The 144179-nt window shown below is 50.7% G+C and overlaps 1 protein-coding gene across 1 annotated transcript; it reads left to right on the top strand.

Annotated features, from left to right (window-relative positions):
• Positions 1-39472: 39472 nt before the first annotated feature.
• Positions 39473-138167, top strand: LOC133341454 (homeobox protein Meis1). Its single transcript, XM_061550101.1, has 13 exons — positions 39473-39624; positions 40098-40324; positions 42027-42168; positions 44004-44054; positions 47190-47240; positions 50611-50760; positions 70026-70140; positions 83155-83300; positions 106047-106123; positions 127598-127656; positions 129700-129789; positions 131297-131390; positions 134952-138167. The coding sequence occupies exons 1-12, from the start codon at positions 39613-39615 to the stop codon at positions 131353-131355; spliced, it is 1179 nt and encodes a 392-aa protein (XP_061406085.1). The 5' UTR covers positions 39473-39612; the 3' UTR covers positions 131356-131390; positions 134952-138167.
• Positions 138168-144179: the final 6012 nt, after the last annotated feature.

The raw sequence follows: 144179 nt of genomic DNA, 5'->3' as shown, positions 1-144179 counted from the left end.
CAAAACATAACAACCGCTGCAATGTAAACATAATTTTTCTAATTTTTTTTTAGCCCGAACCGATTATAATTATTTTTATATTTAGCTGCGGCTGATCGCGCTCCGCTTCCCGGAGGGCCGTCCGCACCCCCCCCCCCCTCGCTCCCCCCGGCACAGAGAGATCGTCGGGGAGCGGCGATGTCAGTCGAGAGCAACGTCAAACTGTTGTTGGGGGAACGAAGTCAAAGAGAGGGAGCCCGCCGCCCCTCGAGCGCACGTCCTCCGGCGTCGGGACTGGTATAATTCCACCCCGAGCGGCGATGGGCCCTGATGTCCTGGTCCTTTGAGTTCCCGGCTCCGCACCCCCCCCCCCCCACCACGGCCCCCCCACCCCCTCCTGCAGTTTGGCAACTCAACTTGACTTTTTTCGTTCGTCTCCTCTTACGTTTTCTTTGCCGGCATTTTTTTTGTATTACATACAAAAAAATGCATTTAACGTATCCCTTGTCGTTTTAAGGGGCCCGTTCTCCGCTTGCGGGATTTTTCGAGTGCTGTCCAAAAAAAAGAAAACGTGGCGGTTTCTTTCGGGGGTGAATTTCGCAACACGTGGAACAAATTGCTAATGCTCTCCCTGGCAAGGGGCCGAACGTTGACGAGCGCTGCTCATATAACGCACCGCGGTGTAGTTCCCCCCTTATCTCGCCGTTCTTAATGCATGTTGAAAATTGTCAGGTTCAATTACGCCTCTCATAGATACAGCTTTCACCGGTTTTTAAACATGATTGAGACTTCAATAGCGCATTGTTGCCTTTTATTTCTTTCGAGCGTTTACTTAAAAAGTTCCACGGTCAGCACTTTCCGCCAATCCACTGCTGGATGAGGGCCTCCCCTGCGCCGACTGGGGTCGTCGTCGGCGGGGGGAGGGGGTGGGGGGCAGGTTCGTTCAACCAGCAATTCAACACACCGCTCAGTGTGGGTTGGTGAAGGTGGGGGAGCATAGAAGTACCCTACAGCAAGATATTCCCCCCCCCCCCCCGCGCTCTCCTTTTGTTGCCCATCGCGTACGCACAGCCCCGCAGCCACCAATGACAACCTTGGAGTGCAAGACGGTCGGCCGAATCACCGCTATATCCAGGCTCAACTTCCAAACATCGGGCATATTCCGGGTCATTTTGCCATTGCGTGTGCACAGCGTACCCACACATTTGTACAGAGCAAAGGAACCCACACGTACACGAGTGCGCGCTCAGACTCTTCAAACATTTTTGGTTTCAAACTCCCAGCTTTTCTTTTTGGTTTGCTGCCAGCGGGGCACGGTTGCCCGCACTGCATTCTCGTCCGCGCGCGGTCGTACGTGAGCACGCGTGTGCGTGTGTGTGAGCGCATGCGTGTGTGAGCGCATGTGCGTGTGTGTGTGCGCATGTATGTGTGGGTGAACGCATGTTGGTGTATGTGTGTGTGTGCGCGCATGTGCTCGCGCGTGTGTGCCCATCTCGCCAGAACGGTGCCGCGCTTAATATTCAAAGGGCCACCTCGCTCCAGCGCCGCTAATGAGCTGGCACGGGAAGGCGGCGCCGCGCCCGGCGATGACACCTGTCCATCTCGGTAGGGCGGCTCTCGGCGAGGAGAGGAGCGGAGCGGAGCCGCGCGCGAGGGGAGAGGCGGCCTTCTTGCCACGGCGCACGGGGTGGCGGAAGGCTCGGTGGGATTTGTGGCGGGGGAGGGCCGGAGCGAGACTCTGAGCTGGCTCGGGGAGACTGGCCGGGGTCAGGGTGAAGGTGCGTCGTGCCCACCCACCCCCCCCACTCTCTCTCAGTCAGTCCAGCTGGCAGGATACGAACGGGGAGAGAAAAAAAAACATCCACAAGCTAAGACAAAACAAAAAATCTAAACAAACCTCAGCGGAACTGAAGTGCGTACGCGCGCGTGCGTGTCGAGTGAGAATACTCCTTTGGCGACAGTTGAAACGCTCGCGTTGGCTTCCGAGTCCAAAAAGCTCCACCTCGGTAATCTGTCATATTTTACGGCGGTGTCACATTCGCACTTAAGCGTGATTTATTTGCGGCAGACGTTGTGTTGCGCGCTCTCGCAGCCGCCGCCACAGTTTGGGCGCGGTCACCTTACGTCCGCGCGCTCTCCATGCGTCGCGTCCGATGCCGACGGAGCGATTTTTGGGGCGTTGTCGTCGTGCTCCCTGACGTTAAGCGGCGGCAGCGCTCGGTATTCGATTCGCGGAGGGGTCGTTCATGCGCCGCGGCGTCCCAGCCACATTGCGACGTTGCTCCCAGACTTAACGGAGCGCTCGCATTGCCGACAGATCTACTACGTAAGCATCGCTCGGTTTGGAACGCGACGGCAAAACACCGGCGTCGTCAATGATGCCGGCCTCTCCTCTCCTCTCGGTCTTCCGCAGGAAGGGGTCTCTGAAGGCCTTCGATACACTCTAGCATTCCTGTAGAAACTGTTCGCTGGCAATCTTCACGATCTGTCCGTCCGGCCAGGTGGCTCAGTGGCAGAGCGAGGGAGCGGCTCGCAATCGCGCTCAAATCCCCGTTGGCGGTTGGCTCGGCTCACGTTCCTGCTGGGGTCGATAAAATTCATACCCACTTTGTGGGGAAGTCAACCGTCGTCGAATGGATATACTCAGCCCCGCCGTATGAATGTGGAATTCCCACCACTGACTCAGAGCTGTAAAGAGAACATCAGTGGGGGGGGTGGGGGGGTGTGGCTCGGGAGGATCTTCACTGCCTCCATCAGAGGAGATTTTCTCTTGCTCAGGGCCGACTAGGAGGTTCAGTCACCGACGATGGCGGTGGTGCGGGCAACGATCGGCTGTGAAGATTGCTGGCGACCGGCGGCTTGCTTCCGATGTATCTTGCCCATTGAGCCTCCTCTGTTTTGCAACGCAGGTTAGCGAGACGGCGCTGAGATGAAGCCCACACTACGAGCAGCTATATCATGGGACCTTTTTTGCCACTATCAAAGTATGAAAAATAATAAAAGGTTTTGCCCTCTCCGGCAATAAAACAGGTGCATTGTGTGTGTACTGTTCGCCTTTAGGCGTTGTTCGCTGGTCTGACACTGGTGAGACTAGGCCATAAAGAAGGCTGTCTCTGGTGTAAGCTAATCGGTTTCAAAGACAATGCATATATTATAATCGGAGGATGTTTGCGTGTTCGCCACTAGCACGTGTGGTTAATGCAGACTTCATTCCTTGAATAAGGTACGTATTTGGTGTTTGAACATCTTAGCAGTTGTATTGCCACAACAGCTCTTGGCTATGTAAGTATGTACGTTGAACTTCAGTTCGCACCGTACGTAGCCAACGGTGCTAATCGGAGGTGTGCAGAAGGACAACAAACTGAACACAAAAAGCAGTTTTAGAGAAATTAGTTTTCAATTTAGATTTAAAAGCGCGCGGCTCCAGTGACTTCCTAATGTCGCAAGCGCATCTGAAAGCGCGCGATGCGGAGACCGTCTTTGTCCGATGGCTAGCCACGAGCCTCTGCAGGAGTTCGCGTGATGTTTTACGTGGACGTTAACAACAACAACCTATCACACAGGACAGTGTCTGCAAGTTGGAAACAAATAACAGCAATAATATTGTGTAGACAACAAAATGTTACGGCCATCAGATCGGTCTTCCCATCATGCTTTACATCAGAACAATAATTGTTATTTATACCGGAGGAATCTGATGAGCTATAAAGCTCTTTTTCACAGATGTCCAGTAGGAGCAGGTCAGAGAGTTACAACAACAAACAGTACACAAACACGACAGGAGTGAAACGTATAGGAAAGATAAGAAAAAACATTTTGAAATATACTTTTATTTTATTTTACTAGGTAAAGCCCATTGAGCTATTAGTTTCCTTTTAAGAAGCATCCTGGCCACAAATCATAGCTCAACGAAGTGGTTTGTCACGTGGAAATGAATAGCGAAATTATCTGAATAATATTCACGCATATTTCAAATGTGGAAGGAAAAACTGGAGGACCTGGATTACAAAATAATAATCCACATGATCATGGGGAGAGAGACATGCAAACTCCAAATATACAAGCGTCAGGGTCGGGATCAACCCCCCCCCCCCCCCACCTGTATACCAGGCGAAGTAGTTAACATCTCGCCACCGTGACATCACCGTGCCGCGGGTATGGTGGTGATGGCGATGCACGTCTCTAATCCAGCACTGTGCAGGCCGCGAGGGTTGGTGGAGTGCACGGTTGTTGTGTAACTCCCCGTGGCTGTCGAGGTGCCATACCCTGGGGGGCTCGCCAGGAGAAGGTGACACAGAAAAATGTTGACCTATGCCATAGAGCGGTGCCCCCTCGCACGCGTGGGGTTTGTTTTGTTGGTCTGGGTGCTCCAGTTCCCTCCCGAATGTAAGCACTCATTGACAGGCTGTTACCACCTTCATATATCGAGGATTGCAGAGCTTGAGGAGGATGCTTGCCTCTCCTGCGCCTCTTTGAGGGGTCACCTCTCCCTTCGTGAGCGAGCGAACACCGTGGGGCAGTGGCGCATTCCAAGTTGAAATTAATACAATTACAACGCGCACCGCCTTGTTTTAGACCCCCCCAGATGCCAAATGGTCATCGTGTTATAAGAAATGGTTTTATCCTTTATGGCAATAAAACAGGTGCTACCCCGAGCTCTCAATGCTCCTGATAGTGGCATTGTCTTTGTGCTGTTCGTCTTTTGGGGTCCTCTGGTCTGACACTGTTTGAGACTCGACTCTAAAGAAAGCTGTCTCTGGTGTGGACCAGTCAGTTTCAAAGACAATGCAATATGTACTACCAGAGCATGTTTTGTTTGCATGTTAACCACAGGTATATATGTGGTTAATGCAGACATGAATCATTGCGAAAGGTTTCTGTTTGGTGTTTAAACATTTTAACACCTCCTGTTTTATTGCCAGAAACAATAAAACATATTCTTATATTTGATACTGGCAAGGGAGGTCCCATGATGGTGATCGAATTATTTCAGGCAACGGTATGACAATGAGTCAAGGTGTCCAACCAGTTTCATCCTGGCTAGGAGTCATCGGTATGCCACGTGTGGTGTCTGGCTGCGAATCGCGATCACGAATCATAACGATTCGTCAAATCACTGCAGAGAGAGACACAGCAATGCTGTGTGAATGTCCAACGAATGCATACATATCAGGGTTAAATCTCAATCACAAATTCCTACCTTTGTCACAACTGGGTTTACATTAAGTGTGCTTAAATCCAGCGTCAACTGCACCACAGGCTATCGTGGACTGTCGATTAATATCTTGATATATTTCGGAACACCGCGAGGCTGGCTTGAAGTAGGGATTATAATCGGTGTAAGGCACTGCCACTGGGATACACAGTACGTCTATCCATGACGATGTCGTTGTCTTGCAGCACGTGTCCCTGTGAGTCCTACGAGCAGGTTTAGACAATCTAGATTTGGAATTTTCATGACTGCAGGGATCCATACTCTTTGGTTCTTTCGGTAAAGTCACGTAGGTATAAAATAAATTAAATCACGACATCAGGTGGGATAACCACAGAAATTGTTTTCTTGCTTTGGTTGTCCCACCTGATGATGGACGCTTGTGTTGCGCCCGAAACGTCGTGATTTTATTCATTTTATTTTATACCTACGTGACTTTACCGAAAGAACCAAAGAGTATAGGTTTAGACAAATTACAAGGACACAATAACCCGAGATGGATGCCGCCGAGAGCCAAAATAATTGCCCCGAAACAGCCGCTGCGGATTGTTCCGACCGAAATTAAGCACCGCTCCGAGCGATGGTGTGTTCTGCCCTTTGCCCATTGCGTCACCCAGTTACCTATCAGAGACAATTACAGCTGCGTGCACAACAGCTGTCTCCTCCTACCCCTCCACCCCCCCCCCCCATGCCCTCCCCTCTCCCACCACACCCCCACTCTGACATGTTTTGCCAACACTGAGTTGCTTTCTCTCCACCTGGGAGGAACGATTCGGCAATTTTCCTGCTTCTATGAGTCACCCCCCACCACCGTCGCCGCACCCCCCCCCCCACTACCTCCACCGCCCCCACATCCCTTTAAAGCTTTCGTATTAAAGTCGTGCTTGAGCATGCACTTGCAGACTGCTGTTAGAGGCCACATCTGCATTTTTAGCAGCGAGAGCTCGAGACGACGGTAATCCCCATTAACGGAGGGGGGGGGGGGTTAAAAATAAATAGACGAAATAATGAAATGAGGACGATGTTCATTTTGTCACTGCTCATGAAATTTACGAGGACATAGAGACGTCTCCTGAGCCCCCCTGTCCGGGCGTGTTTCAGGGGGCGGATAAACCGTGCACCGAGGACATACCGATTTCTATCGGAGGTCAATGGCAATTGTTGGCAGGTACGTCCCTCAACTCTCGTGTGAATGCCGCCCCCACCCCCCCCCTGTCCCGCCATGGGAATGTGGAATGTACACCTCTGACTCATAAGGTTGTGGAATGCAAGAGGCCAAGCAAGGTCAAGAGGTCATCGTGGCCAATGCTGTTGGTGCCAACACACCGGCTTGCCACCAATAGCAGAGCCAGGATTTTCCGGTAGAGGGGGGGCAACCCCTCCAGCAATGAAAAATGATAGAGGAGTTGTTCGTAAGTAAGGACTTGTCCCTTGCTTCTCATTCGACGCGTGTGCGGCGATGGCGCAGCCATCGATCGAGGGTCGAATTCGAACCGCGTTGTGTGATCGGCATCGCGCTCGCTGAAGGTGAATGCCTTCAGGGAAGTCGTGTACTGTATACGCAACTGCGCACAATTTTGTGAGTTACTTATAACTGCGTTGCCATTACTTATTGCCAATTGTGGACTCAGACTATTGTCCTATCATCTCATAGAGTCCCTGGTACGTAATAATATGCTACACAGTGGCGGTGGGGGTCGCAAAATGCCGATTTATTACTAATAAACCCCAATGATCCGATCGAAATTAGGGATTTCGATCGGATCATTGGGGGGCACGTGCCACACCCCCATTTGCTCCGCCAGTGCTTGCCTTCTTTCTCTCCGCTCGCTCCTGTTGTCTGTTGCAAGGCTGCAGCTCAACGTACGTTTGAGTCACGTACAACAAGTTCCCTGATGCAGTTTAAGATGCAACCTTCTCCTGGCCACGTTCTCTTTCGAACTTCAAAGTGGCCTCAACCACTCGTCTATATGTTGCAGCGGGCGTATCCCACCCATCACAACTCCTCCACTTCCCGATATTGCGTCTGCAAATCGTCCGTGTCACGGTCTATTCTGAACTTCAAAGTCGTTCACCCTCTCCTCCCACAAAATTCCTAGCAAGGCCAGCCACTCCGCTCTATCCGTAGTCCGCGAGAGACGAGCACCCTATCATCGCCATCATCGCTCGTTCCAGCAGCGGAGATGCCGAATTTTAAATATAAACGTAACTGTGTGTATGTTCAACCTCTTTCGCACCGTACGTAGCCAACCGTGCTAATCAGAGGTGCGGGAACTGGAATTGGCTGCGTGGCTCAGAGGGCAGAGCCAGAGCTTTCGAGCTGGCAACGCTCAGATGCTGGGTTCAAATCCAGGTGAAGCTGCGTGTGGATAAACCGGGTTCTCAGATGGCAGTGAGTTGATGGTCGCAGCCCTGGTCACCAAGTTACCGCACACATTTCAATTTGGTTCCGCACTCAATTCGGATACATTCCGGATTTTTCAAATGACAGAGATATGCGACGAACATTGCACTCTGTGAGCAGGTCGCGTGCAACAGTGCTCTGACCTCTACGATGAGGTCACGTAAAGGGATCTCGGAGGCAGCTCTGCAATATCCACTTCCGTGGGCCGTTCTCTCACGCCGAATTGTTGCTTGCACTGCTCTGCGAGAGATCCGAATGGATTCTCCGTCTGGTGACGCGACCCACGATGGCGCCATGGGGGATAGAACCGGACGGAAAATGACGAAGACTTTAAGAAAACAAAGCGACTGAAGGGCGGGGTGAGTGAAGGGTCGCTCGCCTTGGGAGTGGAAACCGGCGTATCCCGTCTACTGCACCGCCACCACTGCTGTCTCAAAGTCTCACAGCCGCTGTGGCGACACCGCAGGTTCGGCGACACGGAGATTCCACCACTCACCAACCTCCACGAACTGGGGCTCACAGTTACTCCCCGTGTGTAGGATTACCCACGGTTTGACCGTACATCCCCACGCTTGACCGTACATCCCCACGCGGGTCAGAGTTGGGGAGGATCGGGAATGGTTTTAGATATCACGTGGCTGGCGATCGAACCTAAGGTAGGTCGAGATCATAGCGCGGCGCGCTAACCACTGCACCACCGCTCCCCCACTCTGCATTTACATATCAATACTGCAACAGATCATGGGATCTCCTTTGCCAGTACCAAAATATACTAATAGGGTTTTTCCCCTTTTTTCTGGCAACAAAACTGACACCTTTTGCAAGGAATCATGCTTACATTAACCACAATACCTGCAGTCAAATGCAAACAAAAAACAATACTCTGATAATTTATGCATTGTCTTTGAAACTGATTGGTCCGCACCAGAGACAGCTTTCTTTGGAGCCTAGTCTCATATGGTGTTCGACCAGATGACGCCAAAAGGCGCACAGTTCAAAGACAACGCAATACCAGAGTAATGAGAGCTCGGGGTGAGCAGCTACATCATGGGATCTCCTTTGCCAGTACCAAAATATACTAATAGGGTTTTTCCCCTTTTTTCTGGCAACAAAACTGACACCTTTTGCAAGGAATCATGCTTACATTAACCACAATACCTGCAGTCAAATGCAAACAAAAAACAATACTCTGATAATTTATGCATTGTCTTTGAAACTGATTGGTCCGCACCAGAGACAGCTTTCTTTGGAGCCTAGTCTCATATGGTGTTCGACCAGATGACGCCAAAAGACGCACAGTTCAAAGACAACGCAATACCAGAGTAATGAGAGCTCGGGGTGAGCAGCTACATCATGGGATCTCCTTTGCCAGTACCAAAATATACTAATAGGGTTTTTCCCCTTTTTTCTGGCAACAAAACTGACACCTTTTGCAAGGAATCATGCTTACATTAACCACAATACCTGCAGTCAAATGCAAACAAAAAACAATACTCTGATAATTTATGCATTGTCTTTGAAACTGATTGGTCCGCACCAGAGACAGCTTTCTTTGGAGCCTAGTCTCATATGGTGTTCGACCAGATGACGCCAAAAGGCGCACAGTTCAAAGACAACGCAATACCAGAGTAATGAGAGCTCGGGGTGAGCAGCTACATCATGGGATCTCCTTTGCTTATATATTTTGGTACTGGCAAAGGAGATCCCATGATGTAGCTGCTCACCCCGAGCTCTCATTACTCTGGTATTGCGTTGTCTTTGAACTGTGCGCCTTTTGGCGTCATCTGGTCGAACACCATATGAGACTAGGCTCCAAAGAAAGCTGTCTCTGGTGCGGACCAATCAGTTTCAAAGACAATGCATAAATTATCAGAGTATTGTTTTTTGTTTGCATTTGACTGCAGGTATTGTGGTTAATGTAAGCATGATTCCTTGCAAAAGGTGTCAGTTTTGTTGCCAGAAAAAAGGGGAAAAACCCTATTAGTATATTTTGGTACTGGCAAAGGAGATCCCATGATGTAGCTGCTCACCCCGAGCTATCATTACTCTGGTATTGCGTTGTCTTTGAACTGTGCGCCTTTTGGCGTCATCTGGTCGAACACCATATGAGACTAGGCTCCAAAGAAAGCTGTCTCTGGTGCGGACCAATCAGTTTCAAAGACAATGCATAAATTATCAGAGTATTGTTTTTTGTTTGCATTTGACTGCAGGTATTGTGGTTAATGTAAGCATGATTCCTTGCAAAAGGTGTCAGTTTTGTTGCCAGAAAAAAGGGGAAAAACCCTATTAGTATATTTTGGTACTGGCAAAGGAGATCCCATGATGTAGCTGCTCACCCCGAGCTCTCATTACTCTGGTATTGCGTTGTCTTTGAACTGTGCGCCTTTTGGCGTCATCTGGTCGAACACCATATGAGACTAGGCTCCAAAGAAAGCTGTCTCTGGTGCGGACCAATCAGTTTCAAAGACAATGCATAAATTATCAGAGTATTGTTTTTTGTTTGCATTTGACTGCAGGTATTGTGGTTAATGTAAGCATGATTCCTTGCAAAAGGTGTCAGTTTTGTTGCCAGAAAAAAGGGGAAAAACCCTATTAGTATATTTTGGTACTGGCAAAGGAGATCCCATGATGTAGCTGCTCACCCCGAGCTCTCATTACTCTGGTATTGCGTTGTCTTTGAACTGTGCGCCTTTTGGCGTCATCTGGTCGAACACCATATGAGACTAGGCTCCAAAGAAAGCTGTCTCTGGTGCGGACCAATCAGTTTCAAAGACAATGCATAAATTATCAGAGTATTGTTTTTTGTTTGCATTTGACTGCAGGTATTGTGGTTAATGTAAGCATGATTCCTTGCAAAAGGTGTCAGTTTTGTTGCCAGAAAAAAGGGGAAAACCCCTATTAGTACTGCAACAGATATTTGTCAATCCGCTGCTGGATGAAAGCCTCTGCACACGGCACGTCGACCATGTGGTTTGACCATACTTCACCACGCTTGCAAAAGGTGTCAGTTTTGTTGCCAGAAAAAAGGGGAAAAACCCTATTAGTATATTTTGGTACTGGCAAAGGAGATCCCATGATGTAGCTGCTCACCCCGAGCTCTCATTACTCTGGTATTGCGTTGTCTTTGAACTGTGCGCCTTTTGGCGTCATCTGGTCGAACACCATATGAGACTAGGCTCCAAAGAAAGCTGTCTCTGGTGCGGACCAATCAGTTTCAAAGACAATGCATAAATTATCAGAGTATTGTTTTTTGTTTGCATTTGACTGCAGGTATTGTGGTTAATGTAAGCATGATTCCTTGCAAAAGGTGTCAGTTTTGTTGCCAGAAAAAAGGGGAAAAACCCTATTAGTATATTTTGGTACTGTCAAAGGAGATCCCATGATGTAGCTGCTCACCCCGAGCTCTCATTACTCTGGTATTGCGTTGTCTTTGAACTGTGCGCCTTTTGGCGTCATCTGGTCGAACACCATATGAGACTAGGCTCCAAAGAAAGCTGTCTCTGGTGCGGACCAATCAGTTTCAAAGACAATGCATAAATTATCAGAGTATTGTTTTTTTTTGCATTTGACTGCAGGTATTGTGGTTAATGTAAGCATGATTCCTTGCAAAAGGTGTCAGTTTTGTTGCCAGAAAAAAGGGGAAAAACCCTATTAGTATATTTTGGTACTGGCAAAGGAGATCCCATGATGTAGCTGCTCACCCCGAGCTCTCATTACTCTGGTATTGCGTTGTCTTTGAACTGTGCGCCTTTTGGCGTCATCTGGTCGAACACCATATGAGACTAGGCTCCAAAGAAAGCTGTCTCTGGTGCGGACCAATCAGTTTCAAAGACAATGCATAAATTATCAGAGTATTGTTTTTTGTTTGCATTTGACTGCAGGTATTGTGGTTAATGTAAGCATGATTCCTTGCAAAAGGTGTCAGTTTTGTTGCCAGAAAAAAGGGGAAAAACCCTATTAGTACTGCAACAGATATTTGTCAATCCGCTGCTGGATGAAAGCCTCTGCACACGGCACGTCGACCATGTGGTTTGACCATACTTCACCACGCTGGTTAGTGCGGATTGGTGAAGTGGATGGGGGTGGTGAGGGGTGGGCGTCAGATTTCAGGGCGGTGCTGGAAATCGAACTGAGGATGGCGGACCTCAAGAGCGCAGCGCGCTAACGCCAAGCGCTGCGCCACCGCTCTTCATGAAATTACGAACGAGTTGTCAGTGAAACAAAGGGGGTCTAATGGATCCCGTGGGCCGCGATGTCAGCATCGACACCTCAGAAGGGCGCGAGCACGTGCGCGCCACAGCGAGCGGTGTGTGCGGTGCGTGCGGCGCGCACGGCAGCTGTGGCCACCGTGGCGAGAGGGAAGGCCGTCGCGACACTTCTCCCCCCCCCCCCTGTCCGGCTGCTGGAGGAAGGGCACCTCCGACACTTGCGCGAAGACCCTCGCAGCGCTTGAGGTGCGCCGCTCGCCACTGGAAGGACTTTTGAAGATGAAGAAGAAGTGCGGCGTCGTCTCTCCGATGAGCAAGGTTGGCTATGTACGGTGCGAAAGAAGTTTAACAACAACTGCCATTCGCCACTAAGTGGCGGTGGCTGACATCGCCACGGTGCTTGTGCCGGGCTATACGCACTTTAAGGCCACGTGTATGTTGAACTTCTTGAAAGAACCTCTTTGAAGAAGTTCCACATACAGTGCGGGATTTGGTGTTACAGCCCTTTTGCTGGATGAGGACAAGTCGTGGGCAGTGCCGGATTATCCGAGTAGCAAAAGTAGCTACATATGCTGCGGACCCCTCACTTTCAAGGGCCCCGTGCTAAATGCTTTCAAGCTATCAATTCCGGTTCAGCGATTCTGCACTTGCTCTATTACTATAGTACTATACCGCCTTCAACTTTTATGAACGACTGGGTGTTTACGGTTAGCGATTTGTCATATTATCTGGCTGTATAGCAAATGAAAAAATACAATTCCTTTACTATGCAAGTAAAACAATTATGTGTTTTAATATTTATGTGTTTATTTATTTATTTAGCGCCCCTTTATAACATATGCTACAGGCCCGCGCACTAGCTTAATCCGGCACTGGTCGTGGGCGGAGGAGCGGTGGGTCATCTTCATCCTGCACTCCTTATTCCTGCGTACGACTCATGTGGGGTGGCAGAGCAGCGACGACAACGGCACAATCAGGGTGGTTCCTGCACTTGGAGAGAGCTGTCGTCCCCTCCCGCTCGAGGTGAGGTTTGAACCCCGGCTCCAACTGCCTTTGCTGCCAACGCCGCGGCGTCGTCATTGTAACTGGAGACTGCCCGGTGACAGGGCCCGGTGACACGGCCCGGTGACAGGGCCCGGTGAAACGGCCCGGTGACACGGCCCAGTGGTGGTGGCGCTGTAGTTAGAGCAGCGGTCAAATTCGTACACCTCACAAAATCACCGATCACAGATTTGCCCTCCCCTGTCCATTTTTGGAAGAGAGTGAGCGTGGCTTTGACTGAAGGGGCTTGTCTTTGTCCATATGTGGTTACGTGCATTGTGTTTTTTAACGATTGTAAATGTTGTGCATTTACTCTCCAACACACCGGTGTGCTGTACTAGTAACGAATTGGCACCGTCTGTTTACGTGACAAACCTCACTAATTGGCTGTGTTGGGTGGTGGCGGGTTTAACGACGCATTTATATTCACGTAATCTAACCCAACTAAAACCTGTATAATGGGTGAATTTTTTTCTTTCTCATTATTTATGTATTCATCTTTTTAGTTTTTGATTTGCTAAGCAGTGAATGTTTTGTTTTTATATATCAGTGTAAGGGACCGGCTAATTGATGTGCAGCGTTGTGGGATGGCAATGACATGAATGACGCTCTATAACAAGAAAGTATTATTGCTGTGGATTGTTAATCGAGATTAATTGTGTCGATCTCGCTCAGTCGATCCATGATACAAACAAACATCAAAAACACCGGGTTAATCGTAATTCTGCGGGTTAATCTCTGTGTCGATTAATCGCCTTTCGATCCGTGTGGATCCAGCAATGATGTGACAAGCACCTCCTCTCATTTGATTGGCTAATATCCCCAGCGAGATCGGTGGTTGCGTGGCAGTCCGCTTTTGTTTTTACCACAGCGCCCTTCGCCGCTCGTTGCAGAGCTTCACGGTTCCAATCGAGCGGTGGCCCCCGATCAATACCGCCACGTGTTTTAACTGTAGTCGTAGCAGTACTAATCATCATCATGATACTACTGCTACTGCTACTTAGGGCTGTCTGCTTCACAGTGGACGTTAGAGATTCCGTGGCGTCACTCGCAAGAGTGGGTCGCTGTGTGCCAGCGGGGTCGACGGTTCAACTTATTTTTTTCAAATTCGAAAATTACAGCGTAAATGACTCGATTGGGATTATCCACAAAAAGACAAAGGATCGCCCCGTATAAGCCTTTAACACACTGTTGGGGCAATGCTGTTAGCGAGCACCTCTTAAGGCCGGCACGGCACACGAGGGGTTCGGTGGCCAGGACCACGTCTGATCGCCTTTGTCTCCCCAGTGGCGATGTTTACACACCGCACCAGGTACTCATTTGAGGCTGAATCGACCTAGGGGAGGCCAAGGATCGGTTCAGGTATTCATCACTGGTGTTGGCCGTGACCGGGAATCGGATTCGGGTGGCCGGGTCGCCGGGTTTGTAGCGCAGCGAGCGAACCGTTACACCACCGCTCCCCATGCACACAGCGGTAACCATCGCCCGCCGCTGACAGACTGATTCCCCGGGTCATCACTCTTGCAAATGCGACTCATCCTGGCCTCTTGAATGCTCACCAAGCAAAATAAACTTGAAACTAGAGCACACACGATACGTGTGCGCTCATGGCAAACTTACCACCGTGCAATAATAATAACACAGCGTGTATCAGAATCACAATGTTTATTTATTCTGGAGGAATCCGATGACCTACGAAGAGTTCCAGACACGTGATCAAGAGAAGCTTGCAAGTTTCAAAATGTTTAGTGGACGGGATAGTCACTCTGCTCACAGATTCACCGTAAAAATATGTTAAAACAAAAATAAAACGTACTCAAATTCAACAAAAACATTAAAGTACTCATTCCAGTGCATTAATACTGGGGTGCGACGGCGGTGAGTGGGTTCATACGCACAAATAAAACACTCCGATTACATTCCTGGTGTAAAGCACGCGTACACGTACACACAACGTGCGTGAGTGCCACAATTAGCTTCGTGTCAACAAAGGATATAGCAAATGTGAATCCTTCTGCGTAGCAAGTCCTAGAGGATCTACAAACTATTTTTTTTACCAGGAAAGGCCCACTGAGCCGTATAGCTTTATTTGCACAAGCGACCTGGTCACAAGTGATAGCTCAACGAAGTGGCATATCTTCTTGGTTCTTTCGGTAAAGTCACGTAGAAGGGAAGTAATAAAATAATAAAAATAAAACATAATAAAACAATTCTCACGACAGCACACGTGCTTTTTCATTCAGACGCTGTCGCCTCGAAAGACCTGGTTTTCACCTGAGGACGGCTGCTTGCGTTGTGGCCGAAACGTCGTGAAAATTGTTTTATTATGTTTTATTTTTATTATTTTATTACTTCCCTTCTACGTGACTTTACCGAAAGAACCAATAAGATGAATCCCTGCAGTCACGAAAGCTTTAAATCGAAATAGAAGTTGCGTATTATAATCACGTGAAAATGTATTGCAGCCAAATGTTCGAGACGCGTGATGTTGATTCCAAATGTGGAGGTGAAACCCGGAGGATCCGGAGAAAAATCCACGCGGCCACGGGGAGAACGTGCAAAGTCAAAACATACAGCAGCAGGCGTTAGGGTCCAGATCGAACCCACGACCTCCTGTATACCAGGCGAGATAGTTAACATCTCGCCACCGTGGCGCCCGTCATGCTGCAGTGGTTGGCGCATGACTCGCAGTATACACAGGGCGTGGCGATGGGGATGATGGATGTGGTGGTGTGCCGGGGGGGGGGGGGGAGTAAAGGCATTTTATCCGGTTCACCTACCTGGGCAGCACCTCCAGACGAAATTAAGGCGTGTGGATACGGTAAAGTGATGTATTACCGCTGCTCCTTCAGCTGCTCATGCCGTGCGACGTTTCGCTGCACGAGCCGGCAACTGTTATCAAGACCTACATTCGCGCCGGTGGACCGAAACGTCGGACATCCGCGCGGGAAAAAAAACACGCGGTAGGTACAACCCGAATACACGTGGCATGTCCTTCCCTCTGAGAACCCACCGCTGGGTGAAGATCCTCCAGCGCCGCGTAAGATAATGGGGGCTTGTTTGACCACACCTCACCGCGGCGGTCAAGTATGCAATGCGGCAGCATTAGCGAGGCTCTGCTGCGACGGGGGGGGGGGGGGGTGTTGGGTGGGTGGAAGTCCTCGACACGGAGCAACGAATTTCGCGCATCTCTTCCGCACGGAACGCAACGCGCCGCTGAAGTGTCCGGTCGAGCGCCCCACTGACCCCGGGCGTAACCGCGCTGCGCTCCGCCGCTACGGAAGACGAGAAAAAGAGCACCGGGAGTATTTGTGCCACGGTGGCGAGATGTTAGTTGCCGCGCCTGGTATGCAGGAGGTCCGTGTCGATCCCGATCCCGACCCTGACGCGTGCTGTATATTTGGAGTTTGCGATGTCTCTCTCTCTCTCTTCCCGTGGTCTTGCGGATGTTTCCTCCAGGTCCGCCGGTTTTTTCCCTCCACATTTAGAATCAACGTGCGTTTTAGAGTACAGGGTGTTTAAAATGATGGACCCGATTTGAAATCGCTATATCTCTGCAACCACAAACCGCCCATGAATGAAACTCTTACCACTTGAAAAGACGGGGCGTAGAGTTTAAAATGATTACTGCTCGATGCCTATCCCAGTGCACAATCAGCCCCTAGCCTCAGTCATTCGCAAGGCACACTGCCTCAACGTTGGATCGGTCGCACGGGACCCCAAGACTTGGCGCTACACTCTTGGCCCAAAATATCACCCCCAGACGTCATCACACCCTGCGGCCTTTTCTTGTGGAGATACGTCAAAGACCGTATTTTTGTGCCACCATTAGCGACTAATCTGGATGACCTCAAAAAACAGAATGACGGCAGCGGTGACTTCAGTGGAAGAAGACACTTTGAGAGGCGTTTGGGACGAATTCAACGATCGTCTCGATGTTGTCCGCACTGCAGGTGGAGGGCACATAGAGCATTTATAAAATGTTTAGTAAAACTTAATAACTCATTAAACCTTTTGAAAATTTCGTGTAATTGTAACATGTTGCCATCGTGAAATATACTGCTTTGAAATTGGGTGAAGCTTTTTAAAACACCTTGTATTTGGCTGCTATAGATGTCCACGTGATAAGCCACTTCGTTGAGCTATCACTTCTGAAACAAGAGCTTTATATTATTTGGGTCTTTCGGTAAAGTGACGCAGATAGAACAATAAAATAATACAAATACAAATTGAAAAATAATAAACATATCACGACGTTTCGATCGCAACACAAGCAATCGTTATTTTATTGTTCTATCTACGTGACTTTACCGAAACCCCCAAAGAATATGAATTCCTGCAGTCACGAAAGCTTTAAGTCAAGATTTAAGAGCTTTATAGCTCAGAGGACCTTACCTGGTAAATCAAAAGTTGAGTTAGTTTAGTCGATATTCGGATTAGAAAAAAAGGATGTTTCTGCCCCTTTGTTAATCAACCCACTTGCCTGGTGAAGCTCTTCCTTCCAACACCGTGTAGACTGTCCATGGGGGTTTGATTGACCATACTTCACCACGATGGTCAGTGCGGGTTTTGGTGCTTTCCTCTCTGTCTGCCACACTCCGTAGTGTAGTCTCGAACACCGGCCCAGCCACTTTCCTGATAGCCATGACGTGTCCTGCCCAGGTCCACTTACCTTGATTAATAGTCAAACCGATGTCTCAGTAACTAGGGATGCCGCGAATCAGATATATATTTAGTTTTTTCACGAAACATTATTACATTTCACGATGGCAATTGTCGCGATGATCAGTTCGCCGGTTGTAATTGTTTCCCGATGTTATCGTTTCATTGCTTTGTTGTTTTAATGCTTTGCGCACTTTTTAGATTTTGTTCCACGATCATGTTTACGATCCACATTGTCACGGCGCGTTGACAGACATTGATAAACAACTTTCTGGCAGAAAAAAATGGTGTTGTACTTGACATTACCCAATCTGAGCATTTCAAACTCACTCGAGCCTGATCTCGTCCACCTGTTAAATCTCCATCAGCTGTTGGCTGCTGCCAGCCTGTACCTCTCCCCTCCTCTGCTCGGCAAATGCCCCCCACCTCCTCCCATCCTCTTCCGTCGGTCTTCCTTTCCTGAGTTGCTCGTGCCCAGCCGTGGTCTCCGAACTCTGTGAAATTCATCTCGTCGCCGTCTTCTCCCGCTCCATCTCGCTCTGCTCCCCTTCTCTCGTGGGTCTCCACTCCGTGGTTCGTGTTCGCTTCTCGTCACTCGTTCTCGTGACGCGTGCTGCTCATTGTCACGTGACTGTAACCGGTCGAGAGCGACGTTTCCCAAACTTTGTTTGGCCCGTGGAGCACTCGGGCCGATACAAACATTTCCGCGGACCACCCAGCCCCCCCTACCCCACCCCTGATGACAAAACGCATTAATCTCTCTCTAAATACCACTCATACTAAATGATTCATGTTACTGTAATATAATACATTGCTTTTCTTAAACCCAGCTATCAGGGGTTTTTTTTGGGGGGGGGGGGCGGGGGGGATGAAAATCTCAGGATTATAGGTAGTTAAATCAGGGTAGTTTACCTAACTTCGTTTTTAAATAAAATATCACGAGTAAAATATTAATCAATGTCCGAAACGAAAGGTGTAATCAACATCGTCATTATTGTCCGGATCAACCTGCGATTGTCATCACAGCCCCGGGGACCCACCCAGAGGACCGTCACGGACTCATCGGTGGCACCGGGCACCACAACTCTGAGGACCACTGGGCTAGAGGGAGATTCGTGCAATTGTGTCGCGGACTCATCGGTGGCACCGGGCACCACAACTCTGAGGACCACTGGGCTAGAGGGAGATTCGTGCAATTGTGTCGCGGACCCATCGGTGGCACCGGGCACCACAACTCTGTGAACCCCTGGGCTAGAGGGAGATTCGTGCAATTGTGTCGTGGACCCATCGGTGGCACCGGGCACCACAACTCTGAGGACCACTGGGCTAGAGGGAGATACGTGCAATTGTGTCGCGGACCCATCGGTGGCACCGGGCACCACAACTCTGAGGACCCCTGGGCTAGAGGGAGATTCGTGCAATTGTGACCCATGGCCCCACCGCTCACGAGTCGCGGTCGCAGTTGTTGCCATTCGCCGCTCTCTCGCAGCGCCCACGCCGTCGCTAGAGGGCTCCCCTTTATTATTCCGAAATCGCCTTCTCGGCTCGCACGGAGAGAACATCAGACTCGCGTCCAACGCCTCTCCGCTCCATCCCAACTACCGCCACCACCACCTGAACCCTTTGTAAAGTGGTCCACGTACACACGCGCGTTACACGTTACCGTGGCGCATGCTGCGTAAAAGCAAATGCACGCCTAAACTCTGTTCTGTCTCTCCGCACAACTGAAACAAATTCTGCTTGAATTGAGTGGCTTTAGATACTAATATTATTCACAGCAAATAAAGTATGGATTTGGTTTCGAACTCGGGCGTCTCATCAGCAGTCAGACTCGTTAAATAATTGCTGCTGAATTACGCAACGCTATTGAAAAGGGCACGCTATTTAAACGACGGAGTCCTCTTTCAACGTGACAAAAAAAGCAATACCATATACAAACTTAATTTTCGACTGCGCCAGTCGCAGGCAATTCGTTTGAAGATGGAAGAACCCGACTCCCTATGAAGTTGTTTTTCTTTCTCACAAGTGACCCAGCCCAATCTTGTGGTTGACAATAAGTGGAACATCGCGGAGGAAATTTAAACGGCTAGGAGCGTGGACAGCACAACACGTGTGTGTGTGGGGGGAGCGGCAATGTAGTGTAGCGGTCAGTGCACTGCGCTACGAACCCGGCGACCCGAGTTTGATTCCCGCTCACGGCCAACACCAGGGACGATTATCTGAACCGGCCCTGGGCCTCCCCTAGGTCGACTCAGCCTCAAATGAGTACCTGGTGCGGTGTGTAAACATCGCCACTGGGGAGACAAAGACGGCTGGGCGTGGTGCTGACCACCCTCGTGTGCCGTTCTGGTCTTCATAGGTGCTCGCTAACAGCACTTGCCCGAGCAGTCTAGGAAGGCTATATGGGGATTTTCGTCTTTAGAGCGGCAGTGCAACGGCTAGCGCGCTCTGTTACAAACCTGGCGACCCGAGTTTGATTCCAGCTCACAGCCAACACCGGTGACGATTATCTGAACCGGCGCTGGGCCGCCTCTAGGTCGACTCAGCCTCAAATGAGTACTTGCTGCACTATATATACATCACCAAGAGGGAGATGCATATGGCCGGGCGTGTTGCTGGTCACCCACCCCCTCGTGTGCCGTGCCGGCCTTCACAGGTGCTCACTAACAGCACTTGCCCGAACAGTCCAGTAAGGCTATACGGGGGATCTTTGTATTTTTTCGAGCCAGCTGTGTCAAGGTATACAGCAGCACAACTCTACACCCCGCAGTAGCCATGCGAATTAAGGAAAGGGTGACCACTTCGGTCCACTGGTGGGGGGGATGGGGTCGCTGGGCGGATTGTCTGCCGAAACACATGCGCCACGGTGGCGAGACGTTAACTACCTCGCCTGGTATACAAGAGGTCGTGGGTTCGATCCCGATCCTGACGCCCGTTGTATATTTGGAGTTTGCGTGTGTGTGTTTCGCTCTCTCTCTCTTCGTGGTCGCGTGGATTTTTCTCCGGGACCTCCAATTTTTGCCTCCACATTTAGAATGGACGCGAGCATAGAGTGTTTGGCTCCTATAAATGTCCACGTGACTATACGTCACCACGTTGATCTGTCGTTTTTTGCCCGCTCGCTTCTGAAACAGAGCTACAAAGCTCAGTGGACTTTACCTGGTAAAATAAAACAGAGTTTACATCGTTTAAAAGTTCATAATAATCTTCAGCTCTGTTCTGTCCAGCTCAGTGGGCTTTACCTGGTGATAAAAAAACGTAGTTTAGTTTTATTTGCATTTTTTACTGATTGGGATTACTTTTCCTTTACTTTGCACTCCTATCGTTTTTTTTGTATTGTTGTTGTGACGTTCTGACCCGCCCCTTACTGGACACCTGTGAAAGAGAGCTTTATTGCTCATCGGATTCCTCCAGTATCAATACGTTTTCTGATTCTGATCAATCCACTGCTGGATGAAGGCGTCCTCAAGCCCTCGCAGCCTCTCGCCTTCCCGAGATGCAACATGCCACCCAGCTCCTGCGAGCACGTGGGCTGAGTTCACCATCGCTCCGCCAGTGTGGTGGATGGACAATGGGACGCGTTCCAATATCCTTGGCAGCCCCCGCTGCCCCCTTCCCCGAACCCTCCAACACACACAGACAAATGTATCCCAGTATGGCCGGAGCAGAATGACGGGGCAAATGCTGTTAGCGAGCGTCTGTTAAGGGCGGGACGGCGAGCCGAGAGAGTGGTCCTGTGGCACAGCTCCGCGTCACGGCCGACCGCCTTTGTCTCCGCAGGGGTGATTTTCACACACCGCGCCGGGCACTCAATTACGGCGGAGTCAACTTAAATTAGAGACCCAGGGCAGATTCAGATACCGCCACTCACCATTCATTATCCGTGGCTGGGAACTGAACTAGGCTAGCCAGGTTCCTCCACAGAGGCCGATCTTGACATCACTGGTAGCAGTCATTGGCAGGTCCACTCAGCTCCAAATCCTCCCGTACCACATCATCCAATTTCTTCTCTAGCCCGTGCCGCGCTCGTTTAGCCCCTACTATCCGGCCAAACAGAGGCTGCTTGGGCATGCGGTGGTTGGGCATGTGGGCTACATGACCCAGCCAACGCAGCCTTGACTGCCCCAGGAGCTCACTGATGTTGTCCAGATCTCTCAAGGATCTGTGGGCTCCACACAGTAATCCAGCCTGGCTAAACCCAGGATGTATCCTAGACAGGCAAGACTGTTTCAAGCCGGCGCAGGTGTTCCTCTAAAGGGGAACCACGTTAAGGGTTCGATATGTGTGTGTGTAGGCTTACTCGGTAAACATAGATGTAAACGTGGACCACTTTACAAAGACAAAGCTCCCCCATATAGCATTCCACAGGCTTTTCGAGCAAGTGTTTTTTTGTTTTAACGAGTAACGATTCCGCTTTAAATAAATGCCTGGTGCGGTGAGCAAACATGGCAGGTGGGGAGATAAAGGTGGCCGTGCGTGGTTCTGGCCACACCGTGCCCTCGTGAGCTGTTTCGGCTCACCCCTTCCAGCCCATCCCTATCGACACAGACAGTGACAACGATAGAAAGGCAACGGAACTCCATATAGTCTTTAACAAACACTTGGGGCAATGTGCTGTTCGCGAGCACATGTGAAGTCCGCCAAGGCACACGAGGGGGTGGGTCGCAAACAACACGCCCGGCTTCCGTTGTCTCTCCAGTGCTAATGTTTAACGTATCCAACCAGGTACTCATTTAAGGCCGAGCAAACCTTGGGGAGGCCTAGGGACGGTTTAGATATTCGCCACTGTTGTTGGCCGTGAGCTGGAATATAAGTCGAGTCGCCGGGGTTCGTAGCGCAGCATAATAACCGCGACACTAAACTATTTTATTTATAAAAAAAAAATTACCAGCTAAGTGCCACTGAGTTGTATAGCTCTTATTCAGAAGCGACCTGGCCACAAATGATAGCTCAACGAAGTGGCTAGTCGTGTGGAAATGTATAACAGCCAAACTATCTAAACGCGTGCTGATTCTAAATGTGGAGGGCAAAACCGGAGGGCTCGGAGAAAAATCCGCAGCGACAACTGGGAGAGAGACACGCAAACTGTGAAGGCAATCCGGAGATCTTTGTCTTTTTGATATATGTATGCGGACGTGTATGTGTCTATCGATACGTTACGTATACGAGCGCGTTTCATCGACGTGCGCTATTTTGCGACGGCCGTTCACCCAACGTGTACGTGGTTTGGTGGAGTTAACGCGGCGCGTGTTACGACGGTGGGAATGTGTAGCTTCATGAATGTAATGACTCGAGCAAGAACAGCTTAAGACCAGCCGACGTATCTCCTCGCCACCGTGGCACACCACCGCTGCCCATCGAACACACAAGAGACGCAAGCGCACATCGCGCGCCACGTCCATGGAGAGAATGTGTGGCGGCTGATCAGCGACAGACTGTGGCCCCGGCCACTGCGAGTGGTGCACAGCGCGCGCCGACACTTCGTGGATTACGCAGAACGCGCCCGGAGCCCCCGCGTCCTCATTAGAGGCGTTTACAGCGCCGCTCCGGCTGTGATGAGCGTGCGGGAAGTCAACTCTCTTCGACTCTCTTAGAGCAGCAGCAACAAGGAACAATAAAACGACGGAAACCAACCGCTACTCTCCCCCACCACCACCACCACCACCAACTCCTCCTGCCGACGACCAGAAATATACAATCCACACAAACAGACCGCCCTCCTTATCGTGTGGCCACACCGAGGGGAGGATGCATGGTCCCCCGGAATGGCACGCACGGGTCTTGAAATGTCTTTCTTGATGCGACGACGAGAAATGAGAGAGAGAGAAAAAAAAAGCTGCATTTAAAGTTGCGGCGGAGGAGTTGCTTCGTCGTTCTGTCACGACTCCCAGCAAGGTCGCTCCGTCACTTCCCATCAAAAGCTTTTAAATGCGCCAATTGGGGCGACGACGCTTTAGCGGTGCGTTTGGTGGTACATTTAAAAGTACCGTTTTTCCCCCCTCTCTCTTTAATAAAACCTAACATCGGACACCGCAACCTGGGTTGTAGCATCATCATCAGCCATGATCATCCCACCGCTGAATGGAGGCCTCCCTCCCTAACCCGTCACCGTGTCTCGCCGATCTGTGATGCAACAGTCCACTCGTCACTGGCAACAAGAGTTCATCCAATTGCTCCATGTCCTTCGCTGGGCCACTGCCACTCCGTCGTTAGTCCGGCTCAAAGACCGCTGTTGCATCGAGCGGCCTGCCAAAGGCTGCTTCGCTTATTTTCGTCTAAATATTCCACGTGATTACGCCTCCTGACACTCTCGTCTCTCTGTGTGTGTCAGCGCAAACTCCGAGCAGGCGTGCACCTCTCCGACCCCTGCCTCCTTTTGCACACCCCTCGGCTTTTGTTCCACGTCGTTTTCATCGCCGAGCGGCGGCGACGATTTTCTGCCGCTCGACGCGTCGATGGAAAACATCGGCACGTGCGCCGACCGGCTCGTCAAGCGTCACCTCGCATCGCACACAAGAACGCTCACGCGTGTACTGCGTGGCGAAATGAGCTCAAGCCTGCCGTCAATCACGCGACTTCCGTGTGGCCATCCCCCACTCTCCCCGCCCCCTGTGAAAACGCACGCCGCTCCGTGCAGCAGCGTCGAGGCCCTGATGCAGCCCCCCCCCCTCGCCCCCTCTTCTTCCTCCCCCCTCGCTCCCTCCTCCTCCTCTCCCCCCCCTCTCCTCCTCCCCCCTCGCCCCCTCCTCTTCCTCCTCCCCCCTCGCCCCCTCCTCCCCCCCCTCGCCCCCTCCTCCTCTCCCCCCCCTCGCCCCCTCCTCCTCATCTTTCCCGAACCATTTCGATTTAAAGCTTTCGTGACTGCAGGGATTCATCTTCTTGGTTCTTTCGGTAAAGTCACGTAGAAGGGAAGTAATAAAATAATAAAAATAAAACATAATAAAATAATTCTCACGGCGTTTCGGCCACAACGCAAGCAGCCGTCCTCAGGTGAAAACCAGGTCCGTCGAGGCGACAGAGTCTGAATGACTCTGTCGCCTCGACGGACCTGCTTGCGTTGTGGCCGAAACGTCGTGAGAATTATTTTATTATGTTTATTTTTATTATTTTATTACTTCCCTTCTACGTGACTTTACCGAAAGAACCAAGAAGATTTCCCGAACCATTTACTCCCATTTTCTCCGTTCCGTTTCCAACCATCTTTTCTTTTACTTTTCCAATTATTTATCTTCGCTCTTCCCTCTCCCGTTCCCTTTTTCTTTGTCATGCATTATGACCGCTTGACTCGAATGCCCTCTTTTTATTCTTACCGTGGAGTAGCCACCGTTTAAAAAAAATAAACCGTCAATAAACAAAGTTGCGAGTTTAAAATGAATCCAAATGGTCCACCGCACAAACAATCAGGGGTCTCGTTTACGTTGCCAGCGCACGCGATCGGCGCGCGCTTTGAGGGTTAAAAAGCCGAGCCAATTCCCAATTATTACCAACTTCTGCGCTTAAATAAATGACTCCGGCAGCCGTGCACGCAGCGGGGGGGGGGGGGGGGGGGAGAAGGGGGTGGGGGCGGGGGGTGGAACGGGGGGGGGGGGCGAACGGGGGGGTTTGTGCCGCTATCTTGACGGCGCTCAGACGCCGCCGGTCTATTTTTACAATTCGTACTTTTCCACGAGAGCCCCCCACCCCATCCCCCACCCCACCCCCCACCCCATCCCCCTTTATTATCCTCTGTATCGCTTTGCAATTATCAATGCGGGCTAATATAAGGCGTTGAGGATTTGTGGTTGTTTCGTTGTTGTTGTTGTTGTCGTGGTAAACTTTGATCTGTGTTCTGTTGTTTTGATCGTCATCTCTGCTCGCGCTCGCGGACAAGTTGCCGCGACTCTCCGATTATAAAATATCCCTGCACCGCTTGTTTCGTTTCTTTTCATTATTTTGGCGACGCACGATATTAGATGTCCCCCCCACAGGAAGAACAAAAAATTCGCGAATCCCATGGCCGGAATCCTCACTTAACCCCCCCCTCCCACCCCTTTAATTATCGGTGCTGGCCGTGTCATCGGACATAGCGTCCGTCGGAGTGACACAAAATCTTTGAAAGCAATTCCAGGCATAATGACGGCGTGTCATCGCTTGATGTAGCCGCACGCTTGGTTAGAGGGGCGCGTTTATTTGCGCGCGCGTGGAACCTGTTGGTGTCACCCGGAAGAGAGCTCCATCACTCTCTCGCTCTCTGTCCGTCCGTCCGTGTAACGTGTCTTTTGCGTCTGTGTGTGTATGTATATCTGTGCGTGCGGAGGAGCGACGCTCACAACAACGAGCGGAGCGCCGGGAGGCTAAAGCACAGCAAGTTGTCACAGTAGGGGGCACAGGTGGTGCATCAGCCAGTCGTCTCAGGCAGTCGACCCGTGGCACCTGGGTCTGCTCCGTGACCTCCTGCCAGCGGGCGTTCGACACTTCACGTGGCCTCAAGGTGCACATGGCCTGACACAAGCGTCGTGGTGACGTCACCGCCACTTAGTAGCGAATGACGGTTGTTGTTGTTGTGTGTGTCCAACGGTGTTTGGTGGGGAGCGGTAGCGGAGCAGTTAGCACGCTACGAACCCGGCGACCCGAGTTCGATTCCCGGCTCGCGGTCAACACCAGTGACGGATTACCCGAATTGGTTCTGGGCCTCCCCCAGGTCGACTCAGCTCCAAATGAGTACTTGCTACGGAGTGTAAACATAACTACTAGGGAGACAAAGGCGGCCCGGCGTGGTCCTGGCCAGCCACCCCATAGTGTGCCGTGCCGGCCTTCATAGATGCTACTCGCTAACGTGCTTGTCCCAACAGTCTGTTCACTCTGTACGGGGGGGGGGGGGGTCTTTGTCTACTTATATCGTACGCACAGTTGCATTGACCGCGTCATCCATTGTGATCGTGCGCCGGATGCCATTACCTAAATGTGACATTTGGAAGTGACTCGTTGCAACAGAAAGTGCATGAAGGGCGGAGCGGTGGCGCAGCCGTTAGCGCACCTGCCGCTACGCACCCGGGGAGATGCGTGCAATTCCCGAATCACGGCTAACATCAGTGGCGAGTGATAGCGTGAACCGGGCCGACCTTCCCCTCCACCCCCCCACACCCCCGCCCACTTAATGTCATCAGCGTGATGAAGTATGCTCAGACAACCCCTCGTGATCGACACGGCGTGGGCAGGGCCGTCATCCAGCAGTGGAGTGACACACAGGCTGTAACTTACTACGCATATAAACTGCATAACATACAGTAACTCATTTATCTCTGCGTGACTCAAAAATCCCATATCACCCTTGGCTGCAGACCATGAATAAACGTTATCGAACTCGCATTCAATGAAATACAGCACATAGTATATCCTATATGGAAGTACACAGCACGATGTACACACCACTTTATACTAGCCTTATGTTTACATTATAGATATATTGCACGGATATGTGCATAATTGCATCACATATATTGGCAGATCCAAATTAATTTCGTGTCGCTTCAACGCTGGCCCCTAAATATATAATCCAATGATAATCAAGTTGGCGTAAGTCCTCGGTATCAAGGCGCGATAATTACACACAGCGGCTATTCTTAACCTGTTCTTGCTCGAGTCATTAAATTCATTAATCTACACATTCTCACCTTAGACTATATATTGCCACCGTCGTAACACGTGCCACACTAACGCCACCAATCCACGAGACGTTGGTTGAATGACCATCGCAAAATAGCGCACGTAGAGGAAACGCACGCCTATGCATAACATATCCATAGACACACAGACGCCCGCATACATACATATATCAAAAAGACAAAGATCCCCCGTGTAGTCTTAACAGACTGTTTGGGCAAGTGTTGTTAGCGAGCACCTATGAAGGCCGACACGGCACACGAGGGGGTGGGTGGCCAGCACCACGCCCGGCCGCCTTTGTCTCCCCAGCGGCGATGTTTTACTATACACCGCACCAGGTACTCATTTGAGACCGAGTCGACCTAGGGGAGGCCCAGGCCCGATTCAGATAATCGTCACTGGTGTTGGCCGTGAGCGGCAATCGAACTCGGGACACCGGGTTCAGAGCGCAGCGCGCTAAGCGCTACACTACCGCTCCCCCAACATACATACACACATATACACACACACGTGCGCAGATGAAGACGCATACAATTACACATCACGCACGTATAGTCACAAGCATATAGATACATACTCACATGCATACGGACATGTACATACATATACGCGTGCACATACATGTATATATATGCACACACAGACACATTGCAGAGACAAAAATCCCCTGTATAGACATGAACATACTGCTGGGGAAAGTGCTCACCTATCAAGGCCGGAATAGCACACGAGGTGGTGTGGCCAGCACCACCACCGGCCGCTGATGTTTGATAACCGCAACAGGTACCTCGTTTAAGGCTGAGTCGACCTAGGGAGGCCCAGGACTGTTTCAGATAACCGTGGTTGGGATTCGAACGCGGGGTTGGCCGGTTCGTAGCGCGGCGCGCGAACCATTGCACACGAACGCTCCCCCCCCCCCAAGACAGACAGAACCACACGCACACAAAGCTCCCCCGTATAGCCTTAACGGGCTTTGTCGGGGGGGGGGGGGGGGATGTGCTGTTCGCCAGCACCTACGAAGCCCTGAACGGCATACGAGGGTGACCAGCGCCACGCCCGGCCGCCTTTGTCTCCCGCGTGGCGATCTTTGCACACCAGGTATTCATTTGACGCTGAGTCGACCCAGGCGAGGCCCAGCCCCGGTTCAGATAATCGTCACTGGTGTTGGTTGGCCGTGAGTGCCAACCGAACGCGGGTCGCCGGGTTCGTAGCGCAGCGCGCTATCCGTTACACTTACCTCTCTCTCTCACCCCCCACCACACACGCCACACGGACGCACGCGCTCACAGATGCCCACATGACAGCACACACGTACACACACGTACACACACGTACACACACGTACACACACGTACACACACGTACGCACTCACGCGCGGGCACACGTTTGGGTTACGACAGCAATTGCGTGCAAAGTTCAACAACGTGCGGGGGTGACACACAGCGACGTGCGAGACGCCAGCTAACGGGAATAGCGTGCGGCCCGGCGAGCACCAGTGATTTCGTGAAGTTACTCAATTTATTCCAACTCATTTCGCCGGGCAGTTTCGTCGCAATGCACGGGACACGTATACGTAGCGCGCACGTGCATGCATGCATGCATACGCATCTACATGTACGGGGGATTAAACTCGATAACGGAAGGTGCCACGCTCCCGCCGAGGATGAGCGCCGCGCGAATTTAAATGACGAACGTCGCTCGCGTTTTGATGAGTTATTCTGCAATCGCGTTTTTTTTTTTCGCTGACACAGTAAATTGCTTTCGCCTCCCACCCACCCTCCCCTCCTCCACCGTGCCGGATTCGCTCGGCGGCAGCGATCGCGCGACAGATACGGCGACGACAATGTCACGGCGACTTTGATTTGTTGTATTTATGCAGTCGACGCGGTCATGTAAATGCGCACCGATAGAACGCATACGGCCCTGCCAGCCGCGAGCGCGCGCGTGTACCTCGCGCACGTGCCTACGGACGTGCGCGCGATATATTAAGAGCGTTTTCCCAGCACTCGCCCCAACAGTCTGTTAAAGGCTATACGGGTGAACTTTATCTTTATATATATATAACAAATTCTAATCGTGGGGAGCGGTATTGTGGTGGTTAGTCAACAGCACTACGAACCCCGCAGATTTTCAGTTCGATGTTCGCTTCCCATGACGACGAGCTGTGAGAAATATTTGAATTGGTTTTGGGCCCTTCAGCACTGGGGAGACGAAGGCGGCCGGGCGTGGTGTTGTCCTCCCACCCGCCTCCTATGCCCTGGCGGCCTGAATGGGTGCTCACTAATAGCACTTACTCCAACAGTCTAAACTAAAAACTACCATTTTTATTTGACCAGGTAAGGCCCACTGAGCTCTATAGCTGTTTTTCAGAAGCGACCTGGCCACAAATAAAAGCTCAACTTAGTGACGTATCACGTGGAAACGTATAGTAGCAGCCAATACGCTAAATGCGTGTTGATTCGAAATGTGGAGGGGAAAATCCGAGGACCCGGAGAAAAATTCGCGCGACCACGGGGAGACCATTCAAACTCCATATATACAACAGGCGTCAGGGTCGGGATCAAACCCACGACCTCCTGTATACCGGGCGAGGTAGTTAACACCTTGCCTCCGTGGCGCCCCACGGTGGCGAGATGTTCAAGGTTATACTGGGGATGTCTTTGTGTATCTAAATAACAAAATAGGTGCTCGAAAACATATCTTACGCCAACAGCCTGTGTAATCTATACGGGGGGGGGGGGGGGTATTTGTCCCTGTAGGATAAAGAAAAGAAACACGACACGTGATCATGGCCTCTCTGCTATGAAGAAGGCTCATTGCCCTAAACGTCGCCTATTTTAAAATGTCCTTCTTTAAGGGCTGTGTGATTTAGGAATGTGTTGAATTCTTTTAATATTTGCTTTCAAGCCGTGTGTCTGTGCGTCGTGTTTATACACAGTGGACGTTGGGGGTGCTGCAGTGGCGAGCTCCCTGCGCTACAATCCTTCCGACCCGAGTTCGACTCCCGGCCACGGCAAACAATCACTGGCGAATAACTGAACCGATCCTGGGACCTTTCCCAAACCGACTCTGCCTTCAAATGATCACCTAGCCCTGGGGAGACAAAGGGGGTCGGGCGTGGTTCTGGCCACGCACCACCTCCTCGTGCGCCGTGTTGATATTAATAGGTGCTCGATAATAACAGCAACCTGCCCCAGCAGTCGATACGGCTATAGGGGGCGTATATGTTTTTTTTGGTAAAATGTGCGTACGTGTATATTATGCACGTCCGTGTGTCTCCCCGGTGCTGTTGTTTACACACCGCGTGATCCTGACCACCCACCCTCTCGTGCCCCGTGTGAGACTCCATAGGTGCTCGCTAACAGCACTTGCCCCAACGGACTGTGAAAGACTCGACGGGGGATCTTTGTCTTTCTCTTTTTGTTTTCCGTATACGGGTTCGCAAGCGAAAAACAATACACGGCGCAAGGATTATCACGCGCAAAGTTTAGCGAGAGGTAGCACTCGAATGTAATTCGTGTCAATTATCCATTCATTCTGGAATTGGCGAAACACCGCTGATGCAGCAATAACCTCCACAAAATGAATCCTGAGACTCAGTGTTTCGTTTCTGCAAAATTAAACAGATCGAATTGACGCCGCAATAGTTTTTATTACTTGTATCATCACGGGGCATAAATGTAATCGGATTTTTTACATAATAAAATGGCAATCTGATATGCATTGTTACGTTTAAAAAAATATTATCTATAATTTAAAGAATATTCCGGCGAAAGAATGACATTGATAGGGGTGCTAATTCAATAGTGAGAGCGATTTAAACATTCACCTTGGTCAGTCATCTCTCTATTCGTTCCTCCCATCTCGTCGGTGTTGCTATTATTATTGCTACTACGACGCCTTCCGAACTTCTTCCAGAGCAAAAAGCTAAAACTTTGAACAACAAAAAAAGTTGACAACTCAGAGTTGTTTTTGTTTAACGGAGATATTGCTCATGATGGTGACATTTGAACAGTGCGTACAGTATACTTATAGACTGCACGTTGTGGGAGAGTGACGTTGCATTGCAATTTACAAGCGAGATTTGTTTGAACGCATCAGCGAACTGTGCGCTGCAAAGCGGGGGGAATTTAACGTACACTTCGCGATGCTGGTGTGCCTGCCTTCACAGTTAGCGGGTCAGGGACCAGCCTCGTGAGATGTCATTCGCCACTGATGTCAGCCGTGGCCGGGAATCGAACTCGAGACGCTGGGCTCATAGAGCAGTGCGCTAACCCACTGCACCACCGCTCATCCTCCAAATGTATAATTATTTTTTTTTTATATGGATATTTAAAAGCTACTTTGTTAATCCACCGAATGCCTTCCGATACCGTCTCAGTTTTTTGGGGGGAGGGTAGGGTGTTTGACCATACTTCACTGCTCTGGTCCAATTCATGTTGGTGGAGCTGAATGCCCAGAACCGGTTGAGATAATCTGGCCAACTTGATGTTAGCCGTGTGCGAGAATCGAACTCCCGTGTCAGATGCGCCTGGTTCACAGCGAAGCGCGCTATCCACCGCCTCCACCACTGTGCCGCAATTCCCCCTATCATGATGTGATATTGTTACGTCTACACAGCACTGTACTTTATACACACACACACACAGTGGGGTTCCGTGTGTAAAGACTTCGCAATGCGTGAGCGTCTGTGTCACGGCTTCAAGCTGCGACGCGTGGTGGTGGTGGCGGCGGGGGGGGGGGGTGGAGGTTTGGCCAGTTGGTGAGTCGGGGGGAGCACGGCTCCCACCGTAACCCTCTCGTGACCCCGACTCTCATCCCCTCGCCTCCCCTACCGCCGGCGGCGTGGGTGCATCCCGCCGCGGCGGGGGAAAAGGGGGGGAGGCGAGGAGGTGATGGAGCCCCCCTCCTACCCAACCCATCCACCCCCTCCCTGCTCAACCCCCCACTATTCCCAATCTCTCTCCTCCTCTCCTCTCTCCCGCCCGCTGTTACACCCCCGCAGTCATCAGCGCAGGGGTCCGGCGGTGATCCCCCGTGAACTGTTGACCTCTGCTCCCCCCTCCTCTACAACTGTCCTCCCCTATCACTGCTCCCCCCACCCAATCCCACCACCCCACTCACTCCTCCCCCCCTCAACACACTCCCCCCATCACTCTTAATCAGCAATGCCCCCCATCCACCTTCCATCCATTCACTCGCATTCCCTCCAAATACCCCGCCCGCCCCCACCAGGAACCCAGTGTCTTCTACTGCCCGGTTACGCAGGGCCGTGCCGGATTTTGATACCTATCTGATTTTTTCGTGGGGAATTTTTGAATCAAAAACTCGAACGCATCGGCATGCAATTGTTACGTGTGCACCGCGTCACTTGAACAAAGACGACGATTTCACCTCCTCCCCCTCCAGCGTGGTCGCACAGACAGCTGAGCTGCAGCAGGACATGTATGTTAGCGAGCGCCTATTAAGGCCGGCACGGCGCTCCAAGGAGGCTCGCATGTGCGGCTGGCACCACAGCACTCCCGCACGACCACACGCACGCCAGGACCAATAAAGATACGACGTCACATCGGTGGCGGTGGCGTTAAGAACGCAGCCACAAACTCACCGTCTTCCTCGTACACTCACACAACCGGCAGGCAATGGCTCCTCTTCACGCAAAACAAAAATACAAAGATCACCCGTATAGCCTTAACAGACTGTTGGGGCAAGTGCTGTTAGCGAGCACCTAATGAACGTCGAAACGGCATACGAGGGGGTGGGTGGCCAACACCCATGCCCGGCCGCCTTTGTCTCCCGAGTGACGATGCTTTCCCCAATCGAACAAAGTATTAATTTGAGGCTGAGTAGACCTATGGGGGGCTCAGAACCGGTCCAGATAATCGTGCTGTTAGCGAGCACCTATGCACGCAAGTGGGTGGTGGCCAGCACCACGCCGCGGCTGCCTTTGTCTCCCTAGTGGCGATGTTAACACACCGCACCAGGTACTCATTTGAGGCTGAGTTGGCCTAGGGGAAGCTCAGGACCGGTTCAGATAATCATCACTGGTGTTCGCCGTGAGTGGGAATCGAACTCGGGTTTCCAGGTCCGTAGCGCAGCGCTACTAACCACTACACCACCGCTTCCCACGCACACGCACGCGCTCACAGACGCTGCAATATTCTTTGTCGCATCATCGGCATGACCAGCAATCAATGGTACATGACAATAAATAAAGACAGAGTAACACGACAATACAAACTATGGGGATACAATAGCGGAGGGAGATCTAAAAACGTGTTCACCTTATTCGTCAATAACACTGTGGCCCTTTAAAATGAACATATATATGATGGCCGATGTTTCGGGTAATGGCTCTTGTTCACAACACATACACAGAGAGGCCAGTCGAGAGACAGCGTATAATGAGAGTTGGAGACTGCACTGGTTTACACCATGGGTGGCTGGCAATAAATACATAAAAAAACAATCCTGATGCCAGTTTTTTTTTATTGGCGTATGAATAGTTAGATTATTAGCAGATATTGGGTAACTATTCACGTGTCCGAGCCTGACCACCTCGGCGCTAGACCCACGGTGCTTTATTACATGGAACCCGCATCGCGACTGCCTTATCGGCCCAAAACATCAACTATCCCCTTTCACCGTTAACTGCCATTATTTATTATTCTGTGCATTCACACACACAACAACAACAATGATAATCACCACACGCACAGACTACATGATGCAGTGTATACACAGTGCGGATGTGTAATATTATTAACGCAAATGTTTTTTTTTTACATATCATGATATATGCACATATGTAGCTAAAATGATGTCCATGTAATTTGACATCGCATCGGATATTTAACTCAATTTAATCGCCATTACATCAACTTCGGAGAGGCCTTCATCCAGCAGTGCGTCGATCACGGCTGATGACAATGTTGCAATGTCGATTTAAATGAACAGGCAACGGCAATTCCTTTCCACAAAGTGAACAAAGATATATATATATATAGTTATTTGTTTCAGTCCATCAGCCTATGGGCCTTGGGAATCAACCAACGTTCTTTACCGACAGCAAATCAACAGACCCGCTGGTGACGCGCCCGCGTGCAGACACGCGTTCAAGTCGCATACAGTGGGGGGGGGGGGGGGTGGCAATATTAATCACCCCTTTGATGCGTCACAATAACAACGACACGGATCCTGCGTCGCGTCACGAGCCGTGTAAGCATCGGCGTCACAAAGGCGTTTTGGAGTGGTGACAAAAACGAGCTCGTCGATTATTTAATTTGAACAGAACAAATATGTGCACGCAAATATAAGCGAGAGCTTCAATCGAGACGAGAATGCTGTTGTGTAAACGAAATAATTGTTTGATATTCTTGTAAACAAACAAAACACACTTTGGATAGAACAACGTGCAGTGTGTGTATGTTTGAATAGATACGAGGTTGTCAGTGTGTGTGCATGGTGGGGGAGCGGTGGGGGAGCGGTGGGGGAGCGGTGGGGGAGCGGTGGGGGAGCGGTGGGGGAGCGGTGGGGGAGCGGTGGGGGAGCGGTGGGGGAGCGGTGGGGGAGCGATGAGCTCGATGCGCGACGAAACCTGGCAACCCGGGTTCGATTCCCGCTCACGGCTAACACCAATTACGATTGTTTGAGCCTCAAATGAGTACCTGGTGCGGTGTGTAAACATCGCCACTAGGGAGACAAAGGCGGCCTTGCATGGTGTTTGGTCCACCCACCCCCTCGTGTGCCGTACCGGTCCTTCATAGGTGCTCGCAAACAGAACTCGCCCCAACAGTCTGATAAATGTCTTTGTTGTGCCGAGCCGTGAAAACACAGCATTTTGACAATGTAAACAAATACACCACATTCTCGAAAACCCAACAATCGACATCATGCTACACGTATGTTGACACCCGTTATTATCATGGGCGCAGTGAATATCTGCACTTGTAAACATATACACACTTACACAGGTGCGTGGGTCACAAGTCAACTTGTGTAGGCGAATTCCCAATGTCAGAATTCTCAACAGTTGATTGTAACCTCAACACAAAGATCCCCCGTATAGCCTTAACAGACTGTTGGGGCAAGTGCTGTGAACGAGCACCTGTGAAGGACGGCACGGTACACGAGGGAGTGGGTGGTCAGCACCACGCCCGACCACCTTTGTCTCCCCAGTGGCGATGTCTTTACACAGCCCACCAGGTACTCATTTGAGGCCGAGTCGACCTAGGGGTGGCCCAGGACCGGTTCAGATAATCGTCACTGGTGTTGGCGGTGAGCGGGAATCGAACTCGCGATGCCGGGTTCATAGCGCAGCGTGCTAACCGCTATACTACCGCTCAACACACACAGACTCACATATATGTATACAACACAGGTGTGTGACAGTTCTGCACAGACACGCGCATACACAACCTGCTTCTACACGAGTGCATAAAAACAACAAACATGAAGCAAACACACGTCTCGTGTCCCCACGTGATGTACACATTTATTAACCTTAGGCGAAATGAAATTCCACGCCGGGGAGGGCGGGAGGGTGGGACACAGGCCACCTTATTGCATCGAACGACATCACAGAGGTAATGTTTTTCGTAACACGGCACACGTGAAACACTCGATTGATCGCGGGCGGAATATACGCGTTGCCGATTTACCGAGAATCTCTCTCCACGGTTCAACTATCGGACCGCGTGCTCCTCAATCGTCGACGGTCAGTGACTCGGCGACCACGTGACCGCAACAAACATGTCGGAAAGAAGTAAACCGATTAACGTTAATAAGCGATTAAAAGCCACACACATTAACAGATTACACGCTCGACACGTTGACACCCTTACATCCCCTCCCGCGATAGATAGCTCAGCAGTAAATACGATTTATAGACTCGTTTACACAAGCGTTGGCATTATCCGTGTATTTGTATCAACCGGATCGTCCCTTGACATCGGATAATCGAGAGTTGGCTGTCCTTGAAATATCACACGTACCTTGCGTGATTATACGATTTCGTTCATCGGTTATTGTACTCGATGTTTGTTACTGTCATACTGAAGTACGTTACGCAATGCTAGTAACTAGAATATTATAATGGCGTTGATGCACATGCCAGTAGTTTTAATGCGATCATAATATTCACGAACGCAATGAAGACACGTATGACATCGTGTTGAAACAGCGTACAGTCTATTAATTTTACGCATCTAGTCGGCGCGACGCAGCGTTTGTTGCGCGTTCTGTTATCCAAACAATTTAATTTGTAAAATAAGCCGAGGCGCGCCGATCGTTCGGGCTCGGGGAAGATTCGTGCACGCGACTGGTTGGTCACTCCACTGCTGGATGAGGGATACCACAATCCGTGTAATATATCAATGAGGCTACATATATACGCACGCTCGCACGCATACATACAACAACAAGTCAAGACGTCCGTTAGTGGCTTTAAAATACAATTATATAACAGGCGACGTTTCGGGCAATGGCCCTTCATAGCTACGTACAATCATATATATGTACACACACGCCGAGTGATCCTTTTATATATACCCTCCTAAATAATAGGGTGGGGAGAAGGGACATTTCATAGAAAACATCATTATGTTAAAAACCCTTCTCCCCGTCTCCAGCCAACCTCAACACGACCTACTAAACATGTTCACACTTTCCTCCGTAATAAGATACGAAGCCATCGCTGCCACGATCACCTGTTGCGCAGAAAGTAAGACGGTGTTTGGACTAAATCGGTGGGCTATCTACGAATGGATCACTCCGTGTGTGTGCGCGCGCGCCTGTTGATGATCCCACGTGTTCCTCCCCGCTATAGCCGGGGTCCCCGTGACCCCCGCCCACCCCCCCCCCCCCGGGCGATACAATGCGAAGAGCGCTCGTCGCTTAGGGCGCGCGCGGCAGTCCAGCGCGACTTCGTTGTGCCGAACCGAGGCTTTCTTGCGTGGAAGAGATGGCGCGACGCGTCGCTCGCACTCACCGCCACACGCCAGCGTTGTTTCGCCTCCACCGTTGCGGAAAGAGCGGACGGCTGCGCAACGCGCGCGGCAGGGTTGCCCTTAACGCGTGACACACAACCAGGCGAAGCAAAAATCACCGGAGCAAAAATAACAACAATAACAACAACAGCGGCAGAAGTCGCCACCGTTCATTGAGAAAGATCCCCATCTCTTCGACATAAACAGCAAGCGACTTTCATGCTATGTTATAATTGAACCCGATCGCTGTAATTGGCCAGGTCGCTGTGCACCACGCGGTCACTATTAGCGTCGAACTGCCCCACCGACCCGACCCGATCCGACCTGACCCTCGACCAGATCAGACCCCGACCCGACTTAGCTCCCGAATTCCTAGCCGACACGTGGATCGGGACCCGACCTGACCCAGACCCCCAGACCCGTGCCACCACCCCAAGCCCCGGACTTCGCGGCGGCTGCGTCGTCTCTGCGCGTGTGCCGGTTGTGTCGCGCCGTCCGCACGGGCGCGCTGGTTATGATCGCCTCGATAAAGTGACGTGTTTTGTTTGCTAAGAGTTACCGACGTCGTGACGGCGCTCGCCCCCCCGCAAGAGATGTACGGCGCACGTTGTTGTGCAATGCGCAGCCATCGATTCATTTGCAATAACCGAATCAATATCCCGAGAGGTTCTGTCCAGGCGGCTGGTATTAGTATTTAATATTTGTTTTCTAGCCGTTGATGTTTGTTGTTGTTGTTGGTGGTGGTTGGGTTGCTGCTGCTGCGTTTTGTGAATAGAGCTCGCTCCATTGGCACGCATAAGCTGTAAAAGCTCGCGACAGCTCCGCAAAGCGCACGTGAGTTGCCTTCTTTATGCGACTCCGGTTAACGCGCAAATTTATGGCCACAATCATCGGGCGTGTTTCACTGGTGTCGCGACGTTGCTTAGAGAGAGAGAGAGCCAACGTGATTCATGCTCCCAATGTGATCTTTCGAAGGTGTGTTTACCGTGCTGGCCGCGAGACGCAGGAGACAGAGGGGAGTGTGCGAGAGGGCAAGAGAGAGAGAGACGGAGGATAAAAAAACGAAGCGTTGCCCATGTTGAGCCAGGCGCCTTTCTGTGATGAATATTCCGCTGCGAGAGCTAAGTGCGACTTTCTGTGCGTTCTCAAGTTACCGCTTTTGCTAATGCACTCATAGCATACCCCCCTCCTCCTGCACCCACCCCCCCCCGTCCCCCCGTCTCTCCGCCCCTCACCGGCGAGAAAAGGTCCTTGGAAAAAGGCGATCTGAATCTGGGGGATGTCAAAGTTTCCGGGTTGTATTTCAGTTCAACAATTCGAACAAATGACCAGACATTCATTGTCATTTGCTTCTCTCTCGTCGTAAACTTAGTTACGCGCGAGTCACCCGCGATTGATCCAGCAGCCCCGACTGTTAGCGACTGCACGAACAGGCAAACATAGCAAACATAACGCAACTCGCGTACTGCGGTAGACGGCCGGCATAGCACGATGAGTGTGTGTGTGCGCGCATCGCGCCCTCGAATCCTGACGCGCGCGGCCGCGTGCGTGCGCTCCTCTTGCGCGCTCAACCCCCGACCTGGTGCGCGGCACGATTTTTGTTGTTGTCGTTGTTCTGCCCTTGTGTCGTTCTACTCCCTAGTCGCTCCTGAGAAAGAGAGCGAATCTTACAAGACAATGAGGCGCTAATTCTCCCCGAGGTTTGTGGCCGGTGGCTTGCGGCGTCTGCACGAACCGCGTTTCTTCTTCCCTTTGCTCCCAAGCGCATTGGGCTCAGCCGAGCGCTCGCACGATCCACCCACCCCCCCTCCTCCACCGCAACCCAGGAGCCCACCACCCCTACCCCCCACCACTTGAAACAGTCCGCCGGCCCTGTATAACTCCCAAACACGAGGCATGGCCACCGCTATTTGCGAGTATCCGTCGTTGGAAAAAAGAGCTCAGATTCTCTGAACCCACTCCGTGTGTGTGTGTCTTGCACTCCCGCGGCTGCTGCTGCTGCTGGTGCCACGGGAAATCGCCGCTCTAGGTGACATATCCGAGCCCCGCGGAAACCCCACGCGCTGCCTGCGCTGCCGAGGCCAAGCATCGCGCGGCGACCAGTCGAATCGCGCGCCGGATCATCACTCATTCAGTGCCTTGACAACGCGGTGGTGATTGACAGCTGGAGTGGCAAAAAGCCATGAGCCCCGCTCGGCTCCGGAGAGGCGCCTGTTGACGGCTTCACGCAGCCCGAGCGCGCGCTCGGTCCCGCCTCGGATCGTCCGCTGCGACCGGGGAGAGTCCCGCGTCTCTCTCGGGGAGAGGGGGGGGTGCTGCGAGTCGGGATCGGCTGCGGGAGCCGCGGAGCCGACGTACGGGGGGGGAGAGACGGGCGGGCGGGAAGGCGAGCGGCGTCAGCGGAGGCGCTGGGAGCGGCCCGGGCTTTTGACGGCGGCGGAGGCGGCTGGGAGAGGAGAGCCCGAGAGCGCGGACCCATGGCGCAGAGGGTAGGTTCATCCGGAGTGCTCACCTCTCTCGCTCTTTCTCTCTCTCTCCCCCCCGTCTCTCTCTCTCTCTCGCACGCACCACGCGTGCTCGCATCCCGGGTGCTTGGCTCCGCAAGCTCTCGGCTCTCGGCAGCTGTCGGGGTTCGCAGTCTCCGCCGCTGCTGCCGCCGCCGCTGCACTTGTGACGTGATGGCGGCTCAGCGGTGCCCTCTCGGCTCTGGCGGATGAAAGATAGACCCTGTTTACGTGTCTGACACGTCCAGTTGGCGGCGTCAGATCGTGACGATAGCCGGCCGCTCGGCAGCCCTCCTGCCCGTCGCCGTTTCCGCCGCGGTTATCACCGCCCGAACAGCGAGTTGCCGGAAAAACAAACACACACACAACAGGCTATCTCTCTCTCTGTCTCTCCGTGTCTCTTTCTCCATCTCTCTTCCCTCTCTCCCCGCGCGCGCTGTGCCTACTGTCTGATGCAGTACGATGAGCTGGGCCATTACGGCGGCATGGACGGGGTCGGGGTGCCGGCCTCCATGTACGGGGACCCGCACGCGCCGAGGCCCATGCAGCCCGTGCATCACCTGAACCACGGGCCGCCTCTGCACGGCCACCAGTACCCGCACCCCGCGCACGCGGGCGTCATGTCAGCCGGGATGGGCTCCCCCGTCAACGATGCGCTCAAGAGGGACAAGGACTCCATTTACGGGTACGGGCTCCGACGAGCTTAGGAGCAACAACAACCCCAACTCCAACAGCAGCAGCAACATTGACACCAGAAGCTACGGGGGGGGGGGAAGTGACTCGGCAACTTTACCTGGAACACGTGCGGTATGAATGTGCCAAATCATGCGGATGACACCTTATCAATAATCACGATCATCATCTCGACGGCGTTAGTGCGACGTGTTAAAATTGCAGCGGCGGTAATGTTCGCGGCGGGCGGTGTACGGGCGGCGCGCTGAACGTAACGCGAGTCGCGTCGCAAGCGCAACGGAGACGTCGACATGCCGAGGAACGGCCGAGGGAGGCCCCGTAATGGCTGGACGCGTTACTTTTGCAATTACTTTGAAGTGAAGGCTCGTCGAGTGTTTTTTTTCTGGGGGGTTTGCACACCTATTGGCAAAGTGACTTTGAAAGGGAGAAAAGAGAAGCCGATTTAACCAAGCGTCTTCATAATGCGCAATTTCCGTTCGATTGTTAGGGCGAAAATTACGGACACTTTTTATTTATTTTGACAATCGTTTAATTATGAGCATTGCCGGCGCGTTCCTGTAAGGAGTCCAGTGTGTGTCCCTATGTTGTGTCTCTCTCTGTGTGTCTCTGTGTTGTCTCTCTCTGCTTGTGTGTCTGTCTGTGTGTCTCCGTGTCTGTGTTTTGTCTCTCTCTCAAATTTAGTCCTACCTGATGACGACTGCTTGTGTTGCAATAGAAACGTTTTATTCTATAAAATGTATTTATTTTCTTTCTACGTAACTTTACCGAAAGAACCAAAGAGTGAGTCATGTGTGCCCCTGTGCGCACGTGCACGTGCTCTGCATGTGCACGTGGAATGCCATCGCCTACGAGCACGATGCGATTTGTGAGTTGTTTTTTAAAAAACAGGCCCAATGTGACGGCACGTCACGGACACGATACGAAGTAATAAGAAGCGCGTTGTAATGAGCGTGAAGCGGGATATTTAGTTTGCGGGTTTAGCGTGTGCACGTGTATAATGTCCGCGAGTGTCGCGTGTGTGTGTGCGTCTGGCGTGTGCGTGTGGGTGTAAAAGTTCATCGTGTGTAATGCATTCGACGAGTGTAGTATATCGATGTATTTGCAGTGTGTGTGTATATATGTGCGACGCGTGTGCGGTGTTTGTGACTGGTGCATACGTGTGGTGTGTAGTATAGGGTGTATGAATGTGTCTAGTGTAGTATATATATTTGTAGTGTGTGTACATGTGGTGTGTATGCGTGTGTGGTGTACGTGATTGGTGTACACTATACGTGTGTGTGGATTATGTCTGGCTGTATGTGTACATCTCGTGTGTCTGGTGTATACACGTGTGCAGTATGTGTGTGTATATATATGTATGTGGGTGGTGTATGTTGTGTATACGTGTGTAAGTAATACGTGGATAATGACACTCACTCATACAAAGTTACATGTTACTGGGTTTGAAAGCAATACAATTTACACACAATAATTAAACTTATTTTACGTCCCAGAAAATACACACACACCAAAAACAAACGACCACGTCCTCGCATTATCATCATGCCGTTATCAATCCACAGCTGGATGAAGGCCTCCCAAATGCACTGTTGGATGAAGGCCCCACCATTGTCATCACCAGCCATTATCTATCCACTACTGGATGAAGCCCCCCTCCCCCTAAAAAAAATTACCCCCCCCCGACTGTGATGCAGACATCCGCTGTTCCCGCTGCTGGCCCTCGTGTTTGAGAAGTGTGAGTTGGCCACCTGCACCCCGAGGGAGCCGGGAGTCGCGGGGGGAGACGTTTGCTCTTCCGACTCCTTCAACGAAGACATCGCTGTGTTCGCCAAGCAGGTACGGGAATGGTGAAGTATGGTCAAAGGGAAGGTGACACGGGGGGGGGGGGTAGAGAATAAACGCGCGGCGCCATCACCAACACACTTACGCGACATGCGGTCACGAAGTCGTATTGATTATAATTATTTGAACTACCATTGGCAAGTAAGTATTGTTATTAAAACACACCTTTACCCGTGTCGTTAACATTGTTGGAACACTCCTGTAATTGTCCTAAAACCTATTGTTACTTGCGCTAAATCGCTGTCTTGCATCGTCACTAAATTACTATTTGCGGCAATATCGTGACCGCGCAGTGCAATATATTACTGTAATGTAGCAAGTGTGGCTATTGGTATAAGTATTTAATAGTATGCATATTATAGCTTGTAGGCGTCATGTGTTGTGGGAGTGTGTCTAACTGTGTCTAACTTAAATTTGAAAATACAACGGTGAATTAAAGCGAGCAGCGTGAATATGTATTCTTGTGATGTTAACAAGGCTGCATCTGCTGTGTTATTGCTCTCGCAATCAATGCGTTAATTGCCTGCAATTTAATTAATTCCCACCGAATAATTTGCGTACGCTTTTGCTCACCTAAGACAAATAAGCCTTTCGTGTGTGTGTGTTTATATATATATACATACACACAGTATACGTATTGTGGTATAAGTGAATCATTGCAATACCGTAGAGACAGACGCGATCCAAATATTACTCAAGATAAATTTGGGTAACCAGATAATCAATTACATTATGAAATACACGAACGAGTTTACATATATAAGTAATGCAGGAATTGTAACTTACACATTGTGTTTGTGTGGACGACGTAACGCGCGTTCGACCTGGTCACAAATATCCTCCGGAGTTGTAGAGTAATAATAATAATCAGAATGATATTAATTAATTAACGTGCGTTTTGAGCTGACAAATCGTGCAATTAATAAGTCGATCGTCCATCAATTAAAATGTAAATCGTTGCAAGATAAATGATCCCGGCTCGTGACGTCACGCGACAAATGAACCGGCGTGTTCCCAGCTTAATATAGCGGCTGTCCAAAGCTATGCGCACATAAGACAAAGATCCCCCGTATAGCCTTGACAGACTGTTGGGGCAAGTGCTGTTAGCGAGTCGCAGCACCTATGAAGGCCGCCACGGCACAGGATGGAGGGGGGGGCGGCGGTGGGTGGTCAACACCACGCACGGCCGCCTTTGTCTCCCCAGTGGCGATGTTCACACACCGCACCAGGTACACATTTGAGGCTGAGTCGACCTAGGGGATGCCCAGGACCCTGTTCAGATAATCGTCACCTGGTGTCGGCCATGAGCGGGAACCCAACTTGGGTTGCTGGGTTCGTAGCGTAACCGCGCTAACCGCTACACTTACTGCTCCCCACACATAAAAGCATGTGTGTGTAGACATACACACACATGGTTGAATGTGTATCGTAATTTATCATGAAAATATGATCCACGGTATGCGTAACAGCTTTTACGCGGCTAAATGCTACATGATTTATAGGAGCCGTGCGATTGTACCACATCGTGCGACAAACATAGCAACGTATGGTGCCTTACGAAACAACACGGAGGATCAATTTACAAACGTCCAATCGACGCTGGTACACGTGGCCTGTCTGTAAATATATACGCACGCGTAATTATCTACAGTTGTATGTATTATAAGCATCTTAGTATTTCTATTTATATATATTTTTTAAAGTATATAAACACATATCCTGTTTTTGCTATCAATATTAAGACGTTCCAATTAGGTGTGTCACTTGCTTAATCGTCTACTTTTGCTCTCACACCTGGCTAATTTGTGTGTTTTTTTTATTCGCTGCAGGTGAGAGCAGAGAAGCCATTGTTTTCATCCAACCCGGAGCTGGATAATTTGGTAAGTAGTTCTTTGTGATGAATATCATCATCATCAATTACTTCTAATTCATCACCACAGATCGAGTTGCACTGCTGTCATGTTTCGAGATACTCATACAACGGCTGACATTTCCTGCAGATACACACACACAGGCCTGTATCCATGCGATCGTGCGTGCGAGTGAGTATATTTTATCGAGAGCGGTAGTGTAGTGGTTATCGCGGCTACCCTACAAACCCGGCGAACCGAGTTCAATGCCTGCTCACGACCGTGCACCAGTGGCGATTGTGCGAACCGGCCCTGAGCCTCCCCTCGGTCGACTCAGCCTCAAACGGAGTACCTGGTGCGATGTGTAATCGTCGCTACTACACTCGGGAGACAAAGGCGGCCGAGCGTGGTGCTTGCAACCCACCACCCCTCGTGTGTGCTCGCTAACGGCACTTTCCCCAAACAGTCTAAGGCTATACGGGGGATCTTTGTATTGTGAATGTGACTTATCCGCAAATTGGTGGTAACCCGGCGCGGTTTGTTAAACATCGGCAGTGTGCAGACAAAGGCGGCAGGTTAGCCGGGCGCTGCTTCTGGCCACACCACTCGTGCCGTGAGCCCTTCTGACCGACCATTTCTTCATCGGTGGCTCACTCGCGCAACACTTAGCCCCCCCAACAGCCATCTTATGAATATTCGTTGCGGGGACGGAGGTGGACAGGTGGAGAGGGGGGAGCGGAATCTTTTCCTTCGGTGCGCGCGTTGCGGTGTGTGGTGTGTGAAGGCAATAGCGCACGTGAGCGGCACTAGCAGCAGCAGCAAACAACAATAGCATCATCATCATCATTGTTATTATTCAGAGACACAGCGCGCGCGCACGGGGATGCCCGAACCGTGGCAGCACACCGATCGCTAACCCTTCGTGTTGTGAAAGCGTCGCTTTTGTGTTCTAACGCGCTTGAGCTTAATCCGCCGAACAGAAGAATCGGGAAAAGAAAAAAAACCACACACACACAGGGCGATTGTTGGTGGCTTGATGATCGCTAATGCCCGCGTGCCGGATTTTTTTTACCGGAAGATCAAAGTGTGGGGGGGGGGGTGCCTCTTACATTTTAATTGGCCTCCGTGCAGCGCGCGCTGCCCGCTAATTGAAACAGATGTGTGCGGAAACTTTGCGCTCTCCCGTTTTCTCTTCCAAATTGCGAGATGTTTTTTTTTAAGTATCCCTCTGCTCTCTCTCGATCCCCCACTCTCTCTCACTCTCCCAAAGTCTGTAAAACGATACTGTTCGGCGAGTTTGTTGAGTTGTTATGTATTGGTGATGCTGCTTGCTGGTGATGATGAAAGTCCGCTTGACTTGGTATAACATAGCCGCGTCATTATGTTGCGTCGCTTGTTGATTTTAATTTTAGGGAGTCAATCGGAATTGACACTGTAGCTTGTAAAGTGTTCCTCGACGGTATAGATACCTATGTCTATTTGCAATGCCCCGTATGTGTGTGTATATATGTGTGTGTGTATATATGTTTGTGTGTACGCTAGTGTAGTGGGGAGCGGTAGCGCAGTGGTTATCGCACTGAGCTTCGAATCCGGCCACCCGAGTTCGATTTCCGCCCGTGGTGAACATACGAATAGGTCCTGTACCTCCTCTAGGTCGACCCAGCCCTAAATGGGTATCTGGTGCGGTATGTAATCCTCATGACTGGGGATACAAAGGCAGCCCGGTTGTGGTGGTGGTCACCCGCGTAGCGTTCCGGCCTTAATAGGTGCTCGCAAACAGCACTTGGGATCGACAGTTTGCTGAAGGTTATACTGGGGACCTTTTGTGTATTTGTGTGTGTGTGTGTGTACGTGGGGCATAATCGATAATTGAATAGTTTAGGGGTCGCTTGCAGCCTGAAGTATCGGTGGCAACGTGACCACAGTAAACACACAGCCCGTATCGCGTGGTATACTGGGTGTGGTGTGCCGCGTTCCGAAAGGTTTTCCCGGGTCTCCTCACCCGGCCAGCATTTGGCTGAAATGAATCCCTGTTTATAGATATGAGACAAATATCCCCCGTATAGCCTGAAACAGACTGTTGGGGCAAGTGCTGTTAGCGAGCACCTATGTGTGTGTGAATATATACATACACATACTTTGTTGTATAGAAACAAACGACAAAGATTCCCCGGCATAGCCTTTAACAGACTGTTTGGGCAGTCTGTTGATGGCCGGTAAGACACACGAGGGGGTGGGTGGCCAGAACCACGCCCGGCCGCCTTTGTCTCCCTAGTGGCGATGTTTACACACCGCACTAGTTACTCAGTTGATGCACACAGTTACACACACACAAACAGATACACAGTTGATGCGTACAACTGTGTCAATAACGTTGCACCTATGAACGCAGTTGTCCAAAACGCCAAATTATCCTAAAACATTTTTTTCAATCATTTTCAAGTTAGCGCCTGCTTTTGTCCTATATATTGCACATATACAGTCACGCGTGTTCAATTGGAACACTCTTACGTACTGTAGTGCGTTATACTATATTTGCGTGGCAATGTGTAGTAATATACCAATTGTCAATACTGCGGTTATTTGTAATAATGTGTGTATATGTGTAGAGGATGCTGCTCGCGAACAGCACTTGCCGCAACACTCTGTGAAGGCTACACGGGGGAGCTTTGTCTTTGTCTTGTGTGCACGCCGCGTGGCGCAGTGATTAGCGCACTGGCCGCTACGAACCCGGCGATCCGCGTTCGAATTCCCCGATTACGATAACAAACAAAACATCAGTTACGAATATCTGGTGTAAAACATCACCACTGGGGGAGACAAAGGCGGCCGGGCGTGGTTGCTTGCCACACCTCCCTCTCATATGTCGTGCCGTTGCGGCCTTCATAGAGGTTGCTCGCGAACAGCAGCAACTTGTCACCCACCCCCCCTACTACTACTACAGCCTGTTGTTTAAAGGCTACATGGGAGTCGTCTTTGTCGTTTGCACGCCGCGTTCGTGTCCGGCCGAAGAGGGAGCGTGCTGGTATTGGATGGCGACACGGGCAGGTAGGAGACAATGAGGACGTTTGGCACGCGTTCCGCCAGAGTTGGCCCATTGATCACGAGTCACGCTTAATCGATGCATTTTTTTAAATGTTCATTTGTTTTTTTTTGTTGTTGCAGATGATCCAGGCGATACAAGTATTACGGTTTCATCTCTTAGAATTGGAGAAGGTACGTCATTCCCCGTGTGCTTATCAAGTTTTCACGTCGCCGTCGCTACACACACTTGACGTACACTATATATTTATCGTCGTCTATATATTTTATTCAATGTAGATGTAATCATCTCGGTAGCTCTCTCGCTGCTGTGTGTTTTTTTTGGCGCATTGCTTTGCGCGCTGCGCTACGAACTCTGGCAACTTGAGTTGGGATTATCGGTCACGGCTAACATCAGTGGCGAGTGATACCTATTCTGCCCCATCAAATACCCTCATTCCCACCCCCTCCCCCCGTATAGCCTTAACAGACTGTTGGGGCAAGCGCTGTTAGCGAGTAGCCCCTATGAAGACCGGAACGGCACACGAGGGGGTGGGTTGGCCATCACCACCACCACCACCACGCCCGGCCGCCTTTGTCTCTCTAGTGGAAATGTGTTTGTTTACATATCGCCACTAGGTACTCAATTGAGGCTGAGTCAACCTAGGTGGAGCCCCCCACACCCAGACCCTTAATCCATCCAGCAGTGGATTGACACACCTGCAAATCACCGTCGTGATTGCTATTCATTGTTAGCATCATGGCGATTGAATCGACGTTGGGAAAACATCCCGACGAACGTGAATAGAACAACGACCGGTCACAATCGATAGGTGCGGTGCCACCCAGTGCAGATGCGAATACGCGCACACAGACACGTGGAGCGGTGGCGCCAGTGATTGGCGCACCGCGCTGGTGTCACCATCATAATGACGACGATGATGATTATTATTATTACTGCTACGACCATTTAAACTAATGAGCCTGGCGCGCGTTGTTTTATGACAACCGATATATATAAAGTGAACGATTTATTTCATTTTATTTCAAATGCGCGGAACCGCGACCGCACGGCAGGGGAGGGGTTGAGCGCGAGAGAGTGCGCGCGGGGCATCGTCCCTCTGAATAATAAACTTAATTAATTAATAATTAACTTCAAAACCAGTTTTCTCTCTCGCTCTCTCTCCTACCCGCGACGAGTCGACTCGAGCAATTAAAGCTCGCGCGCGACTCGACGACAGCGCCGCCTGTACCTACTAATCCCCCCCCTTCATCCTCGCTAATTGTCCCCGGTGTGACAAACGCGGGTTGCGTGGTGGTGGTGGCGGCCCCTGTTCTTTTTGTTGTTGGTGCCGCACACTTAAAACCAACCACACACTCACTCACTCGCTCGCACGCACCCTCGACAAAGTTTTGCTTGCGCGACAACGAATTTTGCCCCAATTTTCAAACAAAAAAAATTGGTCGCAGAATATTTAATGTGGTCGTCATATTAGGCGTTGGTGTGAGAGAGGGGATGGCAAAAGGGACCCCCACCCCCCTCCCCCAACTCCATCCTCCTGCGGCGGTCTCATGAATGCGGTCGATCGGCCAAAGGAGGAGGCGACATGGAGAGATGAGATCCAGGGGATTGGGTGGCGGTGTGGCGTTATGAGAATCATTGCTCGAGTTGTGTGCGCATCAGCGCGCGCACATGGCTACACGCGTAGTACACGTGCGTATGTGGCCCCCTCTGTGTGTGTACGTCAGGCTATGTGCGCACCCGACGTGTATGTGTTTATAGCTTTTATATATATAATGTGAAAGTAACCAGTATAAGTAGGTTATACATGAGAGACTGATCTTTAGGGCCAGGATGAGAGCCAATTGAGACTCCAAGTCAAATTTTTAACTGATGCATTTACTGTATACATATATATGTATGTCATATTCGTTAGCCAGGGTTAATCCACTGCTGGTCGAAAAAGCCTCCCACAAAGGCGGCGCAATCCATCCACAATCCGCGATGGATAAATCCACCTCGCGCCTGCTCACGAGCTGATTCCATCGCTCCATCTCCTCGGTGGATACCCTATCGGAGCGCGTTCCCTCCTTTCACTGCCACTCCGTCTTTATTCTGGACCATCGACCATGAAACTCTCCCAGAGACGTGTAGAGCCCTCACACACACACACGCGGTATACGTGGGGAGCGGGAGTGTAGCGGTTTGCGCGCTTCGCCACCAACCCGGCAACCCGAGTTCAATTCCCGCTCACGGCCAACACCAGCCACGTTTATCTGAACCGGTTTTGGGCCCCCCCCCCCCCTTAGGTCGACTCGGCCTCAAATAAGTAGCTGGTGCGGTGTGTTCACATCGCCACTGGCGAGACAAAGGCGGCTGCTGGCCACCCACTCGTTAACAGCACTTGCCCCAACAGTTTATCAAGGCTACGGGGGATTTTTGTCTTTGTATAATGTAGTAAGCGATGTGAAACATATTCTCATGTTTAACGTGTACCGTACCTAATTAAGTCATACACGTAGACATACATCGATGCCAGCGGCAATCTCGAGTTGGATTCGCAGCCACGGTTAACATTGGTTTCAGTTTTCAGTTTCATTTATTTGGTATAGCCCTGTGAGCCATTCGGCTCTTGAATCGGGTGCAACCGCAAAAAACAAAAAACATGAACAAGAAAACATCTTAGTGACTATGCGCAAACAGAAAAAATCCAGGAAAAATCAGCAAAGTCTTCCAGGCCGTGACAGAGTCTTAAAGTGTAGCACCGTCATCGGTGCGGTGCGCAGACGTCAGCACTGAGGGAGACAAAGGCGGGCCAGGCGTGGCGAAATGGCCACATGCCAACCTCATGCGCCGTTCCGGCCTCGATATGTGCTCGTTAACAACACGAGTGTTTGATACTTTTGAAACCTGTTCATTGTATATACCTCAATGTGAGTCTTGTGTGTGTACGTTTTTGTATACACGCCTATTCGACAAACGTAATTAACCCTGAATGGTTTCGTATACACGCTTATACATCATAATTCGAAAGCTAAGCAGGTTTGAACTTGACTGTACTTGGATGAGTGACGGCCAGGATTGAAACAGGTGTTATAGGCTGCGGGATTACGTGATCGCCGAACAGTGGAGGGCAGTACAGCTAAACCCATTGTTGTACTATACTGCTATGTTCCCACGTCTTTCTATGCGCAACACCCCCCCCCCTCCCCCGCCTTCAATCCGCAACCTCCCCGACACGCAGGCTGTGTGGGAGACCCTCATCCAGCAGTGGATTGAGAAATGCCTGCACAGTATTATACTTGTTCATCTCTCCATTGGCCCTGAGAGTTTTCTCACGAAGCCAATGTGAATATCCGACTCTCTGTGCGGCATCCGGAGCTTCACGTAGAATAATGTTTTGTCCTCGCAGAGCCACAGGTCCTCAAAGATGCCGAGCGGCCAGTCGCGAAGTTGCGGAGCACCGTTTGTTGGCGCTCGATAAAAGAAATAGAAAAAACGTGCCCCCGACGAGGCCGTCGTGAACGACGACGGGTGACGAATCTGCGACCGTGTCCCATTCAGGTTCACGAACTCTGCGACAACTTCTGCCACCGGTACATCAGCTGCCTCAAGGGCAAGATGCCCATAGACCTGGTCATCGACGACCGGGACGGAAGCACCAAGGGCGACGACGACATCTCGCGGCCCTCCTCCAGCAGTCTCGCCGAACAGGTGCGAGGGGTGTGGTGATGATGATGATGGTGGTGGTTGTGGTGGTTTTGACGACCCCCCCCCCCCGGCGTGGTGCTCTGTGTGCGTGACGTGCTGACCAGACGAGCGGGTCGAGCGAGCGGCTCGGGTAAACGAGTTCCCTCGGGAGGGGGGGGGGGGGGGCTAGGCAGGTGGGCAGGCTCTTTCAGGAGCTAGACCAGAGGGGGTCGGCCTGCAAACCTGCGACTCCGAAGCTGCAATCGGCCCTTCAAAGACTGCCTCGTGTGATTTCTGTTCACGCGCATTGCGGCGGCACTTAAAATATTGAGTTCGTTTTTTTGTTATTTTAGTTTTGCCGACCTCTGGGTCAGACGTATGTATGTGTAGAAATACTCACCCGAACTTTGGACTGGACGACTCTTTGTATATGCATGCATGTTGTGGGGGAGAGGTAGTGTCGCAGTTCGCCCACTGCACTACGAACACGGCAATGCGGGTCGACACCGGTGACGATTATCTGAACCGGTCCTGGGCCTCCCCTAGGTCGACTCGGCCTCAAATGAGTACCTGGTGCAGTGTGTAAACTTTGCCACTGGAGAGACAAAGGCGGCCGGGCGTGGTGCTGGCCACCCACCCCCTCGTGTGCCTTGCTGGCCTTCATAGGCGCTCGCTAACAGCACTTGCCCCAACAGTAAAGTAAGGCTATACAGGGGGATCTTTGTCTTTGAATGTATGTTGAATTTTTTTTCGCGCCGTACGTAGCCAACCGTGTTGATCAGAGGTGCGTGGGAAGGACAACAAACTGAACACAAGAAGCGCAGTTGTCAAGAAATTCTTTTTTCAAACTAGGATTTTAAAAGACAGATGTGTGTGAGCCAACTCTACAGGTTCGGGTCGCCACCTGAGGTCCCACAAAACCAGGACATTTCGTGTTGAAGATGATTATCTCACAACAGCCGAAGAGGGGGCTTGAGGAGTAGGAGGAGGCGGCCAGTGCGAAACCCTGCTCGGCTTGCATGGGACAGTACCACTCGAGTACGTAATAATGATATATATATATTTTTGTAACCTATATTCCTATAATTATATTGAGAGGTTTAGAAAATATATGAGGACGAAGCAGAGCAATATCGATGTGGCATTCCAGAACGATTCCCAAAGCAACGTTCCGGACTCCCAGCTGAAATTAATCACCGGATGTACAGGACCATTATTGCTATTGTAATGCGACTGACATTAACTGGGATTTGCAACGTTCCCGGGAAGACTTACAACATTTCCCAGGGGAACGGCTGCCATCGCTCATCTGGGGGGGGGGTGAGTCTGGTTAAAAGCAGGTCAGATGGGGCAACCCTAACGCCACAGAGCCAGCCAGGTGAGGGATCAGCTCACCTTGCTGTGATCTCGTCAAGGAGCATATAAACCATCACGCAAACTCCGGTCATCCTTGCAGCAGCGGATTTTGGCTGGTCAATTGAGCAAAGGCGGTCACCGCATCGCGCGCTTTCGGGTGCGCTTCTGCGGCGGTCTGGAATTCTATTCCTTCTGATATTAGAAAGCCACTGGGAGCTGCGCACTTTTAAATACATTTTGAAAATTCATTTATTTCGAACATCCGTTTTGTGTTTAGTTTGTTGTCCTTTCCTCCGCACCTCCGATTAGCACGGTTTTGCTTCCTACGGTGGAAAAAGAAGTCAACATACAGTACGTACATACAAGTGAGTGATGCCCTCTTGACATTCTTGAGTTTTGCTAGGGACCACCTTGGCTTGGTCAGGGAGGGGGGGGCGGGAGACCTTCGGGAACTCCCCGGCCGTCCCCTGCTGTGAGGGTCCCACGGATGAGACGAGCAGGGCCCCCACGTAGGTTTGGAGTAGGGGGGTCCCTCCTTATCGCCGCCGGTGGATAGAGCCAAATGAAAGTGAACGCGGTGGCCGCTGGCGGCTCGTGGATATTGAAATGGCGAGTAATTCAATCTGGCTTGAGTGATCCCAGTGCGTTTGCGCTACAGGGCCTCTCGAACCACACCGTGGCTATTATCATCGTAAGTGAATATTGAATTGCCGTGCGCACGCATGTGTGTGTGTATGTGTGGGTCTGTGTGTTAATATTTTACTTTATTGGTGAACGATTTTATATAGTTAGTTGATTAGATTGTTTAGCTCATTCGTTTTTTGGTTATTTAGATCGGTTTTCCAGTTTATTCAAAAATGTACGAGCGACTTTTGTTGAAAAGTACAGAGACACAAAAAATACTATTATTATAAAATGACTAGTGGTAGTTGTATGTGCATTCGTTAGTTACCTAATGTGTTTGTTTTGTTAGTTAATAATTTTGTCAACTAGTTAATTCGTTATTTGGCTAATTCACACGTAGTGATTTGTATGAGTGAAGCACATCCATAGGGATTTCACTCAATTTATTGATCAATAACTGGTGCTCGTTTTGTGTGCATTTGGTGCCCCGTAATGCCACCGAGTGGTAAACAGCGTGGATCTGTTTAGAAACCAAACAACGGTACAGGACTTGAGACTTTACAGACCCGAGACGGGGCATTGCCTTTGGCTTGCGATGCACAAGCGAGTGGAGGTGACATGAGCACAGCTGCTACAGACCCACTGCTGGAAGAGGGCCTCCAAACGCCGAGCTGGTCTTTGGGGGGGGGGGTTATATGACCATACTTCACCATGCCAGTGAAGGCGGGGAAGCATAGACGTGGGACCTTATAAGTAAAGTCCAACACTGTCTGCCCCGCTTGCTGATCGTCACATCAACCTGACATGCAGAATCAAAATCTGAATCTTTATTTAGACTGCAGCAGGAATCCGATGACCTATGAAGCTCTTTTCACAGATGTCCAATAGGGGGGAAGGGGGTGGGGGTGGTGAGAAAGTAACAACGAGATGAATTGCGCCATCGATCACCCATGCCAGCACTATCCAGGCTCAACCCCGCTTAATTTCCGGGAGTTGTCCAATTCATGGGCTTATTTCGAGTGATTTGCTCATACGCTCGGCTTTACATACGCACATATATCACTCCTTAAATAACAGCTGGGGTGGAGCGGTGGCGCAATGGTTAGCGCAGTTCATTCTATAAGCCCTGTGACCTGAGTTTGAATCCCAGCCACGGCCAACATCAGCGGTGAGTGATTTACTCCTTAACCAACCAACCAGCCCTCACTGATCAGCGTGGTGGTGAAGTGTGGTCCAACACCCAACCCTTCCTGTACGTGGAACTTCCTTAGCATCCGTACGTAGCCACCCGTGCTGATGGAGAGGCGCGGGCGAAGGACAACACTAAAGAATTGAGTTTTCAATTTAGAATTTTAAAGTGCATCGCTCCAGTGGCTTCCTAATCCAGCAGTGGATCGACAAAAGGGGCCATACAAGTGTGTGTATATATATAAACACAACAACAATTGTGTAACGGCTGTAGCTCATGTGACGGGGGGGGGGGGAAGCGGGTGGCTGCACGAAATAAGGGTCTCTTCTCCCTCTGCCAGTGGAATTTTGGCTACTGTAGGGCTCGAGAAGGGGTCTAATTGGGGATGCAGAAAAAATCAAGTGGTCTTGCTTGTGTCAAGTTACTGGCGGCAGCGGTCGGTCAACCCTGTGGGCTCCCACTTTAGGCAAACGGTAACCCCCTTTTCCTCCCCCACATATCCAAAAGTATTCTTTACGTTTTAAAAAACCAAAAATCACACCAGGATAAGGCGAGTTGGGGGGGGGCATGGGGGGCATAGGGGGGTGGCGGAACCTTGGGTTTGGTTTCTCTGCGTTTTAAACAAGTATGCGCATCGTGTTTATTCGATACGTTTTGTAGCGTTTAAAAAAAAAATCTGCCGCTTTCTGTGCGTTGAGTTCGCTGTTTTAAGGCAACCCCCGTTATGTTTTTGTACCTGTCGATGTTGACTTTGGTTATGACCTTCCAGCCTTATAAGCATTTCATTTATATTTTTCAACTTATAACTTTTTGCCAAGGCAGGGCCAATGACATCTGCTAAAGCGGCAGTTTTTGTTGTTTCACAAGCCTGTCTCTGCTGATGACCTCTGGAAGAGCGAAACCAATCCGGCGTGTGCGTGTCTAAAAACACAACTGCTGCTTGAAGTCCACGAGGCCAACTGACTCGAACATATTTAATTTTGATGCGGAGAACGTTAACGTAAGATATTTTCGATTTAAAGCTTTCGTGACTGCAGGGATTCATATTCTTGGATCTTTCGGTAAAGTCACGTAGAAGGGAAATAATAAAATAATACAAATGAAACGTAATAGAATTCTCACGACGTTTTGGCCACAACACAAGCAGCCGTCCTCAGGTGAAGAACAGAGCTGTCGGAAAGACAGCGTCCTAATGAACACTGCTAAGCTTGGCAGCGTATTTTAAGCTGGGTGGGAGGAGCAGAGCGCCTTGACAAAGGAGTTTATTATGTTTTATTTTTTATTATTTTATTATTTCCCTGCTACGTGACTTTACCGAAAGATCCAAGAATATGTAAGATATGTTATTTGTTCAGGTCGGACTAGTTTTCTGTGCTACTGCCTTACAGCTCTGCGATTTGTGCTTTCGGCTCGTTCCGCGTGTTGATATTCAACGTTTCCCTTCCACGTGCTGGGAGCTTCTTAAGGAACTAAACCGAACCTCCGAGCTTCCTTCGTTTGTCGAACGGCACGTGGTACAGCCCGAAGGCATTGCCACGGAGTTGGAGCCCTTGCAGGTTTTTAGGCTTTGGCTACTCGGGGCAGATGCGCGGCATGGACTTTGGTGTGTGAGGACCACAAGCCCCATCTTCTCTCTGTCGGCAAGAGGGAGATGCTTACGGTACTCTCAGAGGCCTGATCGGTCGAGTCGATGGCCTTCCCTTCGCTCAGCTCATCATGTGTGTGTAGTGGGGGGGGGGAGGGACACACTTAGCCATGAGCGTTTTCCGTGCCACTTAATGGATCCGTTTCAAGGTAGTCTCAAATTGGCGGCAAGGTCCAAGCATTGGATTTTGTATTCGTGAAAAGGATTATTTTTATTTTCATTAATATATTTTTGTTTGTTTGTTGGGGATTGACGGGTTATTGCACGTAACTTGTTCACCTTAATCTGGCAGCTTGCGCGACTGATGTTTACGTGATGCCAAACCGTTTCGACTGAACGAGACGGGCTCACATAGAATTGGATTAAAATGTTTCGGTTACAGTTTTGCTTACGTTACCAAACCTCCCGTGCATAGCGTTTCAAATTGCCACTCTGGCATAATTTTCGTTGGCATTCTTTTAAACTCGAGCAGCGGAGGAGTCGGTTGGGGGATTGAGGTCCTCATCGCCTGCTGTCTTTCCGCCCAGCTCATTTTTATTGACAGTGAATGCTGCCTCTCTGCCCTTTACGTGGGCAGCTGTTTGGTAGGGATGCGCTCCCTATTTTTTCTTGTCCGTATTATTCCGATAAATTTAAAGGTCAGGCCGCGAGATGTGACATTTGGGACGATTCGGACGAAATAAAATAAAAAATAGTTTTGGATCATTGGGAAAAGTGTAAGTGACGTCACGGTTGCGACGTCACCAATATGATGTCACTCCCCCCGTATTCCTGCCAAAGGTGTCGGTCACGTTGCGTTGGGTGACATCTCTCTCGTAAGCCCGAATACGCATCGTGTCCCGACGACACAAATCCGAAGCTCTGACAGAGGCCTTGAAATTTTCCTTGAAGATCCGAAATAATTTAAATGCAACACTCATCCCTAGCTTGTCGTGGAGCCAGTGGTTGTGCAATTCGAGCACTTTGCTTGGTAGGAGTTTCTTTTTGCGCTGCGACCATAGCCCCATCCCCACCCTCGTCCCCTTCACCCCGACACCCTCCGACCCTCCCTGTTCTTTCTACCTCACCTCTTCGCCTCGGCTGTGATGGCTTGGCAGGGATCATTGCCCGGCCTGCGAGGTTCATCATTTGCTGTGCCATTAGTCAGAAAGTCCATTAGCTCACGCTGGCTTAATGGAGAGAGGAGGCTTCTCAGGGCCAGCCAGCCAGTCATGGCCAGGCCATGTTCCATTAAAGCCTCCGCAGAGAAGTGCCCTGCCTCATTAATTAGTCCTTATTTCCAGCCGCCAATCCCCTCGCCCTCCCCCACCCCCACAAGTCTACTCTGTAATGGATTCTCTTAATGCAGCAATATTGTTTTGATCATTTTCTAATTGAGTTTGACTATTTTTATTTAGTGGGTAATATGCCTCCTGTGGAGGGGAGCTGCCACAGTGGTGGTGACGGTTTGCCCACACGGACTTTGCAATGCAGAGGTCGCCGGTTCAACCCCATCTTCCAATGGCGGCAGTTGAAACGACGGGTCAAGTGTTCTAAAATGTTAACATCCTCCCCCCCCCCTCCTTGCTGCCCCCACTCCATCTCTGTCCACCCAGACGCAGTATTAGTGGGTAACTATCGGCAGTGAGTCACGTTGGAAGAGTCGACCCAATACCCTGAAGAGATTGCTTGAGTGGAGGCTGCTCTTCTGCCAGCAGTGGGATATGAGCAAGCACTTGCATGGCTGCGTCTTTACCTCAAACGCCCGTGTGCGTGGGGTATATGTTACACGGGCGGGGCAGTGTTGTGTAGGTACGATCATTCTAATGCCGTGTGTTGGTGACAGAAAATAATCAATGCCACTGCTTTTAAGGCAAAGGTTAACGTTAAATATTGGGGTCTGTAACAATTAGCTCAAAAGTATTCTCCCAAGTTCGGCGTGAGTCATTTATTAACACTTTAATTACTCTCTTTGTAAAGTACCTTTCTAAATGAATATTTTTTAATGGGTCATTGTATGACTTAAAAAAGGATTTAAATTTGCTATAGACATACAAAGACAAATATCTCCCGTATAGCCTTACCAGACTCTAGGGGGAAGTGCTGTTAGGGAGCACCCATGAAGGCCGACATGGAACACGAGGGGGTGGGTGGCAAGCACCACGCAGACACACACGGGTAAAGTTGCAACGTTTCTTGCGTAACTCTTGCGTGCGACAATCTGTCCCGAGCGACAGACGCGAGCGTCCATTATACCGCATAGGAATACCCGGAGCATGATTCGACGAGTGTTTTTTTTTTTTTCACGGCGCAAGAAACAGAGTTTGGATTATTTCGGAGTGAAACCGTATACATTCGCGGTGGCTCGGGCTCATAAATCAGAATGTAATCCTCTGCTTTGCTCCGATTTATACCGCTACGCTTTGTTAATTTCTACATCGTTTCAGTCTCTTGAGCCCCTTACGCCATTAAATTAAAACCTGAAATTAAAATATTGCACAGCTATTGTGCTAGCGAGCACAGCACTGCCGCACGAGCTCAATCGGGTGGATAATTGCCGAGCACAAATGTCTTTTTAATGGCAGCAAGTACAAATGCGCGGCTCCGTTGCCAAAAAAAAAATCCGCTGGAGCTTTTAATACATATCAGCGGATTTTTCAATTATAAGTGTTACACACACTCATTAGAATAAGCTGTTTATTTTTATACATGCCCCCCCCCCCCCAGTCAGGCCCCCCAAGTCACTTTATGCACACATGACCACCGAAAGCTAAAATTAAATGCGGACAGATTTTCCCTTAAAGCCGATCCGTTTAAAACGCGCTATCGGTTATGCCGCGCCATCAATATTATTTACACGTTACTAATGCCCGCGTGTGTGTGTGTGTTGCGTTTTCGAAAGAAAAAAAAAAGCAGCTGTAAAAGCTTTTGTCAGCTCAGAGCACTTCGCCAGGCCGGGCGAGCGAGGCCGGCCAGCACGACCCCACTCGACCGCCCCCTTCCCCGACTCCTCCTGCGCTTTGCGGTTTTGCGAGGTGCACGGGACGGCTGATGATGATCACCGTAATTTACGGCCCTTGTGGTTTGCCTTCTTTTTTTTCCTCTCCTCCGCTTGCAAACGTGAGTGGTGAGGAGCGGGGGCTACAGTGCAACCTCGCCGCCGTTGTTGCGAGCGCAAGGAGCAGACTGCCGATTTAGTTATGCGCAGATGAGCCACGTCACCCGATGCCTTCACCATCACGACATTGCCCTGAGCGGGTACGGCCGTGTAGCTGCGCGAGGGGGGTGGTTGTGCGGTGTTGAGAGGGCGGTGGTGGGGGCGGTGGGAGGGAAGGGAGGGCGTTGGGGGAGGTCAGGGTAGAGTGGTGGGGGGGGGGGGGTGCCAGGCGGTGGGGTGAACGGGGAGGTGGGATGGTTGTGGTGGTAGTGGGGAGCCGAAGTGTAGTGGTTTAGCGCGCTGCGCTACGAACCCGGTGACCTGAGTTCGGTCCAGTCCTGTGCCTCTCCTAGGTCTACTCAGTCTCAAATGAGTACCTGGTGTGGTGTGTAAACATCGCCACTGGGGAGACAAAGGCGGTCGGGCGTGGTGCTGTCCACCCACCCCTCGTGTACCGTTCCAGCATTATAATAGCTGCTCGCTACCAGTACACTTGCTCCAACAGTCTGTTAAAGACTATACGGGGGATCTTTGTCTTTGGTAGTGGTGGTGGTAGCGGTGGGTAGAGGAGATTATGGGGGTAGGGTCGTGTAATATTTTTCAAACGCTTCCTGATTGTTGGTCGCAGTCGCATCAAAATATACTGGCACCGGATTTAAAATGCGGCGACATAGCAAGCCGTGTATTTTTTTTATGTCTGCCAGAGAAACAGCAAAGCTCAGCGCAGAAACAACAGGTCAACCAAACACGTGTTGTGGCGGGCACTGGGCTGAGCGGTGCACTTTGGGAATTGTAAAAAATATAGTTTAACCTTGGAGCATTTTGGGCGCTTTCTTTTTTTCTATTCAGGAGACGAAGCGTACCACGTTTTTGTTTAACGCAAAGGCTTTCGCGACCAATATCATCCATAATATAGGTTTCTGGGTTGCCACGTAAACAGAACGTGACAATTCGTCACTAGTAAAGCACACCGGTGTGTTGGAGAGCCAAGCTACAACATGCAAGAGCTCAGAAGCGTGGTCAACACATCTACGCCTCTATATAAGGAGCGAAACAGGTGGACTTCTCCACAAATCTGGCTGCCGCCTGATGAAGCTGGTTGTAATTACTGGCGAAACGTGCTCAGATTGTAAATGTTGTGGCTTGGCTCTCCAACACACCGTAAATGTTGCCAAAAGGTGCGTGCGAACTGTGTGACAAATTCACGCCACGGAATCAAAATGACGCGACGCAATCAGATGACAAAAAGGACGTCGAACGGATCTCCGTCACGTCGCACCGCCACGTCACGGCAGAACGTGGCTCGTGCGTACGAGCCGCGCTCTAAACATGTTTGTGACACAAGAAACCCCGGCTAACCACGTGTGTGTACGTTAAATACCACCGTGTTGGTGTCAACACCAAGGAGGGATGAAATGTTCTTTGTGGCAGATGGATCGGAACCCACCGCCCCCCCCCCTCTTTCCTCAAACCCCTCCGCATCCACACGTGGACAGCTCAGCAAGGCCCTGCCTGGTTATTCAGCACGAATTGTTAAAAAAAACCCACCCAGGGCAGAGGTTTATCTGGTATGAGCGTCGACCGTTAATACAGTCGGTGTTAGCATGTTTTAGCCGGCCAACCAGAAAGCCGCGCGGTCAGAGCCACTCGGGCATGCAAATGCCCAGAGCCGCAGCTTCTGCCGCGGCTTCTGCTGCTGCTTCTGCTACTGCTTCTGCTGCTGCTGCATCCACCAGGGGCAACTCGATGGGGCACTGTCCCCTGGCTCGGCTCGCAGGACGGGGTTGGCTCCCTCGATGATCTCCGCTCGTTCGATTCGCATGTCTAACTTTGTTCGGGTATGGCCGTGCGTGTGTGACTGGGCATCTGTAAAAGTAAAAAATAGTCCGCCACTCATTCAACCCCGGATGTGCGTCGACCCACAAAGGTCAAGCGGCGAATGAGTGGTAAATGTCAACCGACCAGCGAGCGCAGTTCTAAAACTGTAAACTTGATGGCTTGTGTATCATCTGCAGCAGCAGCAGCGGCCTGGTGCGTGAAAGCCTTGCGCACTTGGTCAGAATTAACGAACGGTATACTGCACTTGAGAATTGAGTTTTGTTGCTTTGGTGGTGGTATTGGGGGGGCCTTATTCAGAAAATGATGTTTGGGGGTGCCTCCTTTTCAGTTGAATAAAAATCCTAAATGAAATATCAAAAAGAGATATCAACAATAGACATAGATGTCGTGATATTACTGAATTGTAGACATAGAGATACGGAGATGTAATATAAAATAAACGATAACCAGAGAGATTAGAGATATGAATTGGATGTTTCGTGTTAATTAGCGCGTTATGCTAATTAGGATTTAAATTTGCGCTGATATTTGGTGCACCCACATTGTTTCGTGAAGTTCATGCCCCTTGAGCTCCTTGGAGCCCAAATCTATTGCTTTGTTTGTGCCAAGTGCCACCAGTGTTGCAATGATGACTTCATTTCTGCTGGGTCTCTCCTGGTCGACGACCCGGGAAAATATTTCCATTCCCGGCACGCTCACATCCAGTATCCCTCTCACTCTGGCTGTGGCTACCGCTCACGTGTCCACCTACCGCCAGTCTTACAAGCAGCCCGAGAAAATATTCGGCGGGGAAACATAACCATTGTATGCAATGTTGTATAATTCGCCGGGAATTGTGAGTTATAATTGGGAACGTTTTCCGAACCGATTTGTCAACGCGAATTGAAACGGCGCGCGGCGATACTCCATGGTGCACGCTTGTTTGTTTATTTTAGTCATTCGTGGTGAGCGGGTTGCTTTGTGAAGTTAGACGAAGAGGTCGCCAGGCATATTATTGTTACTACCGAAAGTCTATTGGAGGACACTCAGAAATGAGAGATGTTTTTCTCTCTTTGGTCATCATCCCAATGTCTTGATATCTAACCCTTGCGGTTATGGTGCTGATTCAAAATTCACTAGACTAGGAGATCGCCTGGCTAATAGTATCACCATCCTCCGTCGGACGATAATACATTTCTTATTTTGCTAAGGGGCCTTTAATCTCGAAATAATTATTGACACTTTATTCTGCGTGCATCCTCATTCTTACTACTGTGACGTGTAATAGCATTATCACTTTGAGTTTATATTATTTGCGCAACAGAAATATTATACGATGCGAATATGGCAATTACGACTTTCGCCTTGAGCGCTTTTCAAGCAAGTAAAACACAAAATAAACAAAGCCGCTGCCACCGGCTATTGCATCGCTGGAGATACCGTGACGCGATGGCACGACTGTTGATACACGTTAAACTTTTTTCACACCAACGCACGTAGGCCAACCGTGCAAATCGGGAGTGTGCAGGGGGGAAATGACGACGACGACAAACTAAACACAAAAAAGCGGTTCTGCTGAAATGAGTTTAGCTCTGACGCAGACTCCATTCGCTTCTTTCAAGACCAAAAAAAAGAAACGCCGGGCCGGTTGATACGAGAGCCCTCTTTCGGGTTCGCACCGTAACCACGGCCCCACGGCCACTGCCAACCGACCTCGCCCCCCCCACCTCCTCTTGCCCCGTGAGCGAATCGCCGCCGTCTCCTAGAACACGAACGAACCGCCCCGCTGCGCCGTGCGCCCAGGGTGCGGTGTGCGGCACGACTGGGATGATCAGGCAGCACCCCCCCACTCCAACCGCTCCGTAGGTCGCTCCTATTTCGATGCGCGCCTGGGCGAGCGTGCTAACAGCTCGGTAATTATATTTTTTTGGGGGTGGTGGTGGCGGGGATGGGTGGGGGGGGGGGGGCCGTCCCCGGATAAAATATGAACGTGTCACGGTTTCGCTTTGAAGGGCACGCGGTGCAGACGGATGGCAGGGAGGCAGGCAGGAAAGGCACAGGCCAGACCTTCGTTTCAACCTTTTCTCTGCGTCCGAGTTGAGGTTATAATCTCGCGGTGGGCCTCGCCCGGCGATGAATAATCGGTGGACTTGGGGAGACGATGATGGCATGACGCCGTCGGCTCTTGTGTTTTCTAGCCAATGATCTAACTTCTCCAGGACCGCCTATAAATAACGACGAAATGGAAAATAGTGTGGGATACAAATCATACATAATAAATGTTACGCTCGTAAAAGCCGCACCCCCCCCCAAATATGACAGGACTCCGTGCGTTAACGGCACAGTATATCTATACTGTAGTTATTTAATGCACACCTTACGCCACAACATGCACGCTGACGCCGCACATCTACTCGCGCACGCACTGCATGCATAATGCAGTGCGTGCGTTATACATAACACATACATACAGTGCATGCAAACGTGCGTTCACATATTCATAATTCATAGCACAAATGCCAAGAGCGTAAATACCCCATGTAATATGTATAGTGCTTAAAATGATAAGTACGTTGTTGGTACGTGGCGGCGGCGTTGAGGTTGGGAGTGGGGGTCCCCCCCCCCCCCAGAACCCATTTTCCCTCCAGTTCCATCAGAAACCTCCTTCAAACTCATTCGAGTTCGTTTCATTTCTGGAATGGAACGCTGTTTTCGCCACTTTGAGCGGGGGCGGGGGGGGGGGATAAATGTGGGGGCACCGAGGCCTGGCAGGAGAGGATGGGCCCGGTGGAAGCTCACGAGGCAAAATCCCTTCACGCTAAATTAAGGAGGAGCAAACCATTCCCGGGATGGCTTGATTATTCTGCAAGGGATGGGAGAGCGGGGGGGATGGGGGTGCGCACTCTGGCTGGCATCGTCCGTCCGTGCGAATATGCAAAGAAATAAATAAAGCAAGCAAAAGGAAACTAAAATCTTCTTTAGGTCACTGGGCACAGAGGAGCTCTTCCGCTCACACCGTGTTCTGAATACGCCAGCAATCGTCGTCACGCCCGTGAACAGTAATGATCTGTCCACTGCTGCGTGAAGGCCTCCTCTCCCCCAAGCCATCTCGCCCTGCGAAGCAACGATCCATCCGTCGCCTGGCACACGAGCTGATGTCATCGCTCCATCACTGCGATGGTCGCGGTGGCGAGATGTTAACTACCTCGCCTGGTGTGCAGGAGGTCGTGGGTTCGAGCCCGACCCTGGCGCCTGCTGCTGCTGTATATTTGGAGTTTGCGTGTCTCTCAACCCGTGGTCACGTGGATTTTTCTCCGGGTCCTCCGGTTTTCCCCTCCACATTTCGAAGCCGCCACTTTTTTGAGCTATCATTTGTGATGGCCAGGTCGCTTCTGAAAAATAGCTTCATACACTAGCTCAGTGGGCCTTACCTGGTAAAATAAAAAGATAGCTTCGAGTGTTCCCTCTTTTGAGCTGCCACTTTGTCGTCATGTCGCGTCGCGTCTCGGCCACTGCGGACCATCATCCCATCCAAGGACGACTTTCCTCAAAGGCCGGTCGTGACATCTTGATCTTGTGTACATTCTCCAATCTGTGCGTTTCCCTTTCTGCCTGTGCCTCAATGCAATCCCAAGCATCTCTCCGTGCCTTACGTAAACAATGTCGCCTCGCTGCTATTGCCATTACTTGGCAGGGGGAGAAGGTGGAGGCGGGGGGTGGCTGCTTGAACAGTTGCTCGACCCTAGTTCGCATTTAGCCGCTGCCAAACTGCATTATTGTGCGTTCGTTTGGGGGAAGGCAATTCTTGTTTTTTTTGCACGTCGCAAATGCGGCCCCTTTATTTCTTACCGAGTTTGTCAACAATTGGGAAAGTCTCGGCTATTCACTCGTTGCGTCGGTGGGCCTGGGAACGTCCGCGGTTTATGATGGCGTTTAATCTGCTGCGCCGCATCTCCGTTGAGTAACAACTGGCACCGTGGGTGCATTAATGAGTTGTGGACCCGGGACTGGCAGGTAAATGAAGTCTGTAGATCATGGCTCTCTGGTGACAGCCCCAGCAAGCCCTAGCCATATTGTTTCTGGCTTTCAGATTAATTACATCGTACATTATCAGCTTATGCATCTCTGGACCGGCAAATAGGCCCCGTGGCTCCTCTGGGAACGCGTCCCCAGTCGGCTGGCAGTGCGGTCCACGCTGTGTCCCCTGCATTATTACGCTTTCTCTCGCTCGCTCTCTATCGCTCCGTCTCTCTCTCGCTCTCTCTCTACGCCTCTTTTGCTTGCTCGGGCTCTCTGTGTTCTGGCTGGCTCCCAACGCAAGCTACCCCCCTCCCCGCCACCCCCCCCCCCACGTTCCCCCCCCCCTGCCCCACGTCCACCGCCCCTTCCCTTGTCATCTGTGGATTGAGACTGCAATTTTCTCTGGCTCGTGCCCCCCAGCTCATTCATTGTCATGGGAAATGTACCTGGGCCGAACGGTGGTGCGGGCAAGTCCGTTCTTGCACGGAGGCCCCGACTATTATTAAGCCGGCATGGCACAGCCGTCATTAGGGCTCGTTCAATTAAGGAGGAGCAGACCAACAACAAAAAGAGATAGGGAGGAGGGGGGGAGAGTTATTGCTCTCGTAGCTTTGCTTGCTGCAGCGCCAATAAGCAGGCCACGAGACGTAAAAATATATTCCTATAAAAAAGAAAACACACAGTGGCAGGACTCGCGATGCGAGTGCTGCCCCACCACATGTCCGTTTTGCGCTGGAGATCGTCGCTGGTGGTAATTAAGTGGCTGTGCGTTTTTGCAGCAGGGCCCCATGCAGAGGCTGAGGGAGGCCAGCGTTACGTTTTCTGGCAGTAACCCGAGTAAGAAAAGATGTGTTTATAGAGATTCCCCGTCGAATGGGTGGGTCTCCCCGTAGTTTATATGGAGTACTCTTGCCAATAACATCTGGTAACCCCAGCAGCATTTTGTTTAATAAGCTCCGTCTCTGCTGATGAGACCCAGAAGGTTGAAACTCAATCCAGAGTTGTGCTGGTTTGAACAAATGCCCGCTGCTTGATAAGACCACGAAAGAAAGCCAACAGGCTGATGGCCTTAAAACATATTTGCATGTGGAGACAGAACGGAGTTGGAGTTCAAATTATGCGGTTATATGCCTTCGCCCACAATGCTGCACGGCAATGCATAAGGAATTCGAGTACAGTCAAAATGCATGTTTATTAACGTTCACGCAGATTGTGTGTTGATTACAGAGGAAAATGTAGTGGGTATTTTTTGATTAATCTTTTGGATCTTTTTGTATTCCTTTCTATAACTGGTTGAAATTAAATGATTCCCCCTGTCCACGCGAATTAATGAATTGTCACAATTCAGGGGAGTAACTGGCATGGCCAATAAGAGACCCATAAGTCAACAGCATCGCCCAAATACACCCCGATCACTCGCGTCGGATCTAAGAAGCGAAGCAGGAGGAGTTTCGAGCCTGGAAAGTGCATGGATGGTTAGCCACCGTGCACAAAACAAGTCGTTATAGGCTGCTGCGGATGCTGCATTGCGGTCAGCAGAATACCGCGGAGCAAATCACATTGTTGGACTCTGCTTCGACAGCCTCACATCCACGCTTCCCCGCCCTTTGGGAGGCAGGAAGTAAGGCCCACTGAGCTACGTAGCTCATTTTCAGAATCAACCTGGCCACAAATGATGGCTCACCGAAGTGGCTTGTCACGTGGAATTTATAGCAGCCAAATATTCTAAACGCCTGATGTTGATTCTAAAAGTGCCGGTAAAATCCGGAGTACCCGGAGAGAAAATTCAAAGGCCAAATATACAGGTGTAAGGGTCTGGATCGAACCCACGACCTCCCGCATACCAGGCGAGGCGGTTAACATCTCACACCCGAGCAGTCGATGACAACAACAACAAGAATCGACTTCACCGAGTGATCGCGCCGGCTCCAAGCGGCGACGGCTCTCGCTTGTTCGGCCGCGGCGCATCGCAGCGTTTGATCGGCAAGCGTGAATTTTGGGCGTTTACAAAAAAATATATATATATCGTACACTGGCTCCCGTCGCCACTCGAGGCTCGCGTTTAAGGCAGGTGCTTGTAAGCCCGGGGTCGTGACCCCCTCTGGGCACCCACCCCGATGTTCCCGCTTGCCTGGGTCGCGCTGTCAAAAGTTCTCAGTCACCGGTTTAAGGGGGCAGGTTGAGGTTATACTCCACCGATCTGGTTAAACCCGTCTTGGCGACAGGTATCGGCAGGCGAAATTTGTTTTGGACTCCGAGGTCAATCATGACTCCGTGTTGCCGTCGCCCCGCAGTGTGAATTAAACACAGAGCGCGCGGCTTAATGATTCGGTTGCTTTGACCGCAGCATTTGAGTGCGACAGACTCGTTGTAGGAAGGTTAAGGTTACGAGATCAAATCCCTGTCGAGGGGGTCACCTCCGTCATTCATCTCTCCGAGATTGGTCAAGTGAAGACTATTCTGTGGAGAACAACGCACCCTTTGCCCCCTATATATATTTTAAATCAGAAGTTGTGAGATTCGTCTTATGATCTGGCAGATGTGTGTGTGTATGTGACCGGATGTTGTTTAACTCGAGCACAGGTTTCTTTGGGGGTGCGTCTTATGATCCGGAGAATTCGGTAACCACCACTTTTGTAGGGGCGTCAACAGGGGTTGTGATCTACGCAAAAAAGACTTCACACTGCCATAGGAATGTAGAATTTCCACCACTGCTTGAGGGGCCGCAAGCGGGAGATGGGCGCCGCACCCGCGCTCAATTGAGCAGAAAACCACTCCGGCTTAACGGTTTTAATAATTTAATTGTCAGCGGCGGCCGTTGGCAGGAAACGCTTTGATTCTCGAAGTGGGCCTCAAGATGATGCTGCTGCTGCCACGTAGAGCGAGCGAGCGAGAGAGAGAGACAGATGGCTGCGCGGTGTCGGGGCAGGCCTCGCCGCTGTGAGTGATGCGGTCACTAAGGGGAGCAAATGTCAAACGAGCGGCGAGGACCGAGCGTGTAAATTTTAAAAACTCCGCAACAGCGCGCCGCCGGCACACGTGTCCCGCTCCGTGGCGCGGCGCGCCTTAGCCGAACTGTCGCCGATCGTCGCCGTTGTATTTTCCATGTCGGGTATTGTCCTCTATTTGTGGAGTGGCGGTGCGATGGTTTAGCACTCTGCGCTGTGAACTCGGAGAGACCGAGTTCGATTCCCCCCCCGGGGTACGCCTAAAATCAGGCCGCCTCTGACCCCTTTGTCAGTCCGCACTCACCAGTGCGGTGAAGTATGGTCAAACAACCGCCATTAGTGGCACGGCACGGGGAAGCCTTTGCACAGAAATGGACTGACAAAGGGCTGTCAATTTTACATTCATGTAATAATGTCATAAAGAAGGGCCATGACCCAAAACGTCGCCTAATATTCCTATATATTTTTAAGATCACAGTATTATTGACGAATGTATTGATTTGTTGTTGTTGTTCACTGCGCTTCTGCACCACTGCCAAAGCAAATCCTTGCGCGAGCACATCCGAGTGCTTCCCGTTTTGTTTCGGCAAGTTTCAAAAGCGCGAATGATGATCGCGAGCTGGTGGAGTACGTCGGCGGCGATCACGGTGTCTGTGTGTGTGTGTCTGTGTGTGTGTGTGTGTCGGTGTGTGTGTGTGTCGGTGTGTCTGTGTGCGTCTGGTGCTGTATGTAAACATCGCCACTCTGGAGACAAAGGTGGCCGGGGGTGGTACTGGCCACGCACTCCCTCGTGTGCCGTGCCGGCCTTCATAGGTGCTCGCTAACAGCGCTTGCACCAACAGTCTGTTAAGGCTTTACGGGGGATCTTTGTCGTGTAGTGTATCTATGTGTGTGTATGTCTATGTCTTTGTTTTGTGTGTGGTGTGCGTGAAACCTTGTGCAGCTCTTAGCACGCTTGAGCTACGAACCCGGCGACCCGAGTTCGATTCCCGCTCCTGGTCAACACGAGTGACGATTATCTGAACCGGTCCTGGGCCTCCCCTAGGTCGACTCAGCCTCAAATGAGTATCTGGTGCGGTGTGTAAACATCGCCAATGGGGAGACAAAGGCGGCCTTATGTGGTGCTGGCCACCCACTCCGTCGTGTGCCGTGCCGGCCTTCATAGGTGCTCGCTAACAGCGCCTGCCCCAACAGTCTGTGAAGGCTACACGGGGGATCTTTGTCCTTGTTGTGTTGTTACAAAAACACTTTCCCCGTGCCACTCGTGTGCACTCAGTTGGTGGAAACGGAGGTGTTGGGGCGAGGGCATTCACAGCTGGGTATTGGAGAGGGGTGTGATCCGGGGAGAGATTGTTTGTATACCATTAACACCGGCACAATACCGTGTATCATCTCTTCTTCCCACTTCTAATTACGAAACGCGCTCGCTCCGTGGTGGGCTATGACGGGAGAAGTGTTGTTGGGGGGGGGAGGACGGGGGGCGGGGTCGTCTAAGTAATGTGACATCAATGTATTCATCTGTTTACTCGCTCCTTGTTATTTTTTTCGTTGTTAAATTGCTCAAATTGTTTAGCGAGTAACATCAAATTTGCACTGGAATCCTTCAGCTCCTAAATGGTTTCTCGCCCGCGTGCCAAAGGTCAAACGAGACGCGCCAATTACGCCAGTGTTGTCTGCTCCTAATTGCGAGATAATTTGATTGAATGTTTTACATTGGCATATTTGAGGAATTAATTTTAATGAGATCAGTCTTAAAGGCTGCAAGGAAAGAGATTTGAAAGGATACAAAACTAAAGGGGGGTTCTATCCAACGAGTGGAAATGGTGTTAAAAATAAGGCCTATTACAACCAAAAAAAAAATCACAAACCCACTTAAATAGTTCTCCATATTTTCCCAAGAGTTTAACACAAATAAGAACAATCTTTTATGATTTAAAATCGAGTTTATTGTGTATGGCGGGAGTAGTGGTGTTATTGTTCACGTGCTGCCCAATGTTCCCCAGGGTGACGACCTCAGTTTTGATTCCCGATCAAAGCGAACGTCAGTGGCGAGTGATATCTGAACTAGTCCCAGTCGCCCACTTCACCGACCATCCGCTTCACTGATACGCAGTGACCAGCACGATGAAGTATGTCACGGGGGACGGGTGGAGGGGGCAGGGCAAAAGGAGGAGGAGAGACTCAGGGTGAGATAGGAGGAAGTTTCGGAATGAAATATGCGGACTAGAGAAGCGGGACAGAATCGACGCTCACAGAAGAGAGAAAAATCTGACCAGCTGACTCCATACAATTTTGGGACTTGCGGCTGAGTAGAAGCTCCTTAAGTCTATGGATCTCTCTGTAAGTCTATGTATGTGTATGGGTCTCTATGCAAGTCCCTGGATATACAAATGACACAACAGTGGATGTAAGAAAATAATAGAAGCTCGTTGACAAAGAAAATCCGAGCAGTCGACCGACCTGCAGCAATGGGGCTCGGAGGACGCGTCTCTCCGCGTGCGTGCCCTAACGCCCCCCTCCGCTCGCTCCTCTGCCATCCCCACACTCCCGCAGATGCAATCGTGGAACCGGGACCACGATGACGTCCTCTCCACGCACTCCGGCGGAACTCCGGGGCCCTCGAGCGGCGGCCTCGCCTCGCAGAGCGGCGACAACAGCAGCGAGCAAGGTCCGTTGTGCCGTGCAAAACGTACACACACAGACACGCAGGCACATGCACGCATGCACATGCAAATGCACTTACATGCACATGCACGCACATACATGCACATTCACGCACATGCACGCACATTCACGCACATGCACGCACATGAACGCACACAGCTTATGGCCTTTGTTGTACAACGACTTGAATGCACATGATCTCGGAAGCTAAGCAGGTTTGATCCTGGATAGTGCTTGGATGGGTGACCATTTCATCCTGTGACCCAGAAAATATTTCCACATCTGGCACACCACCATACAGTAAACCTCCAAATGGTGTTGTGGATACTACTACCAGTAGTTCTGCGCCACATACTCCAGTCTACCAGCGATCCGTACAATATTCAGTCAGAAAGTAAGCCCTGCCAACCACCATGCACAAACAGGTTGTCATAGGGCTTGCGGGGACTTCGTAGTGGGTGTCAGAGGGGCACTGTAGCAAACTCCATTGTTGTACTGCACTTCTATGTTCCCCGCCTTCACCACTCGGGTCAGATTTGTTTTGTACCTTACATTGCGTGACAATCACACGGAGATGCTGCAACTGTCAGAGCTGGAATTTTATCATCGTCATCATCATGATCATGAGTGAAACGCGATGGGTTTTGTTCGTGTGGTTATTGGAAGTGGTGACCGGTTGCACACTTGTCAGGCAGCCGACTTGCTGCGCCACCGTTCCGATCGAGCGCCACTCCCAACACTTCCCGCCGCCCCCCCCCCCTTCTCAAAAAGCTCCTTTAGTGCCGCTCAACGGCAAAAAAAAAGACTTAAATAAATTAACTTTTTTGTTTGGATTTTCTCTTCTTCTTTTCTTTAAATTTATAACAAGAAACACCGCATCGACTTGAACCGAATTCTTGCGCTACAGTGAAACAAAGCTTAAATCCCGTGTGCGCTGTCTCATTCAGGGCAGTTGGCCTGACAGAAAAGGAACATGCATTTAGTTTTAATTAAAATAACTCTCTGCCAATGCCTGTGCAGCTGCTAGGGTTACCTGCAAACTGCGTTTTGCCCTTGCAGGGCTCCTGCATTGTTCCCCCTTAAGACCAGCAGCCGACTTTTTTTTTTGCTCAAGGGTATCTTGCCCCGAAAAACAATGTGCCGCTGGAAAATCCTCACTTAAAGCGTTTTGAATAGTTTTCGCCCTAAAACTAATAACGGTGGTGCTAAGCTGCCCGAGATGGAATTTCATAGGGTAGACACAACACACCTGAAGGCCGATCGTACGGAAAGCTCCACCTGGACATTTGAAACCGGTCGGGTCTCATACCTGCCGGTGACCTTACCACGAGCATGGTAGGCCTCGGGCTTCGGAGGCTCGCATTCCCAGATGTCACTCTGCCATTTAGAAGCCTCCCGCCGGCAACACCGCGGCGATTTTGCTCACGACTCGGCAGGCCCAGCGTGGCTTTGCGTCGGCCTTGCCCGCTTTAAGTCACCTCTGTGAGAGGGAGCGAAAGATTGGGATTGAGGTCGACGGCGAGAGAGACGCACAGCGCCGGCGGGGTGCCTTAGTCTGGGTTTACACCGAGTCCGTGCGCTGCGCTGGCCAACTCGGAATTGGAACCGTCGAGGGATAGAGCCACCTGAAATGTGAGAGTCTCCTTTCTGGGTTTAGGGAGAGAAGGGTTTGCCAAGCCCTTGTAGGCCCAATGGCTGTCTCACGGCATTGCTGGGGTTGCCACATATCCTGGTTTTAATCAGGATCATCCTCTTCTTGTGTAGGCACCTGCTGTGTTGGGGAAATCCATACATCTTCCCGGGACATTTATTAGTCCTGGAGGTTTTTTTCTCAGTTGTGTAAGAATAATAATAATAGACTACTCAAGACAATCCATTTACATGTAGTTCCTCCCTCTGCTGTTATTTTGAAATATTCTCCTTCCAATGATTGTACGACAGAGGTTTGCAAGTCCAGGCATCGCAATGGATGCCAAGACCCCTGCTCTTGGCTACTGGAAGCTACAGATGCAAACTTAATTGATGACATAATGGAAGCCCCCAACTCTTGCAAGTCATTTACGCTGCCAGCACCAGGGCTATGTGGACAACATGCTTTTAATCCGTAAGAGTCTTGTTTTTTAACTCGTGAGAGTCTCCGGTTTTGGTTCGTTGCTGGCGTTTTTCTTTTGCTTGCCAGCAATGCACGATTCTCTCTTGGTTTTTATGAATACATATTTCACCGCTGTGCACAAGTCGTCGGAGATGACCCTACGGACGACGGTGTCCGTCTTGCTGGATGCCGAGCGAGACACGGGCGCGAAGGGGTTGGCCTCCTGGGCATGCTTGTCGAACTGCAGGCTTTTGTTAAACTCGCCCAGGAAAGTGACCACCGGCTTCTGTGCCACGAGAATTGCTCCGGCTGCCAACGCCTGAACGGCTCCGACGCTGTCGCGCACCGACATATTCCGACACGCAATGCCTCGGCAGCTCCGCCGCGCTGTCTCTAAACACGCTTGGCTCATGCGAAGCAAGATAAAAAAACAACAACCCCGAGGGGATAATCCCGGCAGCGTGCGGTAGTAAAGACACTGAGATCACCAATAACTGGCGAGAAAAACCTCAAAATTCCAGCCCGGCGCTCTGCTCTCTAACACAATCCCCACCCGCCCGCGCTCCCCCTCACCCGCCAACCATCCCCCCCGACTGTCTCGCAGTCTCGTCAGCGCATCCCTCGCCTGGTTCCCCCCCCCCTCCACCCAGTCTCCGGCCTCCACATCCACCATAGCCACCGCCGCCTCGCCGCCCCCCCACCCCTTAAACGGCCACAGTTAATCCCGTTGTCCATGGGTTCATACGCGGGCTGGAAGATCAAGGTTAGGCGCAGGCTGGATCACGCAGGCTCTCACCTGCCTTCAGGGATCTGATCCCATTGTTTTTGCCGATCACCGTGTTCGGATTAGCCGCGGCCTCCATACCGCCGCGGCTTAGCAGGTGGAGCGGCCGAGCTGCGAGCCGATCGGCCCGGGGGCTTGCGGAGGCGGGACGTTGGGGGGGTGAGGCTTACGCGCCAATCGCGTCTTCAGGCGTGCGTTTCTCCTGGCTCGGGATTTACCGCGACCATTCCTCCGAAATACCGAGCGTGTCCCGCGGGTTCTTGGCTCCGTCGAGCGCCGCCGTCGTCATTGTCCCCGAGTTGTTTTTTTGGCGGCGTTGATTTTTAGCGGCGAGGGCCCGCAAAGTGTGGCTCGTCAAAGCGCCGTAACCTCGGGGACTTGTCGCCGAGGTTACGGCGCAGAAACTCCCTTTGAGCAGCCACTTAAATAAACTTCTAATAAAAAACATCGCCATTGGCCATGATCAGTCCACCGCTGGGTGAAGGCCTCACCATGTCCACCGCCATCTCTTACGGCCTTGCGATGTAGTGACCCATTCGAGCACCTGCACACTGAGCTGAGTTCTTTGTTCGACTTCTAGTGAACATTTTTGCCGGACATGTTTCCCTCCCTTGGCTGCCACTCTGTGTTGGTCTCAACCTAAACTGAAAAATATTTTTTTTATTTTATCAGGTAAGGTCCACTGAGCTAAATAGTTCTTTTTCAGAAGCGACCTGCCCACAAATGATAGCGGAACGAAGTGGCTTATCATGGAGACATTTATAGCAGCCAAATCATTTAAACGTATGTTTCTAAACGTAGAGGGAAAAACTTGATGACCCGGAGAAAAATCCACAGCGACCATGGGGAGAACATACATACTCCAAATATACAGGCGTCAAGGTCGGGATTGAACCGACGACCTCCTGCATACCAGGCGAGGAAACAAAAACTCGTAAAGCGCACACCCAACCACCAGCCATCATCCCTTCTGGCCATGATACATTCTGTGCAAGCCCCGCTTACTTTATTAACAGCAACTGCATGATGACTCTTAACTTGCATAAGTCCCCCAATTTATCTGTTCATTTTTCTGTCCCTCAAGTGTAGCAGTAGCTACTAATCGCAAAGTTACATTTTGAGATGGGGACTTGATGCATATTTGTACAGATTATATTATTGGTGAACATTATGGCTATTGATGAGGCTCAAAAGGTCTAAACCAAATAGAGAGTTCACTTTTTTAAACAATTGCTGCTTGATGAACACTTGTCTGGCAAGGTCATGTGCTGATGGAGTAAATATTTGTTTTTTTGTACTTGGAGGAACAGCCATATGCCTATTTATGTATCTTAATTCACACGCATACATTGCTACAGCATCATTTATCATTATCAGATTAGCATAATATTCGTGAGCAAAACACATGAAATTACATTTTTAGAAATCCAGTATTTCTTTAAACAAATATAGTGTATGATGCATAATAATTTATTTTGGAGTAGATTGTGTGAATTTGATGTCAGTTTTGTATTTAACTATACGCTGGTTGTCCATCCCCCGCACCTCCGGTTAGCACGGTTGGCTACGTACGGTGCGAAAGAAGTTCAACGGACGTACGTACCCGACAGAGCCAACGAAATGAAGTTGTCGCGACATTTTGACAGTGTTGCTTGGGATCTTCAACATTCTGGCAGTTTGCTGAAAAACTAAAACAACAATTGGCACGTTTTCCCACGATGAGACAACTTGATTTGGTTTGGCTCTGTTGGGTGGTGGAGGGTTATAGTAAAAAAAAAATTATGTATGAATATATTATACCTACACGATCTAACCGCCCCCCCCGCCAAATAAAACAACATCCTTTTTTCGAATCATAATATTGGTTGAAAAAGTAATTGCAAAATGCAAACCATTAAAACTTAACCTGAACGCATGTCCATGAATACAATTGTCAATTTTCAATATCCAAAGTCAAATCATCGCCCTGTGGCGTTTTGCCATCCTCAAATTTCGATCGCCGTGGGAAAAAAAAACATTCTCTGTTCTCCGTGCCACGCGCAGACCCCTGTCGCGCGCTCGGGGCAACGTCGGGTGAACATCGCCTTTGCGAATCATCAGCATTGCCACCACGATCCCCGCCACGCACGATACGTTTCTAATGGTGTCCGAGAAATGACCAATATACGGAGGGAGGAGGGGGGGGGGGGTGTGAGATGGCTCGAAATGAGACTCGGGGAAAATTCTATTGACCCACCGAAGCCCGAGCCGCAAGTGACCATCACCGGTGCAATTTCGTCGAGTTTCGCACAAATTAGGCAGAGGGGAAACAAATTGCGGGGAAAATCGCAATTTCAAAATGGTAGCTCGGCCGGGCAGTGGTGGTGGTGGGGGCGGTGGGGGCGGTGGTGGCTTGGCCCGGCGGTCGGTTGCGTGGGGGCGGTGTTGGTGGGGGCTTGGGGGGGGGGGGGAGCTCGGCAGCTGTAGAAATGTTAGCGATTGGAGGTGGGGAGTGAGGCTGGTCGCAGGGGGCCGCACGGGGCACAATGGCATCAGCGGCCTGTCGAGAGAAAAGGCCCAGTGGATGTTCCGGACCCAAAGCTGGACGGACAAGATAACGGAGGCTATTAGCAGGTTTCGTTGTCCGTGGAAGGCACGGCTGAAGCTGGGGGGATCCTTTTTGTGTGTGTGTGTGTTCTACCCGATCCTTCGATGAACTCTGCGTGAACCCGGCGGGGCGGGGGGGGGGAAAGACAAAAAAAAAACAACAAACAAATCTCGGGGTCGCCTAGAAAAAACATTCCTCCGACAGGCCCTTCTTGACCTCACCGGCGACGCGTTTTTACAGCGGCAGGCGAACGAGGTAAAACACTCGGCAACACTCGGCCGCGTCTGTCTGTCTGTCCGAGGAACGCTGTAGCAGTGGGGGTAGGGTAACTCGAGCTCGCGAGAAGATTGAGAAGTTGGCAAGGAGGGCAGGGGGGGCGCAAGCCCTGCCGCCGAAACAAAGAGACGGTAAAGCTCTGTGTGGAGAGAGGGGAAGGGTTCTTCAAATGGGGGGGTGGGGGGTGGTTGAGCAAATTTCTCCAGCGAGTTCGCTCGCCCATTAGCGGGTTCCTCCACAACAAAACAGCACGCGTCGGCATTAACAAGCCACCTATAATCACCGCGGTTTTGCGCAGCACGCCGTCGACTGCAGCCGCCACCGCCGGCGCGGCAAAGAACGGCGGGAGCCAGGCTGGCACTTTATCACCTGTCCTTGTTTCCCGCCGAGATAACGGTGGCGAGGAGCCCCACTCGGACTAGCAGATGCCGGCGGCCCCTTCGCCAATCCAGCTAGGGCCCTTTCCCCTGCCCGGCCTGGCTCGGCCCGGTCCGGCCTGCCGTCAAATCGTGCCGCAATCAGCCGTTTTTTTTGGGGGGTCTGTGGTGTTTTACGCCGCGGTTTTTATGAGGCTCTCTAGTAAACCTCCTGAAGAATCGATTAATGAAATTGCAGCGGGGCGGTTGGAGAGACAGAGTGGTATAAATCATGGGGGGAAGCAGATGAGCTGCCAGCAATTCAGTACCTCCATTATCTGCCCATTGATTTTGCTGTTTTGGCTGCAAAGTTGGGTTGACCCCGGGCAGGGCACGGGAGCGAGAGAACAAGATATAAGAACGAACTGAATTTTTTCCCATTACATGGTCATGATTTTATAAAAGTAATAACTTTTCCCGACTGACCTGATTGTTGAAACATATTAGCCTTTTACAACTTGTCTTGCCCATCCTGCCAGGATTAATGTATAGTGTGTTACGTCATTTCTGAGTTTGAATGGGGGGCGGAGGTTGGGGAAGGGGGGGGCGCTGGCTTCCGATGTAGTTTTTTTTCTCACTTCCCTCCCCCCACCCCACCTCGCCCCCACCCACCCCCCCCCCCCCCCAAGATTTTATCCCAATCTAGCTATCGGCGCGCGTCCTGAAATGGCGAATCCGTTCGGAACTGACGCGGATCAGTGCCAACCGTTGTGTTGGAGAAATGCCCTGCGGAAGTGGATATTGCAGAACTAATTCTGAGATGGCTTCAAGTGACACCCTGATCCACACGGTCGGGGTAAGCGCTTTCCCAACCCACATTGCCACGGAGAGTAACGCTCGCCGCTTGACAGTCAAACAGATTATTTTTTATTTCTCTGAGCTGGAATTTAGCCAAATTAAGTGCAAAGCTACTTTTTTTTTCTGCAGCCATTGGTGACCGGGCTGACACCATCAACTCGCCGTGCTCGAGAGCCCAATTTAATCGCAGCCCTGTCTGTGCGAGTTCTCGGCTCTCGCGACGTGAACCTGTGGGGCGTCTCCATAATGAGTCATTGCTGGACCGTGCTGAAGCCATCAACTCCGAGAGCCCCAGTTGCAATCACGGCAGCTGAAACCCAGAAACCCAGTTCCACAAACCCAGTTCCGTGATTGTGAATTATCATGCAGAGCGGCCTCGGCTGCGAATGCGACGCCAGTTGCAAAGGTCGGCGTGCGGAGCGTTTCTGGGAATCGAGACCCAGCGCCACACTGCCGACACCGCAAGCGCCGCCGCCGCCGCCGTGGCGTTTTGCGCCCCAGCGCTTGCCTAATGGTCGTGGCACGGCTGCGAAAGCTGGTGCCGCGCTAATCCGTCTGATCCCACGGTTTGTTTTGGGGTCTCGGGGGGGAAAGATGTGAGAAGCCCGGCTACTTGTCCTGGGGGCCGCGTGCCCTCCCACGCAAGGCTGCTCCCGGCCCGATACAAATAAATATAGCAAGGCCTTTGCCTCCGCATGCCTGGCCTGTCATCACTGTGCAGCTGCAAGTTTTTGTAGATTCGCTGACTCATTTTTTTTTGTGTGTGGCAAGCTGCTTAATAGCCGTGTGTCGGTTCCAATGGCAGAGACTCCCCGGCTTGAGCCAGTGTGCTGTTTTTTGTATCGGAACAAAATTAATTATTTGTGTCGGGACAATAAAGTCAGTGATTTCCTGCTCCAACGAGCGGTGAAGTGGTGTATCAATCTCCTCTTTAAACCCCTGACCCAGTGGTGGAAATTCCACATTCCTGTGATGGACAACCACTACAATGGGACGACCACTACAACCATTGTTGGCTTGCCCACAACGTGGCACTCATTTTATCGACCACGGAGGGATGATGGGGTTAAATCAACCGCCCAACCAGGGTTTGAACTCTCGACTTTCCGACTGTGAGCCGCCCGCTCTACCGCCAAGCAGTGTTGGCCAGAAATCCTCCTTAAAATATTTCTGATTTGACCGGAACAAAACAACAGATTCCACCCCCACCCCCCCCCCCCCCCACGTCGCATAATAAAAAGAAAGAATATAAATGGAGGCAGCATCAAAGCCGACTGTAATCTGTTCTATGGCCAGCGGTCCTGTGACAACATTCGGCGTCCTTGCGTGCGTGCGTGCGTTGCGTGCGTGCCCTTTAAACGCGGCGCAGATGTAAACCGTTGCCGATCTCGCAGCGGTGCTGCTGCTGCTGCTGCTCCTCCTGTTCCGTTCCTAAGCCTGCACGCCCCATTGCTGTGATGGTAGTATTTAAAAACATCGAGGAGTTAATGGGAGATGAATTGGCTTTTTTGGTAGACTCATTAGGAGCGAGCGAGGGGGGGGGGGGGGCCTGCAAGAAGGCACACGCAGCAGCAATCAGTTCAGCTCATTGCTCCGTGCCCGCGGGCTACACTCAGCACTGCGGTTAGGTCCTAATGAGAGACCCGGGCACATTCCCCCGTTCCGGCGCTTGATTTGTTGATCAACAACATTTTCCCGGTGTTTTGATGTGTCTCCACCACCAAGTGTTCCCCGCACTGCGTTAAACTTTAGGCGGTTTATTTAGGGCCCTCGTTATGCATTTATTTCATCGCCGCATCCCGCACCCCTTGACGTTTGTAAACACGTCCCCCCATAAATGTGGCGATTCACGAGGCCCGCGGAGCGATGGCTACGGTCCAGGGCGCTGGAGAAGGAACCGGGGGGGCCCGCTGTTTCCGAACGGCGCGTCGCCGTCGCGTTTTTGGTGAACCGTTTTTAATGGGCGCGGCTTCCGGCCCGCGAAAAAAGGCAAGAAAAGAAAAAAACGGAGAAGAATATTTCGGTGCGTAAAGATGTGAAACCAATAAAAAAAAAGTACGTGGATTAAAAGAAGAAGAGTCGCAAAAAAAAAACAAGGCGTGTGTCTGATCCAAATGAAGGGGTGAGTACCTTCGTGTGAAGGAACAGAAAGAGAAACCCGTGGATTAGTGAACGTACGAAGGTTAATGATGTCATACTGGCTGCTCACAAAGAAGTAAAAGTGCGGCTTGGATGGCCTTCGAGATGGCAATAAGAAGCCGCGGTGGCAATCAAGGAATGAAACGGATCCCGGGGGACGCCTTCTGCGGAGACGCAGCAAACAAAGCGGCTCGCGTGCAGGTGCTGAGATGGTGACAGCTCGGAGAGGTCTTCGTCATCCAGCTGTGGAGTGACCACGGCTGGTGGTGACGATGACAACGGGGGGGGGGGGGTGCCTTTGCGCTCAATTCACACCACCCATGAGTGGAGCGAGGGTAATAGATGTTCACGGTGACGCCAAGGGTGGAATCTGGCAGAGGGGACCATATGGGAAAGCTGTCCTCCCAGCCTGCTCCTCCTGCGGCCGCCACCGCCGCTAAATGTGGGAATCCCAGACAAAGGGGAGACCCCCGCTGCTCCCAACATTTGGGCCCATTGAGCGCCGACTGAATGCGATAAACGCCGTTTTGATCCCGAAGAGCCGGGATGAAACACGGGGAGAAAGTGAGGGTTTAATCCTCGGCAGGAAAAAAAAAAAGCCCTTGAAAGGACCCTGCGGTGTTGTGAGGCCGGGGTACGGCCAGGGGGTAAAGAGGGTCACGAACCCCCGAGCGGCCCGCGGCGGGGCAGGCCACGCTCCTAGGCCCTTCTGGCCCGGCACGGGGGAAGTTTGATCCCGGTGCCCTGAGAAAGATTTTTTATTTTACGCGGCTTTGCAGTTGCTGCTGCGCCGGTTGTAAATGCGGTATGCGGGGCTACTGTGGCGGGGGTGGGGGTGGGAGGGGGGGATTTTGGAGGGGGGGGGCAAACAAAAAAAGTGTAGCTTGTTGAGGTTGTGCGGTACAGCCTGAGCACGCGTTGGGGAGCCAACACAACGCCGCACAACGGTACAACGACCGACAACGCCGTCGTTTTCTCTGTGCCCGCTTGAGTGAATTGAAAACAATTGTCGATGATTACTTTGAGATTCATGACGCCACGTTTCTTTTTTCATCGTTGGTCTATATTAATTACGGCCGTGCTGCGTCCGCACAGTACGCTGCGGCAGAGTGTGATAACCGCGTAAATAATCCGCGTTACGCACGGCGCGCGTAATTGTTTAATAAAATTAAACCGACGATCGCAATGGCGGGGGTCGCGTGCAATTACGTGCAAATTAATTAAACGGCGATGGTTACCGTCGTCTAGCAGCGGTCGGCTCTTGGCGCGTTCCGTGCGTTTTGGCGGCGTTAACAAAACTACCGCTGGACGCGAGCGTACCTCTTCACTTAGTCTGCGCGCGGCGTAACGGGCACGGCGCACGGAATAACTCCGGCTCCGTTTCAGCCACGTTCGATATTGAGTCATTTCCCTTCAAGGCACGACGACAACATCCACAAACTGAGCGACGGAGAGAACCGCGAGAGAGCGAGCGAACGAGCAAGTGATTGATTGACTGAAGGCAAGGAAGGGCAGTGGAAATGGGGTTAATCTGCATGGAGGAATATTCAAACGTGGCCTGACGTTTATGTGTCAAGTGAGCACCGGCTTTTTATAGCGGGGGGGGAGGTGGGCCCGCGGGGGTGAGCGGCCGTCCCTCACCCGCGGTGTCTCTGCTGCGCCGCTGCCGCCCCTAATTGGCACGCGGCCCCCAGGACCCCATGGGCAGAGACTCTGACATTTCCCGTGCCTGTCGCGAGGGAAGCGGTGCGCGGGGGGGTGGTGGGGGGGGAGTTGGAGGAGTGGTGGGGGGGGGGGGCTAGGAGGCGGTGGCGCGGGTTACCGCGTCCACGTTTCCAGGCGGCCGTCAGAAGCCATTAGCCGTCGCGTGGACCTGCCCCGCGGCATTTCCTCGCGGTATCTAAGCCCGGCCTGGAAACCTGGGTCCCCGCGCCCGCGCCTCCGTCTCTAATGAGCCTCCACTGTTGTTGATGGAGGATGAGGAGGCGGCGTTGTGGGCCTCTTGAATTTCTTTTTCTTCCTCCACATTTTCGTTTTTTACCCGCATGTAGCCACGCTAGCTTCAACCGAGGCCTGCGCCCCATCCTCCGGGGCTAAGGTTCGTCCGGGGATAGGTTTGCGCGGTGTGAATTAAAGAATAGTAGAAATGAAAAACCGAACCACCAAGGCATCGCAGACATGATTTACACACTCATGAGTGTGACCAATAGGCAAAATGTTGCTTTGAAATGCGAATGCCAAGAAAATAAATCCTTAAGATTTGGCTAAAATACATTTTCACGTTTTTGATGAGGTGGGTTTGAAAAACACGCAAGTTTTTCGTGCGATAATGTGGCGTGACAGATCCGAGCAGCAGAAGTAACAATATTTGGACGAGTTTTATTTTTCTCGCGTGACTTGATGGCTTATCCTTCGGTTATTCAAAGGATTCTGGGCCGTGTGGTTTGTGCTATTCCCCAGGCTACAGGGCATAAGTATGCAGCAACGCAGTGATTATATGCGTGGGCTTTTCCGTGGCTTTGCGAGTATTGTCCTAATTAACGCCCTATCTTAAATTACAAAATAAAGTTCCAGACAAAAATGACAGCATCGTCTGCGCGGTCCCAAAGGCAGATCCATTTTAACTTTCATGTCGAAACCATATACTTTCATCATAACAGCCTTTTGTGCCCCCTTCCTCATAAAGTTTCAGCCTGTCACATGGCTAGGGCTGCTTTTATCTTTAAAGCAGGAAAAAAATACCCCGAGCTGTTAAATATTAATTCTGTGATGCTATTTATCCTAAATGGATAGCGGAGCATGCTTGGCGACTGTGGGCTGGGGGTTAAAGTTATGGGAGCGCCAGCCTGGGCCCATTCCCTTCCCTGGAGGGTGGAGTTTGCTCCATAATTTAGAAGGCCCGAAGGCAGTCACTTTCAAGGCTTGGCTTTGCCCCGGGGCTAGGGGAGGCAAGTTGCTGCCGCCGGGGGCAGGCCTTGACGCCCATCTCCTCCGCTAATGCACCTCTCACTCGGGCGGGCACAACGCACGGCGTTCCGTTCGCACGCCGTTCCAGGCGGGGGTGTCCGCTGTAGCCCCCCACCCCCCACCCCCGTGAGGATCGCGCCAAACGAAAGGAACGAGAGAGATGGGCGGTGGTGGCGGCGGCAAGATGCAAGGCGGCGCTTTGATTGGGCCCCCCCCCCCGCCCCCCGCTATCTCTCGCCACCAACCGGGCGGCTGTTGCCGGCGTTGAGGAGCCGCCGCCGTGATTGCGGCGTGAGCGGAGGATGTTTAATTGGCAGGTGAAACTTTGTGCGGTGGGGTTTTTTTTTTCTAATTGTAAGCTTCGGTAGCGTGGTCGGGGTTCGCAGCCCAACCCCCCCCCCCCCCCCACGTGACGTGAAGCCGGGCGAGCCGAGTTTGATTGGTGGCCACGGCTAACATTGGTGGCAAGTGACGGCTTGAAGTTCTCGCTGGGTTCTGCACGTCCGCCAACCCCAACACTGACCGGGGTGGCGAAGTACGGTCAAATAACCCCTCCCTCCCGCCGGTGAACAACGGCAGCATGAGATGGGCATTCATCGATCGATGAAATGACAAAGGGCTAATTATTACTGTGAAACACACAACCTTTTTAAAACCTTGTCACTTTATCAAATGACCGCCTTTATCTTAATCACAAACCCTAACGAATGCAAATGAATTTGGTCGCCGCAACGTTTTTTTTCTTCGCACACTTGAGCCCGCCGCACAGCGACTAGCCTGGCGGCCCGACTTCCGTTCCCGTCCACGGCCTATGTCAGCGGCGAGTCGCGTATCAACCGGTCCAAGAGCTGTAAATAATTCTATAATCATTGTTGCTACTTACCGGTGTCCACCGGGGCTCACCTTGACACCTTTATTTTTATCAATTGTTCCCCCCCCCCCCCCCGGCCCCGTGGCAGGCGACGGCATGGACAACAGCGTGGCGTCGGAAGGGACGGGCGACGACGACGACCTGGACAAGGACAAAAAGAGGCAGAAGAAGCGGGGGATCTTCCCCAAGGTGGCCACCAACATCATGCGGGCCTGGCTCTTCCAGCACCTGACGGTGAGTGCCCCGCGTGGTTCTGCGTCGACTCGTCGGTGAAATCGATTTTTGTCGATTAAAAAAAAGATGTGATCGACAACATATTTTGTTCCTGTTGCGGGGTGGTTGATTACTCGGGCCCCTTTAAAAATGTTTGTTGTCCTTCAACCTTCTACATCTCCTATTAGCACAGCGGTGCCACGGTGGCGAGATGTTAATTAGCTCCCCTGGTATACAGGAGGCAGTGGGTTCGATCCCGACCCTGGCGCCTGTATATTTGGAGTTTGCGTGTCTTTCTGGACCGTGGTCATGTGGATCTTTCTCCGGCTCCTACGGGTTTTCCCTCCACATTTAGAATCAACGTGCATTTAGGATATTTGGATGTTTTACAGTTCCACGTGATAATAAGCCACTTCGTTGAGTTACCGTTTGTGGCCAGGTCGCTCATGAAAAAGAGCTATAAAGCTCGGTGGGCCTGACCTGGATAAATAAAAAGTTTTGTTTTCATAGTTTGTTGTTTAGCACAATGGCTACGTACCATGTGCGGAAGAAGTTCAACGTACATTGAGGGGGGTCCCACCTTCGGTGGGACCCCCCTCCCCCCCCCCCAAAGGCACGCCCGGTTATGACGCGCCTGATGATGACGATGACAATGATGACCTCACCGAGCCTGGAGCGACAGGGGGGTCTACAGACTAGTACTTGGAGCTTGCTAACCGGTGCCCCTCTGAGCGGTGGGCCTCGGTGCGCGAATCAGGAGTACAGAACACGGAGATGGTGCTGTTATTGCAGGTTGATGTGATTGAAAAATGCTCTTGCTGTGGCAAGAACAACAAACAACAAGAAAATCACACACACACGTGTGTGCACGCTCATTTTGTAAATGATAATAACGGCCTTTATTTACGCAGCCCATCGTCATAATAACTACATGGTCAATAGAATGAGAGCTACAGGAATGTGGCATTTCCACCAATGGTTTGGTGCTGCCATCATCAGAACAATAATCATGTGAGCACCTATGAAGACTGATATGACACACGAATGGAGTGGCGTGGATAGTACCGCTCGACCACCTTTGTCTCTCCAGTGGCGCAGCTCGGAAGCTGCGTCACTGCCCCGAGTGACAACAGAGGGCCCACGGTAGCTGGGCTCTCCAAAAAAAAGGCAACATTTCTGCAGCATCAAAATAATTCTGGAATGTATGCCGTGTCACTCGAGATATATATATCCACGTGTCTACCTATTTTAATGCATTTATGAGTGTAAAGTTGTTATTTAAACAAAAAAACATTGCCAATGTGTAGATTAACATTTGACGGTGAAAACGCACGTACACACACAGGCACGCTTGTGCACATTTAGACGCCAGCGTGCATGCTAAGTGATTTCCACTTACATAATAAACACAGGATGAAGAGAAGAATTGGACCTATTATCCCTAAACGAATGCCTCGCTCTCCAATTGAGTTTGGAAGTCTTGAGATGGAGAGCTCGGCTGAGATGGCTGGAGACACTCAATCCTGTATCAATCGGGGAAAAGGGCTTCGGTGTAATCAAGTGCTGTTGTGTCTGTGGAATGGGTAGAGGGTTTGAGAGGGAGGGCAGGGGGTGTGGGGGGCAGTGGGGTGCAGTGTGGGGAGGGAAGGGCTCCGTGATTTACGGGGGTGATAAAAGAGGCACTTCAGGGCTCGCGCCGTGTGATATTAGATCACTCCGCGTGCTCCAAGATGATACGTGCGGCCTCCGTGTGGTGGCCACAATTTCACGGGAAAGGAGGGACGCTCTGCTTGTTCTCTGCTGCTGTTGCTAATAATTATCAATATTATTTTTTAAATATCTTGAATTATCCAGGGTTGATTGTGGAATGTAGCAAACTTTCATTTTGTTAGCCTACCCATTCATCCAGCAGTGGATTGATCATGGCTTGATGATGATGAGTTCATTGCAGCGACAAATTGTTTGGTAAATCGTGCGGAGAATGTGAAAATAATCGTTTGAAAAATGTGATTGGATATTGTTTTGATGTCGTACACTGGCAGTAGACATGTGCACGCACCGGGGTGTTTTTCCAATTTGTGTAGGATACAAAAAAATGTTGGATATTTATCTCTGTGACATGTTTACAAACACGTTTACAACTGTGTGTACAAAGACCAAATCAGGAAGCAGTTGTGCACAAGAAACACAAAATGCCGTTTTTTCTGACTGCGTACACGCTATGATCTTAAGCTTATCTTACGATGCCTTGAAGAAATTAGTACGTGAGAAAAAAAATCCTGCTAGAAATCCAGAAAACAATTCACCACGTGCAGTGAAATAAGAAATATAAGGTTCGACATTTGTGATAAAAAAAATGCAAGATAGCATATATATAATCATTGCAAAACATATTTAATTAAGAGCAATTTAATAGCTTTTGTGCCACCCGTTTTGGCATGCCTCTACATTTAATCCCACCAAGAAGTGTATAGCTTGGCAAGACGGAGAGAAAATAATGAGTTCTGAACAAATACTTGACTAATTTAAAGGGCTGTAAATCCATTACAAGCTAATTGGGCAGTCGCCTGCGCTAAATCACTTTATCTATATTGAGGGGCAGTCAAGCCTTCAGAGCTGAGTCAGACTGTGAAATGTGCTGATTATTCTCTTCATTAGCAAAATTGCTCTGCGAGTGGCGCTCCCCACGTCAGCTCAGCTGGGAATCCGAAAGGGGCTTGCCAAGTCATTAAACTCGGGATTGTGTGCCACGTCCAGACGCTCTTTAAAAAAATAATAACCCCCCCCCCACGTCCTCTTCACTCCGCGTTACGTCACCCAAAGCGCCAAATATCCCAACGGCAACGGAGAGACCGCTGTCTTTTCCGACCACTCCACACGAGCAGCATCGTCGTCATCATCAATCGGCTAGGGCCTCCCTGAATCCGCCGCCACCTTTAGCGACCCGGCGATGTTGAGGGTCTGGCGCGACGATTCGAGCGTTTATGCTCACCGCCGATGCCAGGTGGTGACAGAAACTTGCGCGAAAACACAGAAATCGGAAAACGGGGTGAAGAATGTTGCCTGCTGCGTCAGCGCGGAGACATTTTAATTGGATGCGTCATTTGCCAGATTGTGTCCCAGTAGTTAAACACGCTCAATTGCTGTTTTTTTTTCTCCCCATTTCACGAGCTTGGCACGGCCGGGCACCGTTACGAGCCTGCCGTTGCATTTATCGCCGTTTAAAGATGCCCTGGTTTCACGACCGCCGGCTCTCCTGCCCCACAATTGCACCTGCGAGTGCCGGACGCGCCCGGCTCTCGAATTCCGTTCGTTTGCCCGCGCGTCGCGATGGGACGTGGGGGGATGGCATTTGTAGGCTGATCTGTTCCCAGGGTGGGAGGAGGAAGGGGCAGGGGGGAGGGGGGGCCAGGGGGAGACACAACAGCAAGTCTCCATATTTGGAACTTGTTGTAATCCTCCTCCCACCCTGTTCTTTTCCGACTGCATCAGAGCCCTTGAGTGGGCCCTAAAGTGTCCACGCGAAACAACACATTTCCCCCTTGGTTTCCGACTCGCTTTTCCATTCTTGCATCTTTCTTGCCGATCAAAGCCGCCAAGATGAGAGGCGGTGGGGGGGGGGGTGTGCGGGAAGCAGCAGCGATGGGAGACCCCACGCGAGTTCACGTCGTTGCGAGCTCATCGAACGAGCCGGCCACATGCTTCATTTGACCTGGCACATCCCGGGCAGAGGCTCACGGAGTCAAAACAAAATAGTTTACGAGGGGTGAAGCTGTCAGTGTGCAGATAGGAGCGATGCCAATGGCACAGATATACAAGGCACAGATTAGGTCCGTGAGCCCGCTCATCCTGGAATAGAACGCACGGCAGTCATAATATACTTATATCAATGTGTAGCAACAAACAACATTGTGTGTGCGTGTGATTAATGCGCTGGCCTCTGGTATTCAAATGGGCACCAACTGGGAGCATAGACTAGCGCTTGTGAGAGGAGATGACCTCACTAACACAATTAAAAGCGGGGGATTGATTTCTATCTCAGATATTTGTCGAGGTCACTGGTTCGTTTTGGAGTAGGTGGTGCGTGACTAGCGGTCACAGCGATCGCGAGAGGTATGCTAGATGCGGTGTGCCGGGTGCGGATATAGTTTTCGAGTCGCTGATCCGAACGGACCAGACTGAAGTTACTCCCTCGTGACGGCAGCAGTTAGATTGTTTTTTTTGTTTATTAGTTTCCGTGCTCTCCCCGTGGGCGCGTGCATTTTTCTCCGGGATCTCCAGTTTTTCCCTCGCCATTTATAAACGTGCGTTTGGAGTATTTGGCTGCTATACATTTCCGCGCGATAAGCCACTTCGTTAAGATGTCATTTGTGGCCAGGTCCCTTTTGAAAAAGAGCTACTTAGCTCAGTGGGCCTTACCTGGTAAAATAGAATTATTTGTTTCTCGTTTAGTGTATCGTTTAAAGTCAGGCTTAGAAATGTGTGCGCACTTTTGTCACGAGGTTTTGCTCTTGCTTTACCAACAAGGGTGAGAATTGACGAAAAAAAATCACGCGTTGCCTTTTCTCTCTCTCTGCTGCACAAAAAAGTGGTGTGTTCCAGAGCTAATGACAACTGTGTGTGCATGCGCGCGTCCTCGTAGTGACTTTGCAGGTGTAAGCAGCAATCGTGGGGCTGTTTCAATTTTCCACGGGGGGATTTTTTTTTCTCCCGATGCCCCAGGGATGTTGGCAGCGCAACGCATCGGTTAATCACTTCAATCGCAAATGAGAACCGAATGCCGCCGGAAGATAATTTGAACCAAGCAAGATAGCCTATTAATGAAAGCACACATTTATTCCTTTGCGCATTCAAGCAACCTTTTTATTAATGTTTTTTTTTTCCCCATTTGAATATCAGCTGCCCTGGTGTAATGGTTAGCAGCACTGGACTTCTGGACAATCCGTAGGTCACCGGTTCGATCTCCCGGCGCGCGGCGGATTGAAACGACAGAGCGAGTTTCTTAAAATCTCCCTGCACCCTCTCCCTGTTCTTCACCCAGCAGGTTAATCAGGTACACCCCGACTGGACGGTCGGCAGGTTGCGCGCTCGGCGGGGTAAAGTGTGGGTACTCGCCAAGACGTTTGGCCGGCATGGAAGAGGATCATAAAAAAACCCTTCTGCAGGGGGGGGGGGGGCTCTTCTGAGGTCGGTGGGGAGGGAAAGGGGGGGGGGCTTCCGCGAGCAGTGGCTTGACCCAGGAGTTGAAGGTGCTTGCTCCTTGACCCTTCTTTCTTTTTAGCTTTAAGAATATCGGCCGATTTCAAAACCCGGAGCCGAATGGCTTGCGCGTGGAAGCGCTTTACCTTGAGTTGCGGCGAGGGATTCCGGCCTCGGCGAGCGATTCCCCTCCTTCCTGCGGCGACTCCGCCACGCGTGGTTGTTTTTGTCAAACTGTGCAAGACTTCACAGGTCACTGGCGGCGGTGTAACCAGGCCCTCGTCTGTTTGCCTTTTTTACGCACGCACGCGTGCGCGCGCTCGCACACACATACGTACGCGCGCATATTTAATTATTATTAACTCAACTCCAGAGCGACTATGGAGAGGCAATGCACTCAATCATCGCGGTCTTCCGCGGGCTTGGAGAGACTGGCCTACCCTGGGAGTATAAGGCTCCGTGCACTTCTCCGCACGTCCGCTTGTGAAAGCGCAGTCGCCGATGTGTGTGTTGGAAGAATGGAATGGGGTGCTGAGAGACAGGGATTCTCGTTACAGTGACTGAAGGAAATATTAACGATGATCATAAATTACAGCCCTTTTGTCAATCTACTGCTGGGTAAAGGCTTCCCCTCTGCACTGTTATTGGTGATGGGGGTGACTTGACCAGACTTCGTCACGCTCGTCAGCCCTGGTTGGTGAAGTGACGGATTCCAGGGAATGCTTTGGATATCACTGCCCACTGATGTCAGCCGTGGCTGGAAGTCAACCTCGGGACGCTGGATTCATCGCGCGTCGCGTGAGCGACTGCGCCCATGAGAGTAAAATAATAATTATGAAGACAATGTGGATTATTCGAGAAAGCCAAACCGAGTCTCCTGCATCGTGCTGTTTGGCCAATTTATTTTTTAAGTATTTTGTAGATTTTATTTTAACACGGCATATGCATACTAGTAAAAAACAAAACACCAAACATTCAAAAAATGTCAAGAACATCGGGACTACATGAAATCCGAGTGCAAAATGCAAACTAGGCAGACACGGGCAATATTTCAGGTGGAGACAACCTCTGGCAGGGCCCCGCCACCGCTACCGGCGGCGGCCTTTGCGAGTGTCCACTTTGTGAGTGTCCACTTTGTGGGTGTCCACTTTGTGAGTGTCCACTTTGTGAGTGTCCACTTTGTGGGTGTCCACTTTGTGGGTGTCCACGTTGTGAGTGTCCACTTTGCGGGTGTCCACTTTGCGGGTGTCCACTTTGTGGGTGTCCACTTTGTGAGTGTCCACTTTGTGAGTGTCCACTTTGTGAGTGTCCACTTTGTGAGTGTCCACTTTGTGGGTGTCCACTTTGTGGGTGTCCACGTTGTGAGTGTCCACTTTGCGGGTGTCCACTTTGCGGGTGTCCACTTTGTGAGTGTCCACTTTGTGAGTGTCCACTTTGTGAGTGTCCACTTTGTGGGTGTCCACTTTGTGAGTGTCCACTTTGCGGGTGTCCACTTTGTGGGTGTCCACTTTGTGAGTGTCCACTTTGTGGGTGTCCACTTTGCGGGTGTCCACTTTGTGAGTGTCCACTTTGTGAGTGTCCACTTTGTGGGTGTCCACTTTGTGAGTGTCCACTTTGTGAGTGTCCACTTTGCGGGTGTCCACTTTGCGGGTGTCCACTTTGTGGGTGTCCACTTTGTGGGTGTCCACTTTGTGGGTGTCCACTTTGTGAGTGTCCACTTTGTGAGTGTCCACTTTGTGGGTGTCCACTTTGTGGGTGTCCACGTTGTGAGTGTCCACTTTGCGGGTGTCCACTTTGCGGGTGTCCACTTTGTGGGTGTCCACTTTGTGAGTGTCCACTTTGTGAGTGTCCACTTTGTGAGTGTCCACTTTGTGAGTGTCCACTTTGTGGGTGTCCACGTTGTGAGTGTCCACTTTGCGGGTGTCCACTTTGCGGGTGTCCACTTTGTGAGTGTCCACTTTGTGAGTGTCCACTTTGTGAGTGTCCACTTTGTGGGTGTCCACTTTGTGAGTGTCCACTTTGCGGGTGTCCACTTTGTGGGTGTCCACTTTGTGAGTGTCCACTTTGTGGGTGTCCACTTTGCGGGTGTCCACTTTGTGAGTGTCCACTTTGTGAGTGTCCACTTTGTGGGTGTCCACTTTGTGAGTGCCCACTTTGTGAGTGTCCACTTTGCGGGTGTCCACTTTGCGGGTGTCCACTTTGTGGGTGTCCACTTTGTGGGTGTCCACGTTGTGAGTGTCCACTTTGTGGGTGTCCACTTTGTGGGTGTCCACTTTGTGAGTGTCCACTTTGCGGGTGTCCACTTTGTGGGTGTCCACTTTGTGGGTGTCCACTTTGTGAGTGTCCACTTTGCGGGTGTCCACTTTGTGGGTGTCCACGTTGTGAGTGTCCACTTTGTGGGTGTCCACTTTGTGAGTGTCCACTTTGCGGGTGTCCACTTTGTGGGTGTCCACTTTGTGGGTGTCCACTTTGTGAGTGTCCACTTTGTGGGTGTCCACTTTGTGGGTGTCCACGTTGTGAGTGTCCACTTTGCGGGTGTCCACTTTGCGGGTGTCCACTTTGTGAGTGTCCACTTTGTGAGTGTCCACTTTGTGAGTGTCCACTTTGTGGGTGTCCACTTTGTGAGTGTCCACTTTGCGGGTGTCCACTTTGTGGGTGTCCACTTTGTGAGTGTCCACTTTGTGGGTGTCCACTTTGCGGGTGTCCACTTTGTGAGTGTCCACTTTGTGAGTGTCCACTTTGTGGGTGTCCACTTTGTGAGTGTCCACTTTGTGAGTGTCCACTTTGCGGGTGTCCACTTTGCGGGTGTCCACTTTGTGGGTGTCCACTTTGTGGGTGTCCACTTTGTGGGTGTCCACTTTGTGGGTGTCCACTTTGTGAGTGTCCACTTTGTGAGTGTCCACTTTGTGGGTGTCCACTTTGCGGGTGTCCACTTTGTGGGTGTCCACTTTGTGGGTGTCCACTTTGTGAGTGTCCACTTTGCGGGTGTCCACTTTGCGGGTGTCCACTTTGTGAGTGTCCACTTTGCGGGTGTCCACTTTGTGGGTGTCCACTTTGTGGGTGTCCACTTTGTGAGTGTCCACTTTGTGGGTGTCCACTTTGTGGGTGTCCACTTTGCGGGTGTCCACTTTGTGGGTGTCCACTTTGTGGGTGTCCACTTTGTGGGTGTCCACTTTGCGGGTGTCCACTTTGTGAGTGTCCACTTTGTGAGTGTCCACTTTGCGGGTGTCCACTTTTTGGGTGTCCACTTTGTGGGTGTCCACTTTGTGGGTGTCCACTTTGTGGGTGTCCACTTTGTGAGTGTCCACTTTGCGGGTGTCCACTTTGTGAGTGTCCACTTTGTGAGTGTCCACTTTGTGAGTGTCCACTTTGTGGGTGTCCACTTTGTGGGTGTCCACTTTGTGAGTGTCCACTTTGCGGGTGTCCACTTTGTGGGTGTCCACTTTGTGAGTGTCCACTTTGTGGGTGTCCACTTTGTGGGTGTCCACTTTGTGGGTGTCCACTTTGTGAGTGTCCACTTTGTGGGTGTCCACTTTGTGAGTGTCCACTTTGCGGGTGTCCACTTTGCGGGTGTCCACTTTGTGAGTGTCCACTTTGTGAGTGTCCACGTTGTGGGTGTCCACTTTGTGAGTGTCCACTTTGTGAGTGTCCACTTTGCGGGTGTCCACTTTGTGAGTGTCCACTTTGTGAGTGTCCACTTTGTGGGTGTCCACTTTGTGAGTGTCCACTTTGTGAGTGTCCACTTTGCGGGTGTCCACTTTGCGGGTGTCCACTTTGTGGGTGTCCACTTTGTGGGTGTCCACTTTGTGGGTGTCCACTTTGTGAGTGTCCACTTTGTGAGTGTCCACTTTGTGGGTGTCCACTTTGCGGGTGTCCACTTTGTGGGTGTCCACTTTGTGGGTGTCCACTTTGTGAGTGTCCACTTTGCGGGTGTCCACTTTGCGGGTGTCCACTTTGTGAGTGTCCACTTTGCGGGTGTCCACTTTGTGGGTGTCCACTTTGTGGGTGTCCACTTTGTGAGTGTCCACTTTGTGAGTGTCCACTTTGCGGGTGTCCACTTTGTGGGTGTCCACTTTGTGAGTGTCCACTTTGTGAGTGTCCACTTTGTGGGTGTCCACTTTGTGGGTGTCCACTTTGTGGGTGTCCACTTTGTGAGTGTCCACTTTGTGGGTGTCCACTTTGCGAGTGTCCACTTTGCGGGTGTCCACTTTGTGGGTGTCCACGTTGTGAGTGTCCACTTTGTGAGTGTCCACGTTGTGAGTGTCCACTTTGTGAGTGTCCACGTTGTGAGTGTCCACTTTGTGAGTGTCCACTTTGTGAGTGTCCACTTTGTGAGTGTCCACTTTGTGAGTGTCCACTTTGTGAGTGTCCACTTTGTGAGTGTCCACGTTGTGAGTGTCCACTTTGTGAGTGTCCACTTTGTGAGTGTCCACTTTGTGGGTGTCCACTTTGTGAGTGTCCACTTTGTGAGTGTCCACTTTGTGAGTGTCCACGTTGTGAGTGTCCACGTTGTGAGTGTCCACTTTGTGAGTGTCCACTTTGTGAGTGTCCACTTTGTGAGTGTCCACTTTGTGAGTGTCCACTTTGTGAGTGTCCACTTTGTGAGTGTCCACTTTGTGAGTGTCCACTTTGTGAGTGTCCACTTTGTGAGTGTCCACTTTGTGGGTGTCCACTTTGTGAGTGTCCACTTTGTGAGTGTCCACGTTGTGAGTGTCCACTTTATGGGTGTCCACTTTGTGAGTGTCCACTTTGTGAGTGTCCACGTTGTGAGTGTCCACTTTGCGAGTGTCCACTTTGTGGGTGTCCACTTTGTGAGTGTCCACTTTGTGGGTGTCCACTTTGTGAGTGTCCACGTTGTGAGTGTCCACGTTGTGAGTGTCCACTTTGTGGGTGTCCACTTTGTGAGTGTCCACGTTGTGAGTGTCCACTTTGTGGGTGTCCACTTTGTGAGTGTCCACTTTGTGAGTGTCCACTTTGCGAGTGTCCACTTTGTGAGTGTCCACTTTGTGGGTGTCCACTTTGTGGGTGTCCACTTTGCGGGTGTCCACTTTGCGGGTGTCCACTTTGTGAGTGTCCACGTTGTGAGTGTCCACTTTGTGGGTGTCCACTTTGTGAGTGTCCACTTTGCGAGTGTCCACTTTGTGAGTGTCCACTTTGTGAGTGTCCACTTTGTGGGTGTCCACTTTGTGGGTGTCCACTTTGCGGGTGTCCACTTTGCGGGTGTCCACTTTGTGGGTGTCCACTTTGTGAGTGTCCACGTTGTGAGTGTCCACGTTGTGAGTGTCCACTTTGTGGGTGTCCACTTTGTGAGTGTCCACTTTGTGGGTGTCCACGTTGTGAGTGTCCACTTTGTGAGTGTCCACTTTGTGGGTGTCCACTTTGTGAGTGTCCACTTTGCGAGTGTCCACTTTGTGAGTGTCCACTTTGTGAGTGTCCACTTTGTGGGTGTCCACGTTGTGAGTGTCCACGTTGTGAGTGTCCACTTTGTGAGTGTCCACTTTGTGAGTGTCCACTTTGTGAGTGTCCACTTTGTGGGTGTCCACGTTGTGAGTGTCCACTTTGTGAGTGTCCACTTTGTGAGTGTCCACTTTGCGAGTGTCCACTTTGTGAGTGTCCACTTTGTGAGTGTCCACGTTGTGAGTGTCCACTTTGTGGGTGTCCACTTTGTGAGTGTCCACTTTGTGAGTGTCCACGTTGTGAGTGTCCACTTTGTGGGTGTCCACTTTGTGAGTGTCCACTTTGTGAGTGTCCACTTTGTGAGTGTCCACTTTGTGAGTGTCCACGTTGTGAGTGTCCACTTTGTGGGTGTCCACGTTGTGAGTGTCCACTTTGTGAGTGTCCACTTTGTGAGTGTCCACTTTGTGAGTGTCCACTTTGTGAGTGTCCACTTTGTGGGTGTCCACTTTGCGAGTGTCCACTTTGTGGGTGTCCACTTTGTGAGTGTCCACTTTGTGGGTGTCCACTTTGTGGGTGTCCACGTTGTGGGTGTCCACTTTGCGAGTGTCCACTTTGTGAGTGTCCACTTTGTGGGTGTCCACTTTGTGGGTGTCCACTTTGTGGGTGTCCACTTTGCGAGTGTCCACTTTGTGGGTGTCCACTTTGTGAGTGTCCACTTTGTGGGTGTCCACTTTGTGGGTGTCCACGTTGTGGGTGTCCACTTTGTGAGTGTCCACTTTGTGAGTGTCCACGTTGTGAGTGTCCACTTTGTGGGTGTCCACTTTGTGAGTGTCCACTTTGTGAGTGTCCACTTTGTGAGTGTCCACTTTGTGAGTGTCCACGTTGTGAGTGTCCACTTTGTGGGTGTCCACGTTGTGAGTGTCCACTTTGTGAGTGTCCACTTTGTGAGTGTCCACGTTGTGAGTGTCCACGTTGCGGGTGTCCACTTTGTGAGTGTCCACTTTGTGAGTGTCCACTTTGTGAGTGTCCACTTTGTGAGTGTCCACGTTGTGAGTGTCCACTTTGTGGGTGTCCACGTTGTGAGTGTCCACTTTGTGAGTGTCCACTTTGTGAGTGTCCACGTTGTGAGTGTCCACGTTGCGGGTGTCCACTTTGTGAGTGTCCACTTTGTGAGTGTCCACTTTGTGGGTGTCCACGTTGTGAGTGTCCACTTTGTGAGTGTCCACTTTGTGAGTGTCCACTTTGTGGGTGTCCACGTTGTGAGTGTCCACGTTGTGAGTGTCCACTTTGTGAGTGTCCACTTTGTGGGTGTCCACTTTGTGAGTGTCCACGTTGTGAGTGTCCACTTTGTGAGTGTCCACTTTGTGGGTGTCCACTTTGTGAGTGTCCACTTTGTGAGTGTCCACTTTGTGGGTGTCCACGTTGTGAGTGTCCACGTTGTGAGTGTCCACTTTGTGAGTGTCCACTTTGTGGGTGTCCACTTTGTGAGTGTCCACTTTGTGAGTGTCCACTTTGTGAGTGTCCACTTTGTGAGTGTCCACTTTGTGAGTGTCCACTTTGTGGGTGTCCACTTTGTGAGTGTCCACTTTGTGAGTGTCCACTTTGTGGGTGTCCACTTTGTGAGTGTCCACTTTGTGGGTGTCCACTTTGTGGGTGTCCACGTTGTGAGTGTCCACTTTGTGAGTGTCCACTTTGTGGGTGTCCACTTTGTGGGTGTCCACTTTGTGAGTGTCCACTTTGTGGGTGTCCACTTTGTGGGTGTCCACTTTGTGAGTGTCCACTTTGTGGGTGTCCACTTTGTGGGTGTCCACGTTGTGAGTGTCCACTTTGTGAGTGTCCACTTTGTGGGTGTCCACTTTGTGGGTGTCCACTTTGTGGGTGTCCACTTTGTGGGTGTCCACTTTGTGAGTGTCCACTTTGTGGGTGTCCACTTTGTGAGTGTCCACTTTGTGGGTGTCCACTTTGTGAGTGTCCACTTTGCGAGTGTCCGCGTTGTGGGTGTCCACTTTGCGAGTGTCCACTTTGTGAGTGTCCACTTTGTGAGTGTCCACTTTGTGGGTGTCCACTTTGTGGGTGTCCACTTTGTGGGTGTCCACTTTGTGGGTGTCCACTTTGCGAGTGTCCACTTTGTGAGTGTCCACTTTGTGAGTGTCCACTTTGTGGGTGTCCACTTTGTGGGTGTCCACTTTGTGGGTGTCCACTTTGTGGGTGTCCACTTTGTGAGTGTCCACTTTGTGGGTGTCCACTTTGTGAGTGTCCACTTTGTGGGTGTCCACTTTGTGAGTGTCCACTTTGCGAGTGTCCGCGTTGTGGGTGTCCACTTTGCGAGTGTCCACTTTGTGAGTGTCCACTTTGTGAGTGTCCACTTTGTGAGTGTCCACTTTGTGGGTGTCCACTTTGTGGGTGTCCACTTTGCGAGTGTCCACGTTGTGGGTGTCCACTTTGTGAGTGTCCACTTTGTGAGTGTCCCTTTTGCGAGTGTCCGCAAATGTCCGCTTTGCGAGGAGTGTCCGCGACGCAAGTGTCCGTTTTCGCAGGCGGCAGCGGAGCCGGCGGCGCGCCTCCCCGCTTCGTCCATTTAAGAAGCTGCATTATTTAGAAAGCAGATTTTTGTTTAAGTGTGGCAGGTCAGTGCCCAGCATCATTAATTACATGGCTTTGACAGGCCCATGGGAGATGAATAGGGGGGCTGGCTTGTGAGGGGGATGGGGCGGTGGGAGAGGGTGCAAGCGAGACCGTGGGGGTGTGTGGGGGAGTTGGGGGTTGGGGTCGGCAGGGGAGTGGAGGGGGAGAATGGCTGGGAGGCTTGGTGAAGACGGAAGTACAGAAAATTTCTCCGTCTTGCCGACGGGGTCAGGGGATGGCCATTGGCGTTGCTCTCGAAAGTGCAGGCAATGAGATCCTAAGTCGTGAAAGCACGTTAACCAAATAAGTTTAATCCACTCTGTAGTTATTAAGTGCTTAAGCAAATCAAACGCTGTCAATTGGCCCCAAGTCTCAGAAGGCATGTTCGCAGGCGGGGGAGAGGGGCTGAATACAGAGCAGCAGCAGAATAACGGAGCGCCGAGCTCTGGCCGCTACAAAGGAGTTAATTTGACTTGTATAGCCGGGGCCAGGACAATCCAAATGAAGGGCAGCCTCCCCGGTGAATTGCTCTCTGTGTCAGCCGTGAACCAGTGGAGTCCATCTGTGTGATCGTAGATAATGGACAAGAAACAGTCGTGTGGGCTCTCTCTGGGCCATGCCTTCCCAAGCGTGTGACGGAGAAGTTTTCATTGCGCTGTTTTTTTGCTCTCGCTATTTTTGCTATATTTGCTAATGCATCGTCCGAGACGTTCCCGAATCGTCAGAATGTTTATCAAGACTGGAGGAAGCCGGTGAGCTACGAAGCTCTTTTTCCCGTGTTTGGCCAGTGTGGAAGAGTAGACCAAATACATTCTAAAGGAGTCTTTCTCCTGGCGCTGGCTAGAACAAGTCATTGCGAGGCTCCGCCATAATTGTTTTTATTGTTGGCTAGGGAGAGATTTCCCAATTATAAAATGTGACCACCTCCACAATGGAAGATTGTACGTATTTCTCTTTGGAGTCCATTCTCAATAGCAGACTAGTGACTCGTTTAGCAGTGGAGGTTTAATTTCAGTATTTTTTCTTCCTAATTCTTTTGTGCAAATAATTATTAAAAGAAAAAGTTGTTTTCTTGTTTTCGTGATTTTAGGACACCCACCCCTACCTCCAAACGTGTAGAACAAATGGTTTATATAATTTTACACGGATCATATATTTGTATATATTTCAGCTGGGTAGCCTGCAACCACAAGGCTGTGAGTTCAAATCCTGCTTTGGGGGAATTGAACTCCCCTATCATCCTTCTGGGTTATAACATGAATACCACTGTGGGGAAATCAACTTTGGTTGTCCTATGCATAGACTTCCCCCCCTCCGGGCAATGGGAAATGTGAAATTTCCGCCACTGCCACCGCAGAGGCTTATGAACAGGGGATGAGTACCAACGCCTCAATGTACCAACGCCTCAATGCTTATTTGAGCGTTGAATCAAGCCTTGACTCCCACCCCCTTCTCCACTTTTTTAATAAGTCATAGCAATCCACCCCAGTGGAGAATGAGCCAACGAGAGTGTTCGTCGATGGGCATCTCTATCTGGTGGATCATTTTTTTAGCCCTTATTCCTTTCAATGTAGAAACATTTTGTGTACCGGGACAAAGGGAAAATCCACACGGCTGCTTGCGACCCACCGCCTGCTGTTTGCATAGCCATTAAGAAAAAAACAAGGAGCCCCCTCCCTCCCCCCCCCAGTTTGTGGTCAGCCAATCGCTTAATGAAGCCGTCCATCAACATTTCCCCGTTTGAACAAATAAGCGCTTTGTATCGGGAGGCATCTGTTTATTTTACGTCTCGGCCCATTTATAAAACTGTTGATGTTGCGTTCGCATCTGCTTACGAGGCGGTGAGAAAAATGAGCTCGCTCTGTTTTTGGGCCACGGTCCTGTACTGATTGACTGGCACGCGTTAAAGGGATAAAAACATCTATATTTTAACATTTTTTTTGTTATTCTTCTTCCTGTTCCGTTGTGGAGTTAGAAAAAAAATATTTTCACGCTAACAGATTTGTAGAAGTGATTGATTCATAAAACACCCAGTGTCAATGTTTACGTAGCAAGCCCTGGCATGGACACATTGTTGCATAGCATCAGTGAATGAATGGTTCATGACACCATGAACCAAACGCATTGTATTAGTCGTATCGAGTAACCTCTCTTTGACAATGATGCGTGTCTAGAATATGCTTTTTAAATTACTAAGATGTGACCGGGTAGCTGACAGGTCAAGGCAGTGAGCCGGCTCCTCTGAGCATCCTGGGATTGAATCCGAGTTTCAGCTGCCCATGACTGAATTAAGTTCTCAAGCTTAGCGTGTTAGTGGTGATCTCTGCCCGTTCACCACACACACGAACAAAAAACCCCAATCGTATACCCCCCCCCCCCCCACATTGAATTTGGCTACGTTTTCAACACTGCGATTAAATGTCATAGTAGAGTGCGCAGGGAAGTGTGCCCCCTACTGTGTAAAGGATAAATATACTGCTTTAAGGATTTCCTCCGAAGGTATCCAGTGCAAACCTCTTCTGTATTCGCTCATTGGCAGCCAGGGTGCACTGCTCCGAGATTTCTGAATGGATCCTTTGTTTTTGTGACATGATGCCAGTAAGCCAGTGCTCGTACTCTTGAGAGACGAGGCAGATTTTTTTTCTCTCTCCGAAAATCTTGTTAAACAAAAAACAAATAAAACATGATATTCCATTTTGAGAACCACTCCTCAACCACTGTGTCACATTTATAGAAGTGACTAGTGCTCAATTTCAGCTTGAATAGTCCAGAATGCTGTTGTGGGAATTATTTTGGCATGCCACATCCATCTTACCGTAATGTTATGGGTCTAATTGTTATAACCCTGTTCATAGGTTTTTATCGCAATATTAGGCTGCAATGACGGGAATGTTAGGTTACAATAATATTAGATTATACCAGGTGGGCAGAACTTGTAATCTAGTGGGAGTGCCTTACGCTATTAATTCCCTACTCAAAGCCATATCCTGGCAGTATTCTGTCAAGTATTGAGTGGGAAATGTATCACTGAAAGTGGCGTTAATGTCCATGGACACACGCTCGTTATTTATAAGAATATTTTTAGTTCGGGTTACATCTCGTAAATATAATTGTGCCTTTAACCCACCACCGTCCGACACAGCCAATGGTCTTCGCACCTGATGGGCCCACAGTGACGATGTAATCTTTACTATATTGAAGACCGAAACAGGAACACCTCTTCACAATTCTGGCAAGTCGCCTGATGAAGCTGGTTGTTTGAATCGCCCTTGAAACGTCCTACTAAAATTGTAAATGTTGTGGGTTTACTCTCCAACACACCGGTGTGCTGACGTAGTAACGAATTGCTGTGTGTTTTTTTACGTGACCAAGCCTTACTGGCTGTGTCGGGTGGTGGCGGGTTTAATGACACACGGAGGGCACCACTAACCGGCTGCTGGAACCGGCCACTGGAATCGTGCAAACCCAGCACCAGGAAGGTGCTCGGCTTGCCTGCGTGTGCCGGTGGGGCCGCCGGGAAAGCGTCTCCTGGCCTCTCCTGGGCCTGGCCACGGAATGTCCTGGAGAGGAATTATCTAAAACATTCGCTCTGAAACGGCAGTGTGGGAGTGCAACGGGGCCTGCTTTGCACCGTGGCCCCTGAACACAGAGCGCAGTGATGTGCGCGCTATCGCGGCCGATAAGGCGCCGGACACAAAATACATCATCGCCCCCTTGCAATGTTGCAGCTGCGTGTGTGTGTGGGGGAGTGGGGTTTCGCATGAGCGTGGAAAGCAGATATAAGTTGTTGCTGTCACAAATTGCCGTGGTTTAAATCAAATCACAGGAAAAGCGCTTTTTTTTTGTTACTCCAAATGCATGCACGAATGCTTGTTATGTATGCGCTAATGCTGATCATAAACCACATGGTTGCAAAGAAGAGAAATGCACTTCAAGACCGGGCCATTACTGGACGCCTTTCATTGCGAGTGAATTTGCGCCAAAATCTTGACGTGTAGTGAGCACCCCCCCCCTCCCTTGCCATTTGTGCAGCTATTACACATGGGCCTTCATCCAGCAGTGGATTGACCATGACTCATGATGATGGGGGGGGGGGGAATACTTTAACATGTAAATCCAAGTGTTCGTATTGTGATGGTGGAATTCTGCCATTTTTGAGCCCTTTAGCCCAGCCCCCTGGAGCAGGGGGGTCCTTTTGACATTTGAGGGTTCAAAGTTCATTTTTGCTCAACGAGGTAGAGAACTCAAGAGAGCAGGGATGAGTCTCACTCGCAAGGGCGACCGCCTGTGGGGGCATCGGTGTGCGCCAGTAGGAGGCAATGATTGCTATGCACGATCCCAATCGAGTTATTTGTGGGTGACTCCAGGCTGCGGCGTAGTGATATCGAAGTGAGTTTGCAGGCGACTTGCCACTGCAACCGGGACTCACAGCCCACGGGGGGGGGGGGGGGGGGGGGGGCAGGTATCAGGCTACAATGAGGCATGAGGCCTCACATGGCAACACAGGGCATATGCCAACCACTCTTTATACGTCACTGACCCCTGCGCTTCGGGCGACACGTCAGTCTTCTTTGGAAAATAAAATCTAGCGGAAGAAGAGTCGAGCGTTGGGAACAACTCGCTGCTCCGCGGTTCCCTCGCCGGGCGACGATTGAGCTCGCGTTTCGACGATTCGCCACTTCGCGACGCGGTGAAGGTGCCGAAAACTCGGCCACGTCCCCCTCCCGATGTCGGCGACGCCAGGAGCGGCCGCGAGGATCGACGCTGCGGACCCACTCGAGCTCGTCAGCCCGGCGGCGACCATCGGCGGTCGTTGACGTATCGGCGAGATTCGGCCCCTTGACCGCATGGAGGAAACATCGTTCCCCCCCACCACCTCCCCCGTTTAATGAATCGCCATTAGCAGGAGTAACCCCTTGGCAGCAGCCGTGTGGCATAAACATGCCAATGTGCAACTTTTAACAGGTTAACAACTGTGGTTCAGATTGCTTTGTAAGCTAGTGTTTAGTCAATAGATGCACTTTTCTTGTTTCGCTCTGGCAACAGCGCACACACGTGTGCACACACACACCTCACACATTTTTGCTGAAACAACAATCTACACGCGTGTGTTGCAGTAAAATGTCTGTTGCATTCGTGCGTTTATGTGAATGTTTAGCGTGTGTGTGTGCATGTGAGTTGTATGTACCTGTGTGTTCATGTGATTGTTGAGTGTGTGTGTGAGTGTAACGTACATGTGCATTTAAGTAGTAGTGTAGTGGTTAGTGCACTGCCCTCGATTATGAGGGGCCCAATCGATTACTGCTCACGGCCAACATCAGTGACAAATATCTGAACCGGTTCTGGGCCTCCCCTAAGTCGACTCAGCCTAAAATGAATACCTGGTGCGGTGTGTAAATATCTCCACTAGGGAGACGAAGGCGGCCGAGCGTGCTGCTGGTCACCCATCCCCTCTTGTGCCGTGCCGGCCTTCGTAGGTAGTTCGCTTAACAGCACTTGCCCAAACAGATTGTTCAGTTTATAACGGGGATCTTTGTCTTTGCTTTTTGGGTCCGTCTATGCACGTGTACGTGCGTTCAGGACTCTTGGAGGCCCACATGTCTCGCACTCCATGAGGGCACTTTGAATGATAAATGGGGAATTTCTACAGAGCCTTTTCCCTCCCTAAAAAAAAAAAATATTAGAAGCTGGAACAGAGTTCCTGGCTGTGAATTAGCTCTGCCCAATAACTCAGCTTGATTTGTTAGACCTGAAAATCTGCCCAACGTTTGCCCAGAGATGGGGTGGTGGAGGCCACTGGGCTTTAAATGCAGGATAGTTTTTTTTATTGGCAAGAATTAAATAAATAATCGCATCGCATTTTGGGAGCAATAACCCAAAAATACTTTTTCTTGTTTTTATTTTTCACGTTTTTATTAGACTTATGAATGTTTTGCTTGATGTGGGTCCAACTCAACGCTGCGTTCCCTTTGGCTGTAAAATATGAGTTGGTTAATGAATTGCTTTAATTTCCGTAAGGTGGTTTTTGAAGCCAATCGGAGACCTGAATAAGTTGATTAATTTTATTTGTGTGCTTTCACTTCCCAATGCTACGATGCTTAAGTAGTTTCCTGTTGCGTTAGAGCGCACGGGTATATAATTCCACTTTTTTACACTCAGGCTCTGTCGGGTGGTGGGTGGTGATACTCAAAAACAGGAACATTGTAGCTACATTATCGAAGCCAAACAGAAACTAACTTTGAATCACGAGTCCATTGATATTTCTATTTTGTAATAATCACACCTTGACTTGATTGTCTAAATTGCACTTATTAATTTCCTCGTGACTTTTAAAATATCAATTTGTACTCCGGTATTAAATACATTCCTCTGCCTTTTTTAACCTTGATTTTATTCATGAAAAGTTATAGCTTTACAGTTTTGTAGGTAACAAATATATTATTCAGCATCTTAGGATAATTTGTAAAAGGTTCAGCTGGATTTTAATTATAACATCATCATCCATAATGGTCAATCCACTGCTAGATTGCGGTCCCCCAAAGCCACCCCTCAGTGTCCAACAATGCAACGATCCATGCAGAACCCAAATATAAGCTGATTTAATTGCTCCATCTCCATAGGAAATGTACCCACGTGTGAGTTCCCTCATTTGCCTGCCATTCCATCGTTATTCTCGACTGCCGGGCCATCGTCTCCCTCTAATGTGCTCTGCCCAAGCCCCCCACTTCGTCATATGGGAGGTAAAGAAAAAAAACCCAGAGGAAATCCACGCAGAGCAGGGGGAGAATATACAAACTCCACACAGAATGCCTCCCGAGTCTTGATATCAAACCCAGGTCCTTCTTGCAGTGAGGCACACGTGTTACGATTACGCTACCACCCGGCGACCCCCAACTAATTTCACCCCTCCACGAGTAAAAACTTCTTTCACAAGCAATGCAGCGGAATTATTCATTTGTAAACCGTTATCTATCTGAGGATCGCGCCACCCGGCGCGTCAAACGCCACCGGTCGGGGCAGTGGCCCGTTGCCACCGCGGCGGTGTTGGTAAACACGGCCCCCGGCTCTGATGATGACGTGGCACCGCGCAACCGTGGCGCTCGGCCACGCTCGGCCGCTGGCGCGAAGCCACGCGGCCGCTCGCAGATGGAAGGTCGCGATCGCCCGTGTGGGATTATTATTATTATCACTCCGCGTGTGCGAGCACACGGCCCGTAACGCGAGGACCAGAGTCCCTGAATGGCAGTCAGTGATGATATTCCTGCTAAGTATTTTCTTTTTATATTCATTTCATCATCGTCGTGGCACTGCGGTGGCGAGATGTTAACTACCTCGCCTGGTATGCAGGAGGTCGTGGGTTCTATCCCGACCCTGGGGATGCCTGTATATTTAGATTTTGCATGTTCTCCCCGTGGTCGCGTGGATTATTCTCCGGTTTTCCCCCTCCATATTTAGAATCGACATGCGTTTCGAGTATTTGACTGCTATACATTTCCACATGATAAGCCACTTCGTTAAGCTATCATTTGTGGACATTGTTTAAAAAGATCTACATAGCTCAGTGGGCCTTGCCTGGTAAAATTTAAATATTTTGTAATTGTCCGAATTATCGTTATTATTGGGATGCTGCCACTGCAGAGTAACGGTGAGCACGCTGGGAGCGCTATCCAGAGGTCTGCCAGTTCGGTTGGATCTCCCAGCTCAGCCGAGTTTCTTAAATCCTCCACGTCTCTGTCCACGCAGCGCTATAAATGTGTGCACCGTAGTCCGTCGAGGTCGCGTGCGGTGGGGTAAATTGCAGGTACTCCCCCCTCTTCTGGAGGGGGGGGGGGGGGTATCTGCCCAGTGTGGAAGAGTAGGCCAAATTTCGCTTGAAGGAGTTCTCCAGATCTCCCTCTCGTGGAGTCTCTACCGCCAGCAGTGGGCGTGAGCAAGACATTACAGGGCTGCACATTTACCATTTTACATATTACTACTATTACTTATTATTACTATTACTTTGTATTACTATTACTTATTATTACTATTACTTATTATTACGAACGGTTCCTTCTTGCTCGAGAAGAAAATTTCCGCTTGCGTAGGACATTGTGGAATATCTGTTGTGAGAGCGTAATCACAAAGGCAGCTGCCCTTGTGCAAATACAGCGGCGGGCGGGCAGGCGTGCGTGCGCGTGCGGTGCGCATCGTGGTCGCGTGTTGCTGAATTGGAGGGCGCCTCTGGTGCAGCCTCGGGGTGCTGATTACCGCGTCGACTCGATTGACTTTGCTCCGAATCGTCCACCCCACCACCCCCCCCCCCCACACACAAAAACTTTTGAAACCCAGCGACCCTTCCCGAAGTGAAAGAAGACACACGCCGAACAAGCGCCTTTGGTTTAATAATAAAAAATAATTAAAGTGCATTTTGCCTAAATATAACTTTGTGTGTCGTGGGCCCAAAAAAAAAAAGTTAAATTTTTTTTCAAATTGTCTTTAATTGCGAGCGAAAAGACACCGGAGGATGCTTACCTAAGTCCCCAGGTTTTCATTAGTAAAAATAATAGCAACGGAATGGCCATTCTTCCAGCCAAAGGCACTCTGGCTTTTTTTTCGCAATTAACGCACAAAATGGTCCTCTGGAGTATTTCTGAAAATTCCAGCCCCGGCAACCGGCCTGATTTATTCATACTCTCCGCCTGTACTCATTTACAGCCTTTCCCATCATCAATCACTGACCCGCTAATTAAAGAGAAGAGTCTGCTTTGGCTAAAGATGTTATATATATGCGCTTTAGACATGCGTCTGTGCGTGCGTGCGTGTGTGCTCTATTTCATATCCAAGTACAGATCATTAAAATAATTTTAATGGTGTAGTAATCCTAAAGATATTTGACCGCTACTAAACCTGTTATATACGTGTAATTATATTACCGTAATAATTAATTGTAATTTATGCAATTAAAACCACACTAAAATACTACTTACAATGTGTGCTGTGTGCGTATTACCTTGCGATTACGACGTCATTCAGTAACATGGGCACGTGTGGCATGGCCTTCATCCAGCAGTGGATTGACCACGGCTGACAACGGCAAATCCGTTGGGGAGAGCGAGCGGCTCGCAATCAGAAGGTTGCGGAGTTCAAATCCTGGATCAGAGTTGCCTCGGCCCATCATCTCTCCCTCGGAGGGGTGTGGGGGGTTTTCAAAATAGGTACCATTTTGTGTGGAAGTTAACAGTGATCATAATTATGCAATAAATAGGAACGTTGAATTTCCGCCGCTGGCTCAGGGACGTAGAGAGAAGGTGCCTCAATGCTCGTTTGAGCAGAAACTCACTGTGACGATGATGACGCTGATGGTGAAGACGATGATGATAACAACGATGATGACGATGACCATGATGGTGATGATGACGACGACGACGATGATGGTGATGACGACGATGATGGTGATGATGATGACGACGATGATGGTGATGATAATGACGACGATGATGGTGATGATGATGACGATGGTGATGATGGTGGTGGTCATAAGGCTGGTGTTTGATGTCGTTTCTGCAGCACCCGTACCCTTCGGAGGAGCAGAAGAAGCAACTGGCGCAGGACACGGGGCTCACCATCCTGCAAGTCAACAACTGGTGAGTAGCGATTACACGTTCAACTTTATTTCGCTGTGCTGTATTTATACTACTGTCACGGGGAGAAAAAAATATTATTAGATGTATTACCACTTTATATTACTGTGTTATCCAGAAAATGACGCGTTTTTTTCCCCCTCTATATTGTAAAAGTAAAATGTGGGGGTACGTCTGAGAATCCGTCAGGTGTGTGTGTGTCATAATTTTGATTCCGGTGCACCTTCAATAACCGACCGAACTCAGCTCCCTATCATCACCTCGCGTATTGTTCAGTCCATAGGCCTGTACTGGTCTTCACGATTTGTTTGAACCAGATGCCGCCTGTTAGCGTAATTCTGCAAGGACCAAGGGATACTTTATATTCACGCGAGGGTGCAGATTGGACGGCGATTTATTTAATCATCGGTGTAAACCTATTGATACATCACTCCCGACTGGCAGCGCACGTGCGAGCGCGCGTGCGCTCGGAGGAGGAGAATGAGAATTTCCCCGTCTCTTTGGAACAGATTAAGCGCAACAAAAGCCGCACATTTGTATTCAGCGTCTTCTTTATAATTCAAATTTTGACCCAAATCACTAAAGCCCCCTTTTTTTTTTGCAATTATCTCACAGGGTTAATAGCACCGACTCCTCGTATTGAGGTGGAAGGTTTTTGGAAAGATTAAACGGGTTTTTTTTTTCCACCACTAAAATGTAATTACAGCAATCTGCGATAATTCCATCCAAGGCTTCGCCTCCCAGAAATGACACGGTGGCCCTTTCATTTACAGTTAACCCCCGCCGTATTTATCTGAGATGTTTCATTTACAGAGCCCTTTATCTGCGGGCCGCAGATAGACAAACATTCCTGAGCCGCACAACTTTATCAGCCTTCTGGCCCCATCCACAGCCTGGGGTCAATTGATTTCTCTTCTGCTCTCATTCATTTTTTATCCCGTTTTATTTGCTGTATCACAGCGTGAGGAGACGCATCTGGAGAATTATGGAGTTTTTCAGCCTTATCTGGCACCGACCCAGACACCGGTTACAAGGCCAGAACCCGAATAATTGCCCCAAAAGAAGCCCGCCGCCCCCCTTATCTCGCCGGTTCACCCGGGTTACGCGGCTCGGAGCGGTTTTATTAGCACACGCCAGAGAGAGCTGTGCATGAGATGTTAACAAATCTCGGGTAACATTACCACCTGTTGAAAGGTAACGCCCGTAGGTTACCGCGTGGTTTCTGTGTGTGTCAGAAGTCTGATGCGAGGGCATGTCAAACCCCAAACGCTAAACAGGGCGTAGACAGAGATGGCCACCGTGCAATAGTCACTCTGAGGCAAAGTAGCCAGCGAGAGTTCAACAATTACACTGGGTCCCTTAGAAATGTATTGTCCAATGTTAAATGAGTATAATTGGAAGGCAGTTTGAGTTAGGTAGAACTATAATCGCACACTTACAATAAAAATAAAAACGTTGCAGTCCTGGACCATCAACCAATGGATAAAGGTCTCCCCACTCCACCCCATTCATGAGGTTTTATTTACCATACTTCACCACAAGGTCAGTGCAGGCTGATGAAGTGGGGTGGGGGGGGGGGGAGGTAAGACCGGTTCAGATATCGCTGGCCGCCACCGATGCGCACTCACTCTCTGTAATATGCCGATTGTATCGTGCGAGTTTACCGCTCGTAACCTCCACGTGTCCGCTATTGCTCGTCGCGTCCAGATTTGAGAGTCAGTCCTGGGTGCTCGCCAGTGTCTCAGCTGCGGTCGTTTTCGATCGCCGTCGAAGATCACTCGGAGCGTTTCGGTTTGAAACGAAAAGAAGAGAACGAAACGCAATCCGTGGGCATTTCATGAACGTTTCGCCAACGATTTCGCCCGCTGCACTGATTGAAATAGTCAAGTGTGCAGTTAAGTTGAAACAGAATCAGAATATTTATTTACACTGGAGGAATCCGATCAGCTGTGAGGCTCTTTTTCACAGATGTCCAGTCGGGGCAGGTCTGAAAGTTACAACAACAAACAATACAAAAACACGACAGGAGGGCAAAGTATAGGAAAGGTCAACAAATCACTTAAAAATATATACAAATAAAACTAAATTATTTTTTAGATACAGTATTACCAAGTAAGGCCCACTGAGCTATTAGCATCCCTTTCAGAAGCAACCTGGCCACAAATGACAGCTCAAGGAAGTGGCTTATCACCCGTAAAAACACTTATCGCAGCCAAATAACCAAAATAAAACAGACGTTGGCACCTTCCACGGATGCTCGCGCCGCACCGTGAAAACGAACACAGCATCCAAGTCGCCGAAAAATGTCGGGCTGAAAGAAACAACAATCGGGTGGGCGCGGTTCAGCCTCCGGTTGAGCGGTTGAACGATTCCATCTAATTGTGGCCGACCCAGAGGCACGCGATGAGTGACCCCCCCCCCGCCCCCCACGAGTGTCAGAAACGCTTCTCCTTGTGAACGGCAGGCGGGTGGCGATGGCGTGGCCTTCTGGAAAGTGTCTCTCGAACAGCTTCATTTTCTTCATTATCTCCCCTTCTCATCAGCCGGGGGTGGGTTTTTTTGTTGGCGTTTTGTTTACCGGCCTCTCAAAGTGACGAGGCAGCGGCAGGGGCTGCTCCGGTTCACACCGAGGTTGAGCGGTGGTAGAGGAGGGGGAAACCGGGGGTGGGGCCCCGAAATGAGATGCAGGTTGGTCCCACGGGGGGTCACGACAGGCTGGCGGGGTGGGGGCAGGAGTGGCATCGCGGTGACCAAGACAAACACTCATTAGACAGCTGCCACTCTCCATCCTCGCAATCGATTCCTCGCGCTCGGCCGATCTTATTTTGTTTTTATTGCGGGCCGACTTATTGCACTTTGGGATGAAATTAGGTTCCGAAGGACAACCCCCCCCCCCCACCTTGCATTCTATCGGCACAAAATGTGCTCATTTAAATAAAAACAAGCCGCTTCTAATGGCGTCGTCGTCGTGGCGATGTTTGAATTTGCTCCGCTCGTGTTTGTAGTTTTTTTAGCCGAGACCCGCGCGCGATCGCATGAAGCTCAGGGCTTTGCGCGCACACACACAAAGACAAAAGACAAAGATCCCCCGAATAGCCTTTGAGAGACCGTTGGAACGAGTGCTGTCAGCGAGCACCTACGAATGCCGGAAACGATACACGAGGTTGGTGGGTGGCCGGCACCACGCCCGACCGCCTTTGTCTCCCCAGTAGCGATGCCTACATGAGGCTGAGTCGACCACACGCACGCACGCACGCGCACGCTTGCCGGCATTACGGTAGAAGAAGATAAACTCTCCGGACGGATGGCGGCGTGACCGACGTTCGGACAAGAGCGCCGCAAATAGCGGTGGGCTTCCTGAGCAAAACTATTCACTTCCGAGTGCCTTTGTCGAGCGCACGAACGGGGGGGGGGGGGGGGGCAGCCAGCCAGGTCTAATCGCCTCGTGACAGGTGCTCAAAAAGACTCCGCCGCTTCAGAGAAGTGACGACACGTGCTGTGTTATTGTTATGTTATCGTGCTCCCGCTTTGTGTCGCGATTGGAGCAAAATAAAGGGATCGCGCAAAGCAAACAGCAGAAAAAATGAACCTCTTCAACGGGGGGGCGAAGGGGTGAGCCGATCCGTCGCACGTGCGCGTGTGTGTGTGTCGGTGTGCGTGTGTGTGTGTCGGTGTGCGTGTGTGCGTACGTGCGCGTGTGTGTATGTCGGTGTGCGTGCGTACGTGCGCGCGTGTGTGTGTCGGTGTGTGTGCGTACGTGCGCGTGTGTGTGTGTCGGTGTGTGTGCGTACGTGCGCGCGTGTGTGTGTGTTTGTCTCGTGCGAGCGGGTGTGGGAGGGGGGTTTGCAGGCCAGAGCAAACACTCGAGGTGACCGGGCGTCTAGGCTCTAAAGCGGCTTAAAAGATCAAACCTGAGGAAGTTTACCACTTGAAGTGTTTACAAACCATCGGACAATACCAAAAGGGGAGGGGGAGGAGGGGGGGTATTAGCTCATTACACCACAGTAATGGAGACGGAGATGTACTCAGCGGCTCAGGGCCTCGCTCTCCTCTTGACCCCAACGGGGGGAGTCGGAGGAGGGGGCCGGACGTCGCCGTTTGTCGCCGTGAGATCGGGAGAAAAAAAGTCGCCGAGGCACATCGACATCGTCAGCTGAAATGAATCGCGGGAGGGCCCCCCGTGTTTATTTTGACGCGTCGCCATCGCGACCGCACGCGCCGGTGTTGACGAGCAAATTGGCGTCGATTGCCACGAATGAGCCAAACCAAAACACCGCGGAGCTTGAGTCAATGGCTGCTGCCTCGTGACATCTGGCAATGTAAGAGTGTCGCTCCAGCAGAGTCGACTGCGCTGATGGCACCCGCAAGGGTTGAAGCCTGGGTCCAGAAGTTTGCCTTCCTTCAACAAGCGCTGCCACGAGACGGTCATCTGGAACATCCATCGGGGAACGGGACGGAGAGACCATTTGTGATGGGTGGACTTTTTAGGTCCGTTTGTTTCTGTGCTCCACACGTTGCTCCACAGCAGCCCATGATGGGCTTTAACTAACTAGCCTAACGCGCGAACGCATATATTGATCACAGAGCGTATGGCGAGCGAAGAGACATCGCACTGACCGATGTATCTGGGGCAGAACACCTCAACTCGATGGGAACGACGGCCGGGTTGTTGGGGACTATGATGATGGTGGGGGGGGGGGCACGAATGACGGAATGCACCCCAGGGGTCACATCCACCACGGAGATGGAGCAAACAAGATCAGCTCGCGTGCAGGTGCGAGGTGTTATTGTTGCCTCCGCGCGACAGTGATGCATGGCGACGGCTTGGGGGATTCCTTCGTCCAGCAGCGGATAGATCGCGGCCGATGAAGATAAATGACGACAACGACGAAGATTTAAATCGAGGAGCTATCTAACGACGTCTTAACGAGGCCAACAATCGCCGCAATACTTCGGCCTTTAGAACAGGGAGTGTTTTTCTACCCTGGCGTTTTTGTGCTGAGCTTTGACTCCGATCCATGCCCCCCCCCCCCCACCACCACCCTCTCAAACGTCCCTGCAAGCTCACTCGGCCGTGAGTCACTTTAATCAGTTCCACCGCATCGGTCCCACGCGTCAATTTTCTGCTTGTTTTTACTTCCCTGCGTGGCAGCCCGATCGCCTCTTTCCCACCTCCCCTGGGGTTCCCACACTCCCCGATTCCCAACATTTCACTCCTGAAATGTGCCGCGAGACGTCCCCAGGGCGAGGTGCGGAGGAAAGGGGGCATCGTCGCAACGGTCCGGGCACCGCGGTGGCGAGATGCTGACTGCCTCGCCTGGTATGCAGGAGGTCGTGGGTTCAATCCCGACCCTTTTGACGCCTGCTGCTGTATATTTGGAGTGTGCGTGTCCCTGTCCCCGTGGTCGCGTGGATTTTTCTCCGGGTCCTCCAGTTTTTCCCTCCACATTTAGAAACGTGCGTTTAGAGTATTTGGCTGCTCCTATACATTTCCGCATGACAAGCCACTTCGTTAAGTTTTCATTTGTGGCCAGGTCGCTTCTGACAAAGAGCTGTATAGCTCAGTGGGCCTTACCTGGTAAATAAAACATAGTTTAGTTTAGTTTGGCAGCGCCCTCCTTGTCTCCCCGTGCCGGATTTTGCAGACAAATATTAGCCATTTATAAAAGTTATCAGAATCATCAGGATATGTAGTTATACCGGAGGAATCCGATGGGCGATGAAGCTCTTTTTCACAGATGTCCAGTATCCAATGGACGGACACATGGAGAGAGACAGAGAGGAGAGCGAGAGAGAGGTAATGCATTGCCCAGGAATGAAACAGATTATTCTGGCTCAGCTCTTTCCCCTTTAAAAAAATAAAGAAATTTTAGTGGAAAAACAGATGCGTTATTCGAATGTATGGTAGTTATTTCAGGTTATAGACATGCCTTGGACAAATGAGTAATTCTCTAAACGAAACAGAAACTGGGAAATGCCCCATGAAATGTCATGATTTTGAGTGCCCCCCCCACCGCCTCCAAAGACCGCATTAGTCCCCTCCACGTGTTACCCAGATTTTTCTTCGTTTTGCAAAAAAAAATTATTCCCAACTCTCACCTAAAAAAAAAATGAAAAAAAGAATAGAAATGCGAAGCAATTTTTAAAACGTGTTTTTTTTTTAAAACATATATATATAAGAGCGGCGTATCGCAACAACGCTCTGTCGTGTTTTTTTTACATATCACCATCATCATCACTACCATAGGTCCCTCGTTTTTTACGGCCAGAATGAGCTCTTGTGCAACTCTGCACGGTGGAGATGACTCGTCGTGTTGGCGTTGCCACTGAGGGACCGACCGACCGCACGCACGCACTCCGTGCCACTTCCCATCATGTGTAGGTACGGCAGGTATCTGTAAAACGCAATAATATCGCGTAGCTTTGAGATATTAAATAAGTAGCTCGCGGTTGCTACGCACAGGCACGTGGACTCCACCCCCCCCTAAATAAAAAACCCACCAAAACCTCCAAGCCACCGGCAACAAACAGCACCAATAAGTTGCACGTGCAGTGCAAGAGTGCGTTTTTTTATTTTGCGTGGGCGACGTGAGCGGCGTGCTCGGGTGATTAAACCTTGGCGGTGGCCGCAGGGAGGAACCCCAAACGCCGGGGGGGGGGGGTCCTCCCTCTTCTGACCACCCTTCTGGCCTCTCCACAATCATTTGCCTCAAGCCTCCCACGCCGAACAGGGGGGGGGGGGGTGCCAAGGCGACGTCAGGGGCACGTCAGCGGGACGTCGTAGCTTCCACGGCCAGCTCTGTCCGTGGGCCGAGGTAGAAGTCGGTGCCACGAGGGGTTTGGGAAATGCTGATTGGGACCAGTTTCTGTAATTTGGCGAGTACAGGCGGCACTGTGTGACTTTTTTTAGGAAGGTTATTACGTAATTCACTTCTACTGGCGGTTTAAGATGTTGGTACGATTCAGCTGGTACCAGCCAGTCACGATTGAGCTGGATCCACGGACTAGCTCCATTGGTGGTACAAAGTCCATATGGTGTGGAGGCTCTAAACAGGAACATGAATATTTTTGAGATGGTGGAGGTGGCGAGGGTGGGGGGGGATTTCAATTAATAAAATCCGAGTGAGATGGCAGAAGAGATTTAGGAAAGAGATAGCCCAAGTTCTGAGATAAGAGAAATGTGGACCACAAAAGCGGAGGTGGGTGGGCGTAGTGATTTGGGCGTAAGAGGAAAACAAATGAGATGAGAGAAGATAAATTCAGGACAAGATAGAGAGTGACATTAGAGAGACTGGCTTGTTATGTCAATTAGCTAATTATGCGTATTTATTTAGCCGGAGTGCCAATTCCTGCTGATATCCATTTGACCCCCAGTGTTTTATTCCTGAATCCGGTTGCCCTTGAGCAACTTGGGTCTCCTTAGCCTTTTGCTCGGTGCGCTTTGTGCCTCAGTTCCTTAGTGTCGTCCGCCAGAGCCATCGTGCCGTATGCCAACTGGCGGCTCGACAGGACGCACGCACGCACACAGCACACGCACGCGCACAGGACACGTACGCACACAGCACACGCACGCACACAGCACACGCATGCACACAGCACACGTACGCACACAGCACACGCACGCACACAGCACACGTACGCACACAGCACACGCACGCACACAGCACACGCACGCACACAGCACACGCACGCACACAGCACACGCACGCACACAGCACACGCACGCACACAGCACACGTACGCGTGCGTACACAGCGCGCGCACACAGCACGCACACACAGCATGCGCAAACAGCACACACATATAGACAAAGATCCCCTGTATAGCCTGTAACAGACTGTTGGGGCAAGTGCTGTTACCGAACACCTACGAAGGCCAGAACGGCACACGAGGGAGTGGCTGGCCAGCACCACGCCCGGTCGCCTTTGTCTCCCCAGTGGCGATGTTTACTACACACCACACCAGGTACTCATTTGAGGCTGCGTCGACCTAGGGGAGGTTCAGATAATCGTCACTGATTTTGGCTGTGAGCGGGAATCAACCTCGGGTCCACCGGCTTCGTAGCGCGGCGCACTAACCGCTACACTCCCGCACACACGCGTGGATTGTCGTGCGTGCGGCGTCTTTTGCATTTCCCATGGTGCCGTTTGGAACTCCCCCCCCTCCCCCCCCAATGTAACCCCGCTTGGCAAGGAAGCGCGTGGGACAGAGACGGTGGGGGGGGGGAGGTGGGGGAGAGAAAACACTCGCGGGGGGGCGGCCTGGGAAAGATTTCTAGATATTTTTTTCCCAATTTAGTTTTCGCCGCCGTCGTCGTCGTTCAGATGATGTGGTGTAAAAAAACAAGTGGGGGGGAGAATGATTTGAAATAAATGTAAGTACTGTTGCGCATTTTTTTTTCAAGCATGTGCAAAAGGGGGGGGGGGTGGTGGGGGGATAGGCTGCGGGAGCTGGGAGCACACGCGGGAGCCTTAAGAAAATAATAATTTTGGGAGCTTTTGCGATTTTGCATATTTTCTGTACAACAATGAAGAAGGTAGCATACGTTTGTTAGGCTGGCAAAGGCCCTCCCCCCCAGAATGAACGGAGGACCAACCAATGCGACGCTTTCGCCAGTGTTGGGTTTCGCTTACATCTGCTGGCATTTACTCTGAGGCTTCTGATTCTTGCCGAGGGGCCAGCCTGCTTCGATTGTTACCTTATTGAAAGCCAAAGGTGTGGCAACGGAAATAAGGTTTTTTTTTTTCTTTCCCCACCCACACCTCCCCAATTCTTGTTTGTCTTGAGAAGAGCAATCAACCGAATGGCGGACCATGGGCGACTGACATCGGCCCTTCAGGAATGCAGCGGTCGGAGCATTTGCGGAGGAGGGTTGTTTTTCAGCGTCATTACCGTGCGCTCGCCTCCTTTATGTCAGCCCCTTAAAGACGGCTTGAGAGACACGAGAGAGAGAGAGAGAGAATATATATCGAGTGAGCGAGCGAGGCCGAGAGAGAGAGAGAAGGATAGGAATGATCCTATTACTGCCAGATCGGCAAATGGTTGTGGCTGTTTTCGCCTGGAAACATCCCTAGGGGGGAGGGTTGGTGGCAGCGAGTGGCGTAGCCGCGATTTTGTGTCTGGCCTGCAATTTCGGTTACCAGTCGCGACAGCGTGCGCGTATTGCCCCCCTGTCTGGCAATGTGCGTACGTTTGATGAACTTCGTTCGCGCCGTACGTAGGCCATCCTGCGCTAATCAGAGGTGCGGGGGGAAGGACAACGAAATAAGCACAAAGCGTAGTTCTAAAGAAATGAGTTTACAAGCAAGCACGCTGCAGCGCGCACACGCCGTGTGACAGATACAGCTTCCTCCCTGCGGTTGTTCGCTCACGCCACTGTTAAATAAGGGCCTCTACGAAAAGAAGCTCCAGCGAGCCTCTCTAAAAGGTGCCTTGGCCTACTCTTCCAGAAGGGTTTTTGCGAGAGGAAGCTCTTGAGAGCCCCTCTAGACGATATCTTGGCGACTGTTCCACACTCGAAGCGGTGGGAATGGCCACACTTTACACCAGCCCCACAAGAACCGCCACTCCAGTTAACCATCGGTGTTCCCGTTTATGCTGCTGGGAGAAACACGGGCAACGGGATTCAAGAATCCTGCCCCACGGTTTTCCACTGCCCTGCAGAGGACATCGAATCGGCGTCCTCGGGATCGCGAGTCCTGCTCGCGAACCGTTACGCCGCAGCGGCCGCAGCGGCCTCCGTAATAAATAGTGGGCTGTAAGTAAAGTAAAATTAAAACGAGCCAGCCATGTGGATAGAGCCGACGTTCGACGTGACGCACGTGACTGGGCGCAGCTTGCGACCGTGGGATAATCGCGTCGGACGGCGCTCGAATTAGCGCCGTGGTTCGCGCGCCCGTGCTCAAACCGCGGTACGTCTCCCATCCAACGTCAGCTCCGTGTCTGCCGAAGCCTCGATTTTTATTTTTCGCTGTTCCAAACAGCTGCCGAGCAAGCCCGAAGGAACATGTCAAATTAGTTTTGACACATTATATTAGAATAAGCAAATCTGAAAACTTTCCAGCGAATGCTGGCAAAAAGTATAAAAATTAATTGCGCAAGTTTGTCCGTGTTTATTTTCTGCGCAACCCAGATTTGGGTTGGGTACCCCCACTTTACCCCGCTGCAAGCAAATTTTGTCAATCGGCTCCGCTGCGGTGTAGCAATTTTTTGAAAGCTGGGTCAATAGTGGCAAAGAATGAATAAAGGACCGTTGGCCCAAGAATTTGGCTGGCGGTGGAAATGACCGTGATGAATCGAGACGCTGCACGGCGGTATTTTCTGCGGGAATGGGGGAGAGCGGCTGGGGTGGGGAATGAGCTCAGAGCGCTACGCAGGAGCAAGGCCTCTGTAGGATTTGTGAGAAAGGAAGCAAGTTGGTTTGGCGTAAGGAAACAGGAAAGCAATTGGGGAGTTTTCTCGAATGCAGTCGATGTAACGGGGACCTTTCCGCCGGTTTGAGGAACCTAGCAGAAGTGTAGATCGTGAGAAGAGGCTGGGTGGCTGAAAGGTCCAAGCACCTGGGTTCGGATCCGAGTAGCCTGTTAATGTGATGGTCTCAGCCCATCCACCTATGACTGTCAAATAAATAAATAAAATTTGCTTCTGCATTGAATTTAGCTAAATTCCAGCTGTGTCATAGGATAAATATTACTTCCCTACAGCAGGGTAGGCGGGAAAATACTGTCCCCAAGTTTGTGGACCAGAGGTTACTTGAAAAGATCTCAGAATTAGTTCTGTCTTATCCACTTCTGCGGGCTATTCTCTAATGTGGAGGGTTCCACCACGCGCTGAAATATTCGAATGGATTCTTTGACCCATGACGGGATACAATTGCGGAAAAATATGAGCTGATTTTTTTGTTTTTTGCGTGTTTAGGTAGTCCAGGAAGATTTATTGTTATTAATTATTCCACTTGTTTACTCGGGAAAGCCGTCACCGAGTTTAAACACTCAATTTCAGGAGGGCACTGCCAAGTTTTTTCTGCGGTAGGTGGACGCCCGATGTCCCCTACGTTGTAATCCCAACCGAGATATACGCAAGTCATATTCCAGCATTGGGATGTTTGACCGATACCAAGTTACTGAATGTGTCAAATAGAGCGCACGGCTGGGAGTTTTGGCGCGCTGAATCACTGGCCCGAAACGGGAGACCGTTGAGTTCTGCGGTCGCCGCGTTACGCTCGCTATTCGAGAGCGCACCTCTCGCTTCTCTCGTTTCCCATCGACGGGCTGACGAACCGACGGACACCCCCCCCCCCCACCGCCCGTCATCATTCCCGTATCGCCCGTCCGTCGCACGAATGCACGCACTGCACGCACGCGCCATCCGCGCCTTCAAAGACGAGCGCACTCTCCTGCCAAATCGCCCGAGAAATAAAACCGTGTCTGCCTAATGCGCGACGTCCCCGGTACCCTTGGGCCTGCACGCGTCTCCTGACACGGCTTGAAACCGAGCCAGCGGTGGCGCGCGGGGCAGCAACCTCGTTGCCGAATCCATAAGCGCGCGCTCGCCCGGAGAGAGAGAGAATATGTATTTTTTTCTTCAACGAAATCCGTGGGCCCCGTCACAGGAAGCCGGGCGCTGACCGCAGAACATTTATGGCCGTTATGGTTTAAATTATTTTTCTTTGTCATTCGTATATTTCCTTTGTGTGCAGCTCGGCTGCAATCGGAAGGTAGCGAGTTCACGTTCTGTGGAGGGGTGGTTCAATGGGGCCCCGTCAACCCTCCGGGGTAGATAAAATTGGTACCACTTTGTGAGGAAAGTCAATGGTGGTGGTCCTATGGAGAGACTCACCCCTGCCATAGGAATGAGGAATTTCCACATCTCACTTAGGACTGCAATCGAGAGATGAGCACCGTCTCGATGACTTTACTTTGTGTTCGAAAAACACAAAGAAGGAAACTTAGATTTTACCTATCTTTTTTTAAATGCTCAGGATCACGGGAAGTTTGTACATGTAGGCAACCCATAACTTTGTATCGAGCACTGACACACTCGGCTGATCTCTAGACGCCGATGACGGTCCCAGAATACATAAGTGAAAAAGTTGGTTTGTTAAGTCACTGAAAAAAAGATATATTTTATTTGTCAGCGCCTGGGCCTTCTTCCATATGAATCGTTCCCAGCGGCGTTTATTTAAGGAAGACAACTTCGCTCTGGTTTTGACTCAGACTGAGATTCATCAGCAAGGCACGCGGCATCTTTAAACTGATGCCGCTTCGGTCCCCCCCCCCCCCCCATGATTCCATGGGCCGCAAAGAGCAGCTGCGTGCAATCATCGCGGGGCCCGAAAATTTTTAGTCGCGGCAATTTTAGTTTTGTTTATAAAATGCGCGCAGCTCTGGCAAATTATTGTAACAATAAAAATAAATAAGTGGGTAAGGCGGGGGGTGGGCTGGGGGGTTTTAAGTGGCGACAGCACGATGCCGGCGTGTGGGAGTGTGGACCTGGAGGACGGACGGCATTCCGAGCCGTATTTACCACCATCCGCAGAGACTCGTGCTGGAATGCGCGCACTCCCTGGGTCACCAGCAGCCGCAGAAACACACGCGGGAGAAAAAAAAAGGAAAGAGGAAACTAGATTCCAGAGCCAAAGTTAGTCCATTAAATTATGTGTTTTGTGTATAAACAACTGTACCGCCGAGCGTGCAGTCGACCCGCGTCCTCACCGCTCGCTCCCGGATAGTTGGCGGTTTATGTCGCTGCGTCTCTGCGTAGGTTTAGCCGATCGGTTTGCGTTGCGTTCAAAAGAAAAGCGACTCTCGATGGGTTCAACATCGTCGTCGTTATCGTCATTATCAGCCATGGTCAATCGCCAAGCCACCATACCACAGAACATCATCCTCACGGGGCACGGATGATGGAAGATGGTTATCGTGCCGGAGCGCCAGCTGGCGCTTTAGACTTGTCAAACGACGGCGACAGCAGCAGCAGCACTGGCACGCGCTGGTTATTCCTCACGTTCACGAGTCATCATCGTCAGCCGTGAACAATCCACTGCTGGATGAAGCCCCCCCCCTCCCTCTTTACCACCGAGCCACCGCCATGACTCACGGCTCTGCCCTGTAAGAATGCACCGAGCACCTGGCCTGGCTGGATCAAGGGCGTCGGTTCACCGATGGCGTATGCGGCGTCTTGAAAAACTTGCGCCGCTTGCGGTGAATGTTTATCGGTCGATCTCATTGCCTTTGTTCTCCTGTATTCGTTTAACTCTGGCCTGGTATAATAGGCTGGTTTATATCTTGACCTCAAGGGCCCATCAATGCCGGTTTGATTCACACACGCAAGTCATAAAAGTCCGATTCATCTCCCCGTATTCGGGGACTGCTGCGATGAGACGGGGGTCGGTCGGTCCTTTTGTGGACAAGCAACGGCGGTAATTGAAAGCAATGTCGAGTACTGCCCCTGCAGAAATATTTATGTCTAGGAATACCGTGCACCACTCTTGATGAATGTCAGGGATAGGGTTTCAGGCCACCGTTGTATTACGTAAAAATGTACAAAAAAATGGAATTTGTCTCGATTATTGCAATTCAGGGTTTGCTATTATTATTCAAGAAAACCAAATCTATTTGTTGGCTGGTTATTCATCCTCCTCTGCTGCCCATTGTAGTCTGGAACTTTCTTCCTACAGTCATCCGTGCTGTTGGCTCCCTGCCCCTGTTCAAGTCCAGACTCAAGACTTTCCTTTTTTTAATCCTCTGCCTATGATTGACTGCCAAACAAAACAATTGTTCACACTGTCTCTGTGAAGCTTCATGTGGTGCAGTGGCATGTAGACGCTATGCAATTCCCACACACGCTGTTGCATCGTAAAATGTATTGTAGTACGTTTAACTTTTTTCGCTGGCCTTTTAGTTGCTGGTGGTGTCATGTGATGCGATTTGCTTTGCCACATATGCAAATCAAATCGCATCGATTCCTACACCCGCCATTTGACGCGTGCGTTACGAGCCGACACATTCAACACAGCCTGACACTGCTGACGATGCCCAGAAGGTTGAAACCGTGTCAACGCAAGGGCTGCTGATTACCATGAGCCTGGAAGGCTTTATCGGCTGACAGAATAAATTATATTTTGAAGCTGCCGCCACATACGGAAGCCTCTCCATTTTAGCTTGAACAATTTTCCACTTTGCGATCAGTCAAAGTTATCTAGTAATATTTTTTTTACAAAAGTTATAATTTCAACTTCCATTTGTGGAATTTATGTTTCCCACCCCCCGCCCCCCCCCCCCCCCGCTGTGTTGTGATGTTGGCTGTGGGGGCCTCTGGGACCTTCTCTGAGTTCATTTTCCCAAGGCCCAAGACATGGGCTCCGCCTTGTCACTGCTGCCGGGCGCAGAGCACCCGAAGGCAGAAACAAGTTCAGGCTTCTGACCTGTCATAATTTGTAGTCGGCTCAGCATGTGGGGGGCGGGGGGGGGGGGGTGATGGGGAGAGGGGTGGGTAGTGGGGACCGGAGTCCTAGGGCCCAGGGTGTGTGTGGAGCGAGCGGTGGCATAATGGTAAGCACATTGTACTTTAAGAACCTGTTCACTTAAGTTAGATTCCCAGCCACGGCTAGCATGGGTGAACTCCGCATTCAATTGGTACCCTGTGTGGTGGTTAATCATCAGCGCTGGGGAGACAAAGGTGGTCGGGCATGGTCCCAGCCACACCACCCCCGTTATAGGGATGCGGTTCCGGCCTTCGTAGTTGGTCGCGAAAAGCCCTTGCCCCAACAACCTATATGACTATAAGGGGGACCTTTGTCTTTATGTGGGTGGGTACGAGGTGGTGGAGATGATAAGGAGGTGGTGTGTTTGTAAGAAGGGGGGGGGGGGGAGGGTGTGCTTGGTGAGGACGAGGGGGCAGGCACTCGACGGCAGTGGTCGCAGGTGAAGGACGTGTGGTGGAGTAGTGTGGTGGTGGAGTGGTGGAGTGGTGTTGTGGTGGAGTAGTGGGGTGGTGGAGTGGTGTTGTGGTGGAGTGGTGTTGTGGTGGAGTGGTGTTGTGGTGGAGTGGTGGAGTGGTGTTGTGGTGGAGTGGTGGAGTGGTGTTGTGGTGGAGTGGTGGAGTGGTGTTGTGGTGGAGTGGTGTTGTGGTGGAGTGGTGGAGTGGTGTTGTGGTGGAGTAGTGTGGTGGTGGAGTGGTGGAGTGGTGGAGTGGTGTTGTGGTGGAGTGGTGTTGTGGTGGAGTGGTGGAGTGGTGTTGTGGTGGAGTAGTGTGGTGGTGGAGTGGTGGAGTGGTGTTGTGGTGGAGTAGTGGAGTAGTGTGGTGGTGGAGTAGTGTGGTGGTGGAGTGGTGTTGTGGTGGAGTAGTGGGGTGATGGAGTGGTGGAGTGGTGTTGTGGTGGAGTAGTGGTGATGGAGTGGTGTTGTGGTGGAGTGGTGGAGTAGTGTGGTGGTGGAGTGGTGGAGTAGTGTGGTGGTGGAGTAGTGTGGTGGTGGTGGAGTGGTGTTGTGGTGGAGTAGTGGGGTGGAGTGGTGCGGTGGTGGAGTAGTGGGGTGGTGATGGTGTAGTAGAATGTTGGTGCGGTGGGTGTTGTGTTTGTGGGGTGGTAGAGCAGAGGGCCAGTGGTGTGTTGGTGCGATGGGGCTGTGGGGTGTTGTGGTGGAGTGGTGAGGGCGGTGGGGCGGACCGAACGGAATGTCTCTGCGTGTGTGCCGCTCGGGGCGCGTGTGGCTGTGCGCCGTGGCCCTGCCGGCCCGGCCACTGCACGAGGAGGAGCCGCTGTCTCTTTAGGTGACGATCACGCGGCCCCACGCTGACAGCGGCCGCCGGAGGCTCTGGCGTGTCGCGGGTCTCTCCGTAACAATCGCACACTCCTCTCCCAAAGTGCCCTTTGGAGAGCGATGTTTTCCAACGGCACTCGGCAAAGTTTTACGTTGCTTCAACCGTGCTGGAGGTCTTTTCTACTGTCGAGTGTAATTATGCGGCGTTAGAGGGAACGTGTATTTGTCGCGAAATGTGTGGTGTGTGAAGCCACGCATTATCTTTATATATATATATATACACACACGAGTGGTGACATCGGCGAGATGGATAGTTATGTCGCAGAATCGCGAGAGACGGCCGCACCTCGGGGCAGCCTTTATCCAGCAGTTGATAGATAATAACTCACGGTGATGATGACGAGACGATGCTAATGACGAATGCCACTTCCGTAATATTTTCCTTCCTGGCGATTCCCACATTGTGTTTGCGGCGAGTGACCCCCTGACCTGGTCTTGGGTATTGCCGCCATCGCCAAAACCGCACTGACCAGGGTAGTGAAGTATGGTCAAACGACAGCCAGGGCCTACACGGGTGTGGGAGGTCTTCGTCTAGCAATGGGTAGACAACCCATTAAACGTGCCAAAAGTGTGGCCAGCGTTGTCACGTGGTTAGAACCGTTATGTATGTGTTACTGAACATCTGTTAAACAGGAGCTATATCGCTCATCGGATTCTTCCAATATAAATATTTTGATTCTGAAATTCATTAATATTCTGATTCGGATGTTGAACTTCTTTCGGACCGTACATTGCCAATCCTGATAATATGGGGTGCTCAATGTTGCCCCAATGCTCCATATTTACTAGGAATAGGCTGCAAATGAATATTGTATTGTCATTACGTTAATTATTGATAGCCCCCGCTCCTCATGATGCTGCATACTGAGCTTTCTACACAATTACAAATTAGTACGACGTATAGATTATGTACATAATAATGATAATACATTGCCAAGTTTTCCACAGTTGGACTTTGCATGACGAGAAAGTGGTGCGAACGTGATCAAGGAGTGGTCACGTGATCATTTGTGGCCCTTGAGAGAGCGTTCAGTCATTGGTAACCACGACACCACGGCTTGTGATTTTAGTTTATTTTGGAATAAAACATTTTTTCTAAAGAGTCTCGTAGAGAAAACCTCTTGGGTTATTTGATCTGTTCTTCTGTTCGCTGGCATCTTTTTTTTTCTTTTTTATTGTGTGTTCTACGTTTTATGTCGAGTAGTTGAAAGTAGCATTGCTGTTAAAATATAATGCACGAGCAAATAACGCATTACCCCCCCCCCCCCCCACTACGTTAGCATCAGAGATTGTGCAATGTTTATTCTAAATTCCTCACGACTTTACTTTTATCCCGAGCGCAAGTACAATGAAAACGCGGAGTCGTATAAACGGCTCAAAGACCACCGCCAACGTTATCTGGAACGCTGATTATAGTGATGGAATATTTATTTTAAGTCAAGCGTGTAATATTTGTCTTTGGGCGCAAACAAAACAAAATCGAGGCCATTAATCACAACGCCTAATCTCGCAAAGATAAACGCGGCAAAGCAAATGTAAAAGAACGGAACGCTTCGCCACATGAGACGTCATGTGATAGAGATTCGGGGTCATCTCACCTCCGTGCATTAACCAACCCCCCCTTCTGGGGTGGGTGGTTGGGTACGGGGTGGGGGGCCCAGTCAAACGTTTCCGTGCCCTTCATTCATCTCGTCGTTGCGGCCGCTCGCTCCGAACGTCGGTAACGATGATTAGATTAGCACGTGGGAGACAAAGAATCGGGGCTTCCGTAGTAATCCGAACGTTCGAGCTGTATTGTAGCATTTTGTCAACGCGCTAAAGGATCCCGAGAATGGTTGTGGGTCGTATTGTCCGACAGCGTCGGTGTGTTGCATGAACCTCCCACAGCTCCGCGCTTAAAATGTTCCGCTATCGAAAGCGCTCGCTCCGGGTTGGGGTCCGCGTGCGTGCTGTGCAGTGGTGGTTGCAACGGCGTTTTGGGTTTTTTTTTTGGTTGTTGCTGTAATCTGAGTTTACAAAAGCCCTCATCGCCAGATTCCAAACACCTGCTCCATTAGAACCGCCGGGCCCGCTGATTATTTGTATAATTATAACAAGCGCTCAGGGGTAAATGGATTCAAAAATGCGTGGGAAACTTACCCGAAGCGTCTCGTAAAACAAAACAAAAAAAACACAAGTCCCGTCGCGAAGTGAGCGCTCCCGACGGAAGCCGATTGATAAACGGTGGCGGCTCCGCGCCAGATGAAAAGTAAAAGGCTCACGGACGCTCCGTCGAGTTAAACTCACTCGGGGAAGAAAACTGTGCTGACAGCACTTATCAAAATACGAGATATCTGCGAAGACGGTGGACGTATTCCCGCGTAGATGCGCGCGCCCATATCTCTTACGGTATCGGTTGACGCGCGCATATTCAGCTGCCTTCTCTGGGGGCGGGGGGAAGGGTGGCTTTGGCCGGGGCGCTACTTTTAGAAATCACTCCAAGGTAGGAATTTAGAACACAGAAGTGTATCTGTCACGCCGCGCCTAATCCCCCATTCCAAGAAGCAGTGCCACCCGCATGCCAAGCAGCAGCTTTACAGCTGTTTACGTTGCGCGGGCTATAACTCGACCACGACCCCCCATCGCCGTGTGACCCCCCCCTTCACCACCCCGCCAACCCCAAAATGCCCCATGGTCAACCCCAGCGTGACCCCCCTGGCCGCCCCCACACAGGACGTTAACCCGCCGGCCGGGCGATGTCGGGAGGGAGACGAGGCTTTTGCTGTTGGCCGAAGCGGACGAACGGTGGCTGTCACATGAGCGCTGCTGCTGACGATGGCGACGATGATGATGATGGGACAAACACTGGCGTCCAGACGACAACAGTTAGAAGATGCGAGCGCGGGACAGGGCCGTGTCTGCAAACTACTAATAATAATACGCCCAATCGGCACCGGCTTAATCCGCGAGGGAGCGTGGCCATTGACAGGGGTCAGATGGGAAAACATTGCGTGGTTGATGGTGGCGGGCACTCGGTCGTCTTCTTTTTCCCCATCCTCATCACCACCATGGCCTGGGCCGTCCCAGGGTCGTCGGAAACGGTTGACGTGAGGAGCTGAGGTCTGGGAGGAAGGGGGCAAAGGTGGTGGAGGAGAACCCTCGCCTTGGTGGTGATGGTTTGGTGATGGTTTTTTTGATTGTGGTGGTTTGGTGGAGGTTTGGGGGTCGATCGATGCCTCGCTTCGTTCATTGGTGGCGTTTTGGATACTGCGACGGTTGAGTGCTGTAAAGTTGTTAGCGGTGACTAAAGCTTTGGACCCAACAACCTCCTGGCTTGTACGTGTACAGCGGCCTTTGTCCGTCCGCTGGATGTTGTGGCCTCCTCCCCCTCGCGGAACTCGAGCCAAAGGCGTGAATGTCGGATGTAGAAAGTGAAGCCAAGGGGATCAAATCCTGGACAAATTTTCTCATGCGTTATTTAATAAAGCACTTCATTATGTTTGTTGTTTTTATAATGCTTATAAAAAGAAACTGTGTAAGTGTAACTGAATACACGACTTCCATCTCCCCCCCCCCCCCCCGTTCCCAAATGTTAATGTTCGCCTCGGCATTAATAAATCCTGCCAATTATGTACTTTGCGGTCTCGAGACCGTCAGAGTAAATCCGTGGGTTGCTTTCCTTTCGCGCCAGGTGAGAAAGCAACGCGACAGAGCCGTCTCTTTAGCACGTTGCAAACTGGATACCTGCGTGGGGGTGGAAGCGGTTAGAGGGTGGAGGGATGCGGGAGGGGGTGGTAGCAACGTCACCTCGGACTGTGGAAACCCACTTTGTGTATAAGTATCTGCAGCGCTGTGCCGTTTGTTCAGAGCGGGGGCCGATTTATTATTTTTTTGTTTTCTTTGTCCGACGATGTCGCGGCGGCTGTGGTCGTCCTGTTGGTGCCGCGTAGCGCACGGGGAACGCTGCGGGGAAGGCGGGAGGGGAGGGGGCGGGAGGGGTGATCGGTTTTCACGATACGCGAACACCCCCCCCCCCCCTGCTCCCCGTCCCGTCATGGTGCTGTCTCATCCGGCGAGGCCTGTGTGGGTGCACGCGTGATCCGTTCGCTTGCTGAATGGAACGTTTAAGCGAGAACGCCCCGTTTGCGGCAATCGGCGTGCGACATCTCAAGTTTGTTTTTTGGCTTTGATTGCGCGTGACAAAAACAGTGCCTGGCATTGCCGTCCACTCGTAATCACGTTGAGTTAAAGCGGAGTTGGCTTCGACTCGTTAAAAACCAAGTCGGCCACCGTTCCGGACAGTCGGGAATTTTTTGTGTTTGTTTGCGTGATAACATTAATTGTAATTATTCCGTTTATTGTAACGTGTCAAAGCGAATGTGCGTTTGAGCTACGGCTCAGCCACTCGGATTACTGCCACAGTAGGAGTAATCGTCAACGGCGTTCTGGGCTTGGAAGCCAGAGGTTACCGATTCGATTTCACCCCCCTCCGATGTAGCAGTCGAAACAATGGCGCAAAGCTTCTTGAATCCCCACCACCACCGCCTTCGTCCGCTCAGCAGTGTTACCGGGTTCACCGCAGTTCGTAGACTGGCGAGCCGCGTGTGATGGGGTAAAGTGTGGGTTCCTCTCGCCTCTTGCAAGGCGTCTGGCCCGTGCGGAAGGCGTCGCAGTCTAAAATAGCATCGATAGAGGCCCCCCTCGAGTGGAGAGACCCCTTGCCACCAGCAGGGCTCCGTGAGCGAGCCATTTCAGGGGCTGCGCCTTTCTCCACCTGCGACGCGGCTGCGGCGCGAGCGGGCGGCGTTAGCTCGCCGTAAATCGCGACTTCAATTTTTATGACGACGAGGAACACACAAAAAAATAATCCAACCCGAGCGTCGGTCGCACACACTCCGTGGAATGCGAGGGAATAATTTCCAGCATTGCTTTCAAAAGATGTCCGCTGGCTGTATATTTCAAAACCCGCTGCCAAAATGAGAAAGTTAAAGGTTACAGTAAACCTGGCGCGACCTCGCAATGACCCCAGGCTTTTATGGGCGGCAGTAAAAAAAAGCAGACTCCTTTTCTTCCAGGCCAGAGAGAGGTGGGAGGTGGGGGGGTGCCCGCGGTGATAAAGTCTCGGGGACAGGCTAATTGATGAGTCTGCTGACATAACAATGGCGACTGAAAGGCGAAACTTGTGAACTCTGCTCCCGGCTCAATGACAGCTCCTGGCCCAAGCCACTCACGACGACGACATCGCCGTCGTGAGTGGCCTTCTCGCCTGTGACTTGTTTTTAAAAAGCGTCGCCGTACAGCCGCCACACCGCGATCACCGCCACCACCGCCGCGTAAACTCCGACGCACATGTTCATGAGCACCACCACCCCCCACCCACACACCCACCCACACAACCACTCCCCTGCACACTCCCCCCTCCACCCAAACCACCGAGTCCCTTCCCATTAGCCGACACGGCGATGATGTCATTCGCTGACATTTTGACCCCGGTGGTCATTTATCTTGTGCTGTCAGTTCTGTTGGTGTTGTGTCTCGCAGACATCGGGAAGGAACAAAAGTATGCGAGGTCCCATTATGAAGGGCCAGTTAATGGGCAGTGTTTAAAATTCTTTTTCGTTCTCTCTCCCCTGCCCCTCCCCCCTGGTCCCCCGCGGCCCGCCTTCTCCGTTTGCAGGTTTATTAACGCAAGACGCCGAATAGTGCAGCCCATGATTGATCAGTCCAACCGAGCAGGCAAGTGTCGAACATTAGCACTAATCGCGCCGCACATCTGAAAATAATAATCAGACGCCGAGCAAAGTGGCGGGGCTAACGCTAAGCGGGCCTCGTCGCTAATTACGCTCTAAATCCACGAGCCTCTCCGATGGATATTTTTTTTCGTCCGCACGCAAAACACATATTCGGGTTGCCGAGTATCTACATCTGTACGAAAACACACGCAATGCATTAAAAATAAAACACGTGAGCAACAAAGAATACTTGCTACGTTCGCAGTGCAATTGAGGATTGTTGAGGTTTGTTGATTTTTACCGCACCTTGCTGAGGCACACACGGAGGCACCAAGAGCCCAAAAATGTCCAACGGCCAGTGACAAATGTCAAAATATGCACACATGCTTGCATTTTATACTCGGGAAGGATTTGTCTTTTTTTACTTCAACGTTTGCTCACGAGTAACCGTTCATATCGCCGATTTATAACGTCGGCTGGAAACATTCTGTAAGAAACCTGCTGTCAGGGCCACGCGGTGTATGTGGTCTATGTAGGTAGTGCTTTGTCTAACTGTTATTCACTCGATCTCTGTGGCTATGAAAGATTGAAGAGCCATCCCCCTATTATAAATGTTTCTTTTTCGGGCCGCAGTATTGGGGTTCTCTGTGTCCCCGTGGTCGCGTGGATTTATCTCCGGGTCCTGCGGTTTTTTCCCCTCCACATTGAGAAGCACGCTTTTATAGAGTATTTGGCTGCAATACATTTCCACGCGATAAGCCACTTCAGTGGGCCTTACATGCTAAAAAAATTAACAAAATAGTTCATCGTTTAGTTTATCGAGGAACGTGTTGAGTTTTCCTTACGTGTGCTCGTGCGCCACTGCCAACGGGCAGCAGCATCACGAAAAACATTCTGAGTTTGGAAGCGAGTTCAGGGTGGAATTGGCATGGTCAGTCACACCGACTACCCCTGCGGTACATTCACGCGCACACACGCACGGCTTCCCTTTGTGACGCAATAAAATTAGACGTACGGAATGTGGTCAAAGTGGCTTGAGAGTGATATTAAAATTATCCACGGACCCTGCGTAAGCCCCCCCTTAAAATTCTTAACGATCTTATATAGTCACGCCGTAAAACCTAAGCGCTTAAAGTTAATTAACAGTAACGGGACGTCGTTGCCGTTTGGTTTCCATCAAGGCTCCGCTTCTATCTTTTTCCTCTCATCCTATTCTACGAAACATTTTGACCGCCTCCCGTGGAACTATACCTTTAGTAACGCACTCACGCATAAAGATGTTCGGGGCACGAGACGGCAATTATGAAAGGCTCTTAAACGCGATCGGGGCAAAGAATAAGCACCTAATTACACCGCGCGAATCCGAAATAGGGGTTAGAGGATTATTTCTTGGCCGCTGCCCAGCATTGTAAAGACCCAGATGACGGTTGGCCGAGTCACTTGGGAGACGAGCGGCCGCACGCGCAGAGATAGGTGTAACGCACGCATTGCGTCCGCACGCTCCAGGTGATAATAACAACAATAATATGATCACTCTCTGCATCCTTTACAAACAAGTGCGGGTTCAGGAAGGTGGAGGTCAGAGCGCCGAGCTGGCACCGCTGAGACCCCTACCCTGGGTGCGGATTGCAGGAGGGAAGCCCTTAGTGGCTGTGTTAATTATAACGGGGTCCTCGTGTTGTAGCGAGTTGATGGTCTCAGCTCGGCACCGCAATATTAAATGTGGTTCTGCATTTAATTTGGCTGAATTCCAGCTCTGATTGTCGTGCTACGATAGAAAAGCGCCGCCCCCTCTAAACTGTGTGGACCCAAATGCGTGCTTGAATGGATCTCGAAGGTAGCTCTGTGACGGCCACTTCTGTGGCCAGATTCACTCACACTGGTCTGCGAGAAATCCGAACGGCTAGTTCATCTCGTAACATGGCAGCGATGGCACAATTGGGATATGACTGGATGAAAATATATAAACACGCTTTTGTATATTTGTTACTATTTAAATAAGTTCGCTCTAACGATGTGTGTGTGTGGTGCGGTGCCGGCTGTGCAGTGAGCCAGGGAGCCGGGTACAGCCCTGACGGGCAGCACCTGGGAGGCTTCGTGATGGACGGCCAGCAGCACATGGGCCTGCGTCCTCCCGGTAACGAGTGGCACAGCTCACCCCCGGCACGTCGGCATGGCACTCCAAACACACCAGCCAGAGGGCTGCGGCAATCCCTCCTGTCCACCCGTCCGTCCACTCGTTCGTTCACTCGTTCGTTCACTCGTTCGTCCACTCGTTCGTCCATCCATTTGTTTATTCCTCTGCTGTGTACCTGTTTGACATCGGGCACCGCAGTGGCTAGGAGATGTTAACTACCTCACCTGGCATACAGGAGGTCGTGGGTTCGATCCCGAACCTGACGCCTGTTGTATATTTGGAGTTTGCGCGTTCTCCCCGTGCTCACGTGGATTTTTCTCCGGGTCCTCGGGTTTTTTCCCCTCCACATTTAGAATCAACGTGCGTTCATAGTATTTGGCTGCAAAAGAATTTCCACATGATGATAAGCCACTTATTTGAGCTATCATTTGTGGCCAGGTCACTTCGGAAAGAGAGCTCTATAGCTCAGTGAGCCTTACCTGGTCAAATAAAAATAATATTTTAGTTTAGTTTAGTTTTAAAGGGCATCAAGTTTTAACGGGTCAACCGGGGCGTACCGCAAATTGTGTACGGGTTTTAGTGAGTAATTCACCCCGAGATTGATTGTCACGATTCAGTGTCACGATGCAATCTATCTTTTGACCCTCTCTCGACTCGTTTTTACACCACCCCGTTTGTATTGTTTGTGCAAGTTCTGACAGAATGCGTGAAATAGCACGCTGTTTGTGATACATCGCCGACAGAAGGATTTATATACCGTCGAAATACAACCACAGCTCACAACGCTGGCCATAACATTGTGGGAGTGTGCATCACAGGTATTACAGAGGGGGGGGGCACGTTTATGCTCTTTGTTTAAATCCGGCGCGATTGGAAATCATTCGACATGCACATAAGGCGATGTAAAGCAACTAAATTACAAAGGGTTGAAATTGCCCATTGAACATATAAGCGCTCTCAATTCCCCACTGTTTGTATGAATCACAAATATTAGATTTTTTTTACACGTACGAATCAATTCAATGTATTACTAATTGTAAGAATAATACAAATTCTAACTCGCAACACTCCGCCGTCGCACGCGCCGTTCGTTCGTTCGCTCGCTCTCATAGAGAGAGAGAGGAAGGACGACTCAGAGAGCGAGAGAGGATGACTTGGAGGAGAGAGAAGACGACTCAGAGATAGAGGACGACTCAGAGAGAGAGAGGACGACCCAGAGAAGACGACCCAGAGAGGACGACTCGGAGAGAGAGAGAGGGGACGACTCAGAGAGAGAGGGGACGACTCAGAGGCGCCAGGAGGAGGAACCACAGACGAGCAGGAAGGCAGCAGCAGCCACGCGGCGAGCTGGCGCAACCAACAATTGCCCAAGCTCTGCAGACCCATAAACATTAAGATGTTTTCCGGCAGTTAATGAGTGTTTAAGAATGTTTTTATTGTTATGATCGTTAATAAAGCGATGCTTTGATGTGTTGTTACAAGCCCTGTGTGGTTGCTGTCATTGCAGGGCCGATGGGTGGCATGGGCATGAACATGGGCATGGAGGGCCAGTGGCACTACATGTAGAGTGCCCCCTTCGCGGAGACAAGGAGCACAACCAGGTACTGCACGACCGTTCTCCATTATGTATTTCATGTATTTCTCTTCTGAATTGTATCTCTGTGCGTTTTTGTATGAATGTACGTTGAACTTCTTTCACACCGTACGTAGCCAACCGTGCTAATCGCGGTACGGGGGAAGGACAATAAACGAAGCACACAAAAAGCAAAAGAAATTAGTTTTCAATCGAGGTGATTTAAAAGTGCCATAGCAGTAATTGAAATGAAGTCACGGACGATCAAATAAAGTCACGGGCGGTGTAACGCCGCCATGCGTTGGAAAATGGCCACGGAAGTTGATGTCGCAGAACTAATTTTGAATTCACTTTATTTTTTTATGCCCTGCCAAAGTGTTCGTCACATGTCAATACAACTTAAGATGTTTGAACTTAGTTCAATTAAGTGGATTTATTTATTTATTACTTATTTGTCCAGGAGAGCAGCAGCGATTTCTCAGACTTTTATTTTCAGGAGGATCCTGTATTGGGATTTCATTTCACGATGTTTTCAGCCAATTAATGATTTGTGTGGGGGGAAACCGGAGCACCTCGAGACAACCCTCGCCTTGCGCGAGAGGGGGCAACACTCTATCCCCGTACAGACGGACACAGATGGCTAGCTATTAGTCCACTTGCTCTACTTGCCTTCTCCTGGTGAGCCAGGTTCAGGCACCTCATGGACAACCGCGGGAAGGGGAGTTTCACAACAACATTTGTGTGCGGTGGTCCACCAACCCTCGCTGCTGTCTCCACAGCGCTGGGTTACAGGCAGCCACGTGCAGCGTAGCCACCACGGCCCGGCTCAAACAACTTCAAATTCTAGTGCCCTAATAGCCACCTCCTGCACCCCCCTCGTGCCATTTCTCTGTGTAAAGTAAACTTAACATAACTATTTTTTAAGGCCCCACTGAGCTACATGGCTCTTATTCAGAGGCAGACCTGACTGTCACAAATGATAGCTCAACGAAGTGGCTTACCGTCGTGCGGAAATTTATAGTAGCAGCTAAATACTCGAAACGCGCGATGTTGATTCTGAATGTTGGAGGGAAAAGCCGAAGGACCCGGAGTAAAAAATCCACACAACTGCTGGGAGAACATGCACACTCCAAATATACAGCAGGCGTCAACGTCGGGATCGAACCCACAACATCCCGTATCAATCACCTCCTGGAGGAAGGCCTACCCAAGCCGTCACAATACCCCGTGATCCCGCAATATGGCAATCCATCTCGCACCTCGCTCTGTCTCCACCATCGACGTTGCGTGCGCGTCCCTTCCCGTGACGCACACGCAACGGCAATTGTCAACAATCTACTCCGGCGCTCACAGTTCGATGCGCGTATCACGAGCGTAGGGAATTCGGATTCTAACCGATGGACGAATACAAAACAAACTCGAATTGTCCCATTCCAGCGATGTGCGCCTTCCCGATGCGCTCCCCCCACCTCCCCGCTCACTTTTCTCGACAGAGAGGTTTAGATAAAGCCACTTGTGCTCGCATGGCCGAGAAATTAGTGATCGGGGCGGTGACATCCACTGGAGCGGCTAAGGCCCCGTCGGGTCGTCGGGAGGTGCGTTACAAAGGCGCGCATTGTCGCGCGGGGGGGGGGGGGGTGCACGCCTTTGGAGATACGAGTTTTAGCCGCGTCCAGTGGGTGGCCGAGACTCTCCACAACAACAACCACATCCAAAAACCTCCGTGGCTAGTGAGACGACCGCGAGGCTGCCGCGGCGATTCTGCGGTGGCGGTAGCGGTGGTGGCGACGATAGCGGCGGCGGCGGCGGCGGCGGTGACTCCGCACTCTCGCTCGGCGGGCCTCGTCCGCGGACGACAACAAACAAATCTGGCGCAGCGTGGCATACGCTTTAGCGGCGGGCCCCCGCCATTCTTCTCCGTTATGTCCATAATCAACTGATTGTTTGATTCAATAATTATTTAACGGGGCCTTGTTTGAAGCTAAACATAGTGCTCCATAAAGCCTATAATGGTTCTGAAGGGAGGGAGGAGGGGGGGCCCTTCACACCGAGGGAGGGTTTGAGAGAGAGGGGGGGGGCGGTGGGGAGGGGGGCACCGAGTTGCCTTGGCAACCGCATGTATTAGAGGCGAGAGAAGAAAGAGCTTGTCCCAAACGTGCCTTAAATCTGTCGTCCGGCGTGTGATGCATTGCTTCTATTACCGGATAATACGGCCAGCCTAGACAAACTCCTGGGTAAACACACAATGCGCGGCGCCCAGCTAGGGGCGTAATCCTTTTGCAAAATGGCCCTGCATGTAATTTTGTATTCTTTGCTCGTTAATTAAAATAGAGGGGGCTTGCGTCGGCAGCGGAGGAGTGAGTGGGGATGGAGGAGGAGGCGGGGGGGGGGCAGTTTGCGCGGAAGGCCGAGGCTTGCCGCTGCCTGCCGTTGCGAAGGGATAGCGGAGGGAAGTGAGCGCGGTTTTGTAGCTAATTGGCTCCATCTTAATTAAATATTCCATCAAGATGCGGGGGTGACAAATGGGTTTGGCTTTTCGAGTCAGCGAAAAATGGATGAATATTAATACGCGTCGGGCACGCGAGACCGCTTGCGCCTCCGCGTAGTGGCGGCGGAGGTCTCGCGGGTGCGTCGCGAGTATTTGCATTAAAAAGTACCGGCTTAAGTGTTTTTTAGAATGATCCGCATCTCGAGCTCATTGATTAATGGGAGTGAAGTTTCGCCCTCTCGCTTTTTCGACGTTCTGAAAAACAAAAAAAAATTGGGAGTGAGAGTTGAAGAAATGTCCCTAACTGTCGCCGTTTCTTGACGAGGTACTGGAATGGCCCCAAAAAATCTGTCGCGTTATTGAGAGCAAATTATTTCATTTGCTCGATATGTACGTGCACTCCATAAAACCGAGCTGCTTATTTAAAAGGCTGGATTATGATGACAGCAGCAAGCTCGTTGATGTACTATAATACTCCTTGCGTGAATAAAAACATTTGTACTGAAAATAGAATTTTAAAAAAATGATGGATTTACCCTTTGCGTTGCAACACATTCCCTTCTGGGCTATGCGAAGACTCAATAGATTGTGAATATTTCAAGGTACTGGTTTAGCTTTGGAGTTTGCGGAGGCTCTGCTGAGCTGTGTTCCCAAGTTAAATGTGAGCTCCGATGGGCGATTTCAGCTCGAAGGGAGGATCTCGTCTGGCCCTGTGTCTTATTAACGTGCCGATCGCGTTTTTTTTCCCCTTGGCCGCGTTTATACCAAAAGTATACGATGTGGAGAGCCTTGCATCATCCTGGCTCATTTTTCATCACTTTTTCCTTAAGCCGTGCAGAAAATCGCAATTTGTAGGCCCTCAAAAAAAAATAGACATTAAAAACCTGAATCTGCAAAAGTGTTAACTCGGTAAGGACGTGCTGATCGCGAGTCCATCGGCCAGGGGCCGTTTTTAGACGGCTGCGCATTTTCGCGACGCTTATAGGAAAACAATTTGGGACAGCGGTTGTTAATTAAGGAGTTTCGGCATAAATCTTTGCGAGAGTGGCTCGTAAATCACGCCCGCACCAGGTCACACATGTGGACGTTATTATTTCGCAGATCCTTCAAGGTTTTCTCAAGGACCGGGCGTGGAGAATTCGCAGGCGCCCGGCTTCTTCCCAACCCCATCCAACCACGGCTCGCGGATCGAGGAGAAGGGGGGGGGGGGTGGGTGGTGGTGGCACCTCCGCGATGCGGGACCTGTCGTCGACGGGACGCGGTGTACCACCGCCGTCTCGTTTCGTTTCTGCTTCTCGCTGCAGCCCACGTTGGTGGTGGTGGGGGATGGGCGGTGTGTGTCTCATCATCCTCCACCTTCCTCGTTCTCCCAGCCAACCTCAAACCAACAACGACCACGGGGGGAACCTTGGCCATAGTCTTCGCGCTCGGAGCCTCGGCGTGTCTGGATGGATTTGTTGCAGTGGCGCCACGCTGTCGCGCCGGCGTGGAGTCTTTCTAAGCGGTAACGGTGAACTCGGAGGGGCGTGGACTTCTTCGATGTGATTCGCCGACGAGGCGACCAGAGGAACTGGAACTTTGGGCACCGTCCAAGGACCAACTCAGTCCTCCTTACTTGCACGTCGGAATAATAACAACACAAAAAACCGCCGCAACTTTTCTTTTTTTTAAACGTGTATCTACAGAAATGACTTTTAAGGGGTTTTTTGGGGGGAAAAGGACATTGTTTTACTACTGTATAATGTCATAAAGAGATGTTGTATAGCCTACTGATCGGTAGTCCATATTATCTTCTCGTCAGATTTTTTAAAAGGAAAACAAAGATATTTGTTTCCACACTATGTGTGTTGCTGTGACATTGCCCCGTACCCCCCTCCATAACAACCGAGAGAGAGAGAAATTGTTGTAATATACAAGTTAATGTCACTTTAGTAATGAAGAGAGAGAGAGATGGAAGAGTGTTTTTTTTTGTTTTGTTAATAGCATGCTTCTTAAACAGTTACGTAGGGATGTGTTGTCTAGTTAAATTATTTCTTAGTTAAAGAAACAAAAAAAGACGTGTACAAAATGTAAAACTGCATTGGAGTGAGTCTGCTGTCGCCGGTGAAAGATTTTTTTTTTTACCGCTCAGACCTCCCACTTAGCCTTGCTACCTATCTGATCCTTTTGCACACTACCAACGTATCCGAGGGATGGTGTTGTTCTACTTGTTGACACTTCCAACCGAATTCCCAGCCTGCTGTGAATTGCGTTTGTGTGTGTGGTGGGTTTTCCTTTTTGTGTTTTTAAATTTACAACGCGTTTTCGGAGAAAGACGACACCGGGGGCTGTGGCGTTGCGCGGCGGTGGCGATTTGGCGTCGGGGCACCTGGTGCAAGAAATGCAAATTGGGGGCCTCAAGTTCCTGAGTTTTGCCCACCCCCCCCCCACACTCCGATCCCTGTGGCCACCCAGGGTCCCCTGGCGCGTCGCACCTGCAGGTTCCTTGAAAAGTCATCGGTCGCCAAAAAGCTCCTGCAAACATCACGACCTCACAGATTTGCAATACGTCGATATTTTTTAGAACGAGAACTTTGGCAAAAATTAAACCGTGCAATTATTTTTGCAAACATTTCTACGATGAGTGATGGCAAGGTACAAAAACAAGGGTCGTAGGAAGAGGAGAGGGCCTCGTTGAAAAGGTGTACCCTAAGAGACTGGAAGTGACTTCTTGCCATGAAGTTCACCCTTCATCGCAAGAAGGCATTTTCCTGTGGCTCCGTGTTGGTCCACGGACCAGGGAAGACATTGGTTCCAGCTAAGATGGCACAACTTTCATTGTATGTATGTGTGTTGAACTTGTTTGCGCCATACGTAGCCAACCTGTGCTAATTGGAGGTGCGGGGGAAGAACGACAAACTAAACACAAAAAGCAGTTCTAAAGAAATGAGTTTTCAATCCGGTTTAAAAGTGCATAAAATTATTATCATCATCATAAGCGTCATCCATCAACAATGTAAGCCATTGTCCATCAACTCCTGGATGAAAGCCCCTGCCCAAGCTCTCCTCTCTGGCTCGGGCACGCTCGTCGACTTCATTGCTGCGGACGTCGTATAACATTTCTCGAATTGGCCGATAAAAGTTAATTAATGTGTGACGCCCATTCCAAATGCTTGTGCGTCCAAATGTAAATCCGTCACCGTGTCGACCTTTTCAACCACGCAACTAGCTTTTTGCAGTGTCGGATGGTACCAATGGGTGAAATTAATATCTCGTCCGGCCTCACGCGTTCTCCAAACTGCCTGCCAAACTTATCTGCGTGCGTCGCCGCGTGCTCCCAACGAGCGCCCGGTGTTAGTCCGTCCACCAAGTGTGTCGCGCACACACACACCTTGAGTTCACGCCACCGTATTGACAGGTGCATCCGAAATGCTGCATACGCACTCCCGCCACTTGTGCGGCGGTGTAAGCAGAGCCGAGAGGTCGACTGCGTTACTGGATGTGGTGTGCCGGGCGTGTGAAATATGCCGCAGGCCTGCGGACCCAGACATACAGCTGGCTGAAATTGGGCCATGGGTCTAAAGCTACGGGGTGTACTCGCCTCCCATGCGTGCGCTGTAGGGTGGTGGTGGAGTGCGGTGGACATGGGTCCCTGCTGCAAGGAATGAAATTCGATCCTCTCGTCCCCACCCTGTTAAAAATGTCCGCCACGCCTCTCCGTAGCCCCAGGGCACCTGGCGGGCCCTGGTGGCAGTTACACCGCCTGCACACTCGGCGGGCAACCGCCACCGGTGTTGATGTTCTGACAACGTCGTCTTGTTGCGCTACCACAGGTATCGCCACGTGTACCCCTCCCCCTCTATCATGTGCGATGTGTTTGCCGCATCATAGGCTTGGCTGGCGATGATTATTATATATTTTGTTGGTGTCTGTGTAACACAGTGCGCGTGCCTCCCTCCCTCCCTCCCGTGGGTCTCTGCAGAGACAAAGAAACGTGGCCAATGTGGAATTCAAGATCTCCTCTTAACTCCCCCCCCCCCTTGCAGCAACCAGGACCCCCCCCTATCCCCCACCACTACCCCCCACCACTACCCCCCCCCACTACCACCCCCCTACCCCGTGCAGTGAAACGATCGTTTTGGAGAACATCTCTTTTCTTTGTAATCGTCGTTTTTATAAAGAAGACTCAACTTGCACATGTGCATACTCACATTTCCAGTTTTCTATAGGTCTCCCGAGATAACACCTTTACTACATTTGTCCGTCTTACAGCAAACTTTGGACGTGTACAGCAATGTAAATTGAACTTGATTTAATAAACGTATTTTGTTCTATGAATGGCCCATCCAATGTGCTCATTTATGACGCTGTCGATCAGTGGAAGACGCTCACAACCGAGGTAAGAGCATGTGACCAAAGCACCCGGAATTGCGCCCCTTATCTCTGTCACATCTCGGACGCTATCAGAATTAGAAACTTTATTTGTCCTGAATGAATCGCGTGGGCCACGAAGCTTTTTTTCCAAAGATGTCCAGTAGGGGCGGGGGGGGGGGTCAGAAAGTTTCGACGACGAACGATACAAACAAACAACACGAAAGGAGTGCAACATATAGGAGAGGTAAACAAATTACTAACAAAAAAATAAAGTTTTACGAGTTCAAATTGCATAAGTGCACCAATACACAAGCTTGGGCAAGGCAACGGAGCAACGGCAAGAACAGTCTCAGACCTGAAGATTTCGTGACTGCAGGGATCCATTGGTTCTTTCGGTAAAGTCACGTAGGTATAAAATAATGGTGATTTAATTAATTTTATTTTATACCTACGTGACTTTACCGAAAGAACCAAAGAGTAACAGTCCCAGACCACACCAAGACAACGACATCACAGTCCCTCAATACAATTGCACATTAAAATGTAACCGTCGATAACATGGTGGATAAGGATGAAAGTTACAAATTGCGGTTGTATGCATCCAGCGCTAATCGTCTGCTTCAGGATATGTTTTTAGGGAAATTTTACAAAGTTGGTGGTGCTGTTGGCAACAGCAAAGACTTTGTCCGCAGGGTTTTTAGTTAGGATAACAACTTGCCTGGGGTGACCTGACGAACCGTGCATAACCAGGCGCTATGAACCTTCGGGGATAATGTGGTGCGCAGAATCGGGAAGCATGTACCCAAAATTTCGTCAGTATTAATTTCTAGATTTGAAGCTTTCGTGACTGCAAGGATTCATATTCTTAGGTTGTTTTTTTTCGGTAAAGTCACGTAGGTTAAATTATTTTTTTGTGATTTTTTTTTTATCTCGTCAGTATCCCTTTTATTTAAATCATAGTTCTTCATTTTATTGGGATGTCCAGTTTAGCCGTCGATATTGTTATTATCAGCTTTCTATTTCGCGTAGATGTTAGCTCTCACTGGGTGAGTGCAGTTCTATTTGTGTTTGCAGCCCTTTGAGATGCTTCAATATGAAAGGAGCTTTCTAGAGTAGAGGTTGTTATTACAGTATCACGACTTCGACTATGGGTGTCCCCGCCCTCCCCGCCTTTACCAACCTGCACTGCACCAGCTTGGTGAAGTATGGTTAAACTCTCCCCTATTAACTCAAACGGCATGGGGGGAGCAGTGGATGTTTTCGATAAAAGGGCCGTGCATGGACAGTCACTTACATTTCACATGTCTAAGCAAGGCCAGAGGAGGCATCAATTATATAAACATGCATTTAAAACAATCTCCAACAGTTCAAAATCAATGTAAAATGATATATCGTGAGCAAGAAAAAACACGGCATTCAATTAAAATAACATTATACACGCAACACCAACTTTATAAGGTGGACAGCTACGGATAAAATGCGGGTTTCCATTAGTTGAGATGTATGTACATGCCACTGTTAATTACAATAACTATAAAACATCACTTACAAGCCTGTCTGAGTCCACTGCTGGGTGAAGGCCCTCCCCACACCGTGTCGGTTACGGGATTTTTAGCCATCAGTACGAGTGGATGAAATGAGGGGAAGACTCGATGTGAGGAAGCTGGGTTCATAACACGGTGCTTTAATCGATACTCCAACCATTGAGTGAATAACAACAACAACAATAACAACAACAACAATAGTTCATTAATTGCAATGCAAGTATGATGACACCCGCCATGACGCGAGCGCATCATTATTACGATCCGTGATCAGTGAGGCTGAAGGTCATGCAAAGGCCTGCGCTCCGCAAAAGGTGAAGTATGGTCAACCCACCCCCATGGCCACCGATGCGACGTGGGGACGCCCTCATCCAGCAGTGGATTAACACAACGGCAGTGCCGTAACGGGATGCATCAGGGCCACTGGGTCTGCTCAGAGGCTGGACAATTGGGAGTGTTGCTGATTATTATCACAAAGGGGATACAAAGACGGAGGGGGGGGAGACCACACGAAGTGTCCGCGTGAGCGCGTCAGTTGACAATTGTGTGTCATTTTAACGTCAACTATGTTGTTGATGCACAAGCTTAATTATTTTATTTGTGAACAAATGAACACTTTCGTTGAGATGTAAAAAAAAAATTACGAACATATATACCTACTGCACAAGATGAATCACTTACGATCGTGACCCTCACGCGACTACCCCGCAATGCATTTGCAGACTCACCATAGCGATTTAAATACACAACACTGTATGTCTTTAATTAATCATTAAATAATGAATTTAAAGAAGCGCAGTAACAACTGACTGTTTTGTAACGGCTAACTCTCTTTAAAGCAGAGTGCGGATGTGTGTTTAGCTAAGGTGCGTTCCGTGCGTGTGTGTATGTTGAGCGAAGAGTGGTGGTGCGGTGGTTAGCGCACTCCGATAGAAACCCGAGTTTCGATTCCCACGACGAATATCTGAACCGAGTACGGACCTCCGCTAGCTCGACTCGGCCTTAAATCAGTACCTATTGCCGTATGCAAAAAACAACACACGTCAGCACTGTGGGGAGACAAAGGCGGCCGGGCGTGGTGCTGGGCTACACCACGTGCGCCGCGCCGAACCTTAATAGGTGCTCGCTAACAGCACTTGCCCCATCAGCGTGTGTAGGCTACACGGTTGGGTAAGAAGGGGGTGCGGGGGGGGGCGGATGCTCTGTTCATTTGAGCGGAGGCCGCATCCCGTTGAGTCGGAATCGAACCTCCCGCTCCCCCGACCCCCCATCTGTGCGAGCAAGCCAAGCCAAGCGAGCGAACTGCGCTACTCAACAACCATCTCCCGGGCAAGCTGAACGGCAACGGCGGCGTGCCGCTGCAGCGCACAGCCAACGATCCTCCCCCTGTCTCTCCGTTGTCGCGATGGGGAATGCGCGCGCGTGTGCGCGTGTGCGCGTGCCCGTGTGTGAATGTTTTCGCGCACGTGGTCGGCATCACCGACCACGCTTGCTTCTACCCAATGAACTCATTTGACAAAAAATAAAAGTATCAATTATTTTGCGATGCTGCTGCTACTGCGTTGGCAGCGCAAGTAACAGCGACAAACAAATAACAAGCTTGACACGTTTGTCAAGACCGTCAGCGAGATCATCTCTCTGCTGTGAAGAATCGGGGCATTGCTCGAAACGTCGCGTCTTACTCTTATTATTATTTTTTAGGGCAGTGTTTGTTGACGCACGCGTTTCCAAACTACTATCGCACCCTTTTGGAAAAGTCCAAGGCGGCGAGTGTCCGTCTCTCTCTCTCTCTCCGATTCTCTCTCTCTCCGCTGTTGCAGCCGAGAAGAAGAAGGTGGTGGTGGTGGTTTATGCCGTAAGAAGACGGCACCTCGCTTCTCGACACAATTGGACAGGTTTATGATAGCTGTGATTAATGCGCGGGTAAAAAAAAAAGGGGGGCCTCCTAAACATCTCCACAGTGAACACGCACACATACACACACATACACACACATACACACGCACACATACACACACATACACGCGCACACACACGCGTGCGTGCGTGTCCCGTCCAAACCCCCCAGCGTCGCTCGCTCCTGGGTCCTTTTGCCCGACACGGCGCTCCCGGCGTGCCGACGCAGCGCAGCAGCGATCGGCTCAAGGGGCACAGGCGATTCTCCAACGGCAAGAAGGAGGTTTGCGTGGTCCGCTTTGTGTACGGGGCGGGCGGGGGTGCGGAGGTGGTTTTGTTTGGTTTGTTTGTTAATAGCTAAATGTGTGCCTAACATTTATATCCACCCACCTAAGACATCGGCTTTTGTGAAAGAGTTGGAGTGGGGAGGGGGGGCGGGCGGGCGGGCGGGCGGGGAGGCCCCACGGCCGCGGAGAGCTTCGATGCGTCTGCGTGGCAGCCGAGCGGAGACCGAAGGGCCACGAGGTAATGGATGCTGTGGACCGGTCGGGGGGTACGGCGGGATGAACACCCCGCGTCCAAATTCTTTTGGAGAATTCCGCACGCGGCGCTTGAGCGTTGAGAACGGCGACTGAGGCTCTGCCGTTGCCCCCGCCGTCTCGCGTTCTTTAAAACAAAACAAAAACACAAATTGGGGGTTTTTCGTCGTTTACAGATACAAATAATGATGCGCGTTTATGTGATTGCGCGGGCGGTGATGGTCATGATGATGATCTGATTGCTGCGGGTGGTATGAATGGCGCGTGCGTGACTGTGTTTTGTTTTTTTGCGAGAGTTCTAGTTGGACGGCGGTGGTATTTATTGTAACGTGTGACTCACACCACCACCACCACCATCACGTCCGTTTTACACACCGATAGTATCTAACGCGTAACAGATAACGCGCGTTGCTTTGCGTAATTAAAGTTACCCTCGTGTAAACATCGTTTTGTCGTTCCCCCGGCACCTCAGATTAGCACGGTTGACTACGTACGGTGCGAAGAAAGTTCAACGTACATGCAGCAAAATCAGCTTTTTACACGAAGAAATGTCGGTTAAAATATGCCCACATTTACATCGACGCTTAGATGATTGATAGCCTGCGAAATCACACTTACGAAATATTATCAGTCAAAATGTAAGATGTATTTTACTACACGGCTTCAAATTACATGTTTTTTTTAAATGATCCTATTTTAAATGTGTCTTCCATCTCAGATTTTTTTTTAAAATGCTGCGAACGGCCCCCGTGGTTTGATGGATTGATTGGCGCGCGCTCAGAACACGGCGAGGACTTCGCGAGAAGAGGCCTCGGACACTCCGCGCCAAGCCCCGGCGTTGCGGATGGGCTGTCTCACAGTCTGTGGAGGATAATAAATACTGTCATAAGTAGCGGACGTTTCCGCGTGTAGACATCGGCAGCAGCGGGGAAGCTCCACAGTCGATTCATACAATTTTCTGCGTAACAGAGAGAGAGAGAGAAAAAAAAATTACCGCACACACCACACACAACCGCGCCGTGCGTTCACTCGGCTCAGTGTGCGTACTGGGAGCGAGCGTGGAGTGTGCACGGGTTCGATTCCGGGCTCACTCGTCAACATCAGCGACGATGATTCTGAAGTGGTCCAGGGGCCTCCCTGAACGCCGATGCGGCCTCAGACGAGGACCTATTGCGTTTGCGTAAACATCGCCGCTTAGGGAGACAAAGGCGGCCGGTCGTGATGCTGGTCACCTCGTGTGCCATTTGCCTTCATAGGGTGCTCGCTAACAGCACTTTGCTCAAAAGTCTGTGAAGGCTATATGGGTGGGGGGGTCTTTGTCGTGTACTTATGTGTGTGCAATCGTGGGTGTCTGTATGTATGCGTGTCTGTATGTACGTGTGTATGTATATATGCGTGTATGTGTATATGGGGAGCGACAGTGTAGCGGTTAGCGCGCTGTGCTACGAACCCGGCGACTTCTGAGTTCGAGTACCAGTGAGAATTAACTGAATCAGTTCTTGGTCCTACTCAGTTTCCCCGAGGTCGACTCAGCTTGAAGCGAGTAGCTGGTGCTATGCGTACACATCGCCACGAGGGAGACAAAGGCGGCCGGGCGTGGTACTGACCACCAAGCCCATCGTGTGCCGTACCGGACTTCATAGGTGCTCGCTAACAGCACTTGCCTCAACAGTCCAATAAGCCTATACGGGGGATCTTTGTCTTTATTTTGTAAATGAGCGCGTATGTATATGCGTGCGCTTGTGTACATCGGTGTGTATATGTATGTAAGTATGTTTGTGTTCATCAGTGTGTGTATATTTGTTTGTGTTCATCAGTGTGTGTATATTCGTATGTCTTTGTATATCCGCCGACGCGTGCGTCGTGCGTGTTCACAACAGTACGTGCTTGTGTATATTACAGTAGTACTGTATGTAGTTGCTCGCTCACGTCTGTTAAGAGGGGATCTTTTGTCTTTATTATGTATATCTGTTAACACTTGCCCCAACAATGTATGC

The sequence above is a fragment of the Lethenteron reissneri genome, chromosome 11 (assembly GCF_015708825.2).
Source record: "Lethenteron reissneri isolate LAM-NWPU_2019-01 chromosome 11, ASM1570882v1, whole genome shotgun sequence".
In the NCBI taxonomy this organism is placed as follows: domain Eukaryota; kingdom Metazoa; phylum Chordata; class Hyperoartia; order Petromyzontiformes; family Petromyzontidae; genus Lethenteron; species Lethenteron reissneri.
Note: the sequence above shows the minus strand (reverse complement) of the source record. Positions and strands in the feature narration are given on the sequence as shown.

What these genes read in the sequence shown, in the direction of transcription:
- LOC133341454 (XM_061550101.1), top strand. An exon ending in GACAAGGACTCCATTTACGG is followed by an intron (nt 40,325 to 42,026) that starts GTACGGGCTCCG and finishes ACTGTGATGCAG; the next exon opens with ACATCCGCTGTTCCCGCTGC. An exon ending in CCAGCAGTCTCGCCGAACAG is followed by an intron (nt 50,761 to 70,025) that starts GTGCGAGGGGTG and finishes ACACTCCCGCAG; the next exon opens with ATGCAATCGTGGAACCGGGA.